Source organism: Eumetopias jubatus, unplaced genomic scaffold, assembly GCF_037043125.1.
Source record: "Eumetopias jubatus isolate StellerSeaLion01/CBP00866 unplaced genomic scaffold, mEumJub1_p1.0 scaffold_7, whole genome shotgun sequence".
Lineage (NCBI taxonomy): Eukaryota > Metazoa > Chordata > Mammalia > Carnivora > Otariidae > Eumetopias > Eumetopias jubatus.
This window is the reverse complement of record NW_028274813.1, coordinates 4389960-4528535: the sequence shown is the minus strand read 5'-3', so window position 1 is coordinate 4528535 and position 138576 is coordinate 4389960. Positions and strand designations below refer to the sequence as shown.

The window sequence follows — 138576 nt, the reverse complement described above, 5'->3', positions numbered from 1 at the left end:
TCAGGGACTTCTTAGAGCTGGGCGTGGGGTACCCTGTGACGGTGTTCACGATGCTCTTGTTGAGTTTCACCCCTTTGGGGGTTATGACGAATCCCAGGAATTCGACGGTGTGTCGGTGGAACTGGCTTTTGTCCAGTGAGCAGTAGACATGGTGGTGTCGGAAGCGGACCAGGACTTGTCGGACGTGTTGGAAGTGTTCTTCCTGGCTCATTGAGTAGACCAGGACGTCCTGCCCATAGGAGAGCACGAAGTAACCCAGCATGTCCTTCAGGATAAAGTGGAGCACGTTCTGAGGAATGATCGGGTCTGAGGATAGCAGAAAGGGCTGGTAGCTCTTCATCTCTTGAGGCTCGAAACCAAATGCTGCTTTCCATACATCTTCTGCTTGGTGTATGTTCATGCTTTCCTCCACAATGGTCCCCCGCAGCTCCAGCTTTGTGAACCACGTAGCTCCGTGTAACTGGTCGAACAGTTCTGGAATCATCTGTATGTAGTCCTGTTTGTTGGTCAGCATGCTGTCCGGGTTCCAGTTTTCATCCCGCGGCCTGGCACTTTTTTGCATCCCGGCACCCACAGGTTCCCATGGCGCGGTGGAGGGACATTCGTAAAAGGTCTCGCTGTGATCACTGTCTCCAGCCTGCTGAAGCTCAGAGGGCTCTGATTCAGAAAGATCATCGGATCCGTCTGAGCTTGGCTGGTCGGAAGTCTCATCATCTGCTTCCTTCGGGTTAAACACGTCGGCCAGGTCGGAGTACAGGGGCGGCAGTCCGGGCAGCAGGCTTATGGCATGTCTTTCCAGTGCGATGCATGGTGGGGGCGGGCGGAAGCACTTCTGTAGGCAGTAGGGAGAGTGGAAGGTGCAGCGGCCTTGGATCCAGTCGACCTCGGGAGTGTGGATCCGGAGCCAGTTGATGCCTAATATCACGGAGAAGTTGGGGGATGGAACGATGTCGAATTCGATGGACTCCTGGTGGTTCTGATGGATGCACACCAGGGGCTCGGTGTAGAGCCAGACAGGTTCGTTGCCGATCAGTGAGCCATCCACGCCTTGGACCATCTGTGGGTAGGGCTTCTCGTAGAGCTCCACGTAGTGCTCTTGGGCAAACCTCTCATCCATGAAGTTGCCTCCCGCCCCCGAGTCAACCAGGGCCTGCACCGCGACGCTGTGGTACGGATTCACTCTGACCAGGAGCAGCAGGAAGAGGTGGTTGCGGTTAATGGTGGGGCGCACTTCGCAGGGCAGCCAGCTGCTCACCATCCACCTCTCCGGGGCAGGTGCGTCGATCCAGGTCAGGTTCCGTGGGCGGGCCTCTGGGGGCAGCCTGAGCATGGCCCTTCTCTCTGCCAGCTTTTCTTCTATCTGCAGGACGAGCACAATCAGGCTGTCCAGCGAATCTGGCTGCGGGACCCGGAACAGATAGTGCCTGATCTCCTCATTGAGCCCCTGGCACAGGTGGGCCTGCAGGACTTCGTCCGACCAGCCCAAGGTGGGTGCCAGGCCCTGGAACTCGTTGATGTATTCGATGGCAGGGCGATTCCCCTGCCTGATGTTGAACATGGCGTCTTCGGCCACACGCAGTGCCTGTCGGTACTCGAACATACCTGACATGGCCTCCAGGAAGGCCGGGAAGTCATCCATCAGGGGGCTGTCTTCATTCACCAGAGCTCTGGCCCATTCTAAGGCCATGCCGGAGAGGTGGCACATGACGTACCCCACTCGCAGGCGGTCGTTGTAGAACATTCTCGGGTAGCTTTGTAGGATCAGCTGGCAGAGCACGATGAACTCGTGGTATTCTCTGCGATCACCAGAGAATTTTGATGGGACGGGCAGTCGGCCTGCGTTGATTGCTTCCATCAGGATGTCTTCTGCTACTCTTTGTTGCTCTCGGAGGTCTTGCATGCGGAAGTACAGAGAGATGATGGATCTCACCGTGGCCATGATCTCCGAAGTCTCGGACTCCTCTTCGGGACGCTCCTCCTCTCCCACGTCGGCCAGGTCAGTGTCGTTGACTTGTTGGTCTTGGGCTCCCCATGGGTTGACTGATGCTTCTTCCATTCCGCCAGGTGCCTCACCGGTTGGACCCCCCACTTCCTGATGTGAACCGTTGCGTGACTCCTCCAGGTCTTGGAGTAGGTCATTGGGTGGATCCTTTATTTCCCTATGTGGGCCACTGGATGGCTCCTCCATGTCTTGGCGGAGATCAATGGGCAGCTCTTTCATTTCCTGGGCTGGGCCACTGGCCAGCCCTGCCACCTCCTGTGCGCCGCTGGCTGATGTCTCCACGGTGGTGTTGGATGAGCCCTCGGAGGACTCCATTTGTTTTGATGATGGATTCTTACGCTCCATCATCGTCTCAAATGAGTCTTCAGAGGGTTCTATCATTTCGTCGGATGGAAAGGAGTATTCTCTGAAGACTGGTAAGGTCGTGACGCGTCCGGTCAGCGACTGGGACGGCGGAGATCAGAACCTGGAGGTTGGGAGGACGGGTGGGGAGGAGAGGCAGCTGTTTAGGGATTCACGAGGTCAAGGTTAGGTTCTCCGGGACAAATCAGAGGCCCAGCTCATCAGAACAGAGAGATACTGGGGAGAGCTTCCCTTGCCCAGCTTTGAATATCATTCTACCCCTGACCTCCTTCCTATTCTCCCAGGCTCGCTTGGCCTGTCTGGCTTGCCTGCTTCCCCCATGGCCATGAGAAATTCACAGCCCATAAATTCTGTGAAGCAATAGGCCCAGAGCAGCTGCTGTGGCAGGCAGGCACCTGGTAGGATGTGCTGGCCAATTCATCTCCCCCTGGCACCTGTGCCTGGTCAACCCTCCTTCCCTTCTCTGGTCATCCCAAAGTCACAGAGGTCATATGTCAGTGCCACCAGGAGTTGTCCCTGGCAGGTAGGGTGCCTTGGAGCAAGCTTGCTCCCCCCTGTTGTGAAGTAGGAATCTCTAGCAGATGCCTACTGTTTAACAAGGTCAGGGGAAGAGGAGAAAATGGGCAGTTGGCCACAGTCCCATCAGTTGGATCAGCAGCCTAAAATAGCTCTCACTTCCTACCCTAGATTCACAGTAGAAATTGGGCCAGTACGGGGGGGGGGGGTGTGGGGAGAGGGCAGACGTAGAGGTCTGGCTTTTATTTTTTTTCCAAAAGTTTTGATAAAGCACCTACTATGTGCCAGAGCCTTGCACACTGTGACTTGGTCCTCACTTGGAAGTTTTGCTGATTTCTCATACTCTTTCATCAATTTCTAATCTCCCCAGCTCTGAGCCCTCGGGGAGATCTGCAGATCCCCCCCCACCCCTCCTAAAACTGCCACTTTCCCAAGATCACCCTCTTTGTGGGGGTTCAGGCATCAGTTCCACACATGTGAGCAATCATATTTACCTGCCCCTTCAGTCTTAACGGGGGGGCTGGTTTTTCCCTCTAGCAGACACCCCCTCTCTGTTACTGGCTGGTTTCTCCCTGACCTAGGGGTGTCTCAAGGAGAGCTGGGGTAGCGACTAAGGGGTGGGGTGGGGGAGGGGGAGGGCACAAGATATCGTTGACCTCTGTTTGTCTTGAAATGGAGTTTTCGCAGTAGAGTCATGGGTGGTTTGAGTGGGCTGGGTCTGAATTTAAAAGGGATGTCTGGGTTGGGGTTATTTTGTACATGTCTTCTCTGCTGGGAGAGTAAATTGAGTTCCGTTATCCAAAAGAGTAGCTCTATGGTCACCCCTCTTTCTACATTTAATACCTTTTATTACTTCTGAGTACTCTCTGAGCCACCAAGCCCATCTCTTAAAAAAAAAAAAAAAAAGGCATTTCCTCATTGGCTAAAATCCAAACTTTCCAACAAGATAGATGATTCCGATCTGCTGTTTCTCAAAATTAAGTACATTCTTGTTAGCATGACAGTTAATTCCATCCTGCAGAGCCTCTGATGAAAAGGTTTTGTTGTTTATTTACTGTTTACAATATTAAATCCAAACCTTTTACCATAACAATTCCTGACACAGAAACTCACTAAAATCATTCTCTGGCTAAAATGCACAGGCTTTAGAATAATAGAAAATTCTGCTCATGTCATTCCTTCAGGTAGAGAGTACATTTTTTAGCATGATGCCCCGGTCACGTAAGATCACATCATCCCCATCCCCACTACATACGCCGAGCACGGCACCTCAGTGAACCCATCTTTCATCACCGAAGTCCTATAAGGAGTATGCGACCACTGCACAATTCCAAGGTTGAATATAAAGTTCTAACTGAAATATAAAATGGGACTGACTAACTCATCTGCAGACTCCTCTATTAGAAATAAAAATCTGTCTCTTCAAGCCCTTAATTGGCTAAAATTTAAAATTGAAAAATTTGAATTGGCTGAAATTTACATTTTAAAGTTGAAAAATTTAAGTTGGCTCAAATTTCAAATTTCAAATATAAAATCTGTGCATGTCTTAAAACTGTTAAAACCCTTTATTGGCAAAAATTGAAAATTGAAAAATGGAAAATTTTAAATTGGCCAAAATTTAAATTTTTGAATATGAAATCTGTAGCTCTCCTAAAACTCCTAAAATTCTTGATTGGCTAGAATTTAAAATTTAAAGATTCTAATTGACTGAAATGTAAATTTTAAAATTGAAACATTTAAGTTGGCTAAAATGTAAAATTTTAAACATGAAACCTGTATCTCTTAAAATTTTAAAACACTTTATTGGCTAAATTTAAAACTTAAAAATTTAAATTGGCTGAAATTTAAATTTTATTTTAAAAGATTTTATTTATTTATTTGAGAGAGACAGAGAGAGTACCTGCAGGGGGAGGGGCAGAGGGAGAGGGAGAGGCAGACTCCCTGCTGAATGGGGAGCCCCAACATGGGGCTCTATCCCAGGACCCTGAGATCATGACTTGAGTGGAAGTCAGATGCTTAACTGACTGAACCACCCAGGTGCTCCCGAAATTTAAATTTTTTTAAAATGGAAAATTTGAATGGGCTAAAATTTAAAATTTAAATTGACTAAAATTTAAAAATTTTAAACACGAAACTTGTATATCTCTTAAAATATTAAAACACTTTATTGGCTAAAATTTAAAAAAATTTAAATTGGCTGAAATTTAAATTTTATTTTATTTTATTTTAAAAAATTTTATTTATTTATTTGAGAGAGAGAGACAGAGCACAAGCTCTCTTAAATTTATTTGAGAGGGAGAGCAGAGCGTTTGAGAGGGAACACGAGTAGGGGTGGGGAGGGGCAGAGGGAGAGGGAGAAACAGACTCCCTGCTGAGTGGGGAGCCCCGGTACGGGGCTCCATCCCAGGACCATGAGATCATGACCTAAGTTGAAGTCAGACGCTTAACTGAGTGAGCCACCCAGGTGCCCGTGAAATTTAAATTTTAAAACAGAAAAATTTAAATTGGCTAAAATTAAAAAATTTTAAGCATGAAACCTGTATATCTCTTAAATTTTAAAACACTCTATTGGCTAAAATTTAACACTTAAAAACTTAAATTGAAATTTAAAATTTTAAATATAAAATCTATGTGGCTTTTAAAACTTAAAAGTCTTAGTTGGCTAAAATTTACAGTATAAAATCCCAGTATGGCTCTTAAGATCCTTAAAACCCTTTATTGGTTAAAATTTAAACTCCTTTACCAGATGATTTAAAAACTAGATTATACCCCTTTTAATATAATACACGTATATTAATGTAATATAAATACGTCTTAGCATGTTTATGAATTCGATGGTATAACTGATGAAATCGTGCACCTGTCCTGTCTTCAGTCTAAACTCTAACATCCTTCACATGTTACAAAATCCTGATTGTAACACTTCTTAGCGTCAAAGTTCAAACTTTTAGCACGAAAGTTGTCCCATAATTGCTCTATTTAAAACGTACAAAAGTCTCTTTTCATTGCTTAAAATATAAAGTTCCAATCGTTTAGCATAAAATAGTTTTACCGTGTAATTTATCTGCAAACGGATGGATTTATAAACCCCCAAATCTTACCAGGCGACTTCTTCAACTCTTGATTGGCTTAATTCCAAACCTCTAAGCATTATATAAAAATTTGGCTGTGTCATTCCTCAAAACAAAAGGTCACACTTCCTTGCAAGGTACATGAATTTGGTCTTGTAACTTCTGCTTAACAAGCCCTATAATGTCTCTTAATCACCTATGAGATAAGATCTGAACCGCTTAGCCAAAAATACACATATTACTCTATCATTTCTCTGCAGACTCTTCTCATCAAACACAGAAATTTTACCATGTCACTCTCTTAAAATCTCTTAATGGCTGAAATCCAAATTCCTCAGCACAGCACAAAAATGGATTCCTGTCGCTCCTCAAAATAGGGTCCAAACTTCTCAGCATGCTGTGTAAATTCAGTCACATAACCTCTGCCTAAGACCTGCCCCACCTCTATATCACTTGCTATAAACAATCCGATTCTTCAGCATAAAGTACAGAGAGGTTGCACTTGTGCCAAAGGGTGCCTCCTCTGAGCTGTCGATATGCGTTCATTATCTGGTTCATCAAATCCAGACACCTTAGCATAAAATATATTTTACAGCTAATTCCCCTGGAGACAAAACTCTCATCAGTCACTCCTTAAAACCCTTTACTGGCTAAAATCCAAACGCCTCGATGCGGGTTCAAAAATGAGATCATATCCCTCCCCAAAATGAAATGCTCGAATGCCTTCGACTCTCACATAAAATCACATCTCCTTGGCATGTTACAAAAATCTGATCCTATTAACTTTACCATAAAAACCCACTCTTGTAGCTCTGCCAAAATGCGATAAGTTTGATCATGTAACTCCCAATTTAAAACTTTCCAAGATTTCTTCATTGCCTTATAACATAACGTCCCAACTACTTAACATAAAATGCAACGTGGTACCATGTAATTTATCTTCAGACTGGTCTATAAAAAAAAAAACCCCAGATCTCATCCTGTCATTCTTGTAAACCCTTTATTGGCTTAAATCCAAACTTATTAGCACGATATAAAAATTCGATCTTGTCATCCCTTAAAATAAAGTTCACACTTCCTAGCACAGCATGTAAAATTTGATCTTGTAATTCCGCCTTAAAATCTTAACAATGTCTCTTCATTGTGAAATTATGGAATCAAAGTCCAAATTCTTAGCATAAAATGTGAATTTTATTTTGTAATTTCACTGCATATTATTTATCCACTCCAAACAAAAAATCTTACCATGTCCCTCTCTTAGAAATTTTTATTGGCTAAAATCAAATTTCTAGGCATGTGCAAAACTCCAATCATGTCAGAGCCTCAAAATAAATTTCAAATTTCTTTGAGCGTTCCCAGTGTTGATCATATAACTCTTAAGATTGAAGTTTTTCAACTTTGGTGTCAACATCCATCAAATCTCTGAAAGTCAGACGTTGGCACCCCCCAAGCTATAAAGTGCAAAGGTTTTTGCAGGAGACTTAAATTTGTGGCTGTTACCGTTTTTCTCTTTACAGTTTTTCAATGTTCCCTGTATAATAAAGTCCAAAGCTGTTACCCTTAAAACACATTTTTTAATGTTTTTCTGCACATTTATCTTCCACAAGCAAAAATCTCACCATCACATTTCTTAAGGCCCTTTGGCAAGAATCCAAACTCCTTACCATGATACAAAAACTTGTTCCAGTCACTCCTCAAGATAAAGCTACCCCCAAACCCCAAATCTATTCCTAGAACCCCGCTTAAAATCTTTTCCTGTATTTTCATCACTAACAACATGTCTCAACATCTCGGCATCTTCAATCATGGCGTTCTCAGTGTAAAGCCTTTCAGATTTCATGTCCAAAGCATAAAATCCAGATGCCCGAGCATGAAATGAAAATCGGACCAGGTATTTGTTATATTAGAAAATCTTTACGTTGCTCTTCACTAACTAGGGAATAAACCTAAGTTCCTTTGCACGAAACCAACATGTTTCGTCCTCCCTAATTTCTCGATGCAGTTTCTTGCTCCTCTCACACTTTACTCCTCCAAGACTGGGTTTCTTACCTCCTGTCCCCGAACTCGTTTGAATTTTATAGTTCTGGATCTTTTTATATTGTTAAAGTCGGTTCCTCTACCTACGTTTCATTAATTCATTACAGCAATGTGTCCTGATTCTTTTTTCTGGGCCAGGCACTGTGTGAAGGCCCCGATGGGAAGAAATGGAAGCAGCCTTGCCTTGCAGAGAGGACCTCACCAGCGGTGGAGATGAGGACCACGCCCTCACGCGAAATGTCGTGCTTGAGGTGAGTGCAGGGTCCTGGGGGGCAAGACCAAGGGGTCTCCCTCTACTGTTGGCGAGCGTCTCCCTCGGGGCTCCGCTGGGCTCAGCTGACTGCCCCTTTGTGAAGACATTGGCCATTGTTGGGGCCATGTTTTGTAAAGCGAAGGCGTCTCTGGCCTCCCACGTCTGGCTTTCTACAGTGGCTTCAGGCTTCCTTCCGACTCACCCCTCCCTCCCCCCAGCGTGCCCGCCTGCTGCAGCTGGTACAGCCTGGAGGCTGCCCGGCCTCTTCTTTGGGCTCCCCAGAGGGACTGTGGTCAGTCCAACAGATGTAGCGTGATAAATGCTCAGGTCTCAGGCCTTAAGGCAATTTCTTTAAGAAATATCTCTTGATCTGGTAATTCTCACCTTACCCAAAAGGAAAAAAAAAAAAAAATTCAAATTCAAAATCAGGATTTAGTGCACCTGGTCCGGGTCAGAAGTGCCCTCGAGGTCTTTGAGTCGGACCCTCTGCCCCCCGCCGACACTCATAGACAGACACCCCAGCCTCACCACCTTCAGTGCCCAGAGACTTCTTGGCCAGGTCAGCTCCCTGCTTGCCGCTGAGCAAGTGGCCCATTGGGTCAGGGCTGCCAACGTGAGTCTATGAAGGGTTGGGTGGGGGGGGCGGGGGGGCCGGTCCCTCAGCGAATACCTCGCCCTGTCGGCTCACTTGTACAGTAAAGGAAATCTGATTTTAAAAATAGAGCCTGGAAGAGGAGATGAGGGGTATTTAGGAGCAGATTCGAGCCTGGGGCAGGGATCAGGGGAGAGGTGGGGACACGGGACAGGGGCATGCAGCCCGGGCTGCTGAGGAGGAAGGTGGAGAGCCGAGAAGGAGGAGTCGTGAGGGCAGAGAGGAGCGAGGGGCAGCAGGGATTCTCCGTCACGTTCTCCGCTTTCCTGGCCTCTCAGGCACTAGTGGTCACACCTGCGGCCCTGGCCCTCGGGGCTGTCAGGAGGGGCATCCGGGCTGAGGTCAGAGGAAGACCCTCAGCCGCCTTGGCCTGCCTCCAGGCCGTCTTCAGAGCCGCTTGGATTTGCGGGACACAGCGACCCGCTCTTGAGGGCTGAGTGACTTTGAGATGAATATTCCCCCCAGTTACTCCCTCCATTGCTCCAGACCTGCTGAGCGTCACTGTGGGGGTGGGCATGCGGGGACACTGGTTGGTATTAGTTATTTTATTTTTTATTTTTTTTTAAAGATTTTATTTATTTATTTGAGAGATAGAGAGCACGAGAGGGAAGAGGGTCAGAGGGAAAAGCAGCCTCCCTGCTGAGCAGGGAGCCGGATGCGGGACTCGATCCCGGGACTCCGGGATCATGACCCGAGCCGAAGGCAGTTGCTTAACTAACTGAGTCACCCAGGCGCCCTGTTAGTTATTTTATTAAACTAGTGTCAAGGTCAAGATCTTCCCTTGTGAGGCCTGGGCTGGGGCTCCTTGGTTTCCTGGTGTAGACCAGTGGTGGGGTCACTCTCCCTCCTCAGCTTGCCAGTTGGGATTTCCGAGGCGGCTCCCTGAGAGCCCCAGGAGGAGCTTAGGTGGGTCCTGGGTCCTGTGGACTCCCGTGGACTCCTGCTTTGCCTTCTTACCCTCCTGCCTTGTGGATTAAGACCACTTGGGCCTCATATAGTTGTGAGACCCTTCACATCTTGAACCAGAACAGACAGCCTCCGTTGCTTCCTGCTCTTCACTTGGGGGCTGGGGCCTGGGGCCTTGAAAAACCGTTTCACAGCGAAAACAGTTTCTGGAAGGGGGGTTGCCGTGATTCAGGACAGGCATGGAATGACAGCAGAGCTTGGGCTGGCTCCACCAACCCCAAACCAGCTGCATGGGGTGCCTCCTGGAATAGGTTCCTCGGCCCCTTGCGTCTTCAAGCCGACGAGGTGAGGGGCAGTGCCCCTGATACAGCAACGTTCCTGTGGCCTAGACCCTACACCCCCACCCCCGTCCACTGCTTGACTGGCAGCTCCAGGGGGCAGCTGGATCACTCTGCCCAGAATAACCCTGGGAGGGATTGGGAGAGGGGTCACATACGAGAAAGTCCTTCTCCTTTGGGCTGCCCAAACGGGCCAGGCCAATCAGCTGCTCCCCAGACTGCTCTTGCCTTTGAAGGCAAGCGGGCAGAGGAAGGAGCTGCGTCAGCTGCCCGCCCGGGGCCCCCGCTGACTATCAGCGTGACCTTTTCCTCCTGGGCCCTCAGTTTCCCCAGAACCGCAAGGCGGGCTTGGGCAGGGAGTCTTCTCATTTTGTTCCTGTAGCTCTGGGGTCTTGGGAGGTGCCTGAGGGGTGACTTGGGGAGCAGCAATGAAAGGAGGGGGTTGGTTTGAGCAGGTGGAGCTCAGGGGCCCCACTCTGCCTCAATTCCAGAAGCTGGCGGGGGGGGTCCTTGTACTATTTAAAAATAGTATTAGGAATTGGGGGTCCTCACACTATTTCATTTGCAGAGAGCTCCCCACGTATGGCCAGTTCCTCTTGGCGTTCGTCCGTTCAACATTGGCGCTGGGAGGGTCTCAGCGGAATCTGTCTCTGGTGGGGTCCCTCTGGGCCTGGTGTTCTTCTTGCTCTGTGGACAGGCCAGGAGCCGTAGACCCAGGAGTGGCGTGAGGGCTCTGAGGGAAACAAGGGGCGCTTGGCCTTGGTGCGGGTGGAGGTCAGGCCAGAGTGGGAGGCCGACTTCCTTCCCAGGGGAGGTGGGCCCTTTGTAAGCTGGAAAGGGTCCAAACAAGGAAGGGCCTGTGTTTAACGTGAAGACTGGTGATTTTTAAGTTTTGGAATACCTGCTGTAATCGGTCAGCCCTCAGACAGCATTTTCACGCCTGAGTCAACTTTAATTTCCCCCCTTGCCCCGTGAGGCAACAGCGTTCCGTCTTGCAAGTGATTGCACCGGGGCCTGGGGGCTGAAATGACTTCCCCGGGAGCTCTAATTAGCAGTGGCCGCGCAAGGGGGCCGAGACCGCTGGACGCCCCCCGGCAGCAGGCTGCTGGTGACTGAAGCTAGCGGGGGGTGGGGTGCGTACATGCGGAGGCGAGTGCTGTCCAGACAGGGATAATTAGAATTTATTTATTGAAACCGATGTTTCCCTGCTGTCTGCTCTGTGTCAGGCACGACCCTAGCAGCTTGACCCCCAGACACCGACTTTGCTCCCGCCAAAGCTCCCCATTTCGCGGCGCTGAGAGAACCCAGGTCAGGAAGGAAGAGGCAGTGTGGGAAGCCAGGTTCCCCTGCTTCCTTTCTCCAGTGGCCGGAGAGGGCAGGAACGGATGCCCTGAGGCGGGGGGAGGACAGTGGCCATTTGGGGACCCCTCGGCCAGAGAGGCCACTTTTGTTCCGTGGCATCTGTGTGCTCAGCCTCGTGACCCAGCGGGAGGCCAGGCCCTCCCTAGGAACGGGCCTCCCTCTCCCTGAAAAGCTCATGTGGTCATTGCCAACTCATTTTGGCTAATTTGGTTGTCGGCAGAGGGACAGAACAGCTGGCCCCAGACCTGCTAATTATAGCTGCTCAAGTATTTGAACGAGGTACTGCGTCCCCCATGTCATGCTGTTTGCCTGCAGACAAGCTAACCCTTTCACCTTTGTTCCTGAGTGCCGGCCAGCCTACCCGCCCCATGTATCACCCAGGCACCCCACGTCCTCCACAGAGAGCCGCCTCCCCGGGGGGAGGTCAGCATGGGACCTCCACCCCCGTCTTACCTTTGATGCAAGCGTTCAGTGGCTCTGCTCCTGTCCCGCCGTTGGCTAGACTCTCGCTTCTTCCTGCAAAGTGATTGGATACATTTATTTCTGTAATTAGGAAAGTCCAGGCTTTGGGTCATGCGTGCACATTCCCCTGTCCCCCACGGCACACCCCACACCTTCTTCCCTGCTTCTGTCCCGGGGCTGAGTCACTTTGCCCCCTTTGGGTCCCTCCATTTTGAGTACTGACTCGGTGCCAGATGCTGTTCTAAATCTTTCAATCCTTATGGCAACCATGAAGCTCTGGCTGTTATTGTCCCCATTTTTCAGAAGAGGAACCTGAGGCTCAGGGGCGAACCTCAAATCTTTAGCAGGCCTGACCTCATTCGCTCACTGGGTCTGACGAAGGCTGTGCCTCCTGCTAGTCTCGGGGACGGGACACGACCCACCGAGGTCCGCAGTGGCGCTCCCGTTCAGCTCTCCCCACGGACTCCTGAGCTTTCGGGAAGACCCCAGTTCTTGCCAGTCCCCCATCTCGCTCTCAGCAAGAACAAGAGTTGATATGAGTCTGGGGTCTGGGCCCCTTGCGTGACTCCGAGTAAAGCTCTTAGCTCCCTGAGCTTCAACTTCATAGGCGATTCTAAGTAGCATCTTCCCAGGCTGGTGGTCCTTCCCTCACCCGGGGCCCCGTCCAGGGGCACCCCCGTGCTGTTTGGTCCTACCCCCTGGTGTCCGTGTGCATGTGCGACTCCATGGTCCCCCCTCTGTTGGCACACAGTAGGGCTGCGGGCAGCAGGTGAGGTCTGAGAGGTGGGTTCTCAGAGGTGGGTAGAACTCTGAGCGATTTCCTTTCTCCCCTCCCAGGTGGCTGGAGGTGAGACTGCGCTTCCCACCCCCCCTTCCGCCCCGCCCGGAAGGGAGCAGGTGCCTGGCCCAGGATCGAATCGAAAGGTCTGCGTCATGAATTTATTTTTTCTGAGTTGTAAATTTGGACAGTTTGTAAGTGTGTAGCCCCCTTGGGATGGAACTAACCTGCCCTCTTTATTTTGCAGCTGAGGCTCACTGCCCCCTGGATGGGCAGTGAGTCGTGGGTTCCAGAGGCCAGGTTGCGGCCCCCGCCCCCCCCCCCCGGCCCCTGGGATTGCACCCCTACCCAGAGGGGGGTGGATGCGGCCCTCCTAGGCTGACCTCATAGCAGACCAGGTGTGTACGCCCTGTCTTTACACCACACAGGTTCTGGGGAGGTAGAGACCTTACACTGCATTAATATGGTAATATTATTAAAAATCCAGAATAATGCTGTTACTCTGTTATATGTAATCAAGGGAGGTGTTTAAACCTCTGATCATGTACACAGGGGTACAACAAGTGTGACCTCTCTGGTGGGGGCTCAAAGGGGGCCCAAGGGGCCTTCCGGGGGGGGCAGAGAACACAGACTCCCCTGGGTGACTTTTGGTCAAATGATGGTCAGTCCCCCTCCCCTTCTGTAGGATGGAGACTGTCCTCTTTAGGCATTGCCTTGATGCCTTAAATGAGATAAAATAGAAAATGCCTGGCACACAGTAGGTATTCAACACAGATAAAAACAATTCTTATTTGAGGCGGATCTGTCCCCTCCCTGTTTGAAAGCCCTTCTCATTTTTCTAGAACCCAGAGGGAGGACGAGGGGAGAAGAGACAGTCAGGGGTCAGTGTTGGGATCCGGAGAGCCTTTTCTTGAGTCAACTGTATAACTTGGACTGGCATTGCCTGGATTTATGAGGCCTTCCGTAGGAGCGAACGTCTTCATGTTGAATTACCCTGGCCCGGAGGTGGATGCAGGTGATGTCAGCCCGGGTACTGCATTTTATTTTTCTTTATCCTACCATATTTCATATCTGAAAAACTATGACAAATATCTTAAAGTATTCACCAGGACCAAACCCAGGCCAAAATCAAATGCTATGTAATAAACAGCAGAGCCTTGTGTGCAGGAAAGGCGATTAAGAGCTGGTCACACTGGCAGAGGGCTGGTTAACCTGTGCTCGCATTTCTTCTGCACGAAGTCATGGTCAAAAATAGATCCCTGCCCGGCAGAGGGGAGGAAAGTTCTAGAAGGTCCCCGTCTGTGCTATCGCGAGGAGTTAGTTGATCTGTGCGGATGGAGGCCAGGGTGAAACCGGATGAGGGCTCACACTGATTTGGGTTGAACGTTGGCTTAGTTTGGTCTTCTGGGGGGGGGGTCTCAGAGCTTCAGCGTCTCCATCTTTAGATGAGACTGAGATGGTTTTGCTGCGAGTTTAGCCCCGTGCCTGCTCAGGGATCCCGACAGCCTAGACAGCTGGGAGGGGGCCTGGGGAGTTGAGTCTGAAGCTCAGTGAGCAAGCAGGAGTTGAGGTGTCTTGGGGAGAGGGACACAGAGGGGGGCAGGCAAAGACCTGTGGGGTTGCTCCCCTTTGTCCTGGAACTGACGGGTCAGTTGAGCCACACTCCCTCTTGATGAGACGTGGGAGGGGGGAAGATGGCAGCTGTGGGTTCCGCACAGAAAGCTAGCTGTCCGGGGATGCGGCGAGGCCCCGGCTGTTCACCAGCCGGCCGTGCGCCTGTTGACTATGCGTGGGAGCTGCGGGGCCACTGCTCCTGGAGGCCCGCTGTGTCCCCTTCTCTGGGCCCAGCTCCTGTGACATTCTCCTGGAGTTCTCATTCCAGCTAGCTAATCCCCGAGAACACGGGCCGGGACATTCGCTTTTGGGGCCTCTTAAAGACTCAAAAGGGTGGTGCATTGCAGACACCCCCGCGGGCAGCTCTGGAGAGGGATGTGGGGCCTGGGGGTGGTGATATTGCAGCCGGCAGGCCTGCACCTGCTGGCCTCCTGTCACTGACATGCCAGTGGGAGGCCCGGGGCTCCGGCTTTAGAACATATAAAATTAAAAGAGGAATGATCTTTGGGATAAAATAAATCCCCCGTGTCTGCAGAACTTGTTTTGGGGAAGTGTGCCCCATTCTGGGCCGTCAGCCAAAATGCTCTTCCTTTTGTTTTTGTAAAAAAGGAAAACAGACCCCCCCCCAACCACCCCACCAACAAACAAATGAGAAAAACCAAAAAGAAAAAAAGAGAACCCCACACAAAGTGTTTATTTTAATTATGCAAGGAATGTGCTGATAATTAATACACTCATTACTAAAAATCAAACACTACAGATAAAAGCTAAAGCCATCTGCAAACCCTCCCCCACCCCCAGCATATTCACTGCTGTTACCAGTTTCAGGTGTGCGGTTCCAGATATTTCTCTCTGCATTTATGTATGTATATATAAATAGACCTCTAAAATATATAATTTTGTTTATTTTTTACATAAGCTACATCACAGTGTACATTTTCTTCTGCTTATTTTTCTTCCCTCAGGAATCTGCCTGGAGATAATCAAGATCGACACCGTGCCTTATAACACACCTTAGTACCCTGTAATCTGAGCACACCGGGGCTGATTTAACCCCCTCACCACTGTCTCGAGAGCCCCAGGTCCTTACCCCGTGGGGTCGGACACGGAGCGCGGGGCAGGTGTAAGTAATTTCTCAGGAGCGGGCTCACAAGTGTTTATGACATTATCACAAATGAATATATGGATGCATCAATTAGCAAAATAAAAGAGGGACATGCCTGGACCAATGATGACAAAGTGTTTATGAACAAAGGATCATGATAATCCAGTTCTGCGAAAAATACCGAGGTCCATTAAAAGACAATAGGTTTCGGCTGTTTCATTCTTTTTAAGAGCTGTTTAATATTCTGGGGTATGTATGCACCCTTGTTGATTAGACCCTCTTCTGTTGTTGAAAATCCCAGCTGTAAGTGTGCTGGAGGGGGGGCGGTTGGAGAATGTGTCCAGATAGGAGCTCTGGTCAAAGTCCTGGTTATCTGGGTGGGGCGGGAGGGGGGTGGGTCACAGGTTCATGGCTGCTTGTTATATTATTTAAGAAAATAAATAAAAATAAATACATAAGATAAGAGTGGACCTCGCCCAGATAAATGAGCACGTCACGAACTGAGGTTTTAATTCCTACGATTTTGTCCCACTGATGCCTGCTAAAAAGGACCAAAGCCGTTCCTTGTTTTGTTATTGCTAATGGCCCCGCAACGAGCATTTTTATAGCTTCATCTGTAAGCACGTCCCTGGCTGTTCCTTTATCCCAGCTTCTTGGAGGTGGGGTAGCTGGGTTAAATGGTTCGCAAAGTTTATTTTCATTGATCTTTCTAAAATGCCATTTTGACCTTGTCACTTTTCTTGCTTTAAATCCTCCTTCTGACTTCCTGGAGCTTCTGGGATGGGGTCCAAGAGCCTTAGCCTGGCACGTAGGACCCTTCAGGGTCTGGCTGGAAGCTTCCCAGCCTCGTTCCCGTCCCCCCACCCCCGCCAATCCCTTGACCTCTCTAGGCGCCCCGCGAGCTACCTGCTCCTGTCAGTGTGTGCCCTGCCTTTTTACACTTGGGGGCTTCGGCCTGCCTTCCCAGACAGCTTCTCCTGAGCCTTTTAGACCAGGCTTTGAAATGTACGTCACACCGAACTCCCCCCAACACCTCGTTCAAAAGTCCAACAAAGCATAGTCCCCATAAGTGCGATGCCTCATTGACATGTTTTCCTAGTTCAGGAGAATGTTTTGCATTTTTCTAGAATTCACGAAACCAGCCACATGTTAATCACTCTCTTTCCTTTGTCCCTTTCTAGTGCCCTGGGCTCCTGGGTCGCTCGGATCTGCCTTCCCTTCAATGAAAAGACCTCCTATTCTGCTCCCGAGGAATGAGCTGTCTGCCCAGCGCACTGGGTGAGTGCTCAGAATGCATCAGACCACAAACACACGCCTGGGGGCGGGGGAAACTTCCCCCACTGCCCCCAAGAGCTCTGCCACCTCTGGGGTGCAACACCAGGTTCCCTCCATGCCTGCTGGCAGGACCCCAGAATCCATGAGTAGGGGGTGGTATCATCTCAGGGTCAAGTGTGCTGGTGATGGGTTTGGGGGGCATAATTACGGCGTGGAAACGGTTGATTGTGTCTTTTATGGCCTTCTCCTTGCCAGAGGGAAATGGGCCTGGTCCCAGAACATAAGAAGGAGGTAAGTCTTAGCATGTGACAGCAGGGCCACCAGCTGTGGTGACGGCAAGGGCTCTGGGGAGAGGACAGGCTGACAGTGGATGCTACCTTTGGGACAGGGTCATGTTCTAGAAGGAGCACAGCCTTCGGGGCAGAGGGAAGATGATGCCAGGTCCACATCACCCTGGGGGGCAGAGGGCCTCACTTGCTTGTGGGAGGGACAGAAGTCACCTGACCTGCTCAAGGTTTTGGTCTTTTTTTTTTCCTCCAGGGTCGGGGGGTGGGGGGCACCCCGAGAGGCCGGCCATCTTGAGAGCACAAACCCAGCTTCAGAGTGGACGTGAAGTATACGTCTTTGGCAAGCCAGGCCCTGAGAATTCCCATGCCTCAGTTTCCCGATCAGAAAAGCATCTGCACACATCGAGTAGTGATAGGAACAGTGAGACAATAGCACAAATAAATCACCCCACACAGTAGCCGGTGGAAAACAGGAGCCTTCGGGGAGACCCACAGAGGAAAAAAAAAAAAGCCCGAGAGTGTGAGCAGAATGAAGACCCCCTCTCCCCTCGCCCCAGTGCAGACGCCCCCAAGGGAGACCCTGGCCTTTCTGTCAGCGCCCTGGCAGGGAAGGGGGCTGCCCCCGCCGGGTTTAATTGGGTTCTCCTGAAAAGTTTGGCAATAGTTTATTTTATTTTTTTATAAATATATATAAAATGTCAGACTGCTCTTCAGGCAGATTTTTTAGGCGTGTATTTTATGGACTTTGGCAAGGACGGCTCGGAAGGAACAGTGGTACAGTCTCCAGGGGTTAATAATTCCTGGAAAAACTTCTGGCTAAACCTGACTTCTCCTGAATTTCACAGAAAACGCTCCCTGGGCCGGGCCCAGCCTGAAGGAGGTTTTTGTGAGGCGAGGCAGCCTTACCTAGTACAAGTATGGCTTGGGTGTTGCCTTTTACACAAAAGTGAACTTCCTCGGCCACGGGGCACAAAGACTCCTCTCTCCTCTCTCCGAAAGGTTGGGTTTATTTACTCTGGAGCGGCTCACCCTGGGGCTGGTTTTCTGCCTCTGTGTGTGGAGCCGCCCGTGCCCCTACCCTGTGGCCCCATGCTTCATGCCGAAACCCCACTCCCCACTTCCTCACGCAGGGAAGGGGGGGAGTGTGGGGGGGCAGGGGCCAGGGAGCTGGGTTCTGTTTGTGTCTGGAGCAGAGGAAGTATCCTGGGGAGGGGGATAGCGCCTCCTTCTCAGCAGGAGTCCCCTCCCCAGCCAGCCTGCCCATCAGGGGCTAAAGGGTTTGCTGCCCTGTGGCCTTTGGCTGGTTAGGGATTTTGGGTAGGTGACTTTTCAAATCCACACCAGCGCTAACCTGAGCTCTTTCCTGCATCACCAGCTACCCTTGACCAGAAACCTTTCTTTGCAAAATTTCTTATGTGCGTGACTTCTGTTCCCCACCCCCGCATTGCCCCCCCATAATGCTGCAGAGGCAGGAACGCATATGCAAATACCACTTTACTAAACATTTGCAAATCGACACTTTCAAAGCAATCCTTTAATAGATTAAAACAAGAGCAGTGACTTAATAACAGAAACCCCAGGCTCTGAAAAGCAGTTTCCCCAAGGTCTCCCAGCAGCTCCCAAGCGGGGCAGCGGGGGCAGTCTGTTTGTCTGTCTGTCTGTGGGGAGCCAGCCTGCACTCTCCACCTGCAACGCGATGCTGCCCCCCCACGGCGGGTCAGAGCAGCTGTCGGGACCCCGACAGTGCCCGGGGCGGAATGTCGGGAACGGGACAATTAGGCTTGCAGTGACAAGGGGCTCCATCCCCAGGTCCCCAGGTGCTTCTGCCCTCCCTGAATCTTACAGTCTTACTGCCCCATGAAAGTGCGTCACTGCCTCGAGAGGGTGAGCTAGGGCAGCCTGGTCATTTCACAGACAAGGAACCCTGGGCTGGCCCCTCAGCCAGCCTCTCTCTCTCTCTCTCTCTCTCTCTCTTTCTCTTTCTCTCTCCCCCCCCCACATGCGCGCACACACACACACACACACACACACACATGCACACACGTGTGCACGCGCTCCCTGAGCGCCTGCACTGGGAACAAAGACAAGAAAACTCCTTTAGAAACTGCAGAACAGAGCCTCGTCTAGCGGGGGTCCCCTGATAAAGGCCCCGTCCACCCAGAGTTCCTGGGAACTGAGCCCCCATGAATGGGCCTGGAGATCCAGCGCCCAGTGCAGCGTGGGCCGCATTCATCAACATGCAGGCCCCTGGGCCCCATCGCCGGGTGAGGGGCTTTCACGAGTCCCCAGAGCATCCAAGTCACGGTCCAGCAGCCTGCTGAATCTGTGGCTGCGGCCCAGCCTCCAGCAAAGGGCCCTGCTTTTCCCATGACCGGGCGGCCTCTCAACTCACCAGACCCCCTCCCCCGACTTCCCCCCCCGCAGGAAGGCTCCCCCCGACCCGCTGCACCAGCCTGTTGCCCCAGAGAGGACCCAGGCCAGCTTTTCTGGGCCTGGGAGCTGGGGCGGGCACTTGGCCACTCCAGGTGGCCCGGCCCTTGAGATGGGGAGTTGGCTGCAGAACAGCCCCCCACCTCCCCCCCGCTGGCCCCGAGCACTCACCCCCATCCTCTGCTCCTCTCCCTCACTGCCTCATTGTGACAGAAGCGCTCCACCAGCCATCTCCGTGCCTTTGCCATGCAGCTCAGGGCAAGGTACATGGGAAAAGTCTGCGCATCCTTGCTCTGACCCCAGCCTGCCTCCTCCGCAGCCAGCCCCGCTCGGGACTTAGCTCTGTAGGAGCTTCTCAAAGGCCTAGACGTGCGGGCTGCCAGCCCGGGCAGGGAGCCGTGCTGCAGCCTCCCGGCCAAGTACCGGCCTGCCTCTCTCTGCTCGGATGCCTCCCGTAACAGGGAGCTCCCTCTCTCCCCGAGCAGCCCGCTCAGGGCTCGCACACGGAGCTGCTTTGCCGAGCCCTCCCCTGCTTTCTGCATCTGCCTCCGCGGCTCTGCTGCAGCCCCCTCGCCCCCTCTGCCCTCGGCTCTTCACAGACAGCAAGCTCACTTCAGTCCTCTCCTTTCCATGCTGAGGAGCGAGCCCCCCACCCACCGAGGGATCAGATTTGGGGTTCCTGTCACCGTCCCGATCACAGCCGTCTACACCTGTCCTGGGGTGCCTCTGCCCCTGCTCGGTGGGGTCTGGGACTGAGCCCTTTGCCCTGCTGTTCTGCAGAGAGCCCAGGGGAGGGCGCGGGTCTCCCCTCCCAGGTCCAGCTGCTCGGATCTCTCTGTTAAGCGGCGTCTGAGCCCTCCGTTTTTTATGGCCCCTCTGCTAGTTGCCAGGGAGAATGCTCTCTATGCAACCCCCTGCCTTTTCTGCAGGAGCCGCTGGCTGGCGGCTGGCCGGCCCTGGTCAGCCTGCAGCAGCGGCAGCGGCGGCGGCGGCAGGCGCCCGTGGTGGGGCTGGGGGGCTCGCGAGACAGACAACACCAGACCGGGCTGGACTCCCTGCTTCCCAGCTGTGAGACCATGCAATTCCCTTTACTTTTCAGAGCCTCTGTTTTTCCCTGTGCAATAGATACGAGAGGGGCTCCCTCTCCGCGAGATGAAATGAGATAAGAGTCGCCTAGCACACATCAGACACTTCATGAATGCTTATGGAGTAGACAGTGGGACCCAGGGAGGGAGGCGCACATGTAACAAGTGGTGCGCAAGAAAGAAGACAGTCTGGCCTTTCACGACCCTGCCCCAAATACAAACGGGAACCTTGCCTGCCAGAGACCCCTCTGCCGGCTTATCGCACAAATCAAGTCAGCCAGAGGCAGCCCCTGGCCTGTGAGCTCACAGTAGATGCAGCAGGCGGTAGAAACGCATGCGAGCCCACATCTGCATTTAATACAGCAAGAATTTGCCTTGTATGTAACAGCACGCAGGGCCCCGGGGTAAGGCATGAGAAATACTTAGCTCTGCCGCCGCCTGGAAGGGCTGGCTTAGGCAGGAGGGGCGGGGTGCGTCTGGGAAAGAGAAACCCAGTGGGCTCCGGGAATCCCACAGACTGTGGGATCTGGGCATCCTCCCATGCACTCATTCTGCAAACCACCGCAGTGCACCTACCTTGTCAGGCCCAGACCTGAGTGGGAGGCAGGACCCCGAGCAGGGGCAGTCGGCTTCCTGTCCTGGAAGCTCAGTCTGGTGGGGGAGAGAGACAGGGAGTAAGTCAGTCACTGCACATCAAGTGATCCGGCGGGGGGGTGGGGGCAGATGATGGCAGGTGAGATTTATGGAGCCCTGTCTCGGGGCCAAGCCCTGAGCTGGGCTGCCTGCATAGGACTCACCCCAGGAAAAACTCTGAGCACCAGCCTCATAATCCCCATTGGGTTGATAAGGAAACTGAGGCAGGGGATTGTGAAGTCGCATACTCACCGTCTCTCAGCTGCTGTGAGGCCAGGCTGGGATGGAACCCCAGGCCGTCTGAAGCTCCCCACCACACCCTGCTGCTGAAGACTGCTCAGGAAGGCAGAGCCAAGTGCTGGGGGGGCGTGGGTGGGCAGGGGATGGATTGATTAGTTATAAGCACCTCCCAGCGGTGCTTGAGATCCCAGCTCCTCTGTGGCCCAATCCGTTTGAAGGGCAGATTCAAAATTAGGTGGTAGCACCTATGGGCAGAGGCTTATGAAAATGGCATTATTAACCTGACGTGGAGAGGGCCCTGCCCACCTCCAAGCAGATTGCAGATAGAGACAGAGGGGGCTGGGGCTTGTTTATGTGGACAGTGCGTGAGAGAGGATGGAGCATATCCGGGGGGGCCCGCCAGGGCTTCTTCGTGGGGAGGACTGGCTTTGGAGGGGATGAGGGCTTGATGATTGAGAAAGGGGAACAGGGGATAGTCTTCAGGGCAGCCCCTCGCCTCAGGGAGATGCTTTAAGTTGGAACATGCTCTGGGAGGGAGGGTCTCCGGCCCCTTTTCTGACTGGCACAGGGACTGTGAGCCTCCCTGCTCCTCAGTTTCCCCAAACGTCACTAAAAAAAGCCCCTGTCCCCACACCTTCCCTCCTGCTGCCACTGCCGTTACAGTTTCCAGACACCTGTCTGCGTGTTGGAGCAGTATTCAACAGGAGAGCAGGAGAGCAGGAGAGCGCTGGTCCTGGGAGGGAGGGAGCGAGGAGGGCCCGATGGGGAATGGGGGAGGGAGGGAGGAGGACCGGCCCCCGATTCAGGGAGGCGGCTGAGCCAGGTCTGCAGCGGGTAGGACTTGGGCCACTTAAGATTTGTGCCAACTCACGGTGCAGTGGAATCAGACAGTCTGAATTCTTCAGACACCAGCCAAGGGTCTGTGGCGCCCCCAAGTGCCACAAGGGGGCCGCCTGGGCCACATTTCTGAGCCCAGAAAGTGAGGAGGGGGAGACCGTCAGTAGGGACCGGTTCTGTTGCTTTTGTAGTGGCGTTTTTAATTGCAGCATCGAGAGGGGGGCCGGGCCCTTTGCCTGGCTGGGGACAGCCGGGAGGGGTGGCAGGCTCTGGCTCGGGGTGGCTGCCGGCTGTGCCCCTCCCTCACTGAGGGCCCTGCTGCAATGCACCAGGCTGCCGGAGGGTCCCGGGGAGCTGTCCTGGGGCTGGCTTTCCCGGATGGGAAGCGAAGGAGGAGGGAGGGAGGGAGCTTTTCCAGAGTGGCGAGGTGCCTGGGAAGCCCACCGCACAGAGAGTCTGGCCCCTGTAGAAGGGCCAGGGATCAGGTTGAGGAGGTGGTGGGTGGTGGTGGTCCATGGGGTCTGGGGAGATGGGCCGGACGTGGGGTGGAGTGTTAGTCAGTTTGCTGTGGGTGATAAGACTGACGCAGGGGAGGGGGCTGCGGGGGCGGGTGGGTGGTGGGTGTGGGGGCAGAAAGGGGCTGAGGATGCTGAGAGCAGCTTGGCACACGGTTTTAGGGCAAAAGCACTAATTCTTTTCCTCCCCAAAAGGCAATTAAGAAAATAGCAAAAAACTAAAAAACTAAAAAAGGCATTTGAAAGCTAGACAGCTCAATCCTTACCAGCCAAGCTGGTCTCAGGAGGGACTCATCAGGTGGGCAGCTCTGCCTTGGAGAAGGGAGGTGCCAGCAGGTCCTTGTAGAGCCAGTGGAAAGGTTGCAAGGGCCAGGACATCTTCAGGAGGAGGAAAGGGACCAGGGAGGGGGCAGGAGGGCCAGGGAGGAACACGGGGGATCTGAGGGAGGCAGGAGGGCCAGGGAAGGGGCTGGAGGGCCTGGAGGGAACATGGGGTGTCTGAGGGAGGCAGGAGGGCCAGGGAAGGGGCTGGAGGGCCTGGAGGGAACATGGGGTGTCTGAGGGAGGCAGGAGGGCCAGGGAGGGGGCTGGAGGGCCTACGGGGGGCATGGGGGTGAGGTCTAAGGGAAGCAGGAGGGCCTAGGGGTGGCTGGTGGGCATCTCGTTCTGCAGCACCCTGTACCTTTGCACTTTCTCCTTAATCCACCCAACTTAGAATGGCTTGCTCCTACCAGCCCTGGCCCCTTTCTTGTACCCTCTCCACTTTGAGGCATTTATTCCTATGAATCAGCTCCCTAATGCTCCCAACACTTTGTCTGGATGCTGGGCTCCTTTGCTTTTTTCAATGGCTTCTCCTCTCCTACCCCCTCACCTCCTGCACTTTATTTTTACCTGTTGATCTTTAAAACCTTCAATTATGTAAAATTTGAAATGACACAAAAGTAGAGAAAATGATACGTATTTTCAATCACAATTGACACAGTTTCCACATTGCTGCCATCCAGGTGCCACAGCTCTCAGCCCCTCTTGCTCTGTCTGAGCCTTATACTGTCCCCTTGTACTGGAATCAAGCAAATTCCAGACACCATATTGTTTCCTCGGAGCATATTTCAATGCCTATCTCTAAAAAAGAAGGACTCTTTTCTGTTTTAAAAACATAACCACAATGCCACTTTCACAGTTAAAAAATTAACAGCCTTTCCTTAATGTCATCCAGCATCTATTCAGCATTCGAATATCCCCAATTGACTCATAAATTTCTTTTACAGTTGGCTTGTTCAAATCAGTGTCCAAATTCCTTCCTGCACTTTCAGGGGACACTGGGATGACAGCAGGTAAGTACAGATTCAGGGGTCTGGCTATATGCCCTCACCTTAAGTAAGTAACCCATCCTCCCTCAGTAAACCTCAGTTTTCTTACGGAAAATGGGGCAACTGCTGAGTCTCTCCCAGGGTCATTTAGAGGCTCAGAGACAGTGCACGGGAAGCCCCCAGCCCTGTTTCTAATACATAATAGACACTCAACAAACAGGAGGTGCTAGCCAATTCTTTTTTTTCTGGAAACATTTAAAGGGGAGTTGGGCTGGGGTAGGCAAAACAGAACTGGCTATCATCCACAAAACAAAAGGTTCCTGGCAGTCCAGGCCCCCTGAGTGATTAAGACAGTCCATGCACTACATCTGAACCATGGCAGTCTGCAGTCTGGGGACTGGGACCTCTGGCTGGCTCAGAACTGTGACCCCACAGTGGAACAACAGCCCAGGACCTATCAGGGACCCTGCTGGTTGCTGATCCACTAGATGGCACTCTCTGCTGTGAGTCCAGGAGGGACCACTACCCCAAACCGCTCTGGCCACCACCCAGCCCCTGGGACCACGTGGGGATGCACACTACTAAAACACTGCAGATAATTTCTAAAAAGCATTTTTCAATATGTCATGCAAGATGTACTGGTTTTCTCCCTGTATAAATCCTGTCCCAATTGCAGAAGCAGAGGGAATGAACATTTAATGATAATTTGCTCATTCCATGCATCGGTATGTCCACTCTCTTTAAATCCTCACCCCAGCTATGACTGATTTCCCTTTATTTTACAGATGAGAGGACTCTGAGAAGTTAGTGACTTGTCCAAGATCAGCTAGGAAGCAAGACCCAGGATTGCAATCCAGGTTTGTCTGATTCCTGTGCATAATATGGAGAGGTGGAAGGGTGGATGTTCAGTCACATGGATGGACGGATGCTTGCCTCAGTGAGACATCAGCAGATGGAGAGATGGTGTGGTGGCTGATGCATGCTGGTGAGATGAGTGAATAAATTCAAGTGCAGAGGGTAGATAGATGGATGAGTGAGGGAGAATAGTCAGTTTCTCACCCACATCAAAGGCTTACTTGGTGTCTGAAGAGATGTTTCCTGTGAGGGGAGCTTGCTGGAGAAACTCCTGCCTTTTGTTATGCCTTTGAGCAAACTGACTGGTTCAGGTGGCTCTGGGATGACAGGTGGGCTGCCAGCTCACAGGGACCAAGGCCCAGCTGTGGTGCTGGAGCTTCTCAGCAGCAACTCTCAGTCCCAACACTTTTCACACTGCACTGAGAAAGAGCAGGCAGCCTCCTTCCCCTGGCTCTCCTGGATGACTAAGCCCTGAGCCCAATCGCATGCTCAGTCCTTTTGTAGCCACTTGGCATAATTTTATCTCCTCTAAATCATCACAATGACCCTCCATGATAGCAATTACCACCCTCAATTAAGATATAAGAAAATTGAGGTTTAGGAATGCTAAGTGACTGGCCCCAAATCATGTAAGGAACAGTACAGAATCAGGATTTGAACCCCGGTCTGCTTTTTTCTTCCAGACTCATATCCCCTTCCCATTTCTTTTTCTCTAAGACTGTCTGAAAAAAAAAATGCACTCATTGGGGTTAACCCACGTTAGACCCACCCTCCTGGTCTATCAGGGAGCTGGACCTCTTATCCCCCAGACTCTAAATTTATTTCTCAAGTAACACCTTCTCTAGTTTGTCCTATTTGTGACTATCACACATATAAGGGTCAACTATACCACTGACATCTTGCAGTATAATTAATCAAGTCACATTTCTGGTGGTTCCTATGATAACTGAATACTAAGGGAAGCAGATGTAAAAAATGACTCAGGAGCCTGCTGGAGTACAAGGCAAGGAGAGAGGGAATCAGACAGAGGGCTAAAGGGCAAATCAGCAAGCCTCCCTGAAGACCTGGCTCAAATTCAGCAGATATATTTTGATAACCTGCCTATGGGCTAAGTCCTGTTACACACATCCCAGATGCTCAGGTTTAATTCCCAGGTCTGCCATTTACTAGTTTTGTGAGTATTTAAACTCTGTGCCTCAGTTTCCTCAGTTGTAATATGGGGACACCAACAGCACCTTAGTAATGGGTACTTGAAAATTAAATGAGTCAAACATTTAAAGAGTTTAAAACAATGTTTCTCATATGGTTAGCATTCAATAAATACTCCATTATAGTTAAAATTGTAATTGTCATAACTATTTTTATTGAGATGGTATTTAATATCTCTGATTGCTAAGAATCATTGTCCACATTTTATAGATAGATGAACAGGTGCTCAGAGAGGTGTATGAGTTTGCTTTTGGAGAGGGAGTCCATGAAATAGAAACACATATAAATTTAAGACTAGAAGATTTTAGCTCTAGTTAGGGAAATGAGAATTATACACACTAAATGGACAGGATCAATCTAATGAAATATTAAGTCTTGGAATAGGGATTTCCTTGGGTATTGAGAATTATAGAGAGGTTGAGTGGGAGCTGAAAAGAAGCTGAGTAGGTGAAGGGCAAGATGAACAATTAGGTTGTCTGGTTCAACTTCATGGCTTCTAGAAGCAGTGGGCAAGTTCCCCCCGTATTCTCATATATGTTCTTACCAAATTTCTTTCTCTCTCTCTCTATTTTTTTGTTTTTTGGTCGGGGGGAGGAGAAAACAATCACTTTATAAATATTTCTTTGTTTGCTCTTTTGAGTGTGGCCAGTTGGAACGAAGAATTTTTCCAAGGAGTCTTAGCTCATGTAGGGCATGAGGACTGGGTGACCTCCTCCCATTTCTGGGCAGGGTATTTGCAACTAAAACCTTGGCAGAGTGTAGCTGACGGGGGGGAGAGGGGAGTACTGGGTAGGGGAAGTACATTTGGATGCCCTCCTACCCCAGACAGGATATGGGGCTAGCATCTTTGCTGACTTGCTCGGCCGTGTTTTGTGCATGCTCTGATTTCAGCATGAGCTGACACCGGCTCTGTGCAAGTCCTACAGCAACTATACCCACTGCATCTTCTTTAAGAAAGGCAGTGTATTTACTCACCCAGGGCTTTTAGTATATCCTGGAAACGCTCCGTGCTCCTGGGACTGCCTGTGTGGGAGGTCACACAAGCCCTCCCACTCACCCACACACTCCTTCCCACACTCACCTTGGAGGCTGACAGTGGGGTATGAGAGAGCAAGAACTGCCACAAAAATTAGGCAGTGGCGGTAAGTGGGTAAGACAGACTCTGGAGCTTAGCTTTCTCCTTGCTGTGTGACCACTTGTAAGTCACTTCACTTTTCTGAAGCTCAGTTTCCCTGTGTGTAAAATTGGGACTAAGAATGTCTGCTCCAGTATCACCTTCTCAGGGAGGCTTTCTTGTGGTTGTTGGCTATTGCTCCCCCTTCTGGTTTATTTTTCTTCATAGGTCTTATCATTGTGTCCTATACCGCATATTGTACGTACTTTCAATATTGTCTCTTCTGTCTCCACCCAAGGGATGTTAGCTCTCAGATTTTGTCTGTTCTGGTCATTGCTGTATCCCAGGACCTAGACCAGTGCCTGGCACAAAATGTGGGCTCAGAACTTTTGGAGGGGAAGAAAAACAGAGATACTGTTGAATTGTACCCACCCCAGAGGACTGTCAGTGCATATGCCAAGCAGGCAGCGTGGTGCCCGGGGCAGTGTATGCATTCAATCAATATTGGCTAATTATGATTATTATGTCTAATTCGCAGGGCTGCTGTGAGGATCAAACAAGATAATGTATGCTAAGGCATGCTGTGAACACTACGTGCTGGGTACAGGAGGTACAACATTAATGATCCTCTGATGCTTGGAAGGAACTTGCACTTAAACTTGATGCTTTTCACTTCCACACCACCTGGGAGGGAGGGCAGACTGGTGGATTATTGGCACCTGAGGCTCAGAGAGGGGACGGGCCTTGCCCAGGCCATGCAGTGTAATGAAGGCAAAGGCAGGAGCCCAGGTTCCCAGCCTGGTGGTCTTCCCATTACTCCCTTAGGAAAGTCCCCAAGTGGATATATGTATGTATATATTACATTATACACACATTATCATGACGTACGTATCTTTTAAAACTTAATCTATTTTTAATGTTTCATGTCTCAAGAGTTGTACCGTGGTCAGTGTGCTGGGCACCTACCAGGACAGTCTGGGAGGGTAGGGAGGAAACTGGCTATATTGTCAGTAAGGGTCAGAGTAGAGGCATTTGTAGTTTCTGGGAAACGATTTGATCATCAAGAATCTCCTGGCATAGACTCCCCCGAGGGCAGCCCCATTTCGTGAAATGAATTTTAGTTTCTAAAGCGCATCCCTTAGTTGGATTTCTATTTTCCAGGGCACTTGTTTAAGCTTTGATGCCGTGTCCAAAAAAGAACAGATCCCAACAATTTCCTGCCCGAGGCCCATCCTTCCCGAAACCCTCGGCTTGGCCTGAGTATCGAGATAATTCGTTTCTCTGATGAGACTGGGGGCCGTTTGGCCAGCGGGGTGGGCGGGTGGGCCGGGGAGGGGGGTGTGCAGGGTGGGAGCTGCTTGAGGAACTGTCGGTAGTTCACTGCACCCTCACGCTGGACCCACGAGGGTGCTGCTGTCCTCAGTCTACAAATCGCACAAGTCGGGGCACAAGACAGAGAGGCCAGGTCACGTCTCTGCAGTTACACAGCTCATGAGTGCCTGCTGGGGTGGAACCTGGTCTGTCTGTCTGTCTAGCACCACAGCTCGGGCGCTGCTGCAGAGGGAAGAAAGATTTGGGTGAGGGCTCAGAGACAGGGTGGGGGTGGAGGACTTTACCTGCTTGCCTTTGGTGGGAAAATAATGGCTAATTCTGCTCAGGGACTAGTGCTGCGAGGATCTTACAGACGGGGAAACAGGCACATAGAGGTTCGCTAACTTTCCTGATGCTGCCCAGCTCGTCAGGGTTTGAGGCTGGATTTGGAGGCAGGCAGTGTGGTGTTGAGCCCATGTGCTCTAACCATTGGGAGCAGTGCCTTATGGCTGTGAGCACATAGTCAGTCCAAGTGAAGATGGCACACAGTTCAAGGATCTCGATTTGAGTCCTTGTACCATCCCCTGGCGGGTGTGCTCTTCAGTGAGTCATATGGATTCATGCTCCCCCTTGACAGAGCCCTGCAGAGGTCCTGCAAGCCAGTGGCCCTTGGAAAATATTTGTAAAGAATCCACACATGTGATTTATGTATATATGTAATATATAAATCACATATGTGATTTATATATATATATAAAAGGGGAAGGGGAGGGTATTCGGGAGATTTGGGAGTGACCATTGAAGGCAGAGGGCAGCAAGGGGCTAAGAGCCAGGGGAGTGGAGGTGGGGGCCATGCATGGTTGTTGTATAGGCTTTAAGAATCCGTAAACTAAGAGAGGGGCAACCCTGGGGCAATGGCCAGAAGTGACCTGAACCAAGGATCGTGATTAATTCTCCACAACCAAGGGCTATAAAGAGATCAGAGTGGTTTGTGGTTATTAATTTTATTATCAAAAAGAATAAAGAGTCAAGAAATAATGTAATAAAGGCCTTGAATACAGCCATTGTGAGAATGTGTTCTGGACAAAAGATTATGATTAATCCAGGTCTGCTAACCTGACATTAACAAACAAAAAAGGTCTAGGCTATTTTCTTCCTTTTAATGGGGTTTTGTGTTCCATAGAATGGGCACATGGGGGTTTCTCACAGGAGATGAAAGATCTTTGTGGGGAACGCAACTGTAGATGGGTGTAGATGGGGCTTAATGGGTTTTACTGAATAGTTAAAAATGAGCGAATGCATAAATAAAACTAAAGAGGTCCAAGCGTGGACCAGTGATGAGGATGTGTTTTTAAACAAGGGTTATGAGTAATCTGTTGTATCCAACTGTAGTTATTAAAAAAACAAAACAAAACAAACAGAAACAAAGCCCAATGAATTCGAGGGTGTTGGGCTGGTGAGTAGGAAGCGTATCAACAGTTACATAGATGGTCATTGGTCTGGGGCTGGATGGTGGCTTTGAGTGTATTTGCTGTACAGTTAAATATGAATTAGATGAGTAACAAACTGAGGGTTGCTAGAGGGGAGGCGGTGCTGTGGGGACAGGGTAACTGGGTGATGGGCATTAAGGAGGGCACGTGATGATCATTGGGTGTAATACGCAACTGATAAATTATTGAACACTACATGTGAAACTAATAATGTACTGTATGTTGGCTAATTGAATTTAAATGAAAAATTAAAAAAATGAATTAGATGATTAAATAAAATAAACGAAAGAATGAAAGAGGGCTGATAATGAAGCACCAAAGATAATGTTTTATGAATTATGCATTAAGATTAATACACTTATGTACCATTGTGGACCATTTAAAACCATAAAACAAAACAAAGCTCTTACCTCTGTGGATAAGAAGCATTGGAATAGAAATCCTAATGTAAGTGCTGATTGATATTTTTGTTCTGTGTTAGTGCTGACCTTATGTGTTTATTATATTTTAAAAAAATAAGTAAAAACAGTAAAAGGGGCATGTAGGAAACAATGATGTGATTATACCTGGAGTCAAAGATCGTTATTACCTCAACTCTGCATATCTGAGTCCATTAGGAAGATCTGGGCTGGTTCCTTTGTGGGTAAGAAGCATAGAGACAGATGCTTAAAATGGCTGTTAATCTTGTTTTTGATTAGGTCATGCACGTTTATTATAATAAGATTATTAAGTGAAAAACTATGTACAATGAGAACTACACTTAGGCCAATGGTGAGAGTGTGTCATGAAACAAATTGTAATTCATCTTGAGCTGCTCATCCTACAGCCATGAAAGAATACCTGGTTGTTTCATCCTTTTTAACACGTGCCTTGTGTTCCACAGAATGGAGGCCCCAGGGTGGGTCTAACGACACTCTTGTTGATGAAGATCTTGGCTGTGACCTCTGTGGAAAATGAGCCATGGACCAACCAACGTGAGTGATGGTTAGTGTTACTCTTCTAAGGTTGGCTGGTTGGCTGATGGGTGTGTGTGTGTATGCATTATTAAACATGAACAGGCACAAAAAAAATCAAAGATGGTCAAACATAGACCAATGAGGAGACTGCGTCATGAACCAAGGTGATGAATCTCATCTGGCCTAACTGTCACCAGGTTAAAAAATAACATAACTAGGTTGCTTTCTGTGTAGGAGATGAGCAAATAAAAACAATTACATTCATATATATTAATTGTATACATGTACATGGCATGTATATAACATGTATATCTCTTTATATAAATATAATTGTTACTTTTTCTTACTCTTGGGTTGAGTGGTGAGTTCTTGTTTATTGATTTATTAAAAATAAATGAATGTGTATATAAAATAAAGGATTAAGCATGGACTAATGAAGACAAGATTTATGATTTATGATTACATAATCCTGCAAATTTGAAGGACATTAAAAAAATCTAAGCTATTTTATTTTATTTTATTTTATTTTTTTTAAGATTTTATTTATTTATTTGAGAGAGAGAGAATGAGAATGAGAGATAGAGAGCACGAGAGGGAAGAGGGTCAGAGAGAGAAGCAGACTCCCTGCTGAGCAGGGAGCCCGATGTGGGACTCGATCCCGGGACTCTAGGATCATGACCTGAGCCGAAGGCAGTCGCTTAACCAACTGAGCCACCCAAGCGCCCTATTTTATTTTATTTTTTTTTAGAGATTTTATTTATTTATTTGAGAGAGAGAGAGAATGAGAGATAGAGAGCACGAGAGGGAAGAGGGTCAGAGAGAGAAGCAGACTCCCTGCTGAGCAAGGAGCCTGACGTGGGACTTGATCCCGGGACTCCAGGATCATGACCTGAGCCGAAGGCAGTCGCTTAACCAACTGAGCCACCCAGGCGCCCTAAGCTGTTTTATTTCAAAAGCATTTTACTATTAATTTATACACTATGGTTTATATAGGCACTTCTGCAATGATAAATTTAGGTATTAACTTGGCAGAAGTGATGCTCAGAGAGACACAGATAATGGTAGTTTTCTGTTTGTTGGGTAAGATTCATAGGTATTCTTTTATGATTTTTTGAAAGGAATAGATAAAAAGGGCCAAGTGTAGACCAATGAGAGTAATGATTCATAAACTAAGGCTCATTATTTTAATTCTACCTAAGTGAAAGCCATTGAAAATGATCCAGGGTGTTCAGTTTTTAAACAGTTGCCTTCTGTTGCACAAAATGGACACACCATAGTTCATTTTATCATGCAATATTTATGAGGATGTTGAATCTTATTTGGATGGATAAGGTACATAAAGAAAATGTAAGTAATAGTTGATGTTCTTAAATCTTTGCTGGGAAGTTGTTCAAGGGTGTTCATAACTCAGTAAATGCATGAATGAACAAATTAAGGAATAAAACAGGAGATGGCAAACATGGTCCTATGATGATAATATCTCATGATCCCAGGATTAAGCTTATTCTAATTCTGTACATCTAAGTTCCATTTAAAAAAATGTATTGGTTAAGGAGTAGTCAATACTCTTGTTTTTGCATGATGGTGTGTTGGATGTTGATTTTAGTACTAAAAACAAATAAATAATTACATAAATGCATAAAATACAGGAAAGGCCAAAACATGGACTGGTGATGAGAAGGGCCCAAGGATTACAGTTAATTCAGTTCTGCACTTTTGACCTCTATCAAAGTAATCTAGTCTGTTTCATTCCTTTTGCCGGCTACTTTGTGTTTCACTGTGTATATATACATAGTCTATTTAAACAATTCTCCATGGATAAAGATCTAAGATGCTAATGCTGAGCAAGGAGCACAAAGGGAGAAGAAAGATAATGTCAGTGTTCTACCTGTAAGAGTAAGAGATTGAATTTATGGTTGCTCATTAAAACTTCTTTAGAAATGACCAAATCAAACAAGAAAGAATCAGCATGGACCAGTGATCAAGAACTATAATTAACCCAATTTAGCTTCGTTAGAAAAAGTTCTAGACTATTCCGTAAAGATAAAAAGTATTTATTAGTGTTGCCCAATAGGGTTTTCTGCAGTGATGGATATGTTTTATATAATTTGTTCTGTCTAATATGGTAGCCACTCGCTACATGTGACTCTTGAGCACATGAAATGTAGCTAGTGTGTATGAGGAACTGAATTTTTAATTGATTTTTATTAAATTTTATTAAATTTAAATAGTCATATGTGACTAATGGCTCCTCTCTTAGTCAGTTGTGTTGGGTAGTTGGGTAATGGGAGTTTTTTGAATATTGAATATTAATAATTATATAAATCAATAATACACAAATTAATAACAGAGGATTAGTTATAGGCTAGAGATGACAGTGTCTTATGAAACAAAGATTATAATTAATTCAATTCTGTGCAACTGAGATTCACGGGCAAAAGAGTCTTAGGTTCATGGAGAAAAGACATAGGTTTATTAATTTATTTTATCAACTGTTTATATTACCTTGTCTGTGTGTTCCACAGTTTATGTGAACATTTCTCTAACATTGAAGATCTTTGTATCTTGGTGGGAGAATATAAAAAATGTACTGTCCAAGTCATAGGTGGAGGGCTGAATAGTGGTTTTGTCAATATTCATTACATTATTATATTATTTACTTTAAAAATGAAAAATAAATAATAGTCCATGCATGGTACAAGGATAATAATGTAACATGGACTGAAGTTTGTAATTCATACAAGTCGCCACAACTGCGGTCCATAAAACTTTATCCTAATGGAGGGGAGGAAGCATCCCTTTCATTAGGCCCTATTAAGCAAGGTTCTTTTTAAAAAAAGGTGAAAGAGGACTCTTCATTCATTTTACATTTGTTTAATATTTCATTTTATATTCCATCACTCTCGATTTACACATTCCACCATTAATAAAGATTTGGGTGTCTAGCATGTTGATAGAGAAACACCAGTAAAGATTGTTGGTGAAAGGTTGGTGAAGTAAAATGAGATGCTCCTGGATTTCCTTCGTTATGTATTTAAAATTTGACCAAATTAAAGAAAGACTAAAATAAGAGGGCCACGCATGGTTATGATGGGTGTGGGTTTGCAGGAAGAATGATGGATCCATATGCGCAACAGTGAGTACATTGTAGAAAGAGGTCTAGTGTATTAGTTTTGGGAGAAATTAAACAAAAGACAGAAGTTAGTGATATTCTTTTATCTTTCTCCTGCTTTGTTGTGATTCATGAATATGATCAAATAATTTTTAGTCAATGAATAAATGAATGAACAAATGTATACATGAATAAATAAACAGTCCCAAGCCTAGACCAATGATGAGTACCCTGGGGTGTCTGAACCGAGGATTTTGATTAAACCCTATAACTCTGAGGTCCATCATAAAAACAAACCTCATTTCTTGTCTTGGCGGGACATGAATTGTCGCAGAAGTTAGGAATACAGGCGTCTTGTTTGTGGCTTTGGTACATCTTGGTATGGGTCCTTTTATTAGTGAATCCGTGTGTGAGTCCATAAAGGAACATATCCACAAATAATGACAATGAGGGCTAGGTATTTGTCAATTATGAGAGTATCTAATGAGAAATAAATTATTATTAAAACGTTTCTGAGGAGCTGAGTTCCAGTAAGTGAAGAGTTCAAGGCTTTTACCTTATTTTACCAGAAACATGTAGGCAGATGTCTGTAAGCATCAGTGTTGCTTCTGGGTTGGTGGTTGTTAATTTTATTAAGAATTTTATTAAGAATTTTATTAAGAAAGGGGGAAAAAAGGGAAACATAATAAATATTGATTACAGAATACTTAATTAAGGAAGCATGGGCCAGTGTTAATGTGTTACGTGAGAGAAGTTATGATTAGATTAGTTATTCTCAATCAGTATCATTTTTGGGTGAAAAACACATCTGTTTTTCTGTGGGTATTTGAGTTTATGGGAAAATATTAGTATTATTTAGGTATGTCTAGGTATATAGTTTCACAAATTTTGATGATATAAGTGAATGAAGGAAGAGATTATTTTATTTTTATTTATTTATTTATTTGACAGAGACACAGCGAGAGCAGGAACACAAGCAGGGGGAGTGGGAGAGGGAGAAGCAGGCTTCCCGTGGAGCAGGGAGCCCGATGCGGGGCTCGATCCCAGGACCCTGGGACCATGACCTGAGCCGAAGGCGGACGCTTAGAGACAGAGCCACTCAGGCGCCCCAGGAAGAGATTATTTAAAAGAGGGCAAACATGTATCCATGAGGATAATATGTCCTTAGAGGAAGTTCATTATTAATCTTGCTCTACCCTTCAGATGTCCATATAAGTAAAAGGGGTTGGTTTGGGGCTCTGCCTGCTTTGGGTAAAGGATGTAGAGGCAATTACTTATAATAGTATTTTGCCTTTGTTTTTAAAGAGAAAATACGAACAAGTCATTCTGTGAGCAAATAAGCCAAAACCAAACAAACAAACGAATAAGTTTATAAAGTACGGTCAAGCATGGATCATTGATGAGAATATGACAAGAAATGAAGATGTAAATTTGCCAAATTCTAATCAAGGAAGATGCATAAAAAAGACAGTCTAGGCTCGGACCTGTGTGGTTAGGGTTTAATACACAGGATTTGGAGCAGGAATAGTTTTTAATTCTTCTACTGAGATGTAGATTTAGCAGTTGTCATCATATTATATACATTAAAAATTACAGAAGTCAGTAAATAAAAAGGTGGCCGTTTGTGGGCTAATAATGGAAATGTGATAAAAAAGGGATTTATGATAAATCTAGTACAGTAAGACTAAGGTGTCTTTAAAAAGTTTTAAATCTCTACTGCTTCTTCACTTTTCTAAAATCTGCTTTTTACTCCACAGATTCAATCATTTCTTCATTCTCCCATGAGGAGGATCTTTGCTGTCCCTTCTGTAGATAAGGAGCAAAGTGACTCATGTAAATGACAGAGTTTGTGTTCTTGGTTTGGAGGTAATTCGTGTGGGTTTTTTGTGGGTTTTTTTGAAGGAAGAATGGCCACTGTAAACATAAGTGACATTAGACACACCACAGCTGGGAATGTGTAATGAATCACAGATTAAGACGAGTCCATTTTAGTTTAATTGAGATCCATTAGAAACAAAGTTTGAGGGGTTTGCTTCCATTTTCAGAGTTCCTTAATATTGCATTTTATTTCTGCACCACATTCTAAGAACATTCTCTATCGATAACTATCTAGGTCGTTAAATCTTTGAGGAAGGAGCACCTGGGAAGATAGAAAGTGTTGCTAGTGTCCTAGTTAGGGAGAGAATCAAATGGTAGATTCAGTGTACTATTTTTAAAATATGAAGAAATTAAGTGAAAGATGATTAAGCAGAGCGCAAACACATGGGATGGGTATGAAGCAAGTTTATTGATTAACACATACGTGCAACACTGAGGTCCAATTAAAAAGAGATCTCATTTACTAGCTTCGTGGGAAATAAGCCTGTAAACAGCTCTCCGCGATATTCAAAGATCTTGTTCCTGGGTTTTTGTGATTCATAGGAAGTGCTTTTTTTAAATCAGCTAGACCATGAATGAAGTAATCAATAAATAATACGTAGACAATCAATGCACAATGTATAAATAAATAAATGAAGTAAAAGAATGTTGAGCTTGGATCAATGATGAGTAGTTCTGGGGTATATGAATCAAGAATTTTGATTAAACCCTAAACTCTGAGGTCCATATAATACTGTAGGTTAACCACACAGAAATTGAAATTAAAAAGAAAGAAAATAAAGAAACCTAGTCATTTTCTCTAAGGGAATAGAGTTCAAGCCCCTTGGGGATCTGGTTCTTAGGTCTTAGTGATTTTTGCGTATGGATTGTATTGATGTAAGTGAATCAGTGAATGCATGAATAAATGAATGTGTAAGTGAATGAAGACAAAGAAGGTCACATGTGAATCATTTATGAGAGTGTGTCCTGAAACAAGCATTATTAGTAATATATTTGTTTAATACCACGTTTCAATATAATACATAGGTAAAAGCTGTTGCCCCCTTTAGAGCACATAGGAAGTCCAGACACGTAGGAGCACACACAGACGTATCTATATGCACGTGTCTGCAGGCTGGATCGGTGGGAGTTTGCTGGTTGTTGGTTTTGTTTAGAAGAAGGAAAAAATGTTTACATAAACCGATGATTATGTAACTCTGTCACTGAAAAGAAACAAGAATGGGCCAGTGTTGAGGATGCGCTATGTGACATCAGTCATGATTAATTTAATTGTGTTCACTGAATTTTTATTTAAAAACACAAAATGAAAAGGGACATAGTTATTTCTGTGGGTAATGAGTGTGTGGGCGTGGGCAGCTGTTAGTATGTTTAGGTGTTCAAGTATAGGGTCTGTAGAATCTCAAGTAGTTATATATTGTGGTAAGTTATTGAATGAATATGATCATTTTATTTTATTTTTCTAGAGGGAAAGGCAGAAGGAGAGGGAGAGAGAAAATCTTAAGCAGGCTCCACGCCCAGGGCAGAGCCCCATGCAGGGTTCAGTCTCACGACCCTGAGATTATGACCTGAGCAGAAATTGAGTCACACATTTAACCGACGAAGCCACCCAGGCACCTCAATATGATCATTTTCAAATGATTACTTAAAAGAAGGCAACCGTGGACAATATGTGATGTCCACATATAAAGAAAATGGGATCTAGTTCCTTCCTACTTGGGTTAAGGACATAGAGACAGGTTTATGTAATGATGGTATTTCAGTTCTGGGTTTCCGTTGGAAAGTTTACTATTATATATAAGCATATATATAATTTAATCATATTTTATATTTATGTTATATATAATGCATTACTTATAATGTTATGTTCTGAAATGTGTCTTTATCATATATTATGTCTATTTTTAAAAAATAAGTAGATGATCAAATTATTCCATGGGCAATTAGATAGGTAAGTGATAAAGCTAGGACTGTTGAGAATGTGCCATGAGGCCAGGTTCTAAATCTACACAATTCTGCATAAATAAAATTCATGACAATAATTATTAGGCTGTTAATTAAGAGTAGGGAGTATAATAGTTACAAGCCTTATTCCTGAGTCAAGTCTTAGATTCCATGATGTTTACATTGCCAAAAATTAAAAATAAAATGAACTGATAAATAAAAAGGAGTGCAGTTTTTGCACCAATAATGGGAATGTGATATGATCCGGCTTTATTATTAACCTGGCAATGTAAAACTCACGTCCACTTAGACACATCTAATAGAGACTATTTAGAATTGGGTTTTTCATTTACAGCATGAACACACCACAGCCAACTTAATAATTCTCTAATGGTGAAGGTCTCCATTGTCGCCTCTGTGGGTAAAAAGCACAGGGACCAATATAAATAACTATCAGAGTCCCTGTTCTCTGGGGAGATTGTTCAGAATTTCCAAGGAATCATTTTTAAAAACTGGCTTTATGTATATGTATATATGTACATATATATAAAATCAAAGAACACCAAGCATTGACCAAGGATATGAATATGTTAGGAACCGAGGTTCATAGATTAGTCATTTTCAAGGTCACATAATAGTATGTCATTTTAGTTTGGCACCAAAGTATATTTAGAAGAACATTCCTTCCTTGATAAAGATCAAGGTTATTTACTTGTTGAAGGAGGAGAACAGAGAAAATGGGAGATGGGAGAAAATGACATTATTCTAGTTGTGAGGGAAGAGGGTGGTTCATAGTCGTTCATTTTACCACTTTTACAATGTGGACACGTAAAGCTGAGAGACAAGCGAAAACCTGTTATCAATACGAGGTTGATAGGAAGCACAGCTGTCGACCTATCCCCATGAGCAACCAGAGGTGCACTGAAAAGAGACATCAAATGTATTAGCTTTATGGGACAGGTGCAGATAGACTAACCTTAGTAAGAATCATTCCTCTCATTCTTGGCATTTGTGATTCCTGGCTATTGACTGTAGTATAATGCATGCATGTAAAAATGAGGCAGAAAGGAACATATGAATGAAGAAGACCAAAAAATGCCCAGTTTACGGGCGCCTGGGTGGCTTAGTCAGTTAAGTGTCTGCCTTTGGCTAAGGTCATGATCTCAGAGTCCTGGGATCGAGCTGCCCCCACCCCCCACTGGTTAGTCTCAGTGGGGGGCCTGCTTCTGCCCCTCCCCCTGCTCCTGCTCTCTCTCTCTCTCTCTCTCTCTCTCTCTCTCTCTCCCCCTCATTAATAAATAAAACCTTTAAAAAATTGCCAAGTTTGGATCAGTGATGAGTACCCTGGGGTGTCTGAATTAAAGATTTTGATGAAGCTCGGTAGCTCTGAGGTCATTCCAAGAAGAGGTCTAGTTATTCCCTCTGTGATGAAGGTACTTATGAAGCAAGAAAGGAATATTCAGGATTCTGTTCTTAGGCTTTGTGTTCCTTGGGTGTGGGATGTTTTTAATCACAAATGAAATAACACCTGATTAAGGAAAGAAATGAAGGGATGAATGATGACAAGGAAAGGCACACATCATTCAATTATGAGAGTATGTTTTGAAACCTTTCTGAAGCAGTGAGGTCTAGGAAAATAAGTAGGTCAAGGTTTTACTCTATTCAGCAGGGAACAAATGGAAAGGTATGCCCAAGATTGGATGTTGTGATTATGAATTGATGGTGGGTTGCTGATGGTTCATTTTATTAAGAAAAGGGAAAGATGTTTGCATAAGTAAATAATAAGGCTCTAATTGAAAAAAAAGGTTATGGACCAGTGATGAGAATAGGTCCTATAACAAGATGGTTTACTGTGAGCATATGATCACATGTTAATATTATTCAAAGTTTTGTCCGGTGAGTTATAATTATAATAATGACATATTATATGTTATTGTAAGCATATGAATAGATTCATATTTTATTTAAAAGGTGAAAATCATACACCAGTGAGGACCCTTATTATGGAATAAGGATAATGATTATCCTGTTTTACACTACTGTTTGCATATTTAAAAAAAGCTAGGCTTTTCCTGCTTTGTATAATATACACAGACAGATGCACATAGTAGTTATTTCCTTTCTGAGGGGCTGCCTATTTTACCATTTCGCTTTTTCTTTTCTTTTTTCTTGTTTTTTGTTTTTAAATCGAAGTACAAGTAACACACAATATTGCATTAGTTTCAGGTGTACATCATAGTGATTTGACAACTCTATGTTATGCGGTGATCACCATGATTGAAGCTACCATCTTTGCCTTTTCTTTCTTTAAAAAAAAAATTCACTTATTTTAGAGAGAGAGAGAGAGAGAGAGAGAGTGAGTGGGGGGAGGGGACGAGGGAGAGGGAGAGAGAGAAATCCTAATACAAACTCTCTGAGTGTGGAGCCTGAAGTGGGGTTCGATCCCAGAACCCTGAGGTCATGACTTGAGCTGAAATTAAGAGTCGGATGTTTGACTAACTGAGCCACCCAGGTGCCCCTGCCTTTTCTTTATATAATGAACAACAGGTAAAATTATTCCATTAGTAATTGATTGAATGAATATACTAAGGAGAGTCAACCATGGACCATTATTAAAAATATGCCATGAAACAAGGATTTAAATTTATCCAATCAGTACAAGAAAGATCCACTGAAAGGACAATGTAGAGGTGACCCATGTAAAATACATGGGCATATTTATAATAGTCATAGTTGTTATTTGTGGGTTGAATGGTAGCTTCAGTGGTGTTCATTATATTATTTAAAATTAAAATTAAATGATTAAGTAAAGAAGCAGTAGTGATATTCCTTTTTTTAATAAAGATTTTATTTATTTATTTAATTGGCAGAGAGAGAGAGAGAGAGAGAGAGAGAGAGACAGCGTGAGAGGGAACACAAGCAGGGGGAGTGGGAGAGGGAGAAGCAGGCTTCCCGCTGAGCAAGGAGCCCGATGCGGGGCTCGATCCCAGGACCCCGGGATCATGACCTGAGCCGAAGGCAGTCGCTTAACCAACTGAGCCACCCAGGCGCCCTGCAGTAGTGATATTCTTGAGCCAATGAAAAGAAGCAAGTTTTATGTTTAATCTAGAACCCTACAAACATCCTAAATTTATTGTTTTTTCATCATTTTTTTCATTATTTTTTAAAAAGCCTGATTTTTATCTCAGAATTAAGACACCATAGTTGATTTAACCATATCTAATGATGAAGATTTTGACTCTGTGGTTAAGGAGCATAAATACTGAGGTGAGTAGTAGTCAAAATTTATGTGCTTGGTTAGGGGAACTGCTCAAGGGTGTTCACTGAAGTATTTCAAGTAATAAAGAGGTACATAGAAGTATAACATTAAAGAATGCTGTATATTACCTATGACCAGAATAGATTATAAACCCTAGATAATGATGATTAATTCAATTCTGCACAATTAATCACTCCTTAAGAAAAGATGGAAGATGTTTCATACATGTTCATGCATGATATTTACATGACAGTGGATTTTAATATTCATCCCTTCAAATGATTCAGGGAGCACATGTGTGCTACTCTGAAGGTCATTGCAAGAAGAGATCTAATGTGTTAGCTTTATGGGAAATGAACATATGAATAGATCCTAGTAATATTCAAGATACTGTTTTTGAGCTTTTGTGACTTATATGCACTGACTATATTATTATTGGAACAGTGAATGAAACAATAAACAAAAAAGGATAAAGGACTGAAGAAAAAGAATGCGGAGCTGGGGACAATGATGAATCCTGGAGTGGGGATTGAGTCTGAATCTAAAATTGTGTAGGATGTGGGGAAAGGGGAACCCTCTTGGACTGTTGGTGGGAATGCAAACTAGTGTAGCCACTCTGGAAAACAGTACGGAGGCTCCTCAAAAGGTTAAAAATAGAACTGAGCTATAATCCAGCAATTGCACTACTAGGTATTTACCCAAAGAATAAAAAAAGTACTAATTTAAAGGGCTACAGGCACTCCTATTTTTGTAGCAGCATTATGTACAGTAGCCAAGATATGGAAGCAGCCCAAGTGTCCACTGATGGATGAATGCATAAAGAAGAGGTGATATATATGTATATGTATAGGAATATTACTTGGTTGGAGCTGGAGAGTATTATGCTAAGCAAAATAATTCAGACAGAGAAGAAGAAATATCATATGATTTCCCTCCTATTTGGAATTTAAGAAACAAAAAATGAGCATAGGGCAAAAAGAGAGGCAAAGTGAGAAACAGACTCTTAACTACAGAGGACAAACTGATGGTCACCGGAGGGGAGGTGGGGGTGGCATGGGGGAACAGGTGATGGGGATGATGATGCAGGGCACTTGTGATGAGCACCAGGTGTTGTACGGAAGTGTTAGAATCACTAAATTGTACACCTGAAACTAATATTACACTGTAGGTTAACTATACTGGAATTTAAATAAAAACTTAAAAAGATAAAAATAAAAAATAAACATGGAACAAACAAACAAAATTAATCCTTGTCTGGAAATCTGTGGACTACTGTGAAAAAGAGAAAAGGTAGACTCTTTGGGAAATGAACTCATGAATGGATAAGGAAATGTGTAAATGAACAAAGATATGGACAGCCACAATGTGGACCAACAATGAAGTTATGCAATAAAACAAAGACTGTTATTCGTGTATATTTAAAACACTGGGTTCCATGGATAAATCAAAGCTCTGAACTCTTCCGTAAGGACAGGTATGGACAGATAATACCCAAGAGTTCATGTTGCTGCTTTCATTCTTTGTTTGGTGGTTTTAGTTAAGAAGGACAAAAAAAAAAAAAAAGGGGCTTACATAAATAACCAATTGTTTAAATATTGTCTTATTGAGAGAGGGCCAAACGTGAATCCATATCGAGGGTGTGTCATATGACTGGAGTTAACAGTTAATATAACTGTATTCACTAGTGTAATTTTTTTAAAAAAATCAAAAGAGGATTTAGTAGTCAGTTATGTCTCTGGGCCATGAGCATGTAGACTGGATATTTAATATTCCCGTTCTGTGCCTTGGTTTTCATTGGTACTGACAGACTGTCATAAGGGAATGAAGGAGTGCATTTCTATATAGATTAATTATTCAAAAGAAGGCTTAGCAAAGGCCAATGAGGAATATGTGTTATGAACCAGAGATAATGATTGCTCCTTTTATACCCAAATGTTGTCCAGATAAAAAAAATAGAACTCGCAATTCATTCCACTTTGGGTAAAGTACACATAGAATTTTTTTTAAGTTTTAATTTGCATTCCAGTTGGTTAACATACAGTGTATTATTAGGTTCAGGTGTACGTGGAAATTTGCATGGGGAAATTCTTTAGAAAAATGGGTAAGTAATTGATTTATTTTATGCCTAATTATATACATGAATAAATAAATGAATCAGTAGACATCAATCAGAAAAATTTGTGCTTCATTGGTGAGAATATGCAATAAAATAACGATTTACATTTATCCAATTTTGTACAAGTGAAGTCCATTAAAAGCAACCACTGAGTTGTTAAATTTATGGATAGGGAGTATGTAGACAGATATTTATGGTAGATAATGGTTCATATTCTCATGTTGGTGTTAATTGTGTTGTTTAAAAAGAAAAATTAAGTAAGTCAATAAATAAGTGCGATTCATGGACAATGGTGACATTCTAAAATGACCCACATTCATGATTGATCTGATACTGCAAGACTAACCTTCACTTAAAAAAAATCTAACTGTAGGCTCTTTCTCTTTTGAGAGTCTGCATTTTCACCAAGTGAACACACCAGAGATGATTTAATCATTCTCCAATGCGAAAGATCTTGGCTTTCACAAACCCTGTGGGTAAGGAAAGAAGAAATTGATGTAAGTAGCAGAGTTTATATTCTTTGGTTGGGAGGTTGGTTTATGGGTATTGCTTGAATTTTTCTGAAGTAGTGAATGGATATATTAATAAACAAAAAGCCAAGTAAGACCAGCACAGACCCAAATTGAGATTTATGATTAATCTGATTCAGTACTACTGAAATTCAGAAAAAAAGATGCAGGGTATTTCATTTGTTTTCAGGGTTGATCCACATTGTGTTTTATTTTTGCATTGCAATACACTTAAGTACTCCATTAATAAAGATTTAAGCTGTGAATTCCTTGAGGAAGGAACACACAGGAAGATGGACAAAATGGTTGATGTTCTAGATGTGGAGAAAAATTAAAGGTCCCATGGTTATTTCTTGAATTATCTTTAAATGTAAAAGAGCCAAGCGTGGACCAATGAAATTGATATGAAGCAAAGATGTTAGCTAATTTGTATTTGCGAAGAGCATACATATATATTGCAAAAAATGTCCTTGTCTGTTAGCACTGCGGGAAAGGGGCATAGAGCCAGTTCTTAGTGATATTCAAGGATGTTGTTCTTGGGCTTTTTGATTCATGAGAATGGGTTATATTGTTATTAGTGAATCAATGAATAAAGGAATAAGCAATTCATAAATAAAGGAATAAAACAACGTTCAGTATAGATTAATGATGAGTATTCTGAGATGTATGAATCAAAGATTTTAATTAAACTCTATAACTTTGAGGTCCATTAGAAAAAAGAAATCTAGTTTATTTCTTCTGTGAGAGAGGGACTTAAAACGGCCAAAGTTAGGAGTCAATGATCTGTTCCTGAGCTTTAGTTCTTAATGTCTGTGAAACGTATCCTAAGTAAAGCAATGCAAGAATAAAGATGAGGAAATGAATGATGACTAATTATGTGAGTCTGCAATGAAACAAGAATTATTATTATATTAGTTCCTGAAACTGAGTTTCATCATCTAAATAGATCAGGTCTATCTTACTTCTTTCCATAAAGAATATGGATCCTATTCCATGAGAATTCATGTTGTTTCAGATTTCTCGTAGGTAGCTGTTGTTGGTTCTATTTAGAAAAGGAACAAATCCTTCGCACTAAAAACAATTGTTTAAATAAGTGCCTAATTGAAAGAAAGCCCAGCATGGACTAATATTGAGAATATGATCGTCACTATGATCAAACAAATCCTGTTTGCTGACTATTATTTGAAAAAACAAAAAGAGTCTAGTAGGTTATATCTGCGGACAATGAACGTACGGACAGATACTAGTTATTAGTCAATGTTCTTGTCCAGTGCCTTAGTTTGCCTTCACTTTGAATGTATTGTTAAAAGTTAATGAACAAATGAGTTCATATATTGGTTAATTATTTAAAAGAAGGCAGAGGAGTAGGTGTCTTGAAACAAATATAATGATTAAACCATTTTAGATGAAGAGGAAGAAATCTAGACTTATCCCACTGCGGACAAAGTGGATATCAGCAATTGCATGAACTGGTATTTCAGTTTTGGAGTACTGGCGGGTTTTACTATTTTTCTTTAAAAAATGAATAAATAATCAAATTATTCTTTGACTAATTGAGAAACATGAGTGAATCAATAAGTAGGGTACAAATCAGGGTAAATCTTAGACCAATGCTTCATGGTGCACTCTCTGCAGTGCATGAGTATGGATCCTTAAAAAAGATCAATGAGGCTGTGAACCATGTAGTTAGGGAGTATATAGATGGTTAGTAGTACTAGTTACATTTAGTTATTTAGCAACTAGTGGATGGTGGATTTAACAGTGTTCACTACATAAATTAAAAATTAAATGGTAAATAAGTCAATAAAAAATAGAGTCATTCTTGAGTCAATAATGAGAATGTGGTAGCAACTAAGGTTTATTCATCTAGTACTTCATGACTCCAGTCCATTAAAAAAAGTTAAGTCTATGCTGTTCTGTTCTTTATGAAAAGTGTATTTTAATTCATGGAACAAAAACACTATAGCTGATTTAATTATTCAATAGTAATAAAGATTTTAGTTTTTACCTTTGTGGGTAAGGAGCCTAGAGACTGTAGTAGATTATAGTCAGAATTTATGTCCTTGGTTTAGGTGGTTTGTTCATTATGGCATTATGTCAAAGGAATAAATACTTAATACCTAAATAAAATCAAAAGATGCCACACAGGGACCAATAATGGAAACCAACTAAAGTGTACAATTAATCCAACTCAGTGCAACTAGGTTTATTAAAACTCATGGAGGACTTTTATTCCCTTTTAGGGCTTTTAATGTTACAGTTTGTATCATGGTTAAACATTTTTTCAGTGATAAAGATCTAGGCCATTTACTCTTCAAATGTCAGGGGGCAAGTTTGGACCAATGATGAGTATCCTGGGGTGTCTGAATCAATGATTTTGATTAAACCCTATAACTCTGAGGTCAGAGACCTAGTTAATGCCTATATAGTAAATCAGCTTATAGCAGAGGTTAGTAATATTCAGGATTTTGTTCTTAAACTATGAAGGTTTATAGGTCTGGATTGTAGCACTATAAGTGAATTAATAAATGAATAAATAAATACATAAAGACAAAGAGAGCCATATGTGGCCCAATTATGAGAATGTGTAGTATGTTTATTATTATTAATATTTTCTGAAGCACCCAGTTCCATAATATATTGATTAAATCTGGTACCTGTTCAGGACAGGAACATATCCAGATGAGTACCAGGACAGCAATGTTGTTTTGTGTTGTCTTTGAGGTGCGGGTTGCTTGTTGAAAACAAGAAAATATGATCTGTTTGGTTATATCTGGGAGTAATGAGCATGTGAACAGCTGTTAATTCTATTTAAATTTCTAATCTGGTTTGTATGTTTGTAGATATTGATGATATTGTGAGTGAATGTATAAATACATTTATGTCTCAACCAATTATTTTGAAGAGGCTACAGCAGGATTTTCTCAACCCCTCATTACTGACATTTTGGGCTGGATAATTCATTGCCCGGAAGGCTGCCTGTACTTTGTAGAATGTTTAGTAACTTCATGGCATCTCCTAGATGCCAGTATTGACCCCCCACCCCCCAGTTGTGACAGTCAAAAATATCTCCAGACATTGGTAAATGTCCTCTGGTAGCAGATTTTTTGTTTTAGTTTTAGTCTTTGTAAAAAAATTCTTTATTTAAATTCAATTTAGTTGACATACACTATATTATTCATTTCAGAGGTAGAATTTAGTGATTCAGTGATTCATCAGTTGAATATAACACCCAGTACTCATTACATCAAGTGCCCTCCTAAATGCCTGTCACCCAGTTACTCCTTCCCCCCCATCCACCTCCCCTTCTGCAACTCTCAGTGTGTTTCCTAGAGTTGAGTCTCTTATGGTTTGTCTCCTTCTCTGTTTTCATCTGATTTTATTTTTCCTTCCCTTTGCCTATGTTCATGTGTTTTGTTTCTTAAATTCCACATATGAGTGAATCCTATGGCATTTGTCTTTCTCTGACTGACTAGTTTTGCTTAGCATAATACCCTCTAGTTCAATCCACATTATTGCAAATGGCAAGATTTCTTTCTTTTTGATGGCTAATAGTCCATTGTAAATATATATACCACCTCTTCTTTATCCATTCATCTGTGGTTGGACATCAGGGCTCTTTACTGGCTTGTAGGGTAACTCTATTTTTGATTTTTTGATGAACCTCCATACTATTTTACAGAGTGGCTGCACCAGTTTGCATTCCCACCAACAGTGTAAGAGGGTTCCCCTTTCTCTGCATCCTCACCAATATCTGTTGTTTCCTGACTTGTAACTTTTAACCATTCTGACTGGTGTGAGGTGGCATCTCATTTTGGTTTCGATTTGTCACGGCATGAGTCAACACAGAGAATGTAAAATAAGGATTTAAATGTACTCAATTCTGCAAAAGAAACATCTGTTAAAGTTATCTTTTATTCTGTTAGGACTATTAAAATATAAAGATATATATTTTTAAAGATTTTATTTATTTATTTGACAGAGAGAGACACAGTGAGCGAGGGAACACAAGCAGGGGGAGTGGGAGAGGGAGAAGCAAGCTTCCTGTGGAGCAGGGAGCCTGATGTGGGGCTCCATCCCAGGACCCTGGGGTCATGACCTTAGCCGAAGGCAGACACTTAATGACTGAGCCATCCATGTGCCTCTAAAATATAAAGATATTTTTGATAGATACTGTTTTTATCCCTATGTGGTATATTCAACAGTGGCTAGTACAGTATTTAAATGTGAAAGTAAAATACTAGACTAATTAGGTACCAAAGTTTACCACTATCTAATGCCACATAATTAACATACATTAAAAACCTAGGTTAATTCTACTTTTTCCTTCACAGAATGACCATAAGACAGCAGACTTATTCATTTTCTAAAAAACAACATCTTGGCAGTTTGCTCTGTGTGTAAAGAACATAGAGACAAATGTAAGTAAGACTGAGTTTCCATCCTTGGTTGGGATACTTTGTTCATGAGTGTTTAGTGGTATATTGAAAGAATCAATGTCCATAAAGAAAGAAAAATCTCCAAATATGGACCAGTGATGGGAATATGTTTTCAATCAAAAATAACTTCTAATCTAATTTGGCACAATTGAGGTGATTTAAAAAGAGAGTCATTTCATTCATTTTCAGAACTACTTAATATTTCATTTTATTTACCTCCACAGAGGTCTCAAACATTTCCCTATTGGGGTAGTACGGGCTGACAACTGTTTTGTGTGGCAGCCTATAAGCAAATGGAAGACTTTGTTCTGAGATGTGATTAAAGATGGTGGTTTCATCACTTTTCATTGAAACATCTTTAAAACATGGGCAATTAAATAAAATAAAGCCACAGAAGGACCAATGGTGAATGTGGATTTGGTATGTGGCGTAGATATATAAAATATATATATATATACACATAATATATGTACATAATATATAAAAAGAACATGTGTTCTCTGAGGTCCATTGTTAAAGGAGATCTAGTCTATTTGCTCTTTGGGGAAAGAGCCACTAGTGGGAGGGTCTTGTCCTGGAATTTTATGATTGTATTGTTATTCATGGATCAATGAATAAATAAATAAATGAAGATATTAAGGAAGAAAAACGTGCCTGGACCAATGATGAGTACCATGGGGTATCTGAAACAGGAGTTTTGATTAAACCCATATGCAACTCTGAGGTCCATTACAAAGAGACACGTAGTTATTCCCTCTGTGGGAAAGGAGCACGTGGTACCTTGTGCTTGGGCTATCGTGGTTCTTAGTGATGGACTGTATTTTATCATAAAATGGACCCACAAATAAAAAAAATGTCAGTGAATGAAAAAAAGAGGGCAATTTTACAATTATTATTAAGGAATGTAATGCAGCATGGCGTAGTATTATTAATATTTGGCTGAAACTCTGACTTCTAATAAATTAATAGTAAATGAAAGGGGTATATGGTTATTTGTACATAATACTCAGGAGAGTTTGTTGGTGGTGGGTTGCTGCCTGATTCTTTTATTAAGGAAATAGCAACACATTTACTCTATAATAGTTGGTTAAAGGACCACATAATTGAGAGCCAAGCAGAGACCAATGATGAGAATGATTTATATGACAACACTCATCATTAATCCAGTCTTTTTTAAAACTAACTTTTATTAAAACAATTAAAAAGAAGCAAGTCTTTTATTGACGGTAATGACTGCAGCCAGACATAAATTTTGTTCAGTGTTTTTGTCCGGTGGATAAGATCACAGATATTAGTGTCTTTGTATAAGAGAAAGAAAGTATAATTTTATATATCCATCTATTTTTAAAAAGTCAGCAAAACATGGACCAATTAGCAACACATGTTTAAATATGAGGATTTTAATGCATCGTGGTTTTCCAGTGACAAGTATTCTAAGAAAAATTTTAGGCTCTTCCATTTTTTGAAAGGTGCATCTGGACTTTTCCAAATTGTCATAATTGGTTCTGGGTTGGTGTTTAACCATTTTGAGTTTTCTTTAGAAAGATGGTATTATTATTATTCCCTGAATAATAAAACCAACCAGTGAGTGAGTCAATCCATAAATCCATAAATACGTGTAGTGGAGGATTGGGAGATTGTACCAGGAAACAAATAAAATATGTTAAATTCTACACAAATAAGCCCAATAAAAAGGTGATCATGGCTCCCCCACGTAGGTAGCAAATAAGGTCGGATGTCTCTAATTGGTAATTTTTATTTAATTTTGTGTTGAGCAAGGAATTCAATGGTATTCCTATTATTTAGTAGAAATTTAACTAAGTAAAAGAGTACCATCCTTGGGAAGATGATGACGATGTGATATGAAATAGAGCTTCTGGTTAACTAGTCCTCTTCACAAATTTCATAAGTTTAAAAAAGAGAACTCTGCTTTCATTGGGTTTGAAAATTGTCTTCCCTCCCCCTTTTTTCCTTTGTTTGTAGAATGAACACAAAGCTGATTTAATCATTCTGTAATCCTCAAGACCTGGATGTTAATTCTGGGACTAAGAAGCGTAAAAACTGATGTAAGTAATATCACTGTTTGTGTTCAAGGCTTAGATGGGGGTTATTTATGGGAGCCCACTAAATTAGTTCAATAAAATAAGTAGTTAAATAATATATGAAATTAAGGAATGCCAATCCTGAGCCCCATGATTGGAATGTGTCACGAATTAAAATTTATATTTACTTTGACTCCTCTCAGCTAAGGACCATCACTAACGTGATGGAGGGCATTTCACATATTCTCAAAGCAGTCTATCTTCCCATTTAATATTCTTGCCACGTTTGCTTAATACATTCCTTCACTGATAAAGGTCTCAATTATTATCGCTTTGAGGCCGGAAGACCTTGAAAGAGGGCAGATGTCAGTTTTGTCCCTTGTGGGTTAAGGTGCTAGGTCTGTGGTTGTCGATGACACCAGTTTTCACGTATGGGCAAGTCCAGTGAAAACGAGCAGGTGGACACCACTCATAAGTAAGGGACTGATACAAAGCAAGCTTGCTGATTAATCCCTGTGAGTAAAACAGGTTCATTGTGAAAAGTGAGGGACTATTTGCTCCTCATGAATGGGGGCAATGAGCAGACCTTGGTTGTCCTTCAGGCTTTTGTTCTCAGTTTTGTGTCATTAAAGGTGATTGATTGTAGAACTGTTAACCATGAATCTGTGAATGAATGAATCCATTCAAAAGTCATAAGTGAATGAAGACCTAGCAAGCTGTGCCTGGATCAATGGTGAGTATTTGGTGGAGGTATCTGAATCAACACCTTTGATAAAGCCCTCTGTGTAACTCTGAGGTCCATTACGGAGAAGGAACCAGTCAATATTCTCTGTAGAAATTAGTTAATAGTAGAAGTTAGGAAAATTCAATAAACTTGCCCCAGGCTTTTGTGGTTCATGGATATGGATTGTATTATTTCAAGTCAATCAATGCATGAATAAAGAAATGAATACATGAAACACTAAAAGCCTCCTCATGGGACAATTAGCAGAGTGCAGTAAACACTATTAATATCAATACAATTCTGAAGGAAAATGGAAAGGCTTACTGTGTAATCCCCTTTTATATGGAACATATTAGTGTCTGCAGCTGAGAGGCAGTGTTTGGAGTTTTTGTAGTTTGCTGGGGGTTTTTTAAACCTAAGAAAAAGGAAAGTGTTTGCCTCAGTCAATAATCTGTTAGATAACCATCTTTTTAATAGGTTTTGATACAGGTAGATATTTGTAAACATTATAGATCTTAATCTTGGGCTAAGGTGGTGGACTTAATAGTATTTATTATATTTTTTATCACTAAGAATTCCATACTGGATTAATAAAGAATTGCATGTTTGAGCCAAAGTTCTTATTGGTATCTAGCTCTGTCTGATTAACAGCTATTAAAAAATTCTAAATGTAGTCTATATCTGCTTTTTCCTACCTAGAGTGAACAATAGCACTGCTCACTCAGTCATTTAGTAAGAGTTATTATAGTCAGCCAGGAGCATGGAGACTAATATAAGTAAGTCCCTTAGTTCACAGTCTTTGTTTGGATGGCTTGTTCATGGGTGTTATCTGAAGAATTTAGAAGTAAATAATTGTGTACTACACACACAAAATAAAAAAAAACACTTCAAGTGTGGACCGAAGATGGGAATGTGTTATAAACCAAAAATTTTGTTTAATCTAAATCAGTACAATAGAGGTAATTTTAAAAGAAGGTAGAAGTTATTTAATTTATTTTCAGAGCAGTTTAATATTCTTTATTTTTTACCATGGTTGGTTTAAGCATTCCCATATGGGTAGAGCTAGCTGATAGCTCTTTTGGGGCAGCCCAGAGGTGATTGAAGATGGTGGTTTCATTATTTTTCATTGAACCATCTTTGACATATGGACAAATTAAATAAGAAAGGGCCACACAGGAAGCAGTGCTAAGTGTGGGTTTGATACAAAGCAGGGAAGTTTGACCCATCTGCACGTGTAGCTTTGAACAGCATTACAAAAAGATGAGTTTCTTAGCTCTTTGGGAGAAAAGCCTAAAATTCAAAGATCTTGTTTTTGGAATTTTACGATTGTTTTATTATTTGTGAATTGGAATATTAATCAATAAACAAAAAAAAAATTTCCTAGTATGGACCAATGATGAATGTCATGGGGTTTCTGAAACAAGAATTTTGATTAAACCCATCTGCAACTGAGGTCCATTACAAAGAAACACCTCATTATTCTCTTTGTGGGAAATGAGCCTACAGCATCTTATTCGTGGGCTTTTGTGGTTTGGGGTATGAATTGCATTATTATAATATAATTAGCCCATGAATAAAGAAATATATCAATGAATAAAGAATAAGAGAGATATACACGCATTACTTTTAAGGCATATAATGAAACGTGGGTAGTTACTAAAACAATTTTGAGATATTTAGTCCCAATAAATTAGTAGTCAAGGTTTTTATCACTTTGGTAAGGGACATATGGTCAACTGCGCATAAGAGTCAGTGTTTTGTTTTGTGTTGAGGCACATTGCCAATTGATCATTTTATTAAGGAAAGGAAAATATATTTACATAAGTAGTTGATTGAATAAACTATGTAATTGAGAGGGAGAGCATGGAGCAATGATGATGTTTCATACAACCACACTCATGATTAATGCAATCTTTTTATGCAGTTTTATGTAAGCAAACAAATATTAAAGAATCAGTTTGCTATTCTTCTGGGTAATGACATAAGGACAAATGTAAATATTATTCAAAGTACTTATCCAGTGTGAGTGGGCTGACATATATTGAAGTATAATTATAAGTGAGCAAATGTATTTGCATTTATATCAGTTTTTTAAAAAGTCAGCCAACGATGCACAAAAGGAAAGCGTGCAGTTGGATGTAAAGATCATGATGTGTCATGTTTTATACAGTTGATATCCATAAGAATTCAAAGAGCTCTAGGCCTTTCTAATGGTGCACATAGACATTTATAAATAATAAGTATTTTTTGCTTCTCTTTTGATGGTTGTTTAATTTTTCGAATTCTTTTAGAAAAATGAAGGGATGGCCTACTTATCCCATGAGTAATTAAATAGAACAATTAGTGAGTGAATTAATAAATATATTAAGTAGGGTCAGGCTTGGATCCCTGGTGAGATTGTGCCTTGAATTGAATCTCCCAGGTATCCAATTCTGCACAAATAAAGTTCACCTAAAAAGATGATCCTGGCTTTTACCAAGTCCAGACAGATATTCCTAATAATTATAATTATTTTTCTCCTGTTTAGTCCTAGGTTCAGTGGTGTTCATTCTATTATTTAAAATAAAAAATCGCACAAATTAGTAAATATAAAGTAGAACTCTCTTTTCCAAATGTTTAGAAAATTATGGAAATTTAGGTTTATGGTTGACTTTTGATCATTTAAAACAGGTAAATATAGACTGATTCTTTTTAAAGTTTGCCTTTTACTCCTCAGAATGAGCATAATCTACTAGATTTGATTATTATCTCATGGTGAAGATCTTGCCTTTTATCTCTTTGGGTAAAGAGAGAAGAGATCAATGTAAGCAATAATCAATGTTCATGTATTGCTTGGGGGCTTGATCATGGGTATTCACTGAGATGTTTTGAAAGAATAAATGGCTGCAGACATGAGCAGATTCAAGGGTGGTCATGCATTGCCCAATGATTAAAATACGTCATGAATTTAGAATTATGATTAATCCATTTCAGCATTACTAAATTTCTTGAGATGAAGGATGAAAGGCATTTCAATAATTTTCAAAACACTTTTATACTCCATTTTACTTTTGTTCCACAGTTGACTTAAATACTTCTCCGTTGGTTGATATTATAGACTATGAACCCACTTAGGGGAGAACATAAGAAAATGGGAAATTTTGCCTTTTTCTTACTCATGGTACAAAATAGTAGTTCACTGTACCATCTTTATAAAACATGGATGTTAAATTAAAGAGCCCAAGCAGGGACCAATGACTAATGGAAATGAGATGATGCAAGGATATGGCTTAATTCATATTTGCAATGCTGAGGTGGATTGCACAGAGAGAGCTAGTCCTGTAGCTCTGTAGGAAGTCAGCTTTCTTGGACACATTCTTATCTTCAAGGACCTTCATTTTATTTTCCTAATTCATGCACACTGACTGTATTATTAATGAATCGATGAATAAGTCAGAACAATATATTAAATGAAGGCACAGAATACCAAGTCTGGATCAATGATGAGTGTGCGTGGGGCATCTGAATAAAATTTTTGATTAAACCCAGTCTGTAACTCTGAGGTCCATTGCATCTATGGGAAATGTGCTTATAGATGAAATTAGAAATATTGGAGGTGGTCTTGTTTTGTGTTGTTGTTTTATTGTTCACAGCTATGAATTGTATTATTATAAGTAAAGTATAAGTAAAGAGAAGGGCTGCACCTTATCCAATCGTGAAAGGAGCTAATGAATCAAGAATTATTATTAATATTTTTCTGGCATTTTGAGCTAAAATAAAGGAGACTAAGGCTGCTCCTCCTTTGGGAACATATAGATGGATATATGTGCACCTCAGTGTTTTTGTTCTGAGGTGGTAGTGAGTCAGTGGCATGTCTTATTTTAAAAAGAGACAAGAAAGTTACATATTGCATAGTAATCAGCAATAGTTAATAGAATATGTATATTCAATTATAATCTAGCAAATCATGATAAGCCCATTAGTATGAAATGATTTTAATAAACAAGATTTAACATAGTAAATGATAAAAAATAAAATACATTATTAAATATTGAAATGTAGAAAAGGTCTAAGCATGAACATTGGAAAGGTGAGTATAGTAATTGTGTTCATTGACTTTTCTTTCAAAAGAAAAATGGAAAAATAAATAACTAAAAATGAAAGAAAAATGTAAATGCATTTTGTTGATTTCTGCAAATGAAAAGTCAATGGATACATTTAGTATCACTTGGCCTTCTTATGAAGTATCCTTAGGGTTCATCATTATTGGTGCCATTATTAGTAGTGAGTAAAAGAATAACTGTATATCTCAATCCATTATTTAAAAGAATGTAAACCATGGGTCAGTGAGGAGCACATATAATGTCTGAAGGAGCATGATTAACCTGTTCTATCCTCTTGAAGTCCACCTAAGTAAAAAAGATACGGGCCCCTCCTTCAGGGAAAGATCATATAACCCCCATTTTCTAAATACCTCTTGCTGTTAACATTTAAATTCAAATTAATTAAAAATAGAAATTCACACCCTTTGTAACACTAGCCACATTTCAAAAGATATGTGGCCAGTGGTTGCCATATTGAATAGTGCTAATAGAGAATATTTCCATCACTTCAGGAAGTCCCATCAGTGCAAACAGTGCTGAGATGGAAAGTTGCATGTAATAATACTTAGTTTTGGGTGGTTGATGGCTCTCCCATTTCATGTTTTCTGTAGGAAAAAAAGAGTAGATAATTAAATTATCCTTAGAGTTATTTAAAAAGTGAGTAAGTAAATTAATTGATAAACACAAGAATGAAAGGATAGTGTGGCTCATTGTTCAGATTGTTTCATGAAATAAGAATTTAAATTCATGCCATTTTGCTAAAGTTTTCCCACTGAAAGATTATCTGAACTTTCTACTATTTGGTAGGTTATAGAGACAGATATCAATAATAGTGCTAGTTCCTTTTGTGTTCGGTGGTAGATTATAAAAGATCTTCTTTATGTTATTTCGCACTAAAAATTGAGTAATTCAGTAGATGAAAAGGATGCCGCTGTTGTATTGATGAAAATGTGACACGAACCAATATTTATGATTAATCTAATGCAGAACTAACTTCTACTTAAAAATCTACCTTATCTTCCTGGATGTGAATATTCCACATTGGATTCAGCCATTGTCCAATGAAGAAGATCTTGACTGTTACTTCTGTGGGTAAGAAGTAAATGTAACAGTCAAAGTTTGTTATTGTTCGTATGGTTTGTCCATATGTGGTCACTAAGGTGGTTAAATAGAACAAAAGGCTATATACACAAAAATAAAAATGTAAGAACACCAAGTATGGACCAATAGTGGGAATGTGTTCTGGGCCAAGGAGTAGAATTAACCCATTTCAGCACAACTGAGATGCATTTTTTTTTTTTTAATGGAAGGCATTCAATTAATTTTTGGAACTGTCTGCTATTCCATATTATTTCTAAAGCACAGAGGATTGAAGTATTTTCACTTTGATAGAGATCCAGGCTATTAACTGTTAAGAGGAAGGAGCTCTCAGAAGGTAGAGCATATTGTCTGTGTTCTAAATGTGGGATACAATTGTGGTTTTTTTATTACACCGTGCTTAAAACTGGAAATTAAATGAACATGGCCCAACCATGGGACATTTTTAATGATGGTATTGATATGAAGCAAGGTTCACATGGAGATCTAGTCTGAAAGCTCTGTGAGAAATCAGTCTAGAGACAGATTATAGTTCTATTGAGTATCTTGTTCTGGGAGTTGGTGATTCATAGGAAAATGAAGGTAGAAATGAATGAAGAAAGAGTGCCAAGTGTGGACCAATGATGAGATTGGAGGGTGTCTGAATCAAAAATTTTGATTAAAGCCATCTGTGACTCTGAGGTCCATAATTAAAAAGTGGCCTCATTTTTTTCCTCTATGGAAATGAGCTTAGAGCAGAAGTTCAGAATGTTCAAGTATCTTGATTATATGGGCATACACACTTTATGGGTATAGACTGAATTCTTGTAAGTAAATCATGCATGAATAAATTGAAGAAATATAATAAGGGGTAAATATAAAGAAATCTGGGCATAGACCAATTGTGAGAGTATATAATGAAACGGGGATTGTTATTATACATTTCTGTGGCCCTGAATTCCAGTTAAATCTATCTCTAAAGGCTGTTGCCCCATTTTGGAAGGAGTGGGTAGGCAGATGTATGTAAGACTCATGTAGGTGGTTGCTTGTTGGTGGTTGTTTTTGTTTAGAAAAGGAAAAATTACATACATAAACAATCCATTAAATACTTAATTGGAAACAGAATGAACATAGTTCATATTAGAATGTGCCTTATGAACAGAGTTATTATTAATCTACCTCTGTTCACTGAATTTTATTAAAAAGGAGAAACAGCTCATTTTTAAAGCTCTGTGGGTACTATAATAGACATAGAGACAAAATAATGTTTTTCAAGTTTCCTGTCTAATATTAGTTAATTCCCAGATATTGATGAATTATTACATTTGAGTAGATTAAGTCCTAACCACAGTTTTTTTAAAAAAAGGGGGCAAAACATGGCCCAGTAAGAAGCAAGAATAATGGTTAATCTTTGTTTATACTACTGATCATCTCTTCGTAGCTTGGGTATGGGCATGTGGACACTTGCACATGAAGAGCATTTCTATTCTGGGTTGTTCATGGGTTTACCTGTGTGTGTGTTTTAGTATATTTTAATGTATGATCAAATATTCCCCGAGTCACTCCATAAATAAATAAATAAAACAATGAACAATTGAATTAATATATGAGGAGGGTCAAGCATAGATCTTGGTGAGAATATGCCATGAATCACACATTTAAACTCCTCTATTTCTACACAGATTGAGTCCTTCAGAAAAAAAAAAAAATTGTCTAGGCTCTTGCCTATGTGGGTAGGGGGTCTCTAGACAGATAAGTGCAATAGGCAGAGTTTTTATTTTTGCATGATGAACTCAACAGTATTCGTTGTATTATTTAAAATTTATAGTTAAATCAAGAAATAAATAAGGAGTGATGTTCTTGGGTCAGTGATGAAAATGAGAAATGAACCAACTTCTTGATTAATCTTGTACCACACAACTATTTTCCTTTAAATCAGTCTAAATCTAGACTGTTCATTCTTTTGAATATTGGCACTTGACTCCACAGAATGAAGACAATGGTTGATTTAATTAGCCTCTACTGATGAAGATCTTGGCTGTTATCTTTGTGGGTAAGGAACCTAATGACTAAAGTAAATAATAGTCAAAAGATCTTGTCAAGTGGGGTGAATTTTTCATTAGTGTTCACGGAATTATTTAAATTAAACCATACACAGATCATTGATGTGAATGTGCTGTGAAATAAATATTGTTAATCCAATTCAGTACAATTGTAGTTGAAAGTAAGATGGAAGACATTTTATTCATTTTCAAAGTAGATAAATAATCCATCTTATTTTTGCAGTGCATTTGACTTAAACATTTATCCAGTAATAAAATCTAAGGCTGCACTGTTCAGTGTGGTTGCCCCTAGCCACACGTGGCTATTTAAGTCTAAAATAATTAAAGTTCAGTGAATTTTAACTTTAGTTCTTCAGTTGCCCTAGCCACATTTCAAGTACTTAGTAGCTACATGTGGCTAATGGTGACCGCGTGAGAGCGCAGTTATGGCACATTCATGTTATGATGCAAAGTGCTACTGGATAGCTCCTCACTGAAGGAGTACCTAGAAAGATGGAAGATGCACATGAAGCTGGGATGTTAGTTGATCATTCCTCGCTGAGGGCCACTGCAAAAAAACTTTTGGGAAAAGGTCTAGTTATGGGAAGAGAGCCTATAAATAGACCTTGGTCATATCCAAGGATCTTGTTCTTGGCTTTTGAAAAATTCGTGGATATTGATTTTATTACTGTTGGTGGGTCAATGAATGGATCAATAAACAAAGGTATAAATGAAGAAAAAGATTGCTTAACCTGGATCAATGATGAGTACCCTGGGGTGTCTGAAATCAAGGATTTTGATTAAACCCTGTAACTCTGAGGTCCATTACAAAAGATTCCTCTCTGTTGTCTCTATGGGAAATGAGCTTATTCTAGGAGTTAAAAATACTCAGGAGTTTGTTCTTGGGCTTTTGGGTATTGTATTTTCAGTAAATCAATGCATGAATAAATCAAGAAACAAATAAATGAATAAAGACAAAATGGGTTATTCCTGATCCAAATAGGAGAGTATGTAATGTAATATATGTAATGTAAAAATCATTGTTAATAAATTTCTGAAGCACTGAGTTCCAGTTAAGTAAATTGATTAAAGCTGACCCTTTTGGGTAAAGAGAATTTAGATAAATGGATATAAGAATGCATGTTGTTTTTCTGGGTTGGTTTGTTGGTTTTTTGTTTTACTAAGAGAAGAGCAAAACATTTACTTAAAATTAATTATTGATTAAATAACTGCATAATTGAGAGAGGGCTTACACATGGACTTATGTTGAGAATGTGTCATATGACCAGTTACTACTAATCCAATGATATTAATAAAAAAAGGGAAAACAGGAAAAAAATCATCTGATCTTTTTTTCTGTGCCTAAGAAGCTAAGGACAGACATTAATATTGTCCTGTTTCTGTGGAGTCACAAATATTAGTGATATTATTATATATATATAAAAGAATAAGTTAACATTTTAATCACTTATTTGGATCATGAGGAGCATGTGTTATGAAGCAAGGACAGTGATTAATCCAGTTCTACACAATTGCTCTCCAGAAAAAGAAAATAAGGCTTATGCTCTTAAATTTTGGGAATGGTGAATATATTTAGATAGGATTTCTTTTTCTGGTTTGGTGAAGTTTCTTTAAAAAAGCAGAAGATAAATGACTGCATATGTAACTATGTTCCTCCATACACATGTAGAGGTGGGATAAGCATGCACAATTGTTGAGAATGTGCTGGACTCTAGGATTCAGATTAGCCTGGTTCTTTCCAAGCAAGATTTATTTAGAAAGAAGATAGAGTGTCACCTGGTTGAGTAGGGGACATAGAGACAAATATGAGTAGTAGTCCTGGTTCTTACTCTTTTATCTGGTGTTGGTTTCAGAGCAGTTCGTTATATCAGTTAAATGTAGTGGGTGGATCAGTCAAGCTGTTTTGAGTTTTAATACATAACAGGCACTAAGGTTTATTTCTAATCATTTATTGTTGACCTAAAATATCTGAATCTAGGCTGTTCTGTATCTATCGTCTATATCATTGAATCTATTTGTTTTTATATTTGCTTTACACTCTACAGAATGGATGCGTGATGAATTAATTATGGAGTGTAGAAACTTATGTAATAACAGTCAAGGTAATTGCTTCTGGTTTGGCGGTCTGTCATGGGTGTTAACTCCATTATTGAAAGGGAATACATTGCTACATGTACAAATAAAATGAACGAAGGTCATGTGTGAGCCAGTTCGGCACATCCGTGGTCAATTAAAGAGAAAAAAGCAAGACCATTTTATTCATTTTCACAGTTAATTATTCAATTAATTAGTGTAAAATGTATTATTCAATTTCAACTTTGAGTCACAGTTGATTTAAACCTACCTTTATTTATGGAGACATTATTTGGTCACATTCAAATAGTAAAATGGGGTTAATAGGAAGTATTGTATTAATCTCTATTGGAAATATTATGGACAATTAAGATATAATCAGTGGTATGTAATTCTGTACAGAAACGTTAGAGATATTCAAGGATCTTGTCTCAAGTTTTCATGACCGTTATGCATTTTATTATCATTAGGGAATTGATGAATTAATCATTAAAACATGTGCACATGATTGAAGATAATGAGGGCCAATCCTGGGCCAATGATGATGACTGGTGGAGTCTGAGTCATGGAGGATGAATACTATGTAACTGGAACTCTGAGGTCCAGCACAATAAGAAATCTAGTCTATACCTTCCGCTGCAAATGATCCAATGAACAGATGTTAGGAATATTTAAAGATCTTCTTAGTTTTTGTGTTCACAGAATTCGATTCTGTTATTGTAAGTGGACCAACAAAAGAATCAAACAAACACATAAATAAAGCAAGAAAGTAGAGTATTATCCAATTTTGAGAATATATGCTGAGGCCAGAAATGTTATTAATATATATTAAAAGCACTGACTTCCATTAGGAAATAAATGTCCTAAAGGTGTTATCTCTTTGGCTAAGGTTGATATGTACAGTGTAAATCATAGCCTATTTTCTTGTTTGGCCAGGGCCTTGTTCAACGTTGTTTGTTACCTCAAGAAAAAAACATAACAATTTAATACATACCTAAATGACAAATAAAATGAAAGGAGGCATGCAAGGATAAATGGAGAGAATATTTCAAATCTTTTTTATCATCTGTTTTTATACTCTCAGAATGGATGCTCCCGGCCAGTTTAAGCATCTCCATGGTCTTGAGCTCTCTGGTTGCCTAGGAGCCTAGAGATCCATGTGAGTATGGTCTAAGTATTTGTCTTGGTTTTGGTCCTTGTTAAAGGATCCATGAAAGCCGACCATGGTCCAGTGATAAATATGGCATTGTCCTGAACACTGTTGTTGATGGTTGCAAAATTAAGAATGATTAATGAGAGATAGAATCAATGTAGTAAATGATCCTGTAGGTAGCTATTAGAGATACTTAAAAATCTTGTTCTTAAGTTTTTGTGATTCAAAATTACTTAATTACTAATGAAATGAGGAATTAATCAGTAAACAAATGTAGAAATTAGTGGAGAAGAAGAGGGCCAGTTCTGGACCAATGATGACAAAGGGTGGCGTATGAGTCATGGATGATGAATATTACGTGTCTGAAACTCTGAGGTCCAACGAATAAGAAATCTAGGCATTCCTTCTGTTGGAAATAATCCTGTGGACAGATATTAGGAATACACAAGGATTTTGTTCTTTTACTATGTATACCTAGTTTCGATTTCATATCTATAAATGGATCAATGATAGAACCATAAATAAATATATAAATCAGTAAATATAAAAAGATGAAGCATTGTTAAACTAAAAAAATGTGGTGAGGCAAGAAATACTATTAATATTAATTGAAATCATAGATAGAAGTCCATTAAGAATTAAATGGATCAACTGTGTTACCTCTGTGCAGAGATCATACAGGTACTGACTAATAATAGTCACTTTGGTTGTCACAGACCAGTCTCATGGGCGAGTTTGTTCATTTTGTTAAGAGGAAACTATGAAAATATTATGAAAAATTAATAAATAATCAAATGGATGAGTCAATGAAATGTGAAAGCAAGGCTAAATGGAGAGAATGTCTCAGTTTTTAAAATAATCTCTTCTGCTTTGTACTCCTCAGAATGGATGCACTTGAGCTGATTCCATGTATTTGGCTCCATTGTTAGGAACACAGACACGAATGTGAGTAATAGTTATGATGCTCGTAGTTTGAATGGTTATTTTTTAAAAAGAATATTCAGTGTTTTAATAAGATGTATTTTGTGTAAGCAAAGAAAGCCAACTGTGGCCCAATGAGAAATATGCTACTATATGAAACATTGAGGATAATTAATATAAGAAATATATTAATGTGGTAAATGTATAGGCAGATGTAGGGATATTTAGGGCCTTTATTCTTGTTTTTTTTTTTTTTAATCATAAGTATTTGTTTTATTATCAGGGAATTGGTAAATTAATTCATAAACAAATATTGATGAAAGTGAAGAATAAGAGGCTCAAGCTTGGATCGATGATGATGGCTGGTGGCGTATGAATCATGCATAATGAATGATACGTGTCTGGAACTCTGAGGTCCAACAAAGAAAATCTTGTTTACTGCCTCTATTGGAAATGGCCCTATAGACAGATGTTAAGAATATATAAGGATCATGTTCTTGGTCTTTTTGGTCATGGATTTTGATTATGTTATCATAATTGGATATACTAAAATTATAAACAATAAAAAATATAAATAAATATGAATAAGTAAAACCTTGTTCAATCATGAAAATGTGTCAAGACATAAGAGAATCTATTCACATATGTTAAAAACATTGAGCCGATTAAGAGAGACATGGTTCAAAAGTGTGACTTCTTTGGCTAATGATTATATAGAAAGTACACATAATGATCATTGTTCCTGTTCTGGCTCAGTGACAAATTTGATGTTCGTTTTCTTAAGAGAAATATTAATAAATATTACCCCAAAATAATAAATACCTAAATTACTGACTAAACAAAAGGTGAAGTGGAAGGATTAATGGAGAGATAACGTCTCTCTCTCTTTTCTTTTCATCTTCTCTGCTCTGTACTTCTCAGAGTGGCCACACCAAGCTGATTAAAGCATCTTCCATGATTATGAGCTCTATATGTGGGAGATGGAGACCAGTGTGAGTACAAAGTTCTTATCTTATTTTGGTGGTTTGTTTAGGAGTTAGGTGTAATATTAAGAAATACTTAAATTTAGTAAAAGAAAAAGGCCAACCATGGCCCCATGATAAATGTAGAATTGACATGAAACATTATATCGATTAACTACTGCAACATTGTAGATGATTAATGAAATACATCTTCAAGGAGACAATGATTCTATGGTCAGATGTTAGGGATGCTTAAGGGTCTTATTTTCAAGTGTTTTTGATTCATAGATGTTTATTTTATAGTCATTGATTTATTGATAAGTTAATCAGTAAAGAAATGTAGAAGTGAGTGAAGAAAAAGGGCCAGTGTTGAACCGATGATGATGGCTGGTGGCGAATGAGTCATGGATGATGAATACTATGTGTCGGGAACTCTGAGGTCCAACACAACAAGAAATCTAGTCTTTTTTCTCTGTTGGAAATGACTGACTGTAGGCTGGCTGGTGGCATGACAGACGAGGAGGAAGACCCTGCTTTTGAGGAAGAAAAAGGAAATGACCATAGTGATATTAATAACATACGAGGATCAAGTTCTTGGTCTTTGTGTTCATGGATTTTGATTCTTTTAGTATAAGGAACTGAAAGAATCAATAATCAAATATAAATAAATATGACTAAGTTAAGGATTGTAAATTATGAAAATTAATAAATAGCTAAGTGGAGGAGTCAATGAAATGTGGAAAACAAAGCCAATGAAGATAAGGTCTAATTTTTTTTTTTTTTTTAATATCACCTTCTGTGTTTTCCACTTCTCAGAAAGGTTGCCCTGGAGCTGATTTCACGATTCTCTCATGGTCACAAGATGTCTGCTTGTCTCTATGTGTTTGGTGCATTGAAGGGTGAGTTTTTATGGGTACACACTCTGTATTTGAAAAGTATGAAATATAATAAAAGAAAGCCACCCATGGGCCATTGATAAATATGGATTTGATATTACATTGCATTACATTGATTAGTCCCTATATGAGACTTTAAGGGTGATTAATCAAGGAAGTATATTGATATAGTAAATGAGTCTATGGACAGATGTGGGACCATTCAAGGCCTATATTCTAGGGTTTTTTTTTTTTGCAGATAAATTGATGAATTAATAAACAAAGGTAGATGAGAGTGAGGAAAAAAGGCCAAGGGTGGACCAGTGATGATGGCTGGTGTCGTATGAATCATGGTTGATGAGTACGTCTGGAACTCTGAGGTCCAACATAAAAAAAAAAATCTAGTTTATTGCCTCTGTTGGAAATGATCCTATAGACAGATTTAGAATTTCACAGGGATCTTGTTCTGGGGTCTTTGTGTTCATGAATTTTGATTCTATTACAATAAGTGAATCAATAAAAGAAAAAATGTAGTAAGGCAAGAGTGAGAGAGCAATAGTTCATGGGTATTACCTCTACATAAGAATGTTGTTATAGATAATATAAACAATGGCCAGTATTCTTCTTCTGGGTTGTGGAAAGTTCAATATTTGTTTTTCTTAAGAAAAAGTAAAATGCATATTACCCTGAATTAATATTACTGAGTAATGAAATGTAGTGCAAGGATCAATAGAGAATATGTCTCATTAATGTTATTATCTACTCTGCTTTTTACTTTTTAGAATGTACACACCCAAGGTGGTTTAAGTAGTATGCCTTGGCCAGTGATCTCTACATTTGCCTGTAGGAACATGGAACCAACGTGAGTAATAGTAAATGTTTTCATCTCACTTTGGGTGATTTCTTTAGGGGATTCTATGTAATATTTAAAAATAAGTATTCAGTGTAACAGAAAAGACCAACCATGATCCAGTCATGAAACTGGAAATGTATGAAACATGATGTTGATTAATCTACCTTTACAACACTGAGGATGATTAATGGGAGATATTTCAATGAGGCAATGATTCTAAAGAAAAATGATAGGGATCCTGAAGGCCCTTGTCCTTGGGCTTTTGTGATTCATAGATATTCATTTAATTACCATAGTGAGTTGATGAATTGATCCTTAAAAAATGTATATGAGAATAAAGAAAAGGAGGCCTGTGCATGGACCAATGATGACAGCTGGTGGCGTATGAGTCATATACGATGAATGCTACGTGTCTGGAAGTCTGAGGTCCAACACAATGATCCTGTGGATCGATGTTAGGATTATACAAGAATATTGTTCTAGTAATCATGGACTCATGAAATTTCTATGTTATTTATATATATGAATGGATCACTGATAGGACCAATAAATAAATATATAACTAAATAAAACCATGGAAGAAACCTTTCCAACTATGAATATATATGTGGTGAGGCAAGAACTATTAATATAAACTAAAGGAACCAATGCAGGTTAAGAGATAAGTGGACCAAGAGTGTTCCCTATTTTTCTAAGGATCATAACATTACATTTATATTTATGCTTATATATGTGTATGAATTATGAAAAATAATAAGGACCTTTATGATTGGGTAAATGAAATGAGGAAAACAAGGACCATTCTAGAGAAGGCCTCAGTTTTTTTCTAATCACCTGCTCTGCTCTGTACTCCTCAGAATGGGTGCATGACTGCAGTGCGTTGAAGCATCTTCCATGGTCATGAGCTCTGTGGTTGCCTCTTGGTGTAATGAGCACAGAGACCAATGTGAGTAATGGTTTTGTGTCTGCGTTTGAGAATTTATTTTCAGGTATTCACTGTATTATTAAAAGTGTGAAATATAATAAGAAATGCCAACCATCAGGAATGATAAATATGGGATTGGTCTGCTGCATTGTATGTATTAATCCATATATGGAACTTTGATGATAATTAATGAAAGAGATATATCAGTGTGGCAGATAATCCTATAGGTAGATATAGAATATTCACGGTTCTTATTTGGGTTTTTGTGAATCATAGAGTTTTAGGAATTAATATTAGTGAATTCATGTATTGGTCAGTGAACTTATACAGATGAGAATGAAGAGAAAAGAGGTCCAGATTTGGACTAATGATGACAACTGGTGGCGTATGAGTCATAGATGATGAATATTACACGTCTGAAACTCTGAGGTCCAACAAAAAAAGAAAGCTAACCTATTGCCTCTGTTTGACATGATATTATAGACAAATATTAGGAAAATAAAAGAATAATTTTCTTCTTTTGTGTTTATGAGTTTTGATTTTACTGTAAAGAATGACCCAAAGAGACAATCAGTATACAAGTACAAATAAGGTAGAGTGAAATATGTTTGCTCTTAGTTTATGTGGTGAGGTGATAAAAGCTACTAACATATATTGAAAATGCTGCAGTTCATTAAGAAATGTAAATGGTTCACTTGTCTTACTCTTTGGCTGAGAATGATACATAGACAATGAATAACAGCCAAAGTTCTTATTTTCTGTTAGTGTTAAGTTTGCTATTGTTTGTTTTATTTTGAGAAAAATAACAAATATGTTCCCAATTCACTGTATTCCCAAATGACTAACTGAAGATGGAATGTATGAATCAAATAGTCTCTCAGCCTGCTATTGTCTGTTCTGCTTTGCATTCCTCAGAATGGATATACTTGAACTTACAGAGTCATTTGGCCGTGATCTAGTGCTCATGGATGCCCCTGGGTGTAAGAGCATGGAGAACAATGTGAGTGACAGATTCTTCTGGTTTAGATGGTTTCTATAGGATATTCAGCGTCATAACAAAAATTCAAGGAATTCCAAACATAGGTCAATGGTAAATATGGTGTTGACATGAAACATTATGATAACTAATCAGTATGTTCCCAATGAGGATCATTAGTCAAACAAGTATATTCAGTGAGGCAAAAGATTCTATAGACAGTTGTTGGGGATACTTAAGGACCTTGTCCTTGAGTTTTGTGATTCACAGATACTTATTCTATTGTATTAATTGATATATTGACAGTAAACAAATGTAAATGAGAATGAAGAAAGGGAGATCTGAGTGTGGACCAATGATGACAGCTGGTGGCGTATGAGTCATATACGATGAATGCTATGTGTCTGGAAGTCTGAGGTCCATCCAACGCAAAGATACCTAGTCTAGTCCCTCTGTTCACAGTGTTCCTATAGACAGAGGTCAGGAATATACAAGGAACTTGTTCTTATTCTTTGTGATAATGAATTTTTAGAAATATTATAAAAGTATCAATGGCAAAATAAACAAATGTATAAATGAATAAAGATGAAGAGGGTTAAGTATTATTCGTAATTAAAAGATGTAGTAAGGAGAAATAATATGTTAGAATGGATAATAAATGGATCAAGTGCATTTTACCTTTTTGACTAAGGATGATATAGACAGTGATCAGTAATAGTCAATTACTGAGTCATGGAATTAAAGGGTACAAAATAAGGAATCTAGTCAATGATATTGTTTTTTTTTTTTTAAAGATTTTATTTATTTATTTGAGAGAAAGAATGAGAGAGAGAGAGAGAGAAAGAGCACATAAGAGAGGGGAGGGTCAGAGGGAGAAGCAGACTCCCCGCCGAGCAGGGAGCCCGATGCGGGACTCGATCCCGGGACTCCAGGATCATGACCTGAGCCGAAGGCAGTCGCTTAACCAACTGAGCCACCCAGGCGCCCCTAGTCAATGATATTGTAATAGCATATTGAGCCTAGCATAATGTATAGCGATGTTGGATCATTTGATGTAATGAATGAATGAAATGTAATTTCATTACACCTGAAACTAATGTAGCATTGTGTGTCAACTATACTCAAAAATTAAAAAAAAATTTTTTAATGTAAATTCAATTTAATTAACGTATAGTGTATTATTGGTTTCAGAGGTAGAATTTAGTGATTCATCAGTTGCACATAACAACATGTGCTCATTACATCAAGTGCCCTCAGTGCCCATCACCCAGTGACCCCATCACCCCACCCAACTACCCTTCAGCAACCCTCAGTTTGTTTCCTATAGGTAAGAGTCTCTTATGGTTTATCTCCCTCTCTGTTTTCATCTTATTTTATTTTTCCTTTGCCTATGTTCATCTGTTTTTTTTCTTAAATTCCATATATGAGTGAAATCATACGGTATTTGTTTTTCTCTGACTGACTTATTTTGTTTAGCTTAATACCCTCTAGTTCCGTCTACATGGTTGCAAATGGCAGGATTTCATTCTTTTTGATGGCTGAGTGATATTCCATTGTGTATACATACACCACATCTTTATCCGTTCATCTGTGGATGGACATCTAGGCTCTTTCCATAGTTTGGCTACTGTGGACATTGTTGCTATAAACATTGGGGTGCATGTGCCCCTTCTAATGACTATGTATCCTTTGGATAAATAATACGAGTAGTGCAATTGCTAGGTCATAGGGTAGTTCTATTTTTTTAAAAATTTAAATTCAATTAAATAGCATATAGTGTATTATTAGTTTCAGAGGTAGAGTTCAGTGATTCATCAGGTTTTTGTTCTTTTTTTTAAGATTTTATTTATTTGACACAGAGAGAGAGTCAGTGAGAGAGGGAGCACAAGCAGGGGGAGCGGGAGAGGGAGAAGAAGTCTTCCTGCCAAGCAGGGCGCCCCATGCGGGGCTCGATCCCAGGACCCCGGGATCACGACCTCAGCCGAAGGCAGACGCTTAACGACTGAGCCACCCAAGCACCCCCCCCTTTTTAAAATAAGATTGTATTTATTTATTTGACACAGAGAGAGAGAGACAGTGAGAGAGGGCTATCAGTCTTACATAACACCCAGTGCTCATCACATCACGTGCCCTCCTTAATGCCCATCCCCCAGTGACCCCATCCCCCCCCACCTCCCCTCCAGCGACCCTCAGTTTGTTTCCTAGAGTTAAGAGTCTCTTATGGTTTGTCTCCCTCTCTGATTGCATCTTGTTTTATTCTTTCCCTCCTTTCCCCTATGATCCTCTGTTTTGTTTCTTAAATTCCACATAGGAGTGAAATCATGATAATTGTCTTTCTATGATTGACTATTTTGCTTAGCACAACACCCTCTAGTTCCATCCACATCCTTGCAAATGCCAAGATTTCTTTTTTTTTTTTTTTTTTTCTGATGGCTGAGTATTATTCCATTGTATATATACACCCATCTTCTTTATCCATTCATCTGTCGATGGACATCTGAGCTCTTTCCATAGTTTGTGTATTGTGGCCATTGTTGCTATAACCATTGGGGTGCGGGTGCCCCTTTGAACCACTATGTTTGTATCCTTTGGATAAATACCTAGTAGTGCAATTGCTGGGTTGTAGGGTAGCTCTATTTTTAACTTTCTGAGGAACCTCCGTACTGTTTTCCAGAGGGGCTGCAAAGGAATGAAGTAGTCATCTGTGCTGCGATGCAGATGTGCCTTGAAAACATTGTGCTAAGTGAAAGAAGGCAGACAGAAAAGGTCACATCATGCCTGACTCCATTTATACAAAATATCCAATGTAGATAAATCCACAGAGAATAAAGATTGGTAGTTGCCCGGGGCTGGAGGCAGGAGCAGTAGGGCGAGACTGCTTAATGAGTATGGGGTTTTATTTTGGAGTGATGAAAGTAGTTTGAAACTACAGAGAAATAGTAGTTTTACAATATTGTGAAACTATTGAATGCTACTTATTTGTTAACTTTAAACGACTAATTTTATCTCAAAAAAATGAGAGATCTTTATTTTAAAAACTCAATTATTAAGCTGAGAAACTTTAAAGGTTGATGTTTATTTTATGAAGGGCAAATAAATATTTCCATACATTAGTAAATATCTCCATGTCTACACGTAAGAAGGGTGGAAAGTTCGGATCAATGGAGAGAATGTCTTAATCTTTTTATCACCTTTTCTAATTGGTTCTCTTCAGAATGGAACTCCAAGCTGCTTCGCCGTGGTCAAGATTGTCATGTTGCTTCCGTGTTGGAAAGAGACCAAGGTGAGTAATGGTCACAGTTGTCATCTTAGGTTGGGTCATTTGTTTAAAGGTATTCATTGAATTATTAAAAAGTATGAAACATAATTTTAAAAAAGTTAACTATGTCCCAGTGAGAAATATGGTATCAGCCATGATGTTGATTAATCAATAATGGCAATATAGAGGTCGATTACTGAAACAGAATCAGTCTCTGTGGGAAATGATTCTATAAAGAGATTTTAGAGATCTGAAAGGATCTTCTTCTTGGATTTTGTGAATCATGTATTTATTTTATTATTATTAATGGATTAATGATTTATTTGGTACCAGTGTAGAAATGAATGAAGAAAAAGAGACCCAAACCTGAACCTTTGGTGGCAACTGGTAGCATATGTGTCTGGATGGTGAATAATATGTGCCTGGGATTCTGAGGTCCATCCAACACAAGATGTCATTAGTCAGATCCGTCTCGTGGACATGCTACTTTAGACAGACACTGGGAATATATAAAGGTCATCTTTCTGCCTTAGTTTTATTGTTTTAGATTTAGTATTATAAATGGATCAATGTTAGAACTATTAATGAACTATATAAAAATAAAGAAAAAGAGTGAAGCGTTGTCCAGCTGTGAATATATGTGGTGAGGCAAGAATTATTATTACTAAAAATTGAAAATACTGATGCCCCTTAAGAAATAAATGGATCCAGAGCATCACCTCTTTGACTAAGGATCATAAAAACTCCTAAGTATAAGTCAATTGAGTTTTTAGGTCAGTCTCAAATTTGAGGTGGTTCCTTTTGTTAAGAGAATGAAAATTAATAAATTCCTAAGTGATAGAATGAATGCAATGTGGAAAAGAAAGGTCAATTCAGATGAGGTTTCTGATTTTCTTTTATATAACATGCTTTGCTTTCTATTCCCCCAGAAGGACATCCTCAAGCTGGTTGAAGATTTCTTTCTTGGTCACAATCTCTGGTTGCATCTGTGTTTCAGGTGTACAGAGACCAATGAGAGTAATAAATCTCATGTTTTCATTTGACAGGTTGTAAAAAAAGGGGTGTTTACTGTGTTATTAATAGTATGAATATAATTCGAAAGGCCGATCATGGCCAGTGATAAATATTGGAGTATTGCCAAGTGTTACATTTATTAATGCATTTATGATAGATTAAGAATGATTAATGAAAAAGATTATATCAATGTGATAAATGATTCTAGGGACAGATGTAGAATATTCAATGTTCTTACTCATTTTTTTGTGAATCATTGGGTTGTTAGAATTAATATTAGTGAATTAAGGAATTAATGAAATAATATACAGAAAATGAAGAAAAAGGGGCTGAAATATGGACCAGTGATGACAGCTGGTGGCGTAGGAGTCATGGACGATGAATACTATGTGTCTGGAACTCTGAGGTCCAATGCCAAAGGAAGTATAATCTATTACCTGTCTCAAATTATTATATAGACTGATTTTAGAACTGTAAAGGGACCATTTTCTTATACTGTTTTCTTGAATTTTGATTCTTTTATTATCAATGGTCAATTTAAGAATCAATGTACAAATACTGAAAAGTAAAAATGCAGAGCATGAGGCATATGCACTCTTAATGTACATGGTGAAGCAATAAAAACCAAAGGTATTGAATATACTGAATTCCATTAAGAAAAATAAATGGTTCATGTACCTTACCTCTTTAGTGCGCGGTAATAGAGAAGTTCTTATTCTGGGTGAGTAGCAAGTATGATATTAATGCATTTTTTAATAGAAAATTAATAAGCATGATTGCAAATTAATGTATTTTCAAATGATTGACTCCGTGTAAAGTGGAGTGTGCAGAACACGGGAGATAACATTTCGGTCTTACTCTCATCTACTTTGCTTTGTGCTTCTCAGAAAGAAGACACCTGACCTGGTGTAAGCATCCCCCATGTTCAGGCACTCCAGGCTAGCCTCTCCGTGTGGGAGCATGAAGCCCAACGTGCGTATAATCAAAGTTCTTGTCTTGGTTTGGAGGGTTTGTTTAGGGTATCACTGTAATTATTTAAAAAGTATTTAATATAAGAAAAAGGACCAACCATTGTCCAATGACTAAGTTGGAACTGTATGAAACATTATGTTGACCAACCTACCTTTACCACAGGGAGGGTGGTTAATGAAAAGTTTGTTTAATTAGGCAATGATTCTAAAGAAAAATGATAGAAATACTGAAGGCTTTTGTCCTTGCATTTTGGCGATTCATAAATATTTAATTACTGTTAGTAGATTGGTGAATTAATGGATGAGGATAAAGGAAAGGAGGGCCAATCCTGGACCAATGATGACAGCTGGTGGCGTATGAGTCCTATACGATGAATGCTACGTGTCTGGAAGTCTGAGGTCCGACACAACGATCCTGTGGATCGATGTGAGGAATATACAAGGATAATGTTCTTGTCATTTTTGATTTATAGATTCCTATATTAGTAACATCCATGGATCAGTGATAGAACCAATAGAAATCTATAAATAAATAAAAAAAAGGATGAAGCCTTATTAACTATGAATATATTTAGTGAGGCAAGAAATCCTTTTGATGTAACCTAAAGAAACTGATCCAGGTTGCAAAATTAATGGACCTAAGGTGTTATCTCTTTTTGTAAGGATCATGTAGACACTGACACTGATAAGCAACATCGAATATTGTAAGCCTGGGTCATTCTTGATTTGAGGATGTTAATTTTGTAATATACCTGTTTATATTTTCATATGTATACCGGTTGTGAAAAATTAATTAGCACCAGATAGCTGGAAAAATGAAATGGTGAAAACAAGGACTAATATGGAAGAAGTTTCAATTTTTAATTATCTGCTCTGTGTTAACACTCCTCAGAATCAACACACTCGAGCTGATGTAAGCATTTTCCATGGTCAAAAGGTCTGTGATTTCCTGCATGCTCTGAGCATAGAGATGAATGTGAGTAGAGGTTAAAGTTCTTGTATTTGCTTAAAAGTTTTTAAAATAAGGTATCCACTGTATTGTTGAAAGTGTGAAATACAATTTAAAACCATCAATATGGGAACCTTTAAATATGGGATATAACATTTGCTAATGCATATGTGGGGTATGGATGATCACCAGAGTAAGACATGTAACAATGTGGCAGATGATCCTATAGGCCGAGGTAGAATATTCATTGCTCTTATTATTGGATTTTTGTGAATCACAGGTTTTTAAAGTTTTACATTAGTCAATTAAGGAATTAGTGAAATGATGTACAAGAGAATGAAGGAAAAGAAGCCTGGATTTGGACCAGTGATGACAGTTGGTGGCGTATGAATTATGGATGATGGCTATTACGTGTCTGAAACTCTGAGGTCCAATAAAAAAAAATATAGTCTATTGCTTCTCTTTGAAGTGATCCTATGGACAGATGTTAGGGAAAGAAAAAGGACCATTTTCTTGGTTCATTTTCATGAATTTTGATTCTACTGTAACAAATGGCTCAAAGAAGAATTAATATGCAAGTATAATAAGAGGGTGAAGCCTGTCTACTCCTAATAAAAGTATGAACATTTATTGAAAATACTGGAGTTTATTAAGAAATGGAAATGGTTCAAGTGTCTTACCTCTTTGGCTAAGGAGGATATAGACAGTAAATAGCAGCCAAAATTCTTATTTTTGGTCAGTGTCAAGTTTGATATTGTTTGTTCAGAGAAAAGTAATAAATATGTCCCCACCATGCTGTATTCCTAAGTGACAGACAATATGAAGGTAAAATCAGTGCACCAATAGAGTGTCTCTCCATCCTGTTATCTGCTCTGCTCTGTACTCCTCAGAATGGACTCACTCCAGTAGTTGTAAATACTTCCATGATTATGCGCTCTCTGGTTGCAACTGTGAATTTGGAGCATAGAGACCAATGTGAGTAGTAGTCAAAAGTTTTCGTCGTCTTCTTGTGTGTGTTTTTTTTTAAAGGTATTCACTGTATCGTTAAGAAGTATGAAGTGTAATCAAGTAAGGGCAACTCTAGCCCAGTGACAAATATGGATTTGGTTATATTGATTAATAGGGGTTGATTATATTGATTAATGCATTTATGTAAAACATTATAATTAATGAGAGTGATACACTGATATGAGAATGATCCTAGGGAGAGATTAGAGATATCAAGTCTCTTTTTGTGTTTTAGTGAATAATAGCATCTTAAAATTATTATTAGTGAATTAATGAATTAGTCAATAAACAATGTAGCACCGAATGGGGAAAAAGAGGGACAGTATTGGATCGATGATGACCACTGGTGGCGTATGAGTCGTATACGATGAATACGTGTCTGGAACTCTGAGGTCCAACAGAAATGCACTCTAGTCCACTGCCCTGTGTGAAGTGATCCTATAGACAGATATCATGAATATAGAAGGATCCTGTTTTGGGTTCATGTTCATGCATTCTCTATAATTGGATCAATGAGTTGATCAACAAACAATATATAAATAAAGATTAAGGTCATAAAGCATTGTCCAGTTACAAAAATATGTATCGAGACAAGAAATACTATCAATGTGTATTGAAAACACACTCCTGTCCATTAGGAAATAAATGATACAAACAAAGGTGTTGCTCTTTGGCAAAGGACTGCGTAGGCAGTGTTAAATCATAATAGGCAATGTTCATATTCTATGTCGGTGGTGAGGTCATTATTGTTCATTCATTAGGAGACATTAAATAAACAGTTCCCCCAGTTTCAAATTGTCTAAGTGACTGACTAGATGAGAGGTGGGGTGCAAGGATCAGTGGAGATAAGGTCTAAAGCCTTTTGTTTTCATCTGCTCTGCTCTGTACTCCACAGAATGGACGCACTCACGCTGATTTAAACATTCTTCCGTGACCACAAGTTCTATGGCTGTGTCTATGTGTTGGAGAATGGAGATTAACGTGAGTAATAGTCAGTGTTCCTGTCTCAGTTTGGGTGGTTTGTTTAAGGGTATTTACTGTATTGTTAAAAAAAATGTGAAACGCCCACCATGGCCCCCAAATGCAACTAATAGGAAGCATCATGTTTATTAATCCATATACCAAACAGTGAGGTCTGTTAATGAAAGAAATGAATTGATGGTGGAAATGATTCTATGGACAGATGTTTCACATTAGTTCCTGCCAAGCGGGTACTAATGATGAAGTAAGAGGTTAAAATGAGCATGTTGGCTAATCCATACATTCAACACCTCGGTCCCCTAACAAAGAAGATCTAGGCGATTTGCCCTGTAGAAATGATTTTATGTACAGATGTTAGGGATAGTAAAGTCACTTTTCAAAACCTCATGGGCATTTTTTATTATTAGTGAATTAACGAATTAATCTCTAAACAAAATTATGGTTCAACGAAGAAAAAGAAGGCAAAATCTGGGCCAATACTGAGGACCAGTAGCATAAGCGGCAAGGATGAATAAGGTTTACCTACAACCATGTGATCCAACGTAAAAAGAAAGCTAGTCTATTGATTGTTACAAATTGTCCTATAAGCAGTTGTTAGAGCTATCCCAGAATGTTATTCTTGGGCTTTTGAGTTTCACAAATATTGATTGCTTATTAAAAATTAAGCAATGCAATAAAATAAGTAAAAAAAATGTGTGAGTAAATGAAGGAAAAATAGGGCCAAACGTGGAGTAACCATAGCATATGTAATGAAATTAGCATCATTACGAATTCATTTCTAAGAATCAGAAGTCCATTAAAAATATATTAAGGCATTTATATCTCATCAGAAGGGACATAGGGACAGATGTATGTAGTTGTTGACATTCATATTCTGTGCTGTCTCTGGGTTGCAGGTGTTTTTGTTTTTGTTTTTTTCAGTTGAGAAATAGGGAAAAAGTTTATATAATATAATCAACTAACTATATTAAAGAGGGCCAAGCATGAACCAGTGACAAAATTGAGTCCTATAACAAATTATGACCAGTCCAGTTGGCTTCACTGGGTTCGACTGGTAATCATTCCACAATGTATATGTCAATGAAATGTCACACTGTACCCTTTAAATATATACAACTGTATTTATCAATGATTTCTCAGTCAAGTTGGACAAGAAGTATATCGTCCTTTGTCATTTTTGATAGTGATAAAAACTGGACAAAGTTTTTGTTAATTACTGCTATGATCTTGAGTTTGCATACAGCAGTGCACATTTTACCATTATAAATTAATAGATAAGTTAATAAGTGAATACAATAAAAGGGGCAAAGCCCATGGCCAGGGATTAGAATGTGGTGATGCGCGACCCGGCAGCCCTACTCATGTTTTATCCCTCCTGCGACAAAAATCTCAGCTCTTTCCAGGTGGAGTCAGGAGCACTGCACAGGTACATACACAATAGCATTTCTATTCTGGGTTTCTGGGAAGTTAGACATCTTTTATGTTATTTAACCGTTTTCATTTTTCTTAAAAAGTGACTGTCAATTTTTTTATGAATTAAAGAGTGAACGAATGAATATTAAAGCTATTGATAAATATTTACATGCATAAATTAAATCAAAGAAAACCAAAGATGGGTCTATGATGGAGCTACGTGGCAAGGTTTATGAAGTAACCGATTTCAGTATGATTTTTCTAAAGGTTTTAAGATTTTACACTCACTTTCTTAAGTATCTCATTTTCCATCTTAGGTTGGCACCACAGTTTATAAGCATTCTTCTGTGGAAAAGAACTAAGTTGTTAAATCAATGAAACAACTCCGAGAAAGATGTAAGGTACAGTCTTTGGATGGGGGGTAGATAGTAGGCTCATGGTTGTACTGACATCTTTTTTTCTTTTTTAATTTTATGTTTTCTTTAAAGAATGTACAAGTTAATGAAAAAGTATGGAGGTTCCTCAAAAGATTAAAAATAGAACTACCCTATGATCCAGCAATTATTCTTCTAGGTATTTACCCAAAGGTTACAGAAATGCTGATTCAAAGAGGCACACGCACCCCGATGTTTATAGCATCATTATCTACAACAGCCAAAATATGGAAAGAGACCAAATGTCCATCGACTGATGTATGGATAAAGAAGTTGTGGTATATATACACAATGGAATAAAAAAGCCGTAAAAAAGAATGAAATCTTGCCATTTGCAATGACAGGGATAGAGCTAGATAGAGAGTATTGTGCTGAGTGAAATAAATCAGTCAGAGAAAGAAAAATACCATATGATTTCACACATATTGGAATTTAGGAAATGAAACAGATGAACATGGGGAAAAAAAGACAGAGGTAAACCAATAAACAGACTCTTAACTCTCTAAGACAAACTGAGGGTTGTTAGAGGGGAGGTGGGTATTAAGGAAGACACTTGTGATGAGCACTGGGTTGTGTTGTTTTGTTTTTTTTAAAGATTTTATTTGTTTACTTATTTAACGGAGATTGAGAGAGAGCGTAAGTAGGCAGAGCGGCAGACAGAGGCAGAGGGAGAAGCAGGCTCTCCGCCGAGCAGGGAGCCCGATGCAGGGCTCGATCCCGGGACCCTGGGACCATGACCCGAGCCGAAGGCAGACGCTTAACCGACTGAGCCCCCCAGGCGCCCTGAGCCCTGGGTGTTATATGTAAGTGGTAAATCAGTAAATTCTACTCCTGAAACTAATATTACACTATATGTTAACTAACTGGAATTTAAATAAAAACTTGAAAAAAAAAAGAGCCAAGCAAGGACCCATGATGTGAATGGAATGCATTCTGAATGTGTCTTGTGATTAATGCATTTCTTCATTACTGAAGTTCATTTCAAAAGGAAATTTGGTATATTACATCTGTGGGAATAAGGCGATAGCTAGACTTGAGTAATGTGGAAGAATCTAATTATGTGGTTAAATGGCTCCTGGGAATTTAGTACATTGTTCTAGGGGACTAAATTAAAAAATCAGTAGATGATAAATAAGTAGATAGATGATAGATAAGTAGATGGAGGGATAAATAGATAGATAAATGATGGTAGGTAGACAAAGAAAGTAATTAATGCTGGATTAATTAAGAGAAAATGTTGTGAGGCTGAAGTTTTTGTTCATACAGTTGGGAAACCTTGCCGTGCATTAAGAATTCAGTAGGTTCAAAGTGTTACCTCTCTGGGTTAGGTGACTATAGAGCAGTGCTTCTCAAACTTGAGTGAGCACCACAATCCCCTGAAGGCTGGTTAAACTGTAGGTTGCTGGCCCCATCCTCAGCATTTCTTTGATTATATTTAATACTTTTTAAAAAGTTTTTATTTCAATTCCAGTTAGTTCGCATACAGTGTGATATTAGTGTCAGGTGCACAGTACAGCGGTTCGACACTTGCATACAACACCCAGTGCTCATCGCAGCACGCGCCGGCCTTCATCCCCATCACCTATTTCACCCATCCTCTCGCCCACCTCCCCTACTTGGGATGATTTTAAAAATAGATCAAGTCCATGCCACTCATTTTTATAGCTCTGTAAATTTCTATTTCAGTTTTTCTCTAGACATTCCTTAACTGATAAAGATGTAAACTACCTTTATTATGAGGCAGAAGCACACAGGAGATGTTAAGTGGTAGTCAGTGTTTTAGTTCTGATGCGAGTGGTGACTATATATAAAAAGAATATACCAATTATCTGAAAGAGGGCAAACCGTGGACCAGTGATGTGAATGGAATGCATCCTGGACTGTATTTTATGATCAAAATATCTATGATCTGTTGAGGTCCATTACAAAGAGGGATTTAAGTGTTTATCTGTGGGACTGAGCCTATAGATTTCAGTAATATTCAAGGATCATGTTCTTAGCCTTTGGTGCTTCATGGATTTGATTTTATTATCATAATTAATAAATGAGAGAAACAAATAGGTCAGTTCATAAAGAGGAAAAGGGTGTAGCATATTCAGCTATGAAAATATGTGGTGAGGCAAGAATTACTATTAATATAACTTGGGACAAGTGGAATTCGTTAATAAATGGATCGGGGGTTACATTTTGGGGTAAGGATGATACAGATTGTGATACGTAATAGTATGTATGCTTGCTTTTTTTTTGGTTTTATTTAAATTCAAGTTAGTTAACATATAGTGTGTTATTAATTTTGGGGTAGAATTTAGTGATTCATCTGTTAATATAACACCCAGTGCTCATTACATCAAAGTGCCCTCCTTAATGTCCATCAGCCAATTACTCCATCCCCCTATCCACCTCCCGTCCAGCAACCCTCAGTTTGTTCTCCATAGTTGAGAGAGATGGTGTACGAGTCATGGAGAATGGAAAATAAATATCTAAAACTCTGAGATCCAACACAATACATAATTAGTCCAATCCCTCTTTTAGAAATGATCTTATGGGCAGGTGTCAGAAATATATAAAGGTCATATTCTCTTTGTGGCTTTATAGATTTAAATTTATTATCATCAATGGATCAGTGTTAGAACCATTTAAGAAATATAAATAAATAAAGAGAATATGAAGCACTGTCCAGTTATGAACGTATGTTGTGAGGCAGGACATATTATTAATAAAAATTAAAAACACCAATGCCTATTAAGAAATAAATGGATCAAGGGTGTTACTTCTCTGGCTAAAAATTATGTAGACACAGGTAATTAGAAATCAGTTATTTTTAAATTCTGAATCAGTTCCACGTTCAAGCTTCTTCCCTTTGTTAGTAGGAAAGAAAAATAATGAAAAATTAACACACATGTAAAACATTGAGTAAATGTCATGTGGAAAGGAAGGGTAAATGTAGATCAGGTCTTCATTTTCTTTATCCACTGCTCTGCCCTGTACTCCTCAGAATGGACGCACTTGGGCTGATGTAAGCATCTTCCATGGTCATGAGCTCTGTGCCTGCATTTATGCATTAGGAGCGCAGAGACCAACGTGAGTAATAGTCAAAGTTCTTGTGTTGAGTTGGGTGGTTTGCTTAAGAATAGTCACTGTATCATTAGTGTGAATTAATAAACAACTTAGAAGTGAACAAAGAGAAAGAGGACCAATCCTGGACCGATGATGATGACTGGTGGCGTATGAGTCATGGATGATGATGGATAACATGTGTCTGAAACTCTGAGGTCCAACGAAACACGATGGTGCATTCTCTTTGTTTGGAAGGATGCTGTAGGTAGAAGTCAGGAATTTACAGAGATCTTGTTTTTGGTCTCTGTGTTTGTTCATGGATTTTTAGTTGGAGCATTGAAATAGTCACTAAACAAATATGTATAAATATAAATAAAGAGAAAAAATAAAGAGGAATATGGGAAAGCATGCTCTAATTATAAAAATATGTGGTAAGGCGAGAAATGGTATTAATAAATTTGAACACAGCGTGGAATCCAAAGACGAATAAATGGTTACATGACTTAAATCTTGGGCTGAGGGTGATATAGACAAAATAAATAATAATCGATGTTCATTTTCTGGGTTGGGGAAAAGGTCTTAAAAGAAAATGAAATAAATATAGTATACTCCTAATTAATGATTGCCTGAATCACTGAAAAGTGAAATGCAGAAGAAAGGATCAATGAAGATGAGGTCGCAATTTGTGATCATCCTCTCTGCTCTCTACTCCTCAGAGCGGGCGCCCTCAAGCTCATTAAAGCACCTTCACGTGGCAGAGCTCTGCGGCTGCATCTGTGTCTTAGGAGCATAGAGAACAATGTGAGTAGTGGTCGGTGTTCTTATCTTGGAGGGAATGTTTTGTTTTGTTTTGTTTTGTTTTAATTACTCTATTATTAAAAAGTGTTTGATGTAATCAAGAAGCCCAAACATACCAATATCAAATATGTTGTTAATCCATATGTGAAACCCTGAATTCAGTTAATGAAAGAGTTTGTGCCTAGTGGAAATGATTGTATGAATAGATGTTAGGGATATTCAAGGATTTCATTTGTGATTTTTTTTTTTTTTTGGTGACTTATGTTTATTTCTATATTAGGCAATTAATCAATAAACAGATGCAGATGACAATAGAAAAAAGAGCCAGTGCTGGACCAGTGATGGCAACTGATGGCATAGGAGTCACGTGTAGTGAATACTATGTGTCTGGAACTCTTGAGATCCAGCACAAAACAAATCCATTCCATGTTGTTGAAATGGTCCTATACAGATGTCAGGATATACCAGGTCTTCTTTTTGGTCTTGGTTTTTATTCATTTTAATTCTACAAATATAATCAGATCAGTCAAAATAACAATAAACATATTACCAAAAAAATGATGGGAGTAAATCATTGTCCAATTATAAAAATATGTGGTGAGGTATGAAGTTCAATTAATATATGTTGCAAACACTGACAATTAATGAAAATAAATGATGTAAGCATGTTGCCCCTTTTGCCGAGTATGACACAGGCAGTAAGGAGTAGTAGTCAATGTTTATATTCTTTGTCAGTGGCCATATTGATGTGATTTGGTCCCTTAAGCGAAAATAAAATAGACATGATCCCAACTTACTAATTGCCTACTGACAATAAATAAAGATGGAATTAAGGGCCTTTGGAGAGAATGCCTCAATCGTTTTGTCTTTGTTGTTGTTTTGCCCTTCGGTACTCCTCAGAATGGATGTGTTCCAGTTGATTTAAAATCTTCCATGGTCAGGAGCTCTATGGATTTAGGAGCATGGGGACCAGTGTGAGTAATATTCAATGTTCTTCTTGGCTCGGCCATTGTTTTATTTTTATTTATTTATTTTATTTAAGTTCAGTTAGCCAAGTTACAGTACATCATTAGTTTTTGATATAATGTTCAATGATTCACTAATTGAGTATAACACCCAGTGCTGTTGTTTTGAAAAACATTTTTATTGTATTATTAAAAATTTATATTATGTAATCATATAAAAATGAATGAAATTTTGCCATTGGGAATGACATGGATGGAGATAGAGAGTGTTATGCTGAATGAAGTCAGTCAGAGAAAGACAAATACCATATGATTTCACTCATATGTGGAATTTAAGAAACAAAACAAAGGGGAAAGAGAGAGAGAGGGGCAAACCAAGAAACAGACTCTTAACTCCAGAGAATGAACAAACTGATGGTTACTAGTGGGGAGTTGGCGGGGAGGCTGGGGATGGCTAACCAAGGGGTGGGCATTAAGGAGCGCACTTGTGATGAACGCTGGGTGTTATTATATGATAGAGACATTTTCTGGAGCTCTGAGGTCCAACACAAATGGAATCTGGTTCACTCTACTTGATGAAGGGAACCTATGGGTGGATGTCAGGACTACATAAGCATTTAGTTCTTGGCCTTTGAGTTCATGAAGCCTTAAAATATTATTATAAAAGTATCAATGGAAGAATAAATAAACGTATAAATGACTAAATATAGAGAGAATGAAGCTTTGTTCATAAGCAAAATAAAATATATACTAAGGAAAATGCATATTAGTGTAAAGGAATGGATTAAAAAAGGACCAAGTGTATTTTGTATTCGACTAAGGGTGATTTACACAGTGGTAGGTAATAGTTATTACTCTCAGTCAGGTATCAATTTGAAGTTTATTTTATTAAGGGAAAAATTAATAAATATTACCAAAAATTAATAAATGCCCAAATGACTGTGCAAATGAGTGGTGGAAAATATAGAGATAATAACTCAGTCTTTTATCATATTGTCTACTTGTATCATATTTTATCATGTCTTCAGAGTGCATGCAGTGAGCTGATTTTATCATCCACGGTGATTTAGATTGTTATGTTATCTTTGTGTTAGAAAAGAGACCAAGTTGAATAATGGTCAAAGACCTTACCTTGTTTTGGGTGACATATTTAAGAGCATTCATGGTATCATTTAAAAGTAATAAATAAAATCAAAAAGTTAACTATGGCCTGACGAGAAATATGATATGAAATATTACTGTTGATTCATTGATAATGTGCAACATTGAGGTCGATTAATGAAAGATGTAATCTATGAGGTACATGATTCTACAAAGAGAAGTTAAGCTTATTTAGGGGTCTTTTTTGGGATTTTATGAATCACGTATTGATTTTTATTACCAATGAATTAACAATTTAGTTGTTACTAATGCAGAAACATTTGAAGAAAAAGAGGCCCAAACATAGACCAATGATGAAAACTGGTGGCATAGGAATCCTCCCTGGTTGAGTGCTATATGTCTGTAACTCCGAGTCCACACAAAACAAAATGTAGCCTATTTTCTGTTGTAAATGACCTCAGGGTCAATGTAGAAATATACAAAGCTCATATTCTTATTTTGGGTTAATATACTTGGATTTATTATTATGAATGAATCAGTAATGAAAGCATTAAAAATGTAAAAAAACAGATAAATAGGGTGAAGCATTATCCAGCCAGTAATATATGTTGTGATGTATAAGAAATGAACAAAAATGCTCATTAAGAAATAAATAGAATAAGCATTTTTGCCTTTTGCTTAAGAATTATATAGGCACTGATAAGTAAGAGCCTTTATTATTGTTATTGATCAGTCTCAAGTTTAAGCTTTCCTTTAGATAAAAGAAAAAATACCACATTATGAAAAATTGCGTGCTTAAATGAGTAGATGAAATGCAGTAAAGAAGGATCAATGGAGATAGGATCTGAAATTTTCTCTTGTCTGCTCTACTCTGTCCTCCTTAGAATGGATCTGTCATGCAGATTTAAGGATTCTTCCTTGGTCACGAGATCTCAGGCTGCATTCACCTGTTAGGTTCGTGGAGACCATGTGAGTAATAGTTGAAGTTTTGGTCTTAGTTTCAGTACTTTGTTTAATGTTCAGTGCATTATTAAAAACCAGGGAGTATAATCAGTGGACTCCAAATAGCCCACTGAGTGGGTTTCAATATATGAAACATTATACTGATTAATACATATAATATAAATGAAGAATAATTAATGAAGGTGATATAGACATGAGGATGGTTCTAAATAGATATTCGGAATTTCTAGGCCCTTTGTGCTTTCTGTGAATAATCATTTTTAAAATTGTAATTACTGAATTATGAATTGATCAGTAAATAATGTAGAAACAAAAGGTAAAAAAGAGGGACGATATTGGATCGATGATGACCACTGGTGGCGTATGAGTCGTGTACGATGAATACGTGTCTGGAACTCTGAGGTCCAACACAGATGGAATCTATCTACTCCATTGTCCCTGTTTGATGTGGTCTAGAGGCAAAGGTCAGGAATATATAAAGACTGTGGTTTTGGTCATTATGTTATGAGTTTTCTTCCTATTTTTATAATTGGATCAATGAAATTATTAATACACAAATGTGTAAACAAATTTAAATGAAGAAGGTGAAGCCTTGTCCAATTCTGAAAATAGGTGGTTAGGCAAAAATTACTATAATATAGTAATATATTAATTATATTGAAAAGACTGATATCCATTAGGGAAGAGGTGGTATAATGGTGTTGTCTCTTTGGCTAAGGTTGATGGTATAGACTGTGTTAAGTAGAGTGTTCATATTCTTTGGCAAGGGCAAGAGGGATATTGTTTGTTTACTTGATAGAAAATAAAATATACATTATCCCAAGTCACTACCTGCCTAAATGACTGACTGAATGAAAGGTGGAATACAGGAATGAATGAACCTAAGGTCTCAATCTTTTATCCCCTGCTCTGTCTTGTACTCCTTAGAATGGTCACCCTCGGCTGATTGAAGCAATCCACCGTAGTCATGAGCTCTGTGGTTGCATCTATGTGTGAAGAGCATGGAGCACAATGTGAGTAATAATCAAAATTCTTTTCTTGGCTTTGTGGTTTTTCAGAAAGGTTTTCACTGCCTTATTAAAAAATTGTGAAGTATAATTTATGATTGCCAGCCATGGCCAAATAATTAGAATCAGGTTAATATGAAGCATTGTGTTAACCTATGTGGGAAACATTGAGGTCAGTTAATGAATGATATATATTATCAGTGGGAATTAATTCTGTAGATGAATATTAGAGATATTCAAGGGAATTGTTTTGAGTTTTTGTGACCCCCCACGTATTATTTTTAGTATTATTAGTGAATTGATGAATTAATAAAAACATGTGGACATGATCAAGATAAGGAGGGACATACCTGGATAAATGATGACAAGGGGTGGCATACGGGTCTTGGATGATGAACACCACAGGTCTTCAACTCTGGGGTCCAACACGAAAGAAATCTAGTCCTTTCTCCCCGTATGAAGGGGTCCTATACACAGATGTCAGGCATATGTGAGGATCATGTTCTTGGTCTTTGTGTACATGAATGTTTTAAAAGTATCATTATAAAAAATAAATAGTAGCATAAATATATAAATGAATAAATATGAAGAGGCTGAAGCATTGTTCATTGCTATAATATACAATAAATAAAATTATATTAATATTAATCAGAATGGAAAATAAAAGAATCAAGTGTATATGTCTGAGTAAGAATGATGTGGAGAATAAATAGTAATTACTGAGTCAGTTACAACTTTGACATTTGATTTGTTAAGGGGAAAATTACAATAATTTCATAAATGCCTAAATGACTGCAAGTGAATAGTGGGATATATGAATCAATGGAGAGAATATCTCAATATTTTTATCATCTTCTCTGCTTGTTACTCTTCAGAACAGATGCTTGAGTTGATGTCAGCTTCTGCCATGACCAAGATTGTGATGCTTCCTTTGAGTATGGAAAGAGACAAGGTGAATAATGGTCAAAATGGTTGTCTTGGAATGGGACATTTAAGGGTAATCATCGTATTGTTAAAAAGTATTAAATTAATAAGAAATTAACTGTGGCCTCATAATAAATGTGATAAGACACATAATGCTGATTAATCAGTAATGTACAAGATGGAGGTGATGCAGTCCCTTTGGATAATGATTCTGTAAACTGATGTTAGGGATATTCAAGGATCTTATTTTTGGGTTCCTGTGAACCATGTATGATTTTTATAATTATCAATGAATTAATTATTTAATTGATACAAAAGTAGAAATTAACTAAGAAGAGACTCAGTCCTGGACCACTGGTGATGACCAGTGGCATAGGAGTCATGGACCATGAAACTATGTGTCTGAAACTCTGAGGTCCAACACAGAACGGAATTTGGTCTGTTCCTTCTGTTGAAATTGATTGTACAGAGAGCTGTCAGGGATAAGTTCATATTCTTGTATTGTTTCATAGATACAGACTTGTTATTCTTAATGGATCAATGATAGACCCATGAAGCAAATATAAATAAACACATAAGGAAGAATAGGGTGAGGAATTGTCCAAATATAAACCCAAGTAGCAAGGCAGAATATATTATTGCTAAAAATAGAAAACACTGATTGATACCCATTAAGAAATAAGTGGTTAAAAGGGTCATCTCTTTGACCATGGTTCTATAGGCATGCCTAAGTAGGAATCACCTTACTTGTTCTTCTTCAGACCAAAGATTGGATTTTTATAAGATGACAATACATATATAAAGAAACAGTAATAAATACCTAAATACTGGGTAAATGAAATGCAGAAAGCAAGGATCAATGCGGATTAGGTTTCAGGTTTTTTTTAATCATCTGCTCTGTTCTGTACTCTTCAGAATGAACTCACTGGAGATGATTCAGCACCTTCTATGGGCACGAGTTCTGTGGTTGCCTCTGTATAATAGGAGGATGGAGATTAATGTGAGTAACATTTGAGGTTCTTTTCTCAGTTTAAGTGGATTTTTTAAAGGTTATTCACTGTGTTATTAAAATGTGTAAAATATAATTAAAGAAGGCAGCTGGATCTCAGTGTTAAATATGGAATGTATGAAACACATTGATTAATACATGTATGAAAGCTGGAGATATTAATGGGAGTTATATTGATGTGAGATTAATTCTGTGTATAGATTTGAGACTTACAGGCTCTTTTTTTAAATTGAAAATTATTAGTTAAATAATGATTTGATCAATAAACAAATAGAAATCTATGTAGTAAAAGAGGGATGATATTGGATCAATGATGACCACTGGTGGCGTATGAGTCGTGTACGATGAATACGTGTCTGGAACTCTGAGGTCCAACATAAAATTGGTCTAGTCCTCTGAAGACATCAGTTTGCTGTTGGTCTTGGTGTTTGTGTATTTTTATTTTATTATTACAGCTGGATAAATGTGAGAATCTATAAATAAATATATAAATAAATAAGGATGAATAGAGTAAATCATTGTCCAATTTTAAAAATATGTGGTGAGGCAAGAAATACTATTAATCTATTATGGAAACCCTGAAGTTCAGTTAGAAATGGATGGTATTTGACTGTTACCTCTTACGGTAGGGATGATGTGGACAGTGTAAGTTATAGACAATATCCATATTCTGGCTCAGTAGCAAGATCAAAGTTGTTTGTTTTCTTAACAGACTAAATATATATACCCAATTAATGATTGCCTAGAGAGCTATGTGAATGTTGAAGTTGAGATCAATGGAGAGAATGTCTCAACCATTTTTATCACCTGCTTTGCTTTGTACTCCTTAGAAGAAACCCTGGACCTGATTTAAAGATTTTTCCTTGATCCTGACCTCTAGGGTTGCATCTATTTTAGGAGATTGGAGTCCAGTGTAAGCATAATCACATTTCTTTTCTTGGTTTGGGTTGCTTGTCTAAGGGTATTTACTATAGCAATCCAGTATTTGAAATATAATCAAAGAGGGCCATCTTTATCCTATTGAAAAATAAGAGATTTATAGGAAGCATGATATTGATTAATGCATGTGTGAAAAACTGATAAATGACAGAGATATAATGATGTAAAAAGAGATCTAGAAGCATATTAGGGATATCAAGGCCTTATTGGGGTTTGAAATAATGCAATTTAAATATTATAATTAGTAAATTATTAAGTTAGTCAATAAACAATATCAAAATGAATGAAGAGAAGCTGTCTTTTCTGGATCGGTGATGATAACTGCCGGCGTATGAATCACGGATGATGAGTAATACGTGTCTGAAACTCTGAGGTCCAACACAAAAGTGATGTGTTCCTTCTCTTCATGCATTTACTTTTCTTAATATAATTGAAAATGAAAGAATCAATAGACAAATATATGGATCAGTTGAGAGAAAAATCTCAGTCTTTTTATCACTTTTTGTGTTTGGTACTTTTCAGAATAGAAGCTCAAGGTGATTTCTACCTTTATTGTGATCAAGGTCACCATGTTTCCCTTTTATAGGAAAGAGACCAATGTGAGTAATGGTCAAAATTCTTTTCTTGGTTTGGGTCATTTGCTTAAGGGTTTTCATGGTATTATTAAAATGTAATAAATATAAGGAAAAATTAACTATGGCTCAATGATAAATATGATATAAAATATGTTGATTAATTGATAGTATGTAACATTTATTTTTATTAATGAAAGAGGTATGATCTATTTTGGCAATGATTCTGTAAGAAGAGGTTAGGGTATTCAAGTATCATATTCTTCAGTTTTTGTTAATCGTGTATTGATTTTATTATTACCAATGAAGTTATGATTTAATTGATACAAATATACAAGTGAATAAACTAACCTCTAATGGAACCAGTGGTGATGACTGGTGGGGGATGAGTCGTGGACAATGTACAGTATGTATCTGGAACCCTGAGGTGCAATACAATAAGTATTCTATTTTCTCTGTTTATTTGATCCTATGGATAGATGTTAGGAATGTATAAATATTATGTTCTTATTTTGGATGAATTTATTTATTTATTTGTTCATTCATTCATTTACTTACTTACTTACTTATTTACTTATTTTTAGAAGGAAAGGGCAGAGGTAGAGCGAGAGAGGAATCCTAAGCAGGCTCCATGCCCAGTGCAGAGCCTGACATGGGGCTCAATCCCATTTGACACTGAGATCATTACCTGAGCTGAAATTAAGAGTTGGGTACTTAACTGAATGAGCCACCCAGGCACCCCTTGGATGAATATATTTATATTTGTTATTATTAATGGACCAATGATAGAATTATTAAAGGAAATATAAATAATAGATTAAGAAGAAAAGGTGAATTATTATCTAACTATGAACATAGTATGGTGAGGTCAGAAACACTAATAAAATTTGCAAACACTGATGACCTTCATGAAATAGATATTTCGAGGGTGTCCCTTCTTTGGTCAAGGATTATATAGACATGAATAATTAAGAGTCAGTTTCATTATTCTTGGTCAGTGTCAAGTTTGAAGTTTTCCTTTTTGTTAAGAGACGAAGATCCATGTTATGGAAAATTTATGAATTCCTAAAAGATTGAGTAAATTCATTGCGGAAGGCAAGAATCTATGGGGATAAAAATTTTATCATTTTTTCTGTCCTTCGCTATGGTTTGTTCTTCTCAGAATGGACACATTCGAGCTAACCGAGCATTGTTGCGTGGTAGTGAGCTCTATGACAGCACCTGTAGGACAGAAGCACAGAGACCAATGTGAGTATAGTCAGACTTCTTATCTTTGTTTTAGTGATTTTTTTCAGCACATTTGCTGCATTATTCGAAAATTCCATATCGAATCACAGAGGCTGACTGTAGCTCTGTGATAAATATTGAATTTTAGAAAACATTATATTGATTAATGCATGTATGGAAAACAGGATAATTAATGAAGAATACTGATGTGAGAATAAGTCTATATTCAGTTTAAAGACATAAAGACTCATTTCAGTTTTTGTGAATAATAGGGTTTTAAATTATTCGTGAACCAATGATTTAATCAATATACAAAGAGAATATAATGTAGAGAAGAGGGACAATATTGGATCGATGATGACCACTGGTGGCGTATGAGTCGTGTACGATGAATACGTGGAACTCTGAGGTCCAACAGAAAATTAATCTAATACATTCTCATTATTTGAAGGCATCCAATAGACAGATGTCAGGAATATAGTAAAACCTTGTTTTTGGTCTTAGTGTTCATGCATTTATATGTATCATTACAATTGGGTAAATAAGAGATTCTATAAATAAATACATAAATAAAAATGATGACAGGAGTGAAACATTGTCTAATTATAAAAAGATATGACTAGGCAATAATTAAGACCTAACTTATTAATTTATTATTAATTGTTAATAACTAATACTATTAATATACCATGGAAACCCTGAAGTTCAATTAGAAGCAAGTTGTACATGACTGTAACCTATACAGCTAAGGATGATATATACGGGATAAGTTACAGACAATGCTCATCGTCTGGGTCAGTGGTAAATTTGAAGTTTGTTTTCTTAAGGGAATAAAATACATACACCAAATTAATGATGGCCCAAATGACTGACTACATGAGAGGGGAAAGGCGAAGACCAATGGAAAGAATGTCTCAAGCTTTCTCATCATTTGCTCTGCCTTATACTCCTCAGAACAGACACACCACACCTGAGTTGAGGATTCTTCCTTGATCATGGACTCCGGGGTTACATCTCTATTTTAGGCGTTGGAAGACCAATGTGAGTAATAAACAAAATTCTTGACTTGCTTTGGGTGGTGGTGTGTCTGAAGGTATTCACTGCAGTATTAAAAAGATGAAATCTATTCAGATGGTCAGCTGTGTCCTAGTGACAAATATGGGGTTAGAATGAAGTATTACATTGATTAAAGCATTTATGAAAAACTGATAATAAATATGACAGAAGTGTAATAATGTGGTTATATATATTAGGGTGATCAAGGCCCTTTTGAGTTTTTGTGAATCATACAGTTTTAAAATTATAATTAGTGAATTAATGAAATAATAAACAATGTAGAAATGAATGAAGAGAAAGTGGTCTTTTCTGGATCAATGATGATAACTGCCAGCGTATGAATCATGGATGATGAATGATACGTGTCTGGAACTCTGAGGTCCAACACAAAAGAGATGTGGTCTTTCTTTTCATGCATTTTCATTCTTGATTATAATTGGATCAATAAAATATCAATAAGGAAACATGTAAAAAAGGTGAATGGTAGAAACGTCCAATTTTAAAAATATATGAGGAGGCAAGAAGTTCTATTAATATAATTTGAAAACACTGAAGTCCAAAGAGAAATAAATGGTACATGTCTGTCCCCTCTTTGGCTCAGATGATATAGATAGGACAAATTATAGACAATGTTGATGAAGTTCGAAGTGGTTCATTTTTATAAAAGATAATGAAATGAATATTCTCCAGTAATGATTTCCTAAATGCCTGACTAAATGAAAGATGTAAAGCAGGGGTCAATGGAAGAATGACTCATTTTTTTCTCATGTTCTCTGCTTGGTATTCTTCAGAATGGATGCTCTAGCTGATTTCATCTTCTGCTCTGATCAAGATTGTTATGTTGCTTTTGTATTAGGAGAGTAAAGCAAGGTGAGTAGTAATAGAGGTTCTGTCTTGGTTTCGGTCATTTGTTTAAGGGTATTCACAGTATTATTGAAAATTAATAAATATAATCAAAAAGTAATTTATGGCCCAATGATAAATATGATATGAAACATATTGATTAATTGATAATATGTGACACTGAGATTGATTAATGAGAGAAATATATTCTATGTTGGCAATTATTCTATAGATAGAAGTTAGGAATATTCAAGTTGTTGATTTTTTTAACTTTTATTCGTTTAGTTGAGAGAGAGAGAAAGTGAGAGAGAGATAAATAGAGCACAAGAGTGGGGAGGGTCAGAGGGAGAAGCAGACTCCCCGCTGAGCAGGGAGCCCGATCTGGGGCTCCGTCCTGGACTCCAGGATCATGACCTGAGCCGAAGGCCGCTGCTTAACTGACTGAGCCACCCAGGTGCCCTGAAGGTGTTGATTCTTTAGTTTTTGTTAATCATGTATTTTACTGTAATCAATGAATTAATGATTGAATTGATACAAATGTAGAAATGAATGAAAAGAAAGTGGGTCTTCTATCTACCTATGATAATGACTCGTGGCAGATGAGTTTTGGATGATGAATACTATTTATTGAGAATGTTGAGGTCTAATTCACTATATAGTCTTTCTCTCTGTTTATTTGATCCTATGGACAGATGTTTGGAAAGCACAAAGATAATGGTTTTACTGGGTTCATAGATTTAGATTTATTATTACAAATGGATCAAGGATAGAACCATTGAAGAATATGAATATCAGATAAATATAAAATCGTAAAGAATTGTCCAACTGTGAAGACCTGTGTTTAGGCAGGAAATATTAATAAAAATTGTAAACACTGACACCCATCAAGAATTAAATGTATCAAGAGTGTCACTTCTTTAGTCAATGATCATTTAGACATGAACAATTAAGAGTCAATTTTATTGTTCTGGGTCAATCTTAAGTTTGAGGATTTTTGTTATTGTTGTTAAAAGAAAAAAATCAATGTTATGAAATATTCATAGATATCTAAATGAGTAAATGAAATGTGGAAAGCAAGAATCAATGGAAATAAAAGCTTTATTCTATTTTTTTTATCATCGACTGTGCTTTTCATGTTTCAAAATGGACACATTTGAGCTGATTTAAGCATATTCCATGGTGGCGAGCTCAGTGGTTGCATTTCTGTGTTAGAAGCACAGAGAACAATGTGAGTAATAATCCAGTTTCTTGTCTTGGTTTCAATGATTATTTTATTCAGTGTATTCAGTATTATTTGAGAGTTCCATGTAGTAGAATCACAGAAGGCCAACAATAGCTCAGTGATAAATATTGAATTTTATAAAACATTATATTGGTTTAATGCATAAATAAATAACAGCATAATTTTAAAAGAGATCTATTGATGTGAGAATGATTCTATTTACAGATTAAGGATATCATGACTTTTCTTGGGCTTTTGTGAATGATAGGGTTTCAACATTATTACTAGTGATCTAATGAATTAGTCAATAGACAATGTAGAATTGAATGAAGGAAAAGAGGGACAATGATGGATCGATGATGACCACTGGTGGCGTATGAGTCGCGTACGATGAATACGTGTCTGGAACTCTGAGGTCCAACCGAAATGGAATCTGGTTTATTGTCCTGTTTGAGGTGATTCCATAGACAGATATCAACAATATACAAAGATCTTGGTTTTGGTTCTTATGTTCATGCATTTTCTTCCAATTTTTAGAACTGGATTGATGAAATAATCAATAAACAAACATATAAATAAATAAAGATGAAAGCAGTGAAATCTTGTCCAATTACAAAAGTATGTGGTTAGGTAATGAAGAGTATTAGTGTGTATTTAAAATGCTGATGTCTATAAGGGAATCTGTGGTACGGGACTTGTTCTTTGAGGATGATATGATTGTTGATAAGTAGTAGTCAATGTTCATATTCTTTATTAGCTAGATTGATGCTGTTCATTTGCTTATGAGATAATAAAATATGCATTATTGCAATTCACTGCTTAATAAGTGACTAAATAAAAAATGGGATGGAAGGACCAGTGAACATAATATCTCAATTCTTTTTTTATCTTGCTCTACTGTGTACTCTTCAGAATGGACACACTTGAGCTGATTTAACATCTTCCATTATCCTGAGTTCTATGGTTGCCTCTATAATAGGAGGATGGGGGATTGGTGTAAGTAACAGTTGAAATTATTTTCTTGGTTTATGTGTTTTTTTAAGGTAATTTGCTGTATTATTAAAAACTACACTATATAATGAAAAGAGGCACTGTGTTTCAGTGATAAATATGGGCTATATAAACTATTATGATTAATCTATGCATGGGAGACTGAGGATAATTAAAGAGATATATTGATGTGAGAATTATCTAGGTAGGAATCGGGTTATATAAGTTCTTCCTCAGTTTTTGTGAATTACAGCATTTAAAATTATTAATGAATTAATGATTTACTCAATAAAGAATTAGAAATGAATGAAGGTAGAGAGGTAGAATACTGTGTCAACAATGACCACTGGTAGCATATGAGTCATATATAAAGAATACATGTCTGGAACTCTTGAGGTCCACCAGAAGAGAAATCTAGTTTATTCCCATTGTTTGAAGAGATCCTGTATGGACAGATGTCCAGAATTTGTATGGATCTTGTTTTTGGTGTTAGTGCTCATGCACTTTCTTTCAATTTTTATAATTGGATCAGTTAAATAATCAATAAACATAAAGAGTAATGTAATGAAGTATTGTCCAATTATAGAAATATGCGATTATGCAAGAAATACTATTAACATCCTATGAAAACTCTGAAGTTTAATTAGAAGTAAGAGCTACATGACTTACATTTATGGCTAAGGATGCCAGAGGTAGTATAAGTCATAGACAATGCTCAGGTTCTGGGTCATTGGTAAAGTCAAAGTTGTTCATTTTCTTAAGAGAAAAAATTATTACACCAAATTAATAGTTGACCAATAATGGATTTAATGAAAGGTTAAAAGCAATGATCAATAGAGAATGTCTTGACTATTTTTATGGTATGCTCTGCTTTATACTCCTCAGGATGGACAAGCTAGACCTGCTTTAAGGATTCTCCCCTGATCAAGAGCCTTAGGGTTGTATTTTTGTATTGGGAAGACAGGAGACAAATGTGAGTAATAGTCAAAGTTCTTGTCTTGTTTGGTATTTTGCTAAGGATATTCATTGTATTAATACAAAATATGAATTATAATCAAAGAAGGCCAGCTGTGTCCTAGTGACAAATGTAGGATTAAAGTGAAGCATTACATTGATTAAAGCGTTTATGAAAAACAGGATAACTGATGAGAGATACAGTGATGTGTGAATGATTCTAGATTTATACTATGGATAACAGATTTCTTCATGTTTTGTGAATCATATAGTTTTAAATGGTAATTAGTGAATGAATGAATTAATCAATAAACAATGTAGAAATGAATGAAGAGAAAGTGGTCTTTTCTGGATCAATGATGATAACTGCCAGCGTATGAATCATGGATGATGAATGATACGTGTCTGGAACTCTGAGGTCCAACACAAAAGAGATGTGGTCTTTCTCTTCATGCATTTCCATTCTTGATTATAATCAGATCAATGAGATATCAATAAGGAAATACATTACAAAAAATGAATTGTAGAAATGTCCAATTTTAAAAATATATGAGGCAAGAAGTTCTACTAATATAATTTGAAAACACTGAAGTCCAAAGAGAAATAAATGGTACATGTCTGTCCCCTCTTTGGCTCGGATGATATAGATAGGACAAATTATAGACAGTTTTTATATTCTGGGTCACTGGGAAGTTCAAAGTAGTACATTTTTGTAAAAGATAATGAAATAAATATTTTCCAGTAATGATTTCCTAAGTGCCTGACTAAATGAAAGATAAAGCAAGGATCAATGGAAGAATATCTCATTTTTTTTTTTTTTTTTATCATCTGCTCTGTTCCGTATTCCTCAGAATGGACAAACTCCAGCTGATTGTAACATTCTTCCAAGGTCATGAGCCCTCTGGTTGCATCTATGTTGGAGGAGCATGGAGACCCCGTGAGTAAGACTCAAAGCTTTTGTTTTGGTTTATTTAGGGCTGTTAAGTGTATTTTCAAAAGTATTAAATATAATCAAAAGGCAAAACGTAATAGTGTTTAATACCAGATTGATATGAAGCATTATGTTTACTTATCCATAAATATAACACTGAGGTCAGTTAATGAAAGAGATTTAGTCTCTGTAATATTATAGAGACATATGTTAGGAATGTTGAAGGATCATATCTTATATTTTAATTTATGTGTATTTTTTGATTAATGAATTAATAAATAAATGTTTATGAGAATGGAAAGAAAGAGGGCCAGTCTTGGACCATTGATGACAACGGGTGGCGAATGAGTCATATATGATGAATGCTATGTGTCTGGAACTCAGATCTGATACAAAAGTAATCTAGTCTGTTTCTCCTGTGTTTAAGGATCCTATGTACAGATGTCAGTAATAAACAAGGATTTTGTTGTTGATCTTTGTGTTTTTTTAAGGTGAATGAATTTTAGTAATTAATTCATAAAACCATGAATGGTAGGATAAATAGATGTATAAATGAATAAATTTGAAGAGGTATTATTTTTTGGTAAATATATACCAAGGTAAAAGTATTAATATACATTAGAATGGATATAAAGGGACCAAGTGTATTATATCTTTGATAAGGTTGATATGAATGATGAAATTCTGTAGTCAGTTATTTACTTTCTGATTTAGGTCCACCTTTGAAGTTTATTTTTATGGTGAAAATAAATATATCCATTAAATTAATAAAGGCTTAAACGATTATAAAAATGAATGCTGGCTCCATGGATCAGCGGAAAGGCTCAGCCTTTCCATCCCCTTCTCTGTTTTGTCCTCTTCAGAACAGGTGCTTGAGCCGATTTCGTCTTCTGTGGGATTGGGATTGTCACATGACATTCCTTTTGTGTTAGGAAAATGGAACAAGGAGAGTAATGGTCAAAAATTTTGTTTTGTTTTGGGTCATTTGTTTGTGTTCATGGCATTATTAAAAAGTAAGAGTATAATAAAAAGTTTCACTATGGCCTACTGATAAATATGATATAAAACATAGTCATTAATTTATTACATAGCATTGAGGTTGATTAATGAAAGAAATATAACCTACGTTGGCAATGATTCTAAGTTAGAAGTTAAGGGCATTCAGGCATCTTATTCTTCACTTTTTGTGAATTATACTCCTTTTAATATTTTCAATGAATTAATGATTTAATCAATACAAGTATAGAAAGGAATTAAGAAAAAGTGGGTCTCATTGACCAGTGATGATGACAGGTGATGGATGAGTCATGGGTCATGAGCAATACGTGTCTGGATATCTGAGGTCCAACATAATAAATGGACTATTCCTTCTGTTCTATTTGATCCTGTACATGGATGTTAGGAACGTACAAAGATCAGATTCTTCTTTTGAATTTATAAATTTGGGTTTGTTATTATTAGTGGATCAATGATAGAACCATTAAGGAAATATACGTAATAGGTAAAAAAGAGAGGGAGAATAATTATCCAACTATGAACGTATGGTGAGACAAGAAATAATATAATTGAAAATATTTATGTCCATTAAGAAATACGTGGAGAAAGGGTGTTACCGCCTTAGCTAAGAGTTATACAGGTAAGTGAGTCTAGTCTTTCTGAGTCAGTGTCAAGTTTGAGGTTGTTCTTTTTGTTAAGAGAAAAATAGATTAATATCATGAAATTAGTGAGTAAATGAAATATGAAAAGCAAGGATCAGTGGAGATAAGGTCTTAACTTTCTTTTTTTTATCATTGACTGTACTTCTCTGAACAGACACACTAAGCTGACTAAACATTGTTTTATGGTGGTGAGCTCCATGATTGCATCTGTATGGTAGAAGCAAAGAGACCGATTGAGTAGTAGTCAAGTTCTTGTCTTGGTTTCAGCTATGTTTTTTTTAAGGATATTTGGTATATTTTTAAAAGTGCTATAGAGAGTCAAAGGTAGCTAACTGTGGCCTAGTGACAACTATTGAATTCCTATGAAACATTATATTGATTATTACATGCATGAAATTTAAGATAATTTTTTCCACATTTTATTTTTTATTTTATTTATTTTATTATATCACAGCCTGGCTAGCTCAGCCAGTAGAGCATGAGACTCTTATAATATCACAGATGAAATTTAAGATAATTCATGAAAGAGATATATATATATATTTTTTAAAGATTTTATTTATTTATTTGAGGGAGAGAATGAGAGATAGAGAGCACGAGAGGGAAGAGGGTCAGAGGGAGAAGCAGACTCCCCGCTGAGCAGGGAACCCGATGCGGGACTCGATCCCGGGACTCCAGGATCATGACCCGAGCCAAAGGCAGTCGCCTAACCAACTGAGCCACCCAGGCGCCCATATATTGATATAAGAATGATTCTATACACCGATTAGGGGTATCGTGACTCTTGTGTTATTCTGAATAATAGGGTTTTAAATTATTGTTAGTGAATTGAGTTAGTCAATAAACAATGTAAAACTGAATGAAGGAAAAGAGGGACAATATTGGATCAGTGGTGGCATAGGAATCGTATATGATGAATACTGTCTGCAACTGTGAGGTCCAACACACAAAAAATGTAGCCTATTCCCATCGTTTGATGAGACCTTATATATAGATGTCAGGAATATGTGAGGATTTTGTTTTTAGTGTTGTGTTCATGCATTTTTATTCTGTTATTTGGACAAATGATTAATAAATAAATCTATAATCTATAATCTTGTTTTTGGTCTTTTATGTTGATACATTCTATTTTTTTTTAAATTGGATCAATGAAATAAGAAAGAAAGAAAGAAGTATGAAGTGGGTGAGATATTGTGCAGTTACAAAAATATGTGGTTAGACAAGAAATACTGTTAATATATTTTGAAAACAGATATCTATTAGGAAATATATGATATAATGGTGTTATTCTTTGAGTAACTGTCAGTGTTCATGCTGTTTCTCAATTACAAGATACTGTTTATTTTATTAAGAAAAATATAATACACATTATCCCAATTCATTGCTTATCGAGGATGGACTGAATGGAAGGTGGAATGCAGGGACCAATGATCATAAGGTCTCAATTTTTTTTAATCATCTGCTCTGTCTTGTACTCCTTAGAATGGTCATCCTCGGCTGAGGTAGACAATCCCACCATAGTCACGAGCTCTGTGGTTGCATCTATGTACTAAGAGCATGGAGAACAATGTGGGTAATAGTCAAAATTCTTTCCTTGATTTTGTGGTCTTTTAAAAAAAGATTTTAGGGGCACCTGGGTGGCTCAGTTGGTTAAGCAACTGCCTTCGGCTCAGGTCATGATCCCAGGGTCCTGGGATCGATCCCCACGTCAGGCTCCCTGCTCAGTGGAGAGCCTGCTTCTCCCTCTCCCTCCGCCTGCTGCTCTGCCTACTTGTGCTCTCTCTCTGTCTCTCTGTCAAATAAATAAAGAAAATAAAAAAAAATAAAAAAAGATTTTAGCTGCATGATTAATAATGTGATATAAAGTTAAGGATCACAACCATAGGCAGATAGTAAATTTGAGGCTAATTATGAAGCATTATATTAATTAATCTATATAGGAAACATTTTGGTTAATTAATGAAAGATATCGTCAGTAGGAAGTCATTCTAAAGACAATGTTGGAGATATTTAAGGCTCTTATTTCAAGTTTTTGTGGTCTCTAAGCATTTATTTTATTGTTATTAGTTAATTGATGAATTAGTCAATAAAAACATGTAGACATTAATGACTATAATGAGGCCCAAATGTGACTGCTCATGTATGAATCTGGAACTCTGGGGCAAACATGGAAATTAATTAGTCTGTTCCCTCTTTTGGAATTGTTTCAGTGAAGAAATGTCTGGAATGTAAAATGATCATATTCTCATAGTGATTTTATGGACATAGATTTGTTGTTATTAGTAGAATAATGATGGAATTATTAAACAAATACAAATAAATATGTAAAGAATAAGAGGGTGGAATATTGTCTAACTATTAAAGTTTGTGGTGAGGCAAGAGATTTTAGTAATAACCATTGAAAACAGTGATACCCATTAAGAGGTAAATGGACAAGTTTCTCACTTCTTTGAGGGCAGATATACTCTGATAAGGAAGAGTGAATTTTATCAATTTTGGTAGTGAAATTGAGTTTTTCCTTTTGTAAAATAAAAATATATGCATATTAAAAAATAAATAAATACTGACTATATGAAATATGGGGAGCAAGGATCAATGGCAGTTAAGTCTCAGTTTTTTTCTATCATTTGCTCTGCTCTGTCACCCTCAGAATGGATGCACTGGAACTGATTAAAGCATCTTCTATGGTCGTGAGCTCCTGGTTGCCTCTGTATAAGAAGAGGACAGAGGTTAATGTGAGAAATAGTTAAAATTCCTTTCTTGGTTTCCATCTGTGTGTGTTTTTTTTCTTTAAGTGGGCTCCACGCCCAATGTGGAGCCCAGCATGGGGCTTGAACTCACAACCCTGAGGTCAAGACCTGAGCCAAGATCAAGAGTCAGATGCTTAACCGACTGAGCTGCTCAGGCACCACTCCATGAGTTTTTTTTTAAGATAGTTCACTGTATTATTAAGAAGTGTGAAATATAATTTAAAAAGGCAACTGTATCTCAGTGATAAATATGGAATATATGAAACATTGATTGATCCATGTGTAGAAAACTGAGGATAATTAATAAAAGAGATGCACTGATACGAGAATAATCTATGTGTAGGTTAGGGATACAAAGGCACTTCTAGGGTTTCGTTTATCATAGCATTCAGAAAGTTATTATTAATGAATTAATGTTTTAATCAATAAATAGAAATGAATGAAGAAAAAGAAGGACAGTATTGGATCGATGATGACCACTGGTGGCATATGAGTCATACGTGATGAATACATGTCTGGAAATCTGAGGCCCAACACAAAAGAGATGTGATCTTTCTCGTCATACATTTCTATCCTTTGTTAAAATTGGATCATTGAAATATCACCGTGGAAATATGTATTTCAAAAAGCTGAATTGTAGAAGCAATGTCCAATTTAAAAAATATGTGGGAGACAAGAAATACTATTAATATGTTTAGAAAACACTGAAGTCCAAAGAGAAATAAATGGTACCTGAATGTAACCTCTTTGGAGGACAAATTATAGACAATGTTTATGATTTGGGTCGGTGCGAAGTTCAAAGTAGGTTCATTTTCTTAAGAGAAAAATGATATAGGGGCGCCTGGGTGGCTCAGTCGTTAGGCCTCTGCCTTCGGCTGAGGTCATGGTCCCAGGGTCCTGGGATCGAGCCCCACATTGGGCTCCCTGCTCTGCAGGAAGCCTTGTTCTCCCTCTCCCACTCCCCCTGCTTGTGTTCTCTCTCTCCCTATGTCTCTCTCTGTCAAATAAATAAATAAAATCTAAAAAAAAAAAGAAAAATGAAATAGACTTCAAATAATGATTGCCTAAATGCCTGACTAAATGAAAGATGTAAGTCTAGGATAAATGGAATAATGTCTCCTCTTTTATCATCTGCTCTGCTCTGTACTCCTCAGAATGGACACACTCCAACTGACTGTAATATTCTTCCAACTTCATGAACCCTCTGGTTGTATCTATGTTTTAGGACCATGGCAACCACATGAGTAATAGTCAAAGTTCTTGTCTTGGCTTGAGTGGTTTAAGGCTGTTTACTGTATTATTCAAAAGTATTAAAAAATACTATTAAAAATATTATCAAAGAAGATAAAATATGCCAATGTTATGTATTAGGTTGATATGAAGTGTTATTTTATTTATCCATTTATTTATTTTATCTTTATATATTTCATTTTATTTACATATTTATATATTTATATTTTATATATTTTGTATTATATTGTAACTATATTTTAAAATATTTAATATTTCACTTACATATTTTATGTATTTAGTTATACATTCTATTATATACTTATAGAAATTTTATATATGTACAATATATAAAATTTTTATTTATTTATAAAATATATATTATACAAAGTAAGATAAAAAATAAATACCTAAATCCTGAGCCTATGAAATAAAGAGCAAGGCTCTATGGCAATTAAATCTCATTTTTAAAAATCACTTGCTCTGCTCTGTCCTCCTTAGAATGGATGCACTTGGGCTGATCTCATACCTTTATGGGCGTGAGCTCTGTGGTTCCCTCTATGTAATTGGAAGATGCAGATTAATGTGAGTAACAGTCAATGTTCTATTCTAGGTTAAGAGTTTTTTAAAGGTAGTTCACTGTAGTGTTTAAAAGTACAAAATGTACTTAAAGAGGGCAATGTATCTGAGTGATAAATATAGGATATATGAAAATTACATTAATTAATCCACGTTTGGAAAACTGAGGATAATTAATGAAAGAGACACATTGATATGGGAATAATCTGTGTAACAGATTAGGAATGCAATAACTCTTCTTGGGTTTTGGTGAATCATAGTGCTTAGAAATTATTAGTAGTGAATTAATTTAATCATTAAACAAGGAGAAATGAATGAAGGAAGAGAGAGAGGATATTGGATCGATGATGACCACTGGTGGCGTATGAGTTGTGTACGATGAATACGTGTCTGGAACTCTGAGGTCCAACAGAAGAAATCTAGTCTATTCCCATTTTTTGAAGGTATCCTCTAGACACATATCAGGAATATACAAAGATCTTGTTTTTGGTCTTATAGTTCATGCATTTTCATGCTATTATTATAATTGGACCAATGAGAGAATCTATACATAAATATATAAATTGATATGAATGAGTGAAGTATTGTCCAATTATAAAAATATGTGATTATGCAAGAAATACTGTCCATACCCTGTGAAAACACTGGGCTTCCATTGGCAGTAGATGGTACATGATTGTTGCATGTTTGGCTAAGAATGCCATAGATAGTATAAGTCATAGACAATGTTCATATTCTGGGTTAGTAGTAAATGTCAAAGTTACTTGTTTTCTTAACAGAAAAACGATATTTGTACCAAGTTAGTGATTACCTAAGTGCTTTACTAAATGAAAAGTGAAAAAGCAATAACCACTGGAGAGAATATCTCACTTTTTTATCATATGCTCTGCCTTGCACTCCTCAGAAGAGACACACTGGACCTGATCATGAACTCTAGGGCGGTGGTGCTGTTGCAGGAGTTTGGAGGCCAGTGTGAGTAATAATCCGAGTTCTTACCTTCGTTCTGGTATTTTGCTTAATGATATTCACTGTATTAGTAAAAAGTATGAACTATGATCAAAGAATGTGAACTGTATCCTAGTAACAATTATGGGATTAATATGAAGTATTATTTTGATTAATACATATATGAAAAACTGAGGATAGTTAATGGCAGAGATATTGTGATATGATTCTGGTCACACACTAGGGAGCTCAAGGCCTTGTTTTATTTTTAATAATAGAGTTTAGAATTATAATTAGTGAATTAATGAGTTAATTGATAAACAATATAGACATGAATGAAGAGAAAGTAGTCTTCTTTGGATCAATGATAACTGTTGGTGTAGGAGTCACGCATGATGAATGATATGTGTCTGGACTGACGAGGTCCAACACAGAGGAAATGTGAGGTTTGTTTTTTTTTAATTGTCATCTGCTCTGATCTATACTCAGAATGAACCCACTTAAGCTGATTAAAGCATCTTTCAAGGTCATGTGCTGTCCAGTTGCACCTATGTTGTTAGGAATGTTGGAAAGACCAGTGTGAGTAATGTCAGTGTTTGAGCTTAGGTGGTTTGTTTAAGGGCTTTCAGTTTATTATTCCAGATATTAAATATAATCACAGAAGGCAAAATATGCCAGTGTTAGATGTCATACTGATATGAAACATTAAGTTGATGAATCAATAAATGTGAACCTTGAGGTCAGTTTTTGAAACGGAGTTAGTCTCTGGAAAAGATTGTAGGAAGAGATATTAGGGATGTTAAGGGATCTTCTATTTATTTATTTTTAATTTCGTGTATTTATTAATTTTGTTAAGCCATAAACAATTGTTTATGAGGATGAAAAGAAAGAGGCCTAATCATAAGTCAGTGGTCATCAATGGTGGTGGATGAATCATGGACAATGAATACTATGTGTCTGGATAACGAGGTCCAGCATAATACCAACATGGTGTGTTCTGTTTATTTAATCCTATAGAAGGTGTCAGGAATATACCCAATGTAGGTATTGGGTTTAGACTTAGATTATTATTGCTGATAGACTAATTATAGGACCATTAAAAAAAATACAAATAATAAGAAAGGGCAAGGGATTGTTTAACTCCAAACATTGGTGGACAGGTATGAGATATTATTAGTTCAACTGAAAACACTGAATTATTAGTTCAACTGAAAACACTGAAACTCATTGACGAATAAAGGGAACAGGAGTGTCATTTGGGGAAAAAAAGAAGAGTGTGATCTGTTTGACCGAGGATCGTATCAGCCCAGATAATTAAGAGTTAGGTTTTGTTGTTGTTGCTGTTGTATGTCTGTTTCAAGTCTCCTGCTGTTGATTTTGTTAAGATAAAAGTATCTACATGAGGAATAATTTATAAATTCCTAAATGAGTGGGCAAAAATGGGGAAATCAAGGATCAATGCGAGTAAGAATTTAACCTTTTTTTTTTTTTTTTTTTTAATAATCACCTGTGTTTTGTCCTTCTCAGAATGGACACACTGGAGCTGATTCAAGCAGTAAGTACAACCTGGTGGCATAGAGACCAGTGTGAGTTATAAGAGTCAAAGTTCTCTTCTGGGTTTTAATGATTTTTTTTTTCACGGTATTCTGTGTATTTTTTTTAAAGTGCTGGATTTAATAAAAATGGTCACCTGTAGCCCAGTGACAAATATTGAAATGACATGAAACATAAAAATGTAGGATACTTAAAGAGAGAGATATATTGACGTGAAAATAATTCTATATACAGAATAGGGATTTCAGGGTTGCTATTGTTTTGATAATTGGTTTTCAGAATAATTAGTGAATCAATAAATTAGTCAATAAGTGCTGTAGAAATGAGGAAAACAGGTACAATATTGGATCGATGACTACTGGTGGCGTATGAGTCGTGTACGATGAATATGTGTCTGGAACTCTGAGGTCCAACACAGATGGATTCTGGTCCTTTGCCCCCATTTAAGTGATCTTTTAGACATGTGTCAGGAATATATAAAGATCTTCTTTTGGCCTTTACATTCAGGCATTTCTGTTATTATTATAATTAGTTCAATGAAATAAATACATACAGAAAGATGAAGGCAGTGAAACTTTGTCCAGTTATTAAAATACGTGGTTAGGCAAGAAATACTGTTACCGTATGTTAAAAATAAATACCTATTTTGAAAGGTACATAGGCATCTATTCTTTGACTAAAGATGATATAGTTATTCATAAATAATAATCAATATTCATGTTTTCTGTCAAGGATGATGTCATTATTGTTCATTCACTGATTGCAAGGTGGAATACAGGGATGAATGAACGTAAGGTCTCAATCATTTTATATCTGCTCTGTCTTGTACTCCTTACAATGGTCACCCTCAGCCGGTTGAAGCAATCCACCATAGCCACGAGTTTTGTGGTTGCATCTATGTGTGAAGAGCATGGAGCACAATGTGAGTAATAGTCAAAATTCTTTTCTTGGTTTTGTGGTTTTACAAAAAAGTTTTCACTGCATTATTAAAAAGTGTGAAATATCAGTGATCGGCCAAACATGCTTAAAAAAATACGATGTTAATATGAAGCATTAGTTAACTAATCTTTGTAGGAAATTTTTTTGTCAACTGTACTTCAATAAAAAAAAAATCAATGGTAGGATAAGTAGAATGTAAATTGATAAATCTGAAGAGGGTAAAACACTTTATTGCTAAGATATATAATAAGGAAATATAATTGGAACAGAAAATAAAATGATCAAGTATATGTATCTTGAGTGAGAATGCTAGTGGTTAAGTAATAGGTATTGATTGAGTCCGTTAAAACTTCGACATTTAATTTAAGAGAAAAACAAATATTACCACTATTAAATGTCCAGACTATGCAAACGAATAATGGAAACTATGAATCAATGGAGAAAAAGTCTCAACCATTTTAGTCACATTTTCTGCTTAGTACTCTTCAGAATGGATGCTGGAACTGATTTCAGCTTCTGCCTCATTAAAATAGTCATGGTGCCACTGTATGGAGAGAGACCAAAGTAAGTAATGGTCAAAGTTGAATGAATAATATGAATGTGGGACTCTGAGGGCCAATACGAAAGGAATCTAGTCTATTCCCCATATTTCAAGTCATACGTTAGGCATATTTCAGGATTATACAGTGATTTTTTTTTCTTGGTCTTTGTGTTCATGAATTTTAAAAATATAATTATGAAAGAATCAATGACAGAATAAATTAGCAAATGCATAAATGAATAAAGATGAAGAGGGTGAAGCATTTTTCATTACTAAAATATATAGTCAGGAAAATGAATATTATTATCCACTGGAATGGATAATAATGACCAGCCAAATGAAGGTAAAAAGCAAGGTAGCATGGAGACAATTTCTCAATCTTGGTATCATCTGCTGTGATGCTCTACACTTCTTAGAATGGTCACTCCTGACCCGATTTAAGGATTCTTCCAAGGTCACAAACTGTATGGTTGCATCTTTTTGTTAGGAGCATGGAGAACAATGTGAGTAATAGTCAAAGTTCTTGACTTAGTTTGATTGGTTTTTTTTTAAGAAAATTATTTGCTGCATTATTAAAAATTATTGACTATAATCAAAGAAGGCCAACCATAGTGATATTTAATATCAGATTGATATGAAGCATTACATGTGTAGTCCATAAATGAAACACTGAGTTCAGTTAAATGAAAGAGATTTAGTCTCTATGTGAATAATTCTATAGGTGGATGTTATGGGATAATCAAGGACCTTATTCTTGTGTTTTTGTGATTTACATGCATTTCCTTATTAATTAGTTAATAAACAAATGTAGGTGAGGATGAAGATGGGCAGTTATGGTCCAGTGATGATAACTGGTGGCTTTTGAGTCATATGCAATGAATACCTCATATCTAGAACCCTGAGGTCCAACACAGAAAGACTAATCCATTCACCATATATTAAGACTATACATAGATTTCAGCATTCTACCGTGATCTTTTCCTTGGTCTTTGTGTTCATGAATTTTAAAAATATGATTATAAAAGAATCAATGGCAAGAATAAATTAGCAAATGTATAAATGAATAAAGATGAAGAGGGTGAAACATTGTTCATTACTAAAATATAGTCAGGAAAATGAATATTAATATTCACTGGAATGGATAATAAATGGACCAAGCGTATTACATCTTTGAGTAAGGGTGACATGGATGGTGACAGGTAGTAAGTAGTCAGTATCACCCTGAGTCGTGAGTTTGATGTTTATTGTACTGAGAGGAAAAGAAATATCACTGTACATTAGTAAACACTTAAATGACTATGTACATGAACGATGAAAACTGTGGGTCAATGGGGAGAATGTCTCTCTCTCTTTTTTTTTAATCATTGTGTCTTCTTGGTAGGCTTCGGAATGGATGCACTGAGCTGATTTTAGCTTTTGCCGTAATTAAGATTATGTTGCCTCTGTGTCAGGAAAGAGAACAAAGTGAGTAATAGTCAAAGATCTTAGCTTGGTTTTAATCATTTGTTTGTTTTAATTTTATTTTATTATGTTATGTTAGTCACCATACAATACATCATGAGTTTTTGATGTGGTGATCCACGATCCATTGTTTTCATATAACGCCCAGTGCTCCATGCAGTACGCGCCCTCCTTAATACCCATCACCGGGCTAACCCATCCCCCACCCCATTCCCCTCTAAAACCCTCAGTTTGTTTCCTGGAGTCCATAGTCTCTCATGTTTTGTCACCCTCTCCGGTTTCCCCTGCCTCATTTTTCCCTTCCTTCTCCTAATGTCCTCCATGCTGTTCCTTATGTTCCACAAATAAGTGAAACCATATGATAATTGACTTTCTCTGCTTGGCTTATTTCACTTAGCATAATCCCCTCCAGTCCCATCCGTGTTGATGTAAAAGTTGGGTATTCATCCTTTCTGATGGCTGAGTCATATTCCTTTGTAGATATGGACCACATCTTCTTTATCCATTCATCTGTTGAAGGACATCTTTGCTCTTTCCACAGTTTGGCTATTGTGGACATTGCTGCTATGAACATTGGGGTGCACATGGCCCTTCTTTTCACTACATCTGTGTCTTGGGGGTAAATACACAGGAGTGCAATTGCTGGGTCATAGGGTGGCTTTATTTTTAATTTTCTGAGGCACCTCCACACTGTTTTCCAAAGTGGCTGTACCAACTTTCCCAAAGTGGCTGTACCAACTTGTACCACTTCCCACCAACAGTGTAAGAGGGTTCCCCTTTCTCCACAACCTCTCCAACATTTGTTGTTTCTTGCCCTGTCCGTTTTTGCCATTCTCACTGGTGTAAGGTGGTATCTCACTGTGGTTTTGATTTGAATTTCCCTGATGGCTAATGATGATGAACATTTTTTCATGTGTCTGTTAGCCATTTGTATGTCTTCTTCAGAGAAGTGTCTTTTCATGTCGTCTGCCCATTTTTTGACTGGATTATTTATTTTTTGGGTGTTGAGTTTGAGACGTTCTTTATTAATCATGTGTTTAGGAGTATTCTCAACATTGTTATAAAGTATTAAACAGAATAAAAAAGTTACCCATGGCACAAAAATAGATGTAATAGGAAACATTGTGTTGATGAATCAAAAAAAAAAAAAAGGAAAATACATAGTATGTAGTATATGGGAATGGATTCTACAGAACAGCATTAAGCATATTCAGCGATCTTGTGCTCATGTTTTCTTGAATAAATGTGTCTTTTATTAATATCTAAGAACTAATGATTTAATTGAGAACAAATGTAAAACACATGAAGAAAGTGAGGGTCTGTTATGGACAGGTAATGTTGATTGGTGGTGTATGAGTTGTGGATGATGAACAATACGTGTGGGAATGGTTCAACACAATACCTACTCTATTTCCTGTTTGAAATGATCCATTAGTCACATGTTAGGAATATATAGATATCATGTTCTCATTTAAATTCATAGATTTAGATTCACTATTACTAATGAATCAACGATAGAACCATCAAACAAATATAAATAGATAAAGAAGAGGATGAAGTGTTTTTCAAATAAACCTATATGATGATCAGGCAAAAAATATTACTAAAAATTGAAAGCACTGATGCTTATTAAGAAATAAATGGATTAAGAATATTATCTCTTTGGTTTAAGATCACGTAGACACTGTTTAGTAAGAGTCAATTTTATTGTTCTAGATCAGATCCAAGTTTGAGATTATTCCTTTTGTTAAGAGAAAAAAACATTTATGGAAAATTAATAAATATATCAACGAGTAACTGAAATACCGAAATCAAGGATCAATGGAGATAAGATCTGCGTTTTTTGTTTGTTTTTTTGTTTTGTTTTTTTTAGTAATCACCTGTTATGCTCTGTATTCTTCAGAGTGGACCCACTTGCGCTGATTTAACACTTTCCATGGTCACGAGCTCTATGGTTGCATATGTGTGCTAGGAGCGTGGAGACCAATGTGAGTAGTCGGTCAAAGTGTTTGTCTTGGTTTAGGTGCTTTTTTTAAGAGTATTCAATGTATTATTAAAAAGATGGCCAATTGTACAGTTGTGATAAATGTGAGATTAATTTTTTTTTAAAGATTTTATTTATTTGAGAGAGAGAGAGAGAAAGAGAAAGCACAAAGGGGGAGGGTCCAAGGGAGAAGCAGACTCCCTGCTGAGCAGGGAGCCTGATGCAGGACTCAATCCTGAGACTCTAGGATTATGACCTGAGCCGAAGGCAGTAGCTTAACCAACAGAGCCACCCAGGTGCCCTAAATGTGAGAATGAGATGGTGCATTGCATTGATTATTACATATATGTAAAACTGAGGTTAATTAAGGAAAGAGATTGATGTGAGAATTGTCCAGTATACAGATTCGGGACATAAAAGCACTTCTTGGGTTTTTGTGAATTATAGTGATTACAGATTATTATTAATGAATTAATGAGCAATAAACAAATGGAATTGAATGAAGAAAAAGAGGGACAATACTGGATCGATGACGACGACTGGTGGCATATGAGTTATGTACGATGAATACGTGTCTGGAACTCTGAGGTCCAACAGAAGAGAAATCTAGTCCATTCCCTTTTTTTAAAAGCGATTCTACATACAGAGGTCAGGAATACACAAAGATCTTTTTGGCCATTGCGCTCATGGTTTTTCATTCCATTATTATAATTGGATAAGTGAATTGAAAGAAAGAAAGAGAGAAAGATAAGTGGAGTGAACCATTGTCCAATTATAAAAATACGTGATCAGGCAAGAAATGCTGTGGATATATTTTCAAAACACTGAAGTTCAACAGCATATGACTGTTACCTCTTAGGTTAGGGAGAAGACAGACAGTATAAATTATAGGCAGTGTTTATGTTTTGGGTCAGTGGCAAGTTCAAAATTGTTTTCTTAAGAGAAAATGAAATAAATACACTTGAAATTAATGATTGCACAAATGACTGTCTAAATTAAAGATGAAAGGGCAAGGATTGATGGAGAGGTGGCATAATTTTTTTTTTATCATCTGTTCTGCTCTGTACTCCTCAGAATGGGCACACTTGAGCTGACATAAGCATCTTTCATGGTCTTGAGCTCTTGGTTCCCTCTATTTGTTAGAGGCATGGAGACCAAAGTGAGTAATAACGTTCTCATCTTGGTTTGTGTTCTTTTAGAGTATTCAATGTGTAACAAGGTTTGAAATATAATCAAATAAGGCCAAATGTAGCCTAATAGTAAATACAGGGTAGATATGAAGCATTATATCAATGGATGCATATATAAAAGCCTGCAGATATTGATGAAAGAGATATATTGATATGACAGTGCTTCTCTATACAGATTAGAGATACCAGGGCTCTTTGTCAGTTTTTGTGAGTCATAGAGTTTGAAAGTATAATTAGTGAATTAATGAATTAATCAATAAATATCATAGAAATGAATGAAGAGAAAGTGGACTAATCTTGGATCAATGATGACGGCTGGTGGCGTATGAGTCATATACGATGAATGCTACGTGTCTGGAACTCTGAGGTCCAACCCAAAAGAAATCTAGTCCATTTTCTCTTTTTGAAATGATTCTATAAACAGATGTCAGAAACACAGAAGGATTTCATTTTGGTCTTTGTGTTCATGTATATTCAAACTATTATTACAATTGGATCAATGAAAGAACATTGAAAATGTAGAGGTAAAGATGAATAAGGTTAAGCATTGTCCAATTACAAAAATATATGGTAAGACAAAAAATGCTCTTGATATATATTGAAAACTCTGATATTCACTAAGAAGTAAATATTCTTTGATTAAGGATGATACAGACAGCATTACCAATAGTCATTGCTCAGGTTCTGTGTCAGTGGCAAGCCCTACACTGTTTATTTAAAAGAAGGTAAAAATGTTATCCCAAATAACTACCTAGATGACTGACTAAATAAAAGGTGGAATACAAGGGCTGATGCTGATAATGTCTCAACCTTTCTTTATCTCCTCCTCTGTTCTGTAAGCCTCAGAACGGACACCCTTGAGCTGATGTAAGCATCCTCCAGGGTCGTGAGCTCCATGGTTACATCTCTGCTTTAGGAGCGTGGAGATCAATGTGAGTAATAGTCAAGGTTGTTGTCTTGGTTTCAGTGTTTGCTTTTTTTTTTTTTTTTTAAAGGTATTCACTATATTATTTTAAAAATATGAAATATAATTTTGAAGGTTAACTGTGGCCCCGGCATAAGTATGGGGTTGATGTGAAGCATTGTTTTGATTAATCCTTACCTGCAACATTGAAATAAAGTAATGAAAAAGGTGTATTACCATGAGTAATGATTCTCTAGACAGATGTTAGAGATATTTAAGGATCTTACTCTCATGTTTTAGGACTTCAGGTAGATCTTTTATTGTTATTGATGAATTAATAAAATTCATGTAGACACAAATTAAAATGAGGGTCAAGTCTGGATCAATGATGACCACTGGTGGCGGTATGAGTCATGGATGATGACTACTACATGTCTGGAACTCTGAGGTCCAACACTAATACACTAGAAATCTAGTCTATTCCTCTGTTGAAACAAAATCCTATAGATAAATGTTAGAGATATGTAAGAATCTTTTGCTTCTAATTTTATGGCTCATAGATTATATTAATATCAAAGAATCAATGGAAGGATCAATAAAAATATTTAAATGATTAAAGATGAATGGAGTGAGGCATAGTCCAAATTATGAAAAGATGCGATAAGGAGAAAATACTATTAATATAATCTGGAATGGATAATAAGTAGACCAAAGGTATTACCTTGGATTACATAGCCATTGGTAAGTAATAATCAGTGTTTTGTTCTGAATCAATGAATTAGAAGTTCAACATTTGTTTTGGTAAGAGAAAAGTAAGCAAATACCACAGTCAATTAATAAATATTAAATGGCTGAGTAAATGAAGGGTGGAATACAAAGGACCAATGGATAGAAGATCTCAAACTCTATTTTCTGCTTTTGCTCTTATACTCCTCAGAATGGGCACTGCCACACCAGTTATGGCATTCTGCCATGGCCTCAATGGCTGTCTTAGGAGCATGGAGACCAGTGTGTGTGTGAGTAATAGTCAAAGTTCTTGTCTTGGTTTGGGCAATTTAAGAGTGGTGAATGCATTGTTAAGAAGTAGGAAATAGGGGGACACCTCGGTGGCTCAGTTGGTCAAGCGTCTGCCTGAGGCTCAGGTCGTGATCCCAGGGTCCTGGGATCGAGTCCCGCATCGGGCTCCTTGCTCAGTGGGGAGCCTGCTTCTCCCTCTGCCTGCCACTCCCCCTGCTTGTGCTTGCACTCTCTCGCTTTCTCTCTCTGACAAATAAATAAAAAAATCTTTAAGAAAAAAAAGTTTATAAAAGAAGTAGGAAATAGGGGCACCTGAGGGGCTCAGGTGGTTAAGTGTCCAGCTCTTGGTTTTGGCTCAGGTTGTGATCTCTGGGTCATGAGATGGAGCCCCGAACTGGGCTCTGTGCTCAGCTGGGAATCTGCTTGAGATTCTCTCCCTCTCTCCCTTCCCCTGCTCATGCTGTCTCTCTAAAATAAATAAATAAATCTTTATTTAATAAAAAAAAAAAAAGAAGTAGGAAATATAATCAAAAAAGCCAAACATGATCCAGTAATAAACATGGGACTGATATGAAACATTATGTGCTATGTCCATATATGAAACACTGAGGCCAATTTAAGAAACAGATCTAATATCTGTGGGAAATGATTTTATAGATAAATATTAGGGATGTTGAGGCTCTTATTCTGGGTTTTTTTGGATTTATGTATATTTCTTCATGAGTAAGTAGCAAATAAATGAATAAATCAATAGGCAAAATATAAATGAAAAGAATTCACAAACTTGGACCATTGACAGTGACTGGCAGTGTATGAATCAAGAATGATGATTGATATGTGTCTGGACATCTGTATGGAAGTGTTAAATCACTATATTGTACACCTGAAACTAATATTACACCATATGTAACCGATTATGTAATTAACTAATTTTGAAAAGATTTCATTTATTTGAGAGAGAGAGAGTGAGCAAGAGAAAGCGCACAAGCAGGGGCTGTGGTAGGCAGAGGGTCAGGGAGAAGCAGACTTCCCATTGGGCAGGAAGCCCAACACGGGGCTCGATCCCATGACCTGAGCTGAAGGCAGATGCTTAATCAACTGAGCCAGCCAGGTGCCCCTAACCAATTGGAATTTAAATAAAAATTTTAAAAATTAAATTTTAAAAAAGAATTCATATTCATCCCCCCCCCTTTTTTTCTCATCGACTTTCTACTCTGCAGAGTGGACACACTTGAGCTGATTCTGTAATGATCAAGACCTTTATGGTTCAGTGTGAGTAATAGTCCCAATTCTTGTCTTTGTTGGGGCTATTTGTTGAGGGCATTCACGGTTGTCTGTATGTTTAAAAAGTATGGAATATAATCAAAGAAGGCCACATAAGGACCAATGATGAGATTGTGTCACAAACCAAGGTTCATGATGAATCTGATTTAGCACAACACACATCGTTTTATAAAAGAAGTTCTAACCTTTTAGCTCTGAGGGCATGGGACCCAGAGTCAATCGTCTACAGCGGTCCTCGTTCTTATGTTGGGTAGTTTATTTAATGGTGCTCATTATATTATTAAAATGGATGGATAACTTATATATTAATTAATAAAATGGAGGTCCATTCATGAGCCAGATGTAAGAATATGGCATATATCACTCTTTATGAGAAATTTCTGTCACGATTCCCTCCTGTTCAGTATTTAAACCCCAAATCTAGTTTGTCAACATCCTCTTTACATTCAGCAGGATGGATGCACCGTAGCTAATTAAATTATTCTCCAATTGTGAAGATCTTTGCCTTATCCCCGTGGGAAGGAGCATATCATGCTACGTAAGTAACCAAGTTCTTGGTTTGGTGGTTAGTTTGTGGGTTTTCATTGTATCAGTTAAAAAAAAAGAAGCTCCCATCTGTTACCATGCAACACTATTACAATACCACTGACCATATTCCCAGTGCTCTGCTCTGCCTTTTATTCCTTTGACTTGTTCATTCCATAACTGGCGTTCTGTATCTCCCACCCCCTTCACCCATTATACCTGTCCCACCCCCACACTTTAGGTGACCATCAGTATCTTCTCTCTATGTATAGGTCTGACTCTGATTTTTGTTTATTCTTTTGGTTTGCTTTTTAGATTCCACATATAAGTGAAATCATACGCTTCTGCCTTTCTTAGACTCCTTTTACTTAGCATTGTGCCCTCTAAGAGTTGTTCATTCACTGTGTTATGCACTTGAAACTAATGTAACATGGTGTGTTGGCTATATTCAAATAAAAAAATATGGAAAATGTAGACAAAAAATGGAAGGAAATAAAACAAATATAATTAACTTCTAAAATGTCATGCATAGACCAATAACGTAAATATGTTACAAACCACAGTTTATAATTAATCCAAAGTGGTACAAATGAAGTACAAGTAAAAAACCTAGCTTTTTTCATTCATTTCAAAACTTCAAGTCTCATTTTATGTTTGTCCCGTTGATTATTTATTTAGTCCCAGTGATTAAACATTCCTCTCTTCGTGAAGATCTAGGCTGTTACTCATTTCAGGGGTCAGTATTCTGGTTGTTGAATAGGATCACCATCCATTAGTCATTAGTTCATTGTTAGTCACTGTAACACCAAAAAATGGTTCAATGTCACCTCTAAAAGTTAAATGCAGAAGGGCCATGCCTGGACCGATGATGTGAATGGAATGCATCTGAATGAAAATTTTGATCAATCATTTTTTGAACCACTGAGGTCCATTGCACAAAGAGAACTACTCCATAGACTTTGCGGCGATGATCTCAGGAAAGTTCAAGAATCTAGTTGAGAAGGGTTCCTGGATATTGATATTATATTATTAGTGAATAAAGGAATTGATCAAAAAACAAATATATTCAAAGGTAAAGAAAAATAGCAATAGAAATAGAAAAAGACCAATTTAGGGGCACCTGGGTGGCTCAGTCGGTTAAGTGTCTGCCCTCAGCTTAGGCCATGATCCCAGGGTCCTGGGATTGAGCCCCGCATCGTTTCCCTGCTTAGTGAGGGGGAGTCTGCTTCTCCCTCTGCCCCTCCCCCTGCTTGTGTGCTCTCTCTCACTCACTCTCTCTCCAGTGAATAAATAAAATCTTAAAAAAAAGAAAAAGACCAATTTAAAGGATATGTTACAAAACAGGAAATACTACTAATTCAGTTCTGATAGACTTTGGTCCATTAAGAAAAAAAATATATAGATTAAGGTAGTTACCATTTAGCGTAAGAAGCAGCTAGACATAGGTCTTTAATGGTCAGTGTTCTGCTCTTAGTTTGCAGTGGGTTCCTAGATGTTTGATTTATGAAGAAAGAAAAAATTAAAATTGAACAAATGGTTAACTAAATGAGTGCATGCCACGTATGAACCAGTGATGAGTATATTTTATTCTTTTTTACATCTGCTTTGTACCCCTGAATGGCCACACATTGGCCATTTCAGTCATTATATTTAATGATGAAGATCCTGACTGTGACCGATGTGGCCAAGGACAGTATAGATTGGGGTAAGTAGTAGATTAAGTTTTTATTCTTGGTTTCATCCTTTTATTCATGGATGATGACTGTATTGTTTAAAAAGAATAAATGGCTTCATGCAATCATAAAATGAAATCAATGAAGACCACGCATGGACAAATGATAAGAATTTGTCCTGACAAGATCGTGCTTAATTCATTTTCAACACTGAAAAAAACAGATCTCCATTCAAAAAATAGATTTAGACTACTCTCAGATTAAGAAGATTATAGATCTTTGTTGAGTGAGAAATGGAATAAATGATGAATGAAATAGAGAATGACTGAATGACACAGTGAGGTAATGAATGAGTCTTTGTGGAAACAAAAGGAAATATATTGATGAAAATGTGAAGGAGTAGGCAAATGTGTTAATAAATTGACAATGAGTTGAGTAAATGAATATGTGCATAAATGCATGATGAATTAATTAATGAATTAATGCGTGGATGAGACCATGTGTAAGTAAAAGTGTCAAAAGCTTAATGAGTGAGTGATGAATGAATGAATCCGTGAGGGAATGAGTGAAAGACTCGTTGCTCAAGGAGGACCAATAAGTGAAGGATGAGTGCACAAAAGGATGCGAGAATGAATAAGTGAATCCCCAAATGAGCTCCTGAATTACTAGAGAATTGAAAATTAACTAGTAATGAGGGAATGAATGAACCCGTGAGTCAATGTATGCATCAATGAGTGAATGAGTAACCAAATGAATTAAGTAATAAACCAAAAACTGAGTGGGTGAAGAAATTAATAAATCAATGAGAGAAGGAAAAAGTTGAATAATTTAACTAATGTGTAAATGAAGAAGTCCACAAATGAGACAAATTAATGAGTGGATGCATTAGCAAGTGGATGGAGGAATGGAGTGTATATTAGAGTGAGTGAATAAAATAACGAATTAGTGAATGAGTCAATGAGTCAGTGGATGGGAATGTAATCCAAGAACAACTTCACTGAATGAATGAGTAAAGGGGGGAGTCAAGAAAGGCGTGAGTGAGTCCACGATCCCCGTGTGAGGCAGTGCATGGGTGAGCTCACACTGGGATCCCTTCCCCGACCGCTCCAGAGAGAGCTCGCCACACCCCAACCTCATGGCATGCTGGGAATGCCAGCACATTGTAAACGGCTTCACGGGAGCGCCCATGCTACTCCATCATGGGCACTGGTGTACATGTCATCACTAAATGGATGTGCCCCGAGAGCCAGGAACCGGATCACATTCTTCTCTGGATCCCCGGCGCCTGCCCAGCCTGGAGCCTAGGAGGCGCCCGGTAAATTATTACTGAATGAATTAAAGGATAACTAAAAATACATGTGCTTTTGTGGAACCGGGATGGCCCTTCTCAGAATGGTCTGGGAACTGTGCTGTGGGGAAGTGTGCTGTGTGTCAGATGGTCTGTGGCATCCTCCTACGCAAGTCCAGATTCTCCCTTGGGTCTGGCTTCTAGGGTTCAGTGCCAGACAGTGAGACAGGATACTGGCAGTTCTGACTACCCTGGACCTTGGCCCATCCTTGGGCAACGTTGGCTTGCCATTGGGGAATCAAAGTCCTGGGTCTTCCCGAAAACTGCCCTTGCCTCTGCCAAGACTGGAGGTCGAAAATAACCTGGTCTTGTTTTTATGCCTCCAGCAAGTGGGCCAGCTCCTTGCCTATGCAAGCAAGCTGAGTTCCTCTGGTTGTCGTTGTAGGACTTTTGGTTAGACTTAAGGTGCCTCTGGACCTCCAGTCTCAGCGTCATCCCCTCGATGAGGGTAACAGTTGTTTTGGGAATTAACCTTGTCTAGCAGGAGCTTATTAGAATGTCCACACTGTGGTACTTGGGAGGGAATAGAAGCCTCAGAAATCACCTAAAGTAGCTGTAATTGATGGTTTCAACTGTACTTATTTGAAAACTCCCAAATGATACCCGACTAATACGCAGATTCCCTGTCCCAGAAGAATGGCGAGTCCAGTGAAGTTCTGGAAGAATGCCAGTTTGGATGGGACCGGTTGGCCCAGATCATGCACCTTTAAGGCAGCAGAACATGCCATTCTGCCAGGGACAGATGACAAGAAAAGTAAGTTGGCAACGCCTTTGCCCTGTGTGGGGTGTTTGCCCAAGACCCACCCTCCGTCCCCTCTGCCCCCCAATATGCCATCCTCCCTCCCTCCTGTAATGATATGTTGTAATTTTATACCCACTTTATGGCTGACACTGACCACTCCTCTTCCTCTCCTGTCTTGCTGGCTCCTGACCCTGGATTCCATCTCTCACTCCTGATTTTGTGTCCTTTGGACTTGGTGATGGAACTTGGTCATTTGGCTTGGAATACGGCTTCCTCCTTCCTGACGATTTGATCTCAGCTCTAATCACTGGCCTTTCTACTTCAGAGCGGATCAGGTAGAGGCCCCCCCCATTCTTAACTGTGGACATGTGGGACCCTAATTTTGAGTCTTCTGGGCAGTGAGCACTCCAGACCCCCCTGAATTCTGAGGGTGGGCAGCAGGATGAACATTGGTGGCTTTCGGCTAGAATCAAAAGTGTGACTGGCACATGTGTGTGGACGTAGGAGACGGGACTTAGGTGCTCCCATTCCCCAGGATTGCTGGGTAAACCAGCTGTCTGGATCTCACAGCGGTCAGCAACCTCCAGTAGATTCTTGTCTGTGCTTCCACCGGTTGCTCAGCTTTGTGCTAAGCCTCACCGCCCCCCCCAACCCACCCTGCCTCACACTCACATAGCCCCTTGTCTTCCTTCCTGGCTCCCCACATCCCTTTGTCTAGATTCGTCCTGTCCTCCTCATTGGTGCATCCCGACACCCCCGACAGAACCCATGTTACAGTGTTCGTTAGGACCTGCTGGTTTCTTCCGAAGGGAATGTACTCCTTGAGGACAGAGTCTTCTCTTTGTGTCATGTAGTCCACTAGAAGGTCGAGACTTGAAAAAAATGGTGAACTCATCATCCATTCTTTCCTTTATTCAAAAAAGAAACCAGCCATATCCTCTGTCTGCCCTCGTGGAGCTCCAAGTCTTGGGAGCTAGATTTTAAACAAATTCTCACAGCAAAATTACTTAGTGACACTCGTGATGAGTTTTATGAAGCCGAGGTGCTGGGGGCTTGGTTGACCTGCCGCCTGGGCTGGGCTGGCCTGGCCCTCATGACAAGCTCTCTCTGCTTCTCTTCTCTGTTTGGGGGTGCAGTCTCAAAGGACAAGGCCATAGGCGTGGGGGTCCTTGGACGTCCCTGGAGGACAGAGGAGCGAGTGGGTTGTGGGGTTTCTGTAGCAGCTGTGTGGTTATTACCTGGGCAGTGGCCACCAGCCAAACACTGCGTCTCACGCAAGCCCTGTGCTTGTTAAGGACGGCTCTGCTGAGTGTCAGGGTTTGATCTGCCCGTCAGTTTTCAAGGTTTTCTCTTAGATGTGCTGCCAGATGACGGACTGAGGGTCCAGTGGAATACGTGTTGACCTTTTCTCCCTCTACCACATTTCATTCTGAGTTTCTTAAAATGGCCCTTGTGTCGCTAGCTTCCCTGTGATGTTCTACAGCCTGCCTGGTGTGGCCTGTTTCAGCCACCCTGGCCCACGCCTCCCTCCCTCTGCCCCCGACTTCGGTCCCGTCCCGTCAGCATGTCTTCATGGCCACCTCTGTCATCCCCTTCCCCACAACGGTCCAGACTTCCCTTATCTTGGGCTGGCGTCAGCCTCCGGATTGGTCTTTTTGCCCCTCCTCCAGTTTGTTTTCCTCATTGTGGTCTGTACAGTCTATCTAGATTTTTCTAGAATGCACGAGAAAGTCCCATGCTCCCTAGAGCCCTCTTGTGAGTTCCAGAAGCCTCATGGGGGAAGCCCAAGCTCCTTGCCTTCCCGCTCAGGTTCTTTGTGACTTGGCCTCTCGCCCTGGCTCCTACCACACACTCCTGGCCCTGTGTGTTGCCCTGTAGACCCTCCCTGAGTCTGTGCATTTGCGTCTCTGTGCCTTTGCACGTGTTCCTGCTCTGACCCTGCCCTCCCGTGGAGCAATAGCAGGATGGCTTGTCCTGCCTCCCCCGGTCAGTTGGGTCACCCCACGTTTGGAACTGTTGCACGGCCATGAACTTGACCTCCATTCAGAAACCTCTCCTGTGCTTGGTGTCTGCCTTCCCAGCCCGGTGGTGGATGCTGGGTCTTGGGTGTTTTGGATCCCCCTCTGTCTAGGACAGCACCTGGTGGGTCCATCCGTCAGAAGCTGGTTGAGTGAGACAGTGAATGGACGCACACAAGAACGGTTGTGAGGCCATTCTGGAGGCAGAGTCTATCCCTGGCAGAGAACTGGGCTCCTTGGTGCTGGGGGGGTAGCACCTCCTCATTACTGAGGCCAGTCCTCTTCTCCAGCCAACTCTACTTTGCCTTCCGCCTGCGACTCATTAAGAGATACGTAACCTTAATCCTTGAAATTGCCCGGGATGGAGCATGTTTTCACTCAAGGACGTGAACGTGGAGATTTTATTCCTTCTTAAATAAATCTCACTCCCCAAGGAAGTTTGGACAGGATGTGGGCAATCGGACCAGGGCTTGAAACTGAACATTTTGCAAAAGGCTCATTTCAAAATTTGAAACCCTGTGGCCAATGGCCAGAGCCGAGTCTGGTTTGCGGGGGTCGCTGGGGCCACCTCGCAAGGAAGGGAAGCGAAGATTGAAAATAAACCTTCAGCTGTCACTGAGTAGGCTGATGGTCTGCAAGACAGAATTCCGCGGTTCGGTTTTGCTTCTCTAATGAAACTGGAGTGAGCTCACTCAGCCCCATCAACTCTTCCTCCAAGCTTCTGGCGGAGGTCTCAAACCCTCCCGGGGCCAGAGCGGAGACTGAGTTGGTACTGAAATGGATGGGACAAGTATGTGGCACCGGCTGGGACTGGGATGCTCAGGGCCAGGCCCAGCTTAGGGCTTCCCCTTCCCCTGGGGGGCAGGCCCAGGTGGGGCTGAGGACCAGAGCCTGTGGGTCCTGACCCTGAGGAGGAAGAGTAATAGCGTTATATTATGCCCAAAGTGTCCCCGTTTCCTCCAGAGACGGATGACATCAATTGGGGATGGGGAGGGTAGCCATGACTCCAGGACCCCATGCTAGGGCTCCTCGCAGTGCACTCCGGCCTCCCTGAGTGGAGGCCCCGGGTGGAGGCGGTGGGACGCAGGGACACATAGGCTCGGAGGACGGTTCTCCGTGTTCGAGCCCTTGTGACTGGCTGCCCTACTGTCCCTGCTGAGCTGTGTGAGTGCACCCAGGCCCGGGACTGGCCTCTAGGACGGGGCGGTTCGTGGCCTCTCGTTCTCTTTTGACATTTTTTCCTCTTTCTGCCAGGAAAGAGCAGTTGGTGTCTTCGAAGTCACCAGAGCCCTCCACGTTCTGTGCTCCTGAGCTGTGTGTGAGAGAAGTAAGTTTCCTTCATTTATCCTGCAGAACTCTTGCTGCGTGCTGTGCCCCGTGGGGCTCCCACCCGAGCTGGCCGCGCAGCGGGTGCCCCCACCCCCCGCTGTGCCCCCCGAGCCCGAGGGTGCTGCCCATTCCCCCCCCACCTCCTCCACCCGTCTGCCATGCTCGCTGCGCCTCCGCGGTCACTTGGGACCTTCACAAAGCGTGGGTGACGTTTCCCTCCTCCCTCTATGTGAGACTTGGGTTGGCGCCAACGGCTGCCCAGCCTCAGTGTCCCCATCTGTAGACACAGGAGCAGGATGATGGCAAGAGTCTCTGCCATCGCCATTTTGCCTGTCCTGTTGGGGGGCAGGGTGGGGAAAAAGATGGCTCTCCCTTGGACTCTGGCCCCAGTCTCCTCACTGTCCTCCAGGCCCTTGATCTTCACTGGTCACTTTGGGGCCGGCTTGTTCTGTTTTCTTCTCCCTCGGATCCATGTGATAAAATAAGAGACCGTCCTGCTCGCTCGGCAGGGGCCGGACCCTGTGCCCGGCAGATGTTGCTGGGGTCAGCGGGAACCGGGGGCCCCTGCCGGCCGGGGCTGCTGGCGACTGTCCAGACGGAACAAGGGCAGAGGCCTGGGCACATGTCCCCCCCATGGCCGCTCTTTCCTCAGCTGTCCTCTCCCCTCCGCTGCCCCGGCCGCCACTGGGACTCTGGCCTCATTTACTAATAGCCCCCCATGGGGTTCTCTGCGGAACCCCCAGGCCAGAGAGTTCAGCCATTCTTGAAGGGGCATTCGTCCAACCCCCTGTGCCCCTGGGGCCCCTGCCGCTTCCCTGCAACTCTGGGCCCCTGCCCCTCATGTTCTTGCCCATCCTGCCTATGCATACCCTTGGCACTGACCCTCCTCTAGCCTCCCGCCCTCGCCCGCCGTAACCTCACTGCTCCACAGGTCACCTATCCAGATAATTTAGTACCCTTGTGAGCCATGGGCCCACGCTCCTTGGTTTGGCTGTTTGTGCAGCTGGTGGGCACTCATCGGCCTCCGGAAGGCCATGCTTGGAGTGTGGGGGAGGTCACCCCGGGTGGAAGATTCCCTTCGAGCCACAGATACGGTGGGGGCGGCCCGGGACCCTCTGGTGTGAGTCCTTCGCTTTGTGGGTCTCCCGGATGCTTCTCCCAGGGCTCTGTCTCCTCAGCCACCCCTTCCCAGGGACTGCGCTGTGTGCAGGCTCGGGTTCCTACCCGGAGGAGGAAGGGGCAGAATGGGGGCTGGGATGGGCTGGCGTTGGCTAGAAGATGAGGCCTCGCGGCATGATGGCGTTCCCTGGGCTGCAGCGGGGCACAAAGGAAAGGGGGTGGGGAGCTAGAAAGCACTGGGCAGGTATTGGTGAAAGAAGGGAGGGAGAGGCTCTTCAGGGTGTAGCTCCCAGGGGGCCTGCCCCTCCCTCACCCTCGCCCCTCTCCTCCCAGAGCTGGCTCCAGTCAGCAGGTGCTGCTTGCACTTCACTCACAGCCCCTGCTGCTGCAGAGGGTACATCATCGCGCCCCCTCCCCCCCCCCCCGTTGCAGAGAAGGAAGCTGAGGCTCAGATGAGTGCAGTGAGCTCAGCTGTGTCCCCAAGTCCAGCACAGCGGTCCCCATCCTAGTTGCCTCCCCCCGAATGCACAGGGTTGAGAGGGGCAGCGGAGGGGTGCCCTGAACACAGAGTGCGGAAGTCTGTTGCTCCCCTCTGGGAGACTGGTGGCACCGTCCTCCTTTGTGCCAGGGGCTTGGGTCCTAAGAGTGTGGCATCACACGTTTATGGTTTGCTCATCAGGACGAAAGAACTTAACAAACTTTCATGGCAAAGTTACCAATTACAGGACCTTTTGTAAAAAACCCTGCAGGGAAGCATCTAGAAAACTCCGTTCCTGCGCTCGAGAGTTGCCCCAAACAGCATGCTTCAAAGCACACAGGCTATGGAGCTAGCTCACTCCTGGCCTGGCCCATCAGGGGAGTGAGGGCAGGGCCGCCCTCAGCCCACCTGGGCTTGCTCCCTACCCCAGAGCCCACTGGGTGCCCACTTACCCCAAAACTCCCTCTGCCGTGGCCTCAAGGAGAGCCTCAGCTGGGAGGGCGTCCATCTGTCATTGAGACCAGCCCATTTCTGTCCCAGCAGGGAGAGCATCCAGGAATGGTGTGGTTAGAACCATACAAAGATGGATCAGGGAGTAAACAGCCCAAGCACAGCTCCGAACCCAGGATCAGGGCATAGGCAGGGGCGGGTCTCAGCCTGTGAGGTCAGGGCTGGTGGCAAGCCGCAGGACCACGGAGCTGTAGGAACATCCACCCAGCACAGGGGGATGCACGTTGGTTAACGTCTGGCTCTAGGTCGGAGCTATGCAGGGCATATGGGTGGGTACCAGATCCTTCACAAGCTGAATAGAGATCATAAAAGAGCCGTTCATGGACCATCGGTGGCTGGTGCCATGGAATTCGGACTGTAATCCATTTACTCCTCGGGGGACAGACAATGGTAGTAATGCAACGGTGGTAATGCAACAGGTGGGAATCTGAAGGCTCCCTGTGTCTCGTCCCCTCTCCTTCCCCTCCTCCACCTCGCTCCATCCTGAGTTTCTTGTGATGCCCATTCATCGCTCCTTTCAGCTCTGTCACTCTGGGAGGGTCTCCCTAGCCGGAGGTGCTCAGGATCGGCCCTGCGTGGAACTCCCACGTTTGATACCATAGCGGTCCATTTCCCATGTGCTTCTGAGGATCTGGAAGGCAGCAGCCAGCTCTGATGCAGCACCAAGTCCCTGGCGCTGGCCTTGCCATTCCCAAAGTACCCCCCGTGGAGTGTCTCCCAGTTCCCCATACCCTGGGAGTCAGACACGCTCCTGCAGGTTGCATTTGGTCTTGTGACTTGGCCCTCTTGTCTTGGAAGGTCGTCTGCAGGGAGAGCAGCGGAGGAGTGATTTCTTGAGCCTGAGTTTTCCCTGAGGACACCTTTGATGGGGGGAGCGCCTGCTTCACTGGGTGAGTTCTGCTTTTCCTGGTTGCACTCTAGAAGGCGTATGTGTCCATGGTGAAGGGCCACACACGGTCTAGACAATGTAAAGACTCTAGGTGATCCAAGATGGCCTGGAGCATGTGTGGAGGCCTCAGATGGACCCGAATGCTTGCACTGCCCACCCAGAGCATTGGCAGGCAGAGGCTGGGCTGCTTCTGGAAGCTGCTTCTCTGTGTGGAGGGCAGCTCTGCCAGATAAGCCACTTAGAATCGCCCCGGGCCACACTAGGGGGGGAGCAGGCAAAGAGGGGAGGTCAGTAGGGGCATGGCCCCAGAGAGCTGCCCCTTGTTCCTGGTCCCATCCAAGTGGTAGGGACCATGTTCACGTCACAGCTGACTGGACACTAGGGTCCTTTGTGGCAGCTGGAGTTGGGACTCGGGTTTACCTTCATGCTCCTGGCAGAAATGAGTCTTCTTTTAAAAATTATGCATAAAATTGCATTTTGTTAACTCATTACTATAATGGAAAATGCAATAAACAATGGAGCCATGTGAGTTTTCCCCATAAAAGACACTAAACTAATAACTAAAACTTACGGCATATAATAATTCCAAAAAATGGTATTTTTTCTCATTAAAAATGAAATACGTGTTTACTGTAAAAGCTTGTAAAATACTAAGAAGAATAAAATGAAAAATAGGAATTACCCTCATCCCAGTCACTCAAAGGTGAACACTGCCAGTATTTTGATGACCATACTCTGGTCTTTTGTTTTCTGCTGTAAATTACATAAGTGGGTGTGTGCGTGTGTGCACACGTATGTACGTGTGTGTGTGGTTGTGTGTGTGGGGGGACACACATGTGCGTGTTTATACACATATATTATGTATGTATATTTTTAATTGGGCTCATTATTGTCATCCTATTTTATCATCTAACTCTATATCCTGAATATCTTCCCATGCCCGTAGGCAAATTTTCTAGCTTGTGATGTTTTAGTGGTTTGGAGTATGCTAGCAAATTACTACCTCCTAACTGATTTAATAGGTTCCTCTCTTATCAGATTTTTAGATAATTTTCAAAGCTGGATCATGTAAGTTGGGGTGAGCATCTTTGTTCATCTCACATATGTGTCCGATTTGTTTCCTGAAGTTCATTCTCAAAGTGGGATGGCCATGTCAGAGGTGTGAACATTTTATGGCCAACTTGCCCTCCTTAAACTTGGTACCAACTTGCAATCTCAGAATTAGTTTAAGAAGTGCCAGTTTCCATGGGAATTATCAAGTTTTTAACGTTTGCCAATTTGTTAACACACATCATTGTCAGTGCTTTCATTACCTGTGATCGCAGCATTTCCCACGTGTCTTTACTGGGTCTTAGTATCTGACCTGCCAGTTCCAGTTCCTTGCATTTTTCATCTTTCCCTTAGTTTTATTTTTGTTGAAGTCCAGCATATGCATCATTTTAAGAGTCAAATAGTCCTATAAGCCTGTTGTGGAGGCACCAGTCCCTCCTCTCCCAAGCCCACCCCAAATCCTGCTCCTGCTTTTGATTCTTTTAACTCATCCTTTTGACATTTGCATCCATTTTTCTAAGTAACATTCTTATTTTTCTGCCTTTTTTTTTTTTTTTTTTTTAAAGCTTGGGTGTTATCTTGATTTCTCAACCCCAGAGCATATGTCCTTGGCCTCACCATCCATGAGCATACCTCTATGCCCCATCCTCTATAATATGTTTGGTTTATAGTTTTGGTTTGGTCAGTATTCAGTGTTTACATTATTATAACCATGGAAACACTCTTGACAGCTGAGCAGCAACATTATGATTATTTACCTGTCCTTCAAAACTTTTTGTTTTCTTTGGAATTAATAATTATCTGGGTATTTGTTTATTTGTTTCTTTTGGTTAGTTTTAAGTGAACCTATCAGATTTATTTCAAGCTTCTCAATACATTCAAACAATTTTTTAAAATGTGTTTTATCTTTTCAAAGAAATCTCTTCCAAGAGGCTTCTTGCCTCTTCTGTTCCAGATTGCTTGATCTTTGGGGTTGCTGCCCTCATTCTCTTCCCAGGGAGTCCCCTGATCCTCTCTCCTTGGTTGGATCCCTGATTTCATAAATCTTGGGTTATCTTTCTTTGTTTACTCCCCTGTTTTGCTAGAGCGCATCCTCTAGCAGTTATCTCAGAAAGGGTTCAGGGGAGGTAAATTTTTGAAGACTTTTGACATCTGAAAAGGAGAATGTGTACATCACCATGACATGGATAGTTTGGCTGGGTATAGAATTCTGGTTGGTCATCTTTCTTCCTCTCAGATTTTGAAGGCAGACATAATTGTCTTCTAACTTCTAGTGCTCGTGATGAGAAGTCTGAAACCTTTGTGATTCATCATCCCTTGTATGTGATCTTTTTTTCCTCCCTTTCTGGAATGTGCAAGATTTTCTTCTTGTCTTCTAGGGTTTTAAGTTTCATGCATATGCATCTTGATGTGGATCTATGTTCATTCATTTTGCTAGGCCCTTTTGATCTGAAACTTGGTGTAGACATTTTTTTTTTTGAACAGTCCTTGGATAATTTCCTTCCATCCGTTTTTCTAGAACTTTTATTTTTTGTATGTTGGATCTCTTTGGTTCTTTAATATTCCCATGTTTTTTTTCTCTGATTTTCAACCCTCAATTTCTTTTTTCTCTTTCTGAGAGATTTCTCTGAGAAATAAATCTCTTATTTGCAAGATTTTTTTATTACACTCCAAGTATTATTTTGTAACATTTTGTTTCATGGATGTGATTGTTTTGATGTTCCTGATAATGTTTGAAATCCCTGATAATATTAATGATAGTTTTTCTGAAATTTTCTTCTTCATGCAGAGTCTCCAAGCTTTTTTTTTTTTTTCCTTCCAAGTATATATGTCTCTGACTTCCATGTTAACATGCTTTCCTCAACTCTCTGGTGATAGAGATCAATGTGTAGCTACACACACACACACACACACACACACACACACACACACACACACACACACAATACACTAATGAGCTCTTTGGTAGCTCTCAGCATTCAAACTGATGATCTAGTTGGAACTTGTGAGGTTTGGGCTCTAGAATGAGCTAGCTAGTGCACCCCATGTTTAGTTGTTAAAATATTTTTCTTTTGGATTGCTCAGATGCTCCAAAGGTTTTTTAGTTTCTGGCCTAGAGTATATCTGGCTGCCAGTGCCCTGGGAGGTATGAGGAGGAAGACAGGGGGTCTCAACATCCAGCTTGATAATTTTGCCTTCCTCCTCTTTTTAGTTTAGAACTCCTACCCTCAGTTGTGCTTGCTGTTTCTGTGTCAGTCTCCTCTGTATTACTTTCTGTGTACATTTTCAGTCTTTTCTCAGGATTAGGAAGGCTACATGGGGGGGTTGAGGTTTTGGGGAGCTGCCTTCTTCTTAAGCAGACTTTCAGCCACTTCATCCTATTTAGGCTCAGATTTTCTTGCCACATCGAGGCATCTGGTGCTGTCAATTCCTGAGACTTCTGTGGGTTCCTTGGGATACACCAGGCTTTATTTCAACCTTCCTCACAGCCAATTTAAATTTGGTTTTCCCAGTTCTGAATCAGTTTCCACTCCTGTCTTCTTGTCTTTGTCCCTGTGTTCTTATCTCAAAATGAAAATCTCTTCGCCCCCATTTAGCACAGTTTTAAGGGGGAAGGCAGGTGAACATCTGTATTTAATTCACCATATTGAACTGAAAGTCATTTACCTATTTTTCTCTATTGGCATGTTCCTCTTTTATTTTTTATCTTATGAGACTTTTTAAATAAAGAACAGTAACTTTTTCTATCCCATAGTACCAATGCTCATCCCACTCCCGCCACCCCCTGCCATTTTCATCTGCCATTCCGTTTTACTCATGGTTTTTTTTTTTTTAAACATTTTTATGTTCTAAAAATCTATCACTAATTTTTCCTTAAACTTTCTTTTTTTCGTAGAAAAGCCTTTCCCACCCTGAGCTTATATAGGCACTTACAATTTTTCTAGTTCTTTCCTGATTTCATCTTTTATATTTGAATCTTTAATCATTTATTTATTGTAAGAAATAACTGTATGTTCTATTTCCGTATGTACCACATGCTAGATACTTCAATAGTTTTTATTTCTTGTTGTGGCTTTCTATTATTCAATTAATCTGTTTATTCTTACACTTGTATTGCTTTGTTTTAATACAATATTGTTATAATACATGTTACTATTTGGTAGGACTAGTCTTTCATTCTCATATCAGTATTTTCTTCATTAGTCTCACTTGTTTATTTTTCTAGATGAATTTTAGTAATATCAGGAAGTTAAAGACACTCTTTATAGATTTTCTGTGGAATTTTATAAAATTGTGAATTAAAGAGAATTTATATTTTTTGATACTTGGGCTTTGTATAATCTTTCATAGTAATATATATAGTATATATATATATTTTTTTTCACAATTTGTCAAATTTGACAAATTCACAATTCATCATTAAGTTTATTTCAAGGAATTAAATATTGTTTACACGTTTCTATTGTGAATTTTTTCCCTTATATTTTCTAACTGGTTACTAGTAGCATGTAGGGAAGAGATTGCATTTTTATTGTTATTGGCTGTCTCATTGAATTCTTTCATTTTTCTACAAGTTCTTAGTTGAATGTTTTGGAACTTCTAGGTAAAAGTCATTCACTTCTATATAATACAAATTTTGCCTCTTTTTCAATATTTTATCTCTTCTATTTCTCTTTCTTGTCTTATAGCATTGGCTAGATCTTCCAAAACATTAAATCGTTGAAAATAGAAATCTTCATCTTGTTTCTGGTTCACTGTTAAGTACAATAACAAATAATTTTTTAGGTATATGTTTTTCATAATGCTAATGAAGTATTTATTTTTAGTTCATATATGACTTTAAAAATCAGGAATGGGTTTAGAACTTATGAAATGCTTTCTTGATTAATATGTAGTGATATTTGTGTTGTTGACTTGTTGATGCATGAATTATAATAATGTTTCATAACTTTGAAACATTTTTTTGGATCAAATTCTACCTGGTTATGGAGTATTGTTCTTCTAATATACCACATGATTTGTTTTGTTAGGATTTCACTTAGGACTTTTCAAATTTATTTTTTGTTGGTTTTGGTATCAAAGTTATGCTGGCTTTGTAAAATGAATTAGGGAACATTCCATCTTTTTCTGTATTCTGTACCATATATACATCAATTGAATGATCTATTCCGTGAAAGCTTGAAAGAACTCACCCATATAACTCTCCTGGGATAATTCTTTGACAACTTTTCCTGTTTCTTCTGTATTTATTGGATTCTTCCTATTTTTTGCATCTGTAGAATATGTGCTTCTTTTTCTAATATAGCCCAGCATTTAAATGTGCAGGTACTGGAATCAGACAACTTGGGTTCAAATTCTTGTTCTGTCATTTCCCATGTGACCTTGGGAAAACTATGTCTCCTTCCTATTTCTTAGTTTCCTCAGTTGTTAAATGATTAAAATGAGAGCCTGTAGCTAAGAGCGCCACTGTGAGGATTAAAGAGATAAAGTACCTTGCACCTTGTCTGGCACATAGTGAGTGCTCAGTGATTTTTTTTTTAAACCTATTATTAATCCTAGAAAATAATAGATTTTTCTGAGATTTAAAATCTGCTTAGCATAGAGTTATAAACAGTATTTTTATAACATTCTAATCTATTTCTATGATTGTATCACCTCTGTCATTCTTAATTTTGTGTATGTGTACTTTATCTCTTTTTTTTATTAGGTGAGCTAGAGGAGTGTCTCTGTTAGAGGTTTTTCAAAGAATCAGTTTTTGGAATAATTTATCAATTCAACTGTTTGTGTGTGTGTGTGTGTGTTCAAATTCAACAATATCTGCCTTTATCTTTATTGATTCCTTCCTTCTGCTTTTCCTGAAGCTTGTTTTGTGGATCTGTCCATATATCCCTTATGTTGTTCTTCTTAAATAATGAAAACATTTCATGGTATGAATTTGCCTTCTGCTTGCAATGTTGACTGCATAAGTTTTAATATGTAGTTTTAAAAATATTTAAAAATATTTGTAATTATGCTTTTCATTTCTTCTTAGTCTTAGAAGAAATGATTATCTGAATTTAATGTGAAAAAGTAGAGCTTATAAAAATTGATTTCTAATTGATTTGGGTTGTGTGTTCCTTATCTTGTTTTATTCAATTGTGGTTATATTTCACTGTGGCTAGAGAATGTGGATATATAGATTCTACTTTGGGGAATTTATGGATGTCTTCTTTGTGCTTTATATAATCAATTCTGTAAACATTCCATGGACCTTTAAAAGTAAGGTGTACATCTCATTTATAGGGTATATAGATTTTGATGTAAAGACATTTTGTTTTACTAGGCTTTCAGTCGATTCTTTTGGGTTTTCTTCACAAAGAATGAAGTAATCTAAAAATATAACAATCTCATTCTAAGAGTTTATAAGATTTATCTGTTTGTTTTGTTACATGAGTCAGAGATTTTTGGACAGTGTAACTTAATATTGATGAAGTAAGCTTCTTTTCTTTATTTCTCATTTTCTGTTAACTATGATGTTGCTTGCCTCTGAATTTGTTTATCATTACTTTTTTGACTATTTGATGTCTTGAGGACTGAGAGGACCCTGGAAACTGTTTCTATCTGTTTCTCCATTTCCTTTGGATGCTATTTTATTCCTAATGTAAATGTTTGCGAATGTTATATCATTGTTGTGGATTGTACCTTCCACCTCTGAGAGGTGGTTTTTATCAACCTGTTTAATGATTTTGCTCTTGGGTGCTTGAAATTGCAGAGACACCTCTTTTATTTTCCTTTGTGTTCCTGAGTTAGGTGGCCCTACCCTCCCATGTAATTGTTTCTGGAAGTCTGAATTCAAGGCAAAATGTTGTTTGGAAGTTGAACCAGAGACTTGCATGTTCCCGAGTGTTCTGCTCCTCGAGAGCTCAATATTCTGCACATTTCTAGGCAATTTCTAGCATTCCACGGATGTTCTTTAATTTTATTATTTTCAAACACATAGTTGACTGCCTTAAATTCAATTATTGAGGCTAGAGATTGGCCACATTGGCTCTGCCTAACGATTTCCATCTTCACCTTAATTTCTTAAGTATATATGAGATCTATGCTCTTAACCACAGGTATCAGCAATTTTATTTTTCCATTTTTCAGTTATTTTACAAAACGATAAGAGCAAACTGTAATTAAATACTGGTTCTCAAATGCAGCCAACCTCTTTATTCCGACCAAATATTACCCAGAAGCCCAAGAAGTAAAATAGATCAAATCCTCACTGCCCTATTTGGAGCTGGGCAGTGAACTCAAGCTGTGGGCATCATCCCATCAGAGGCATGGGGGACCCCAGGTGCTCCTTGGAATACCCTTTGGAAGCCTCTGCAAGGAGATATTTAGGCAACTGCCCAAATTGAACAAATTGCTATATATGCAAAACTGGGGGTGCTGTTGATAGGGAGTTGATTGCTGGCAGTCAGCTGTTGTATAAATTTTGTGGTTTTTGAGATGTCATCGCATGATAGTGTGGGTTGCCTGAAAGCCAAACGCATGAAAATTGAGGCTTTCCTATTTATCTGTGCCCATTCCTTGGATTTAATTCTTTTCTTGAGTTAATTATTTAAAGTGTGCCTCAAGTAGACGGCAGATACTTTGGATTTGAGGCTTTTGCCTTGACTTGAAAACTCTCCTTTTTAAGGGTGTGTAACCCATTTACATTTTTGTTTTTTGATTGTCTTGTTTGGATTTAAAACAATCGTACTAACGCTTGTTTTATTTGTTTCATCCTTTTCTTTCCTGATATCTTTTATCATATAGACCACATTTTTCTTTTTAAAAATTTTCTCTGGTAATGCAGAGCATACAACCAGTTTCTAAGTGTCTTAGTGTTTACATTTCAGGGTTTTTTTTTTAAACCATACTTATATCTGTATTTGGCTATGGTAAAAAAAAAAAATGAAATCGTGTTCTCTGACTTTGCGTCATTATTAAGATGAGTGTGTATCTGTTTTTTCCCGTTCCTCCTATTTATGAGCTTCCAGATGATGAGGTCTAAGGGGGGGTGGTGTGTCTCATTGCTGTCTCCTGTTGACCTCCCCACCCTGTGCCCTAGTCTTTGGGAGGAGAGAACTGCCTCTCTTTGCTTTCTCTGGGCCTGGTCTCTTCTGTGGGAGCTGAGGCTCCTTGCCATTTCTGGACTATGGATATTGTAAGCCCCAAATCCTAGCATTTTGTGCCCTCCCCTGATCTCTTAACAACATGTGGGTCAAGTGTCCGTCTCTCTCCCCTTGAGCCTGCGAGCTCTGGAGATGCAGGAACACTAAGTCAGGGTGGCCTCGGCCCCCACACAGGGTGGTGCTAGCAAGGGTGTGCTCGTAGCTGAGAGCCTGAGGGTGTGTGTGGACCAGTCAGTGCAAAGGGGAGCCGCTGAGGAGCAGACCAGTGCGTGAGTGAATCTGTGAGGGAGAGCAAGGGGCACACATGCGAGTGGGAAGATCCATGCACCATTGAGAGAGCCAACGGACATGGGGTGAGTGGGGTGTCGACAAGGGCCTGGAAGAGTGGGAAGGGCCATCGGCCACCAGCCATCTGAGCTGAGGGGATGCTCGTCCAGGCTGGTGTCCGTGTGCTGGGGATTTGGGCAGAGAGGGTGAGTTTGCCTGCTTCTCTAGAGGTCCAGGAGGGCAAAGACACTTTCAGGGTTCATTGCGGCAGTTCGCAGTTGTCCGTCCTTTCATTCCTTGATATTCTTGCTATTCATTTGCAGAATGTCTGGTTCTGGCCACTGGGGATTCAAAACAGAGGCCAGTGTGACCCCTTCCAGCCCAGAGGAGTCCCCATTCCAGGAGGAGACATGAGTGGCGTCCTCTCCATCATGGATACAGAGAAAACAAAAGCCATCCAGAGGCACTCCCCGGCTTCCTCCCATTAGCCTTGCCTCCTTGCTTCTCTTTCCCTGATGACCAGTGGAGGAAGCCACCCGCCCCTGGTGCATGGCACACTGCCACCACATGCCACCTACAGTGGAGCGGGGGCTCCATCCGCCCCCAGCCTCCTCTGGAGCTTTCTACTGCCATGGCTGGCTTCTCCCCTCTCCCGGAAGCTTCCCGTTGGCTCTTAGCATGCTGTAGTGCCTTTAGTCTGAAAAATCCCAGGAAACCACCTCCTCCCTCTAGCCAACACCTTCTTGGTGCTTTCTCTGCATTTCACTTTTATTTGGCTTCCAACCCCTACTGCTTCCCTGGAGGAACTTTCACGAAGAGGACCAGTGGCTTCCATCTGATTGCTAGGGCCTCTCACTGGCACTTTACCCTTGGAGCAACTCAAAACTAAACTCCTCTTCCCCCACCGACACTTGCTTCTCCTCCGGGGCTCCCCAGCTCCGAAAGTGGGGCCCCTCTCTCCTGCTTTCCATGCCAGACACCTGCATGGCTTCTTGACCTGCTCTTGGTGCTCACCATTTTTTACCTGCATTCAGGGCATCACCACATCTCTCAGGCGCTTCCTCCTAACTGCGCTTTCCCCACCTCCGTGACCCCTCCTCTGCCCGGGCCTCCGCGCTCTTTGTTTGAACTCTTCTACTCTCTCCCTGCCCCACTCTTGCCCCCAGAAGCACTGTCTTTTCCTATCAGCAAGACCTGTCTCGGAAAAACATGAAGCTCGCGTCCTTTACCAGCTAATATGGGCTTTCCTATGGCTTGAGGATAAAATCTGGAATCTTTAAATTTTGCTATAAGGCTCTGAATGATCTAGTCTCCACCTCGCACCTTAGTTCTGGCATGTTTCTGGCTCTCCGTGCACCATTCACAGGTCTGCTCTCTTGTTTACCATGCTCCGTCCAGACCATGCTTCACCTGTCTGGTCCACGGGCCATCCACCTGGTCCGTGCTCCACCTGGTCCCTGCTCCACCTGGTCCCTGCTCCACCTGGTCCCTGCTCCACCTGGATTGTGCTCCACCCAGTCTGTGCTCCACCCAGTCTTCTACTTCCACCCTGCATTGTCCACTCTGGCCCCTCTCTTCCTGGCTTATTCTCCTCATCCTTCATCTTTTACTATAAACTTCTCTGAGAAGCTCCCCCCCAGCTGGTTAGATCTTCTTACTAAACATTCCTTGCTCCTTCATAACACTTTGGCCTCTTTTAATTTTGAAGTCAATGCTCTGCAGTAATTATTTCCACACGGGTCTCCCCTGCTAAGCTAGAGGCTGCAGGAGGGCAGAGACCCTGTTTTATTCACAGCTCCAGCATCTCATGGGTGTTTCATAAACATGAGCTTATTTCTGTGCCTGACCACATGGGAGGTGGGTTTGGGCTGGTGGAGGGGCACAGGCAGGGTGCTGGGGAGGATCAGGGGATGCAAAGGGCTGAATTGGCTGAGGTGGTGTCAGGACTCAGGGAGCAGGAGGGGGATGGGGATGTAGGCTCAAGGCTTGAATGCCATTCTAAGGAGTTTGGTCTTCAGCAACTGGATTGTGAGCTGGGGGATGACAGGCTCTGTGCTGGGTTCCAAGACTTTGGAGGATAGCTGTGTCTTCCCACCCTGCTGCCCAGGCGCCTGCCCTTGCCCTGTCCTTGGAGACCAACTGTCATGGCTGTGCATTCCATTTCTACGGGGTGGTGGTATTGACAGTTGGACTACGAGAAGGGATCGAGAGACCGAAGGAAAGCCTCTCGGGGGAGGTGGAGATGTTGAGAAGGAGCTAGAAGAACCCACTGCTCGCTCAGGTCTGTGACTTGAGTATACCAGGGTGGTGTAGTGTGTGGCAAGGACTGCCATAGCTTGGGGAGGTTGTTACCCAGGAGTTGAGGGACCCCCTTTCACATCTGAGCTCTGCCCTTAGAGCTTCCCATTCTGCCACACAGAGCAACCACTGCCCTTTGCCTCAATAAAGAGATAGTTGACCATGTCCTGGCCAAAGCACGGCCAACGTGGCATGGTTGGCCTCTTCTGAATCTTCCCGTGTTGGCACGGACTTCCTGGGTAGAGGCGCCTCATCCCCATCTGCACTGCTCCCCCACACTTCAGGGGGTTCTCATTTACGCTCACCACGTGTCTGCTTCCCAGTGCCAAATCAGGCCTCAGAGAGCTTTCTGGAAGTGAAACCAACTTCAGGGACAAGCCCTGGTCTGGGGTCAGCACCACTCCATGGTTCCTGAAGAGATGGTAGACTATGGAACGTAGGCTTTATGATTTTTGACCTATGTAACATGGTCCACTAACTCTCAGTATCCAATCCATCCTCGGAGGGCACCCCGGAGGTGTTGCCAACGTGAGGGAAGAGAACACTGGGTTTAGCTCCGGCACTGCTCCATGGTAATTCCCGGTGCCTGTGTTTGATGTCCGAATTGTGCGACAAGGCCTATTCAATGCACCCTCTGGGGGGTTTCTGGAGGTGATGCAACTCGGGGGGAAAGACGCCGGTTCCAGCCTCAGCCGTGGTGCTTGAAGAGATGGTTTGCCCTGTGGCATATGCGCAAGGAAGCGTTTGTGTGGCATGGCCCACCACTCCCCGGAAGCCCAGCCAGCTTGGGGAGGGCTTCATGGAGCCAATCCTGCCTTCAGGGGGACCCAGCAGTCCAGCCTCCAGCACTCTGTGTGGCATGGAAGAGAGATTACCCTATGTTGAAGTTCCTGTGTTTGTACTAATGTCCCCCTCTGATCGAGATTACATGCAATCGCAGAGGGTTTTCTGGAGGCAGTGCCAAGATTGGGGATGAACCGGAGGTTCTGACCTTAGGGAGTCAGGTGACCAAAACAAACATCTGCTTTGCTTATGAAGATGGCATGGTGGTTACTGCTCAGATCCAGTTGGCCTAAGAGGACCTCGGGGACATGCCCCTGACTTTTAGACAGAGATGGCCGTTAGTCTTTTGCTTGTGGCATATATATAAATATATATATATATATATATATATATATATATATATATATATATATATAAAATTATATAAATATATTTTTTTTAATGCCCAATACTCGGGTTTACAGCCTGGGCTTCACATGCCCTGAGTCTCCTTGCTTGGCCTGCTCAGTAGAACTAGACAGGTGTTCTTTCTGGTTGCACACAGGCCATCCTAGAGTTGTCGTTTTGCTCACCCGTTCCCCTCCCTGCCACGCAGTCCCGTTAGCCACATGCCATGGCCACCCTCCCACTGTGCCCACGTACCCATTCCCTCAGATCCAGCATGGTGCCCGGCACATAGTAGGCTCTTAACCAGTATTTCTGGAATCATGAAATCCATAACATCGTCCACTTCTGCTCAGTGGGACTTGCAGCCTTGGAGGGCTTCCCGGAGGAGTTGCCAGCTTTGGGGATAAGCCACCAGTTCCAGCGTCAGCACCAACTCCTGACAGTGGAGACAAGACTCCTAGCCTGTGTGTGCTTGTCGCATGATGCATGTGTTGTGCTCGACCTGCCCTCTGATTCCCCCAGCTCTGGAAGGCTTTCTGGACGCGTCCTCAACCTCTGTCCTCGGCGTCCCTGTGTGGTACTTGGAGAGATAGTAGACCGTATAGCGTACGCTTTATCTGTGACGTATGTAACACGGTCCACTAACCCTCAGTATCAAATCCATCCTCGAGGCTCCTGGAAACGACGCTGTCTTCGGGGAGGCGCCACTGGACCCAACGCCAGGCCTCTTCATGATGCTCGAAGACATGGTTTTCTGTATGGCATGTTCTTTTCTGCATGATGCAAAATGACATACTCTCGCTCTTCTTATATCAAGTTCTGCCTCGGGAAATCTCGCCATCTCTGGGGAGGAGATCTTGATTCTTTCTGGGATCGGTGCTGCTCTCTGGCATTCAATGACATGGTTGACCACGCAACTCTTGTTTAGTGTACACCATGACCCGCTGCTTCTCAGCATCAAATGCAGCCCCGAAGAGGTCCCCAGAGGCAACTTTGTGGACGTGAGCCTTCCTCCGGTCATCACTGCCCTCGTGCGGTACTTGAAGAAATGGTTTACCGTCCCACATACATTTTGAATATGTATGTGGGACGGTAAACCGCTTCTTGGTATCTAGCCCAGCCATCCAAACCATCCTGGAGAGAGCCTGAAGTTAGAGAAGCGACACTGGTCTCCCTCAGCACCCTGTCTGCTCCGTGGTACTTGGCGGCACGGTAGACTGTTAGATGTGTACTTAATCTGTTAATGCTTGCAACACAGTCTTCTCCTCAGTGTCAAACGCAGCCTCCAAGGGCTTCCCTAGGACAATGATACCCTCTAGGAAGGTGTCCTGCTTCCACGTTGGCACGTCCCCCCGTAGTACTTGAAGAAATGGTGGTCAGTGCCTCAAATGTTCGTGAAGGAGGGATATTACACGTTCTGCCTCTTGTCATCCTCCAAGCTGTCCTCAGATGGCTTCAAGACCCAGTGCAGGTGTGGGTGCTCACCAGATGATGCCACTCCAGGTACTTGAAGACACACTGACCCATTTTTGTCATTGACGATACGTGTACAGTCTATCTTTTTCCCATATCAAGTGTAGTCATCTTGGGGAAGATGCCCTGGCTCTGGACTCAACACGGCTCCTCCACGAAGATCTGGTTGGCCCTGCTGTGTCTGCTTACAGACGAGGCACGTTCCATGGCCCACTTCCTCCCTATCTGCCATCCAGCTTCAGAGTCGAGTTGGAGCACTGGTTCTGATGTCAACACCGACCTCACGGTACCTGGAAAGGGTTCGACCGCACTGCATGTATTTTATTAACAGCGTATGGAACATGGTCTACTTCTTTTCAGTATCAGCTTCAGCCTTGGAGGTCTCCAGGGAGGTCACACGCCAAGCTCTGGAGGTGAGGTGCTGGTGGTGGCACCAGCACCGCTTTGGGATACTTAGTAGAAGTTGACCATGCTTCATATGTTTTACTTAACAACGCATGTCACTTGGTCCACTTTTTCATAACAGCAAATGCACCTTGGGGGGCTTCTTGTAGGTGATAACTAAGCATCAGGCATCGGGCTCCTTCCGGCGTCATTTCCACTCTGGGTCCTTGAGGGGTCTCTCTGTGCTGCGTCCACTGCATCTGTGGCACACATTGCATGGTGGCTTCTTCTCAATACTGCATCTAGCCTCAGAGGGCTTCCTGGAGGTGGTGCTAACGAGAGGAAAGAGACGCCGGTTCTGACAGCAGCCCTTTCCACGGTACCTGAAAAGATGGTTGACCATAGAACATGCGCTAGCTCTATGTCGTATGTAATATGGTCCACGTCTTCTCAATATCAAATTCAGTCGCAGAGGGCTTCCCAGAGGCAAAGCCAACTTCGTGGGAGACACACTGGTCTGGCTTCAGCACCATTCCACAGTGCGTGGAG

The 138576-nt window shown here is 40.2% G+C and overlaps 1 protein-coding gene, 46 non-coding genes and 8 pseudogenes across 47 annotated transcripts in view; 54 read left to right on the top strand and 1 right to left on the bottom strand.

The window, feature by feature from the left end:
- Window positions 1-2383, bottom strand: part of RTL1 (retrotransposon Gag like 1) — a 4044-nt gene extending 1661 nt beyond the window's left edge. Inside the window, exon 1 of the mRNA XM_028105216.1 lies at window positions 1-2383. This exon is cut by the window's left edge and continues 1661 nt beyond it. Within this exon, the coding sequence (XP_027961017.1) occupies window positions 1-2383 (2383 nt within the window).
- Window positions 2384-15575: 13192 nt separating this feature from the next.
- On the top strand, window positions 15576-15651 carry LOC114208855 (small nucleolar RNA SNORD112). Its single transcript, XR_003609163.1, has one exon. It is a non-coding gene; the product is annotated as a small nucleolar RNA SNORD112 (small nucleolar RNA).
- Window positions 15652-34330: 18679 nt separating this feature from the next.
- On the top strand, window positions 34331-34402 carry LOC114208724 (small nucleolar RNA SNORD113/SNORD114 family). Its single transcript, XR_003609115.1, has one exon. It is a non-coding gene; the product is annotated as a small nucleolar RNA SNORD113/SNORD114 family (small nucleolar RNA).
- Window positions 34403-36651: 2249 nt separating this feature from the next.
- On the top strand, window positions 36652-36723 carry LOC114208693 (small nucleolar RNA SNORD113/SNORD114 family). Its single transcript, XR_003609107.1, has one exon. It is a non-coding gene; the product is annotated as a small nucleolar RNA SNORD113/SNORD114 family (small nucleolar RNA).
- Window positions 36724-39262: 2539 nt separating this feature from the next.
- On the top strand, window positions 39263-39334 carry LOC114208791 (small nucleolar RNA SNORD113/SNORD114 family). Its single transcript, XR_003609141.1, has one exon. It is a non-coding gene; the product is annotated as a small nucleolar RNA SNORD113/SNORD114 family (small nucleolar RNA).
- A 5125-nt stretch (window positions 39335-44459) lies between these two features.
- LOC114208758 (small nucleolar RNA SNORD113/SNORD114 family) lies at window positions 44460-44531 on the top strand. Its single transcript, XR_003609130.1, has one exon. It is a non-coding gene; the product is annotated as a small nucleolar RNA SNORD113/SNORD114 family (small nucleolar RNA).
- A 1625-nt stretch (window positions 44532-46156) lies between these two features.
- On the top strand, window positions 46157-46228 carry LOC114208723 (small nucleolar RNA SNORD113/SNORD114 family). The gene has a single exon (XR_003609114.1). It is a non-coding gene; the product is annotated as a small nucleolar RNA SNORD113/SNORD114 family (small nucleolar RNA).
- Window positions 46229-48915: 2687 nt separating this feature from the next.
- Window positions 48916-48990, top strand: LOC114208683 (small nucleolar RNA SNORD113/SNORD114 family). Its single transcript, XR_003609106.1, has one exon. It is a non-coding gene; the product is annotated as a small nucleolar RNA SNORD113/SNORD114 family (small nucleolar RNA).
- A 2035-nt stretch (window positions 48991-51025) lies between these two features.
- On the top strand, window positions 51026-51104 carry LOC114208728 (small nucleolar RNA SNORD113/SNORD114 family; annotated as a pseudogene).
- A 1308-nt stretch (window positions 51105-52412) lies between these two features.
- Window positions 52413-52485, top strand: LOC114208750 (small nucleolar RNA SNORD113/SNORD114 family). Its single transcript, XR_003609123.1, has one exon. It is a non-coding gene; the product is annotated as a small nucleolar RNA SNORD113/SNORD114 family (small nucleolar RNA).
- A 2013-nt stretch (window positions 52486-54498) lies between these two features.
- On the top strand, window positions 54499-54574 carry LOC114208700 (small nucleolar RNA SNORD113/SNORD114 family; annotated as a pseudogene).
- A 2245-nt stretch (window positions 54575-56819) lies between these two features.
- On the top strand, window positions 56820-56893 carry LOC114208649 (small nucleolar RNA SNORD113/SNORD114 family). The gene has a single exon (XR_003609093.1). It is a non-coding gene; the product is annotated as a small nucleolar RNA SNORD113/SNORD114 family (small nucleolar RNA).
- Window positions 56894-58980: 2087 nt separating this feature from the next.
- LOC114208672 (small nucleolar RNA SNORD113/SNORD114 family) lies at window positions 58981-59053 on the top strand. Its single transcript, XR_003609100.1, has one exon. It is a non-coding gene; the product is annotated as a small nucleolar RNA SNORD113/SNORD114 family (small nucleolar RNA).
- A 1799-nt stretch (window positions 59054-60852) lies between these two features.
- Window positions 60853-60927, top strand: LOC114208605 (small nucleolar RNA SNORD113/SNORD114 family). Its single transcript, XR_003609078.1, has one exon. It is a non-coding gene; the product is annotated as a small nucleolar RNA SNORD113/SNORD114 family (small nucleolar RNA).
- Window positions 60928-61780: 853 nt separating this feature from the next.
- LOC114209112 (small nucleolar RNA SNORD113/SNORD114 family) lies at window positions 61781-61855 on the top strand. The gene has a single exon (XR_003609249.1). It is a non-coding gene; the product is annotated as a small nucleolar RNA SNORD113/SNORD114 family (small nucleolar RNA).
- An 885-nt stretch (window positions 61856-62740) lies between these two features.
- LOC114208563 (small nucleolar RNA SNORD113/SNORD114 family) lies at window positions 62741-62815 on the top strand. Its single transcript, XR_003609061.1, has one exon. It is a non-coding gene; the product is annotated as a small nucleolar RNA SNORD113/SNORD114 family (small nucleolar RNA).
- Window positions 62816-63727: 912 nt separating this feature from the next.
- LOC114208600 (small nucleolar RNA SNORD113/SNORD114 family) lies at window positions 63728-63802 on the top strand. Its single transcript, XR_003609077.2, has one exon. It is a non-coding gene; the product is annotated as a small nucleolar RNA SNORD113/SNORD114 family (small nucleolar RNA).
- A 746-nt stretch (window positions 63803-64548) lies between these two features.
- On the top strand, window positions 64549-64618 carry LOC114208624 (small nucleolar RNA SNORD113/SNORD114 family). The gene has a single exon (XR_015768698.1). It is a non-coding gene; the product is annotated as a small nucleolar RNA SNORD113/SNORD114 family (small nucleolar RNA).
- An 824-nt stretch (window positions 64619-65442) lies between these two features.
- On the top strand, window positions 65443-65517 carry LOC114209067 (small nucleolar RNA SNORD113/SNORD114 family). The gene has a single exon (XR_003609233.1). It is a non-coding gene; the product is annotated as a small nucleolar RNA SNORD113/SNORD114 family (small nucleolar RNA).
- An 853-nt stretch (window positions 65518-66370) lies between these two features.
- Window positions 66371-66445, top strand: LOC114209079 (small nucleolar RNA SNORD113/SNORD114 family). The gene has a single exon (XR_003609239.1). It is a non-coding gene; the product is annotated as a small nucleolar RNA SNORD113/SNORD114 family (small nucleolar RNA).
- An 889-nt stretch (window positions 66446-67334) lies between these two features.
- Window positions 67335-67409, top strand: LOC114209072 (small nucleolar RNA SNORD113/SNORD114 family). The gene has a single exon (XR_003609237.1). It is a non-coding gene; the product is annotated as a small nucleolar RNA SNORD113/SNORD114 family (small nucleolar RNA).
- A 3203-nt stretch (window positions 67410-70612) lies between these two features.
- On the top strand, window positions 70613-70686 carry LOC114208707 (small nucleolar RNA SNORD113/SNORD114 family). The gene has a single exon (XR_003609111.1). It is a non-coding gene; the product is annotated as a small nucleolar RNA SNORD113/SNORD114 family (small nucleolar RNA).
- A 910-nt stretch (window positions 70687-71596) lies between these two features.
- LOC114209125 (small nucleolar RNA SNORD113/SNORD114 family) lies at window positions 71597-71671 on the top strand. Its single transcript, XR_003609252.1, has one exon. It is a non-coding gene; the product is annotated as a small nucleolar RNA SNORD113/SNORD114 family (small nucleolar RNA).
- An 889-nt stretch (window positions 71672-72560) lies between these two features.
- Window positions 72561-72635, top strand: LOC114208551 (small nucleolar RNA SNORD113/SNORD114 family). The gene has a single exon (XR_003609059.1). It is a non-coding gene; the product is annotated as a small nucleolar RNA SNORD113/SNORD114 family (small nucleolar RNA).
- A 903-nt stretch (window positions 72636-73538) lies between these two features.
- On the top strand, window positions 73539-73613 carry LOC114208566 (small nucleolar RNA SNORD113/SNORD114 family). The gene has a single exon (XR_003609067.1). It is a non-coding gene; the product is annotated as a small nucleolar RNA SNORD113/SNORD114 family (small nucleolar RNA).
- A 900-nt stretch (window positions 73614-74513) lies between these two features.
- On the top strand, window positions 74514-74585 carry LOC114209113 (small nucleolar RNA SNORD113/SNORD114 family). Its single transcript, XR_003609250.1, has one exon. It is a non-coding gene; the product is annotated as a small nucleolar RNA SNORD113/SNORD114 family (small nucleolar RNA).
- Window positions 74586-80215: 5630 nt separating this feature from the next.
- Window positions 80216-80293, top strand: LOC114208571 (small nucleolar RNA SNORD113/SNORD114 family; annotated as a pseudogene).
- A 908-nt stretch (window positions 80294-81201) lies between these two features.
- LOC114208662 (small nucleolar RNA SNORD113/SNORD114 family) lies at window positions 81202-81277 on the top strand (annotated as a pseudogene).
- A 2002-nt stretch (window positions 81278-83279) lies between these two features.
- LOC114208733 (small nucleolar RNA SNORD113/SNORD114 family) lies at window positions 83280-83354 on the top strand. The gene has a single exon (XR_003609117.1). It is a non-coding gene; the product is annotated as a small nucleolar RNA SNORD113/SNORD114 family (small nucleolar RNA).
- An 881-nt stretch (window positions 83355-84235) lies between these two features.
- LOC114209117 (small nucleolar RNA SNORD113/SNORD114 family) lies at window positions 84236-84307 on the top strand. The gene has a single exon (XR_003609251.1). It is a non-coding gene; the product is annotated as a small nucleolar RNA SNORD113/SNORD114 family (small nucleolar RNA).
- Window positions 84308-85257: 950 nt separating this feature from the next.
- Window positions 85258-85332, top strand: LOC114208655 (small nucleolar RNA SNORD113/SNORD114 family). The gene has a single exon (XR_003609096.1). It is a non-coding gene; the product is annotated as a small nucleolar RNA SNORD113/SNORD114 family (small nucleolar RNA).
- An 845-nt stretch (window positions 85333-86177) lies between these two features.
- Window positions 86178-86251, top strand: LOC114208640 (small nucleolar RNA SNORD113/SNORD114 family). Its single transcript, XR_003609086.1, has one exon. It is a non-coding gene; the product is annotated as a small nucleolar RNA SNORD113/SNORD114 family (small nucleolar RNA).
- Window positions 86252-87142: 891 nt separating this feature from the next.
- On the top strand, window positions 87143-87214 carry LOC114209091 (small nucleolar RNA SNORD113/SNORD114 family). The gene has a single exon (XR_003609244.1). It is a non-coding gene; the product is annotated as a small nucleolar RNA SNORD113/SNORD114 family (small nucleolar RNA).
- An 868-nt stretch (window positions 87215-88082) lies between these two features.
- LOC114208619 (small nucleolar RNA SNORD113/SNORD114 family) lies at window positions 88083-88157 on the top strand. Its single transcript, XR_003609079.1, has one exon. It is a non-coding gene; the product is annotated as a small nucleolar RNA SNORD113/SNORD114 family (small nucleolar RNA).
- Window positions 88158-88708: 551 nt separating this feature from the next.
- LOC114208725 (small nucleolar RNA SNORD113/SNORD114 family) lies at window positions 88709-88783 on the top strand. The gene has a single exon (XR_003609116.1). It is a non-coding gene; the product is annotated as a small nucleolar RNA SNORD113/SNORD114 family (small nucleolar RNA).
- Window positions 88784-89924: 1141 nt separating this feature from the next.
- LOC114208613 (small nucleolar RNA SNORD113/SNORD114 family) lies at window positions 89925-89992 on the top strand (annotated as a pseudogene).
- A 951-nt stretch (window positions 89993-90943) lies between these two features.
- On the top strand, window positions 90944-91018 carry LOC114208576 (small nucleolar RNA SNORD113/SNORD114 family). The gene has a single exon (XR_003609070.1). It is a non-coding gene; the product is annotated as a small nucleolar RNA SNORD113/SNORD114 family (small nucleolar RNA).
- A 1030-nt stretch (window positions 91019-92048) lies between these two features.
- Window positions 92049-92123, top strand: LOC114208769 (small nucleolar RNA SNORD113/SNORD114 family). Its single transcript, XR_003609135.1, has one exon. It is a non-coding gene; the product is annotated as a small nucleolar RNA SNORD113/SNORD114 family (small nucleolar RNA).
- Window positions 92124-93047: 924 nt separating this feature from the next.
- On the top strand, window positions 93048-93119 carry LOC114208557 (small nucleolar RNA SNORD113/SNORD114 family). The gene has a single exon (XR_003609060.1). It is a non-coding gene; the product is annotated as a small nucleolar RNA SNORD113/SNORD114 family (small nucleolar RNA).
- Window positions 93120-94017: 898 nt separating this feature from the next.
- On the top strand, window positions 94018-94090 carry LOC114208677 (small nucleolar RNA SNORD113/SNORD114 family). Its single transcript, XR_003609104.1, has one exon. It is a non-coding gene; the product is annotated as a small nucleolar RNA SNORD113/SNORD114 family (small nucleolar RNA).
- Window positions 94091-94991: 901 nt separating this feature from the next.
- LOC114208580 (small nucleolar RNA SNORD113/SNORD114 family) lies at window positions 94992-95066 on the top strand. Its single transcript, XR_003609071.1, has one exon. It is a non-coding gene; the product is annotated as a small nucleolar RNA SNORD113/SNORD114 family (small nucleolar RNA).
- An 824-nt stretch (window positions 95067-95890) lies between these two features.
- LOC114208644 (small nucleolar RNA SNORD113/SNORD114 family) lies at window positions 95891-95963 on the top strand. Its single transcript, XR_003609087.1, has one exon. It is a non-coding gene; the product is annotated as a small nucleolar RNA SNORD113/SNORD114 family (small nucleolar RNA).
- An 883-nt stretch (window positions 95964-96846) lies between these two features.
- Window positions 96847-96921, top strand: LOC114208668 (small nucleolar RNA SNORD113/SNORD114 family). Its single transcript, XR_003609099.1, has one exon. It is a non-coding gene; the product is annotated as a small nucleolar RNA SNORD113/SNORD114 family (small nucleolar RNA).
- A 1192-nt stretch (window positions 96922-98113) lies between these two features.
- LOC114208739 (small nucleolar RNA SNORD113/SNORD114 family) lies at window positions 98114-98174 on the top strand (annotated as a pseudogene).
- A 2269-nt stretch (window positions 98175-100443) lies between these two features.
- LOC114208592 (small nucleolar RNA SNORD113/SNORD114 family) lies at window positions 100444-100515 on the top strand. The gene has a single exon (XR_003609076.1). It is a non-coding gene; the product is annotated as a small nucleolar RNA SNORD113/SNORD114 family (small nucleolar RNA).
- A 1612-nt stretch (window positions 100516-102127) lies between these two features.
- LOC114209132 (small nucleolar RNA SNORD113/SNORD114 family) lies at window positions 102128-102199 on the top strand. Its single transcript, XR_003609254.1, has one exon. It is a non-coding gene; the product is annotated as a small nucleolar RNA SNORD113/SNORD114 family (small nucleolar RNA).
- Window positions 102200-103092: 893 nt separating this feature from the next.
- Window positions 103093-103164, top strand: LOC114208715 (small nucleolar RNA SNORD113/SNORD114 family). The gene has a single exon (XR_003609113.2). It is a non-coding gene; the product is annotated as a small nucleolar RNA SNORD113/SNORD114 family (small nucleolar RNA).
- Window positions 103165-103636: 472 nt separating this feature from the next.
- LOC114208783 (small nucleolar RNA SNORD113/SNORD114 family) lies at window positions 103637-103710 on the top strand. The gene has a single exon (XR_003609139.2). It is a non-coding gene; the product is annotated as a small nucleolar RNA SNORD113/SNORD114 family (small nucleolar RNA).
- Window positions 103711-104633: 923 nt separating this feature from the next.
- On the top strand, window positions 104634-104702 carry LOC114208622 (small nucleolar RNA SNORD113/SNORD114 family). The gene has a single exon (XR_015768697.1). It is a non-coding gene; the product is annotated as a small nucleolar RNA SNORD113/SNORD114 family (small nucleolar RNA).
- Window positions 104703-106603: 1901 nt separating this feature from the next.
- LOC114208635 (small nucleolar RNA SNORD113/SNORD114 family) lies at window positions 106604-106678 on the top strand. The gene has a single exon (XR_003609081.1). It is a non-coding gene; the product is annotated as a small nucleolar RNA SNORD113/SNORD114 family (small nucleolar RNA).
- A 1877-nt stretch (window positions 106679-108555) lies between these two features.
- Window positions 108556-108624, top strand: LOC114208776 (small nucleolar RNA SNORD113/SNORD114 family). The gene has a single exon (XR_015768699.1). It is a non-coding gene; the product is annotated as a small nucleolar RNA SNORD113/SNORD114 family (small nucleolar RNA).
- A 1112-nt stretch (window positions 108625-109736) lies between these two features.
- LOC114208584 (small nucleolar RNA SNORD113/SNORD114 family) lies at window positions 109737-109808 on the top strand. Its single transcript, XR_003609075.1, has one exon. It is a non-coding gene; the product is annotated as a small nucleolar RNA SNORD113/SNORD114 family (small nucleolar RNA).
- An 894-nt stretch (window positions 109809-110702) lies between these two features.
- On the top strand, window positions 110703-110777 carry LOC114209086 (small nucleolar RNA SNORD113/SNORD114 family). The gene has a single exon (XR_003609242.1). It is a non-coding gene; the product is annotated as a small nucleolar RNA SNORD113/SNORD114 family (small nucleolar RNA).
- A 909-nt stretch (window positions 110778-111686) lies between these two features.
- LOC114209098 (small nucleolar RNA SNORD113/SNORD114 family) lies at window positions 111687-111762 on the top strand (annotated as a pseudogene).
- Window positions 111763-113110: 1348 nt separating this feature from the next.
- Window positions 113111-113192, top strand: LOC114208798 (small nucleolar RNA SNORD113/SNORD114 family; annotated as a pseudogene).
- Window positions 113193-138576: the final 25384 nt, after the last annotated feature.